Raw genomic sequence first — 121,896 nt, 5'->3', positions numbered from 1 at the left:
GGTCAGGTCCCCGGGATGAGCTGGGGACTGCGGCCAGGGCGAGGCCGCACCCTGCACACGTTAGGCCTGGCCCCCACCCCAGGAAGACGGGCCCAGGACTCGCTCGCTGGCTCTGCGTAGTGGATGTACGACGGGACAGGGGCCCAAACAGGCTGTTTCCAAACCCTCCTGACCGACGCCTACACCTCCACCGTCACGGCTCCCAGAGGCGTGGTTTTGTGCAATGACGGTCGATACCCAATACAAATCTGAGGGCAGAGAGGCTTTTTTAATTGAACTTGGCTTTGATGAGAACTGACACAAACTGGTCAGTAACAAATTCCTTGCCAGCAGTCAGGTAAATTCAGAGAAAACACGAAAATCAAAAGACGGACTCAATCTCATATTCTTTCTGGCAATAACAACTGTTTTATACTCTCCTTTGTGCTTTCAGTTCAGTAAAAGTTAGAAAGGGCAATACATTGTAAAGTGGGCATCAAGTTGTACAGACGACGCCTTACAAAACCCTCTAAGATCACCAGCACAGATTATTTTCTTGTTTGGACTGCCAAGTGCCCTTGGCAGTTGTACTTAGGAAAATAACAGGCATCAAATAGAAAACTGGTATTCTAAATACATTTTCCTTATGTGACACACCTTGTTGTGTGTATAATCAGAATTTTAAAAAATTGTTTTCTTTCTTTGTAGCCAAAATTTAGGCATTAAAAACAAGCCACAGCAAACCTACTGAATTCACCCACAAAGTGGAGTCAGTGAGGAGTGAGGACAGAGTCAGAGAAGGACAGAGGGGGCCCAAGTCACACTGTCACTTCAGGGCCCGAGTGCAAGGAAGGCGTCAGCCGGAGGTGCACGTACAGGATATTCTGCGGGGCCTCAGGAGACAGGGGACAGTGATACAATGGGGAAAGGTCTCGGCACTCATCAGGAGGACACCTGGGCCACTTTCGCCCTAGAATGTCCTGCTAAGACAATATTGTTGGCTTATGGGGCCCATTTGGCATAAAGACCCATCATCTTTTAAGCTGAAATTAAAGTTGTTAGAAAAATAATTTGACCAAGGATAATGAAACTCTTTTTTAAATGAAAAGTTAAACATATTTCACTACTTAACTCTTTTCACAGTCAGGTCTGGTTTCGGACATGGTTTAAGCACGTACCGATCACAGGAGACTAAAGACATGCACACAATGCACTGTCTCCTTACGAGGCTGACAGCACAAGACGTGTTTTCATGGCCTATCCTGACAAATCAGTTACGGGGTATACGAAGAGCACGGCTCCCCGTCCTTGACCCCAGGACCCAACGGGCCCAGACTGCTCAGTGAGGTTCGCAGAAGCCACCCTGGTTATGTGATTAAGGACACCAGAGTCAGCTCCCTGACGCCCACAAACCCCAGGGGACCTCCTTCACCCCCCAAGCCGCGCCCGGACCACAGAGGCAATGCCAGGGCCCTCAGCTGGGAGCAGCAAAAGGGACTGGCCCGGGTTTTGGTGAGAAACTGGGGCTCCTGTGTGTGTGTGGGCTTTCACTCCCAGGAGGCCCGAGATCCCTGAGTGGAGAAGGGTCTGGGGGAGCACGGGCCACCTAGGAGGTGACTACAGGCCCCCAAGTCACAACTCCTCCTTCAGGTCTGCACTGTTATTGCAAGAAAGAGCCGAGCTCCACTGGCTTTCCTGCCTTGAGCCTGTGGCTTGTCCCTCACTAAGGTTCAGGGCAGATGTGGTCCCCCAAACAAGGTGGGTGCACAGACAGCACTATGTTCCCCCAACTGAAGTCTGTGTGCCTTCCACCCCCTTCTCTTGTAATTAACTAAAATTAGAACTTTATAAACATCTGTGAGTGCAAGCTTCAGTATTTCAGACATAAGGTAGCTATGAACAAATAAATATGCACAAACAATTCTTAAAGGTTGCTTATTTCTGCCTCCGAGTGGCAGCTCAGGTCTGTAGACACTGCCGCCATGCCTCTGGAGATCTAAGGTGGGAGACCTGCTTCTGTGGACGCCAGTCATTTACTTCGGTCGCTGGCTCAAAGATTTATGGGTAAAGGGCAACCAGAACACAAGGACGTGGGAAGATGAGTGGGCCGCCAGGCTGGAGTTCAGTGACAACCAGGGGACGCTTGCTGCTCTCCCCGTGAAGATACCTGGGGCTGGCTGAGAGGTAGAATGCAGGACAGGCCCTAGATCCGGGCTCTGCTCTCCCGCCCACCCGCACGTCCAGCCCAGCCGAGCGCATAGACACAGGCCGCACTGCTGATTCGCAGACCAGAGCCCCATGTCACACACTGCCAGGTACCCGCACAGCACGGGAACACTGCCCTCCACGCTTTCAGAACAAAGACCGTTAGACAGCAGACAACCAGCAAGCCAGCCCAGCAGACAGACACACTATCGAGCAGCAGGTGCGCACGCGGGCAGCTGACAAGGCTAACGCCAGGCGCGCGCCCTGCCACACTTGGGGTGTCCTGAGGTTCCCCAGAATGTGGACCCCTGAAGGGATCCAGCACACTTGATGTTCGTAGCAAAGGCTTCAACCAAGATGCCCACAGCCCCCGCCGGAAGGGACAGCCAAGCAGCAGCGTTGCAGCTCACACCGACCCTCGAACATACAATCCACGGGAATTTACAAAACAATAAAAAAGGCCCCACCTTTGCCAAGTTATAATTTAGAGAGTATCCTGTACAAAAGCAGATTAAAAAGGGACCTGCGACTGCCCTAGAAGAAGTCCATAGCCGTTGGCCTTCTCTTTGGCGTGGCGCTCAGTGGCTTCCTGAGCCCCAGGACGGTGCTGGTGGGGGGGCAGGGAGGCGTCTTCAGCACTCCATGCAGCGGCCTCTGCTCGGGGTTGAAGGCCACGCGGGAGGGGCCCGTGGGACTGACCAGGATGCTCTTGTCCGTCTTCCTGAATTCTGCCCAGTGGAAGCAAGTGAGGCCACACGTTAACGGGGCCTCGTCCATGCTGTCAGCCTGCCCACCTGGGGTCCTGCCTCGGTGCCGTCCCCAGCTCAGCTCCCGACACAGGCCCTGCAGACACAGGCCCTGAGGGCTGAGGACATGGAGGTCACTAACCAGGCCACCTCCCATGGAGGGAGTTACTCTTCCAAGGAAAATGCCCAGGGGGCCACATGGACAGAGAGAAGCACCAGGTGGGTTGGAGGGGTTTATGGGACATGGACAGTCAGTGACGCCAAGGTTTAGAGGGCTGCAGGAGCCCTTCCTTCTGGGGTCTGCTCCTCCTCCCGCCTCCAGCTCTAACGACGGCCTCAGGAGTCAGCCGGCTGTCCATCCTGATGGCCACTCACCTGCGTACGAGCGCGCGTGCACATGCACACCCACGCACGCACACACACATGCACGCACACACTGACACACAGACTGACACATGCACACTCACACTGACACACGTATGCACACACACTCACACTGACTCACTCACGCACCCAGTTATTTGTCCCTGAAGAGAGTCAAGTCTTAAACTCATCATATACTTTTAAAACCATTGGTCTCCTTTGAAGAACAAGACTTGCATCGATGTTAAAAGCCACGAGACAAGATGTCCCTGTTTCCCTCCTCTGGGCAGGATAGTCCGGAGGTAGGTAAGGGCGGCCATAGCTGACAGGCCAAGGTGGCTACAGTACTCTAGGCAGGTGGGTGTGGGAAGACGGCCTCCAGAGGCCCCAGGAACCCTGCCCCTGGCCACCCCACTCCGCTCAGCCAGGGGCCACCTCTGCCCTGGGACAGCTGTGGCTACACGAAGCCTGGCACTCACCCGCAGTCATGTTTCTGTTCAACCCAAAGGTGACCTTCTTGGAGCTGGATGGTGTCTTGCTGAGCTGCAGAAGGAAGAAAACCATAACCGGAGGAGTAAGACAGTGGCCGAGATGCCTGAGCACTCAGCTGCCTGCCAGCCGTGGGGCCTCCATGTCCGCCCGTGGGCTCATCAGGACGGCGCTGCGCTGGAGCCGGCCCAGCATCTGAAGTGCGTCTGCAGGTGGACACGACAGTCCTGACGGCTCTGCAGTGCCGCCCTGTGGCTGGTTCGGGGAGGCAGGGAGAGTGAAATCGCCATGTTTGAAACCTCCCAAGTCACAGGACGAAGCTCACCAATGAAACATTATAAAGGAGTCCCCGTCATTTTGTCCCACAGTTCTGAAGTTTTAACTTGGAAATGACATCGATTAGACTACACCTATAATGGGATTGAACTTCCGTGGGCAGATTTGCATTTCCCAATCTTTTGTGCACCAGAACTCCAAACAGATTCAAATATTCTAACAATTCATCAAAATTAACGAAGCTGGTTTCTAGCTGAAAAACTTCTGGGAGCTGACCCATTTTGCATTCTGAAGCACTTTCTCAAATCCCTCCCCAGAACCCGACGTTTCTGTGTGAATCCCATACTTCTGCCTTATAGCATCTTTGCTTTAACATCAACATTCTATGAGAGGAACGTGGCTTCTGTAAGCCTGGAGTCCTTTAGCAAACGTCCCCAAAGTGTCGTGTGTGTAAGTGTGAACACAGACAATGCTCCCTGCTGGGTCAAGGCTGCGTAAACAGCACCTGCTTCCTTCTCAAAATGCCCACCCACCTGGGGGCCTCTCCAGCAGGGACAGCCCAGGCACTTGTCCCCACACCTCCACCGAGACCGGTATCTTGCACAGGCACACCCAGACCAGCCTCCCGCGTGCCTCCGTCTGCACCTGCCTCACCTTCTGGCGGCCCGTGGCGGGGCCAACCCTCTCCTTCACGACCCCCCACCCGGTCTCCCAGAACAGTGCCCACCCTCACCCACCGTGACGGGGACAGCACTGGCTCCTTCTACCACCCTGAGAACCCAGCAGTGTCCTTGGCAGGCCCTCCTCCCTCCCTGCCCGCCCCCACCACCTGTTTCTCCAGCTCTCTCCTATTCCCGTGAATTCTGAGACGGGGCTCTCCGATCTGCTGCTGCAGAACGCGTCATGAGCACACCTGAAGAACCCTCACCATCCCCTTGGGGTGGCCGCAGAGCAGCAGACCCGGCTCCTCGGTGCTCCCCGGGCCTGTCAGTCATGGCGAGCGTGCGTGTACCTGCACGGTGAGGCTTCCGGAGGCCGGGGCGGTGCTGCTCTTCACTTTTCTGCAGAACAGGGGCTTTGGTAAGAAAGGAGTTTGGTCAAACTTCACAAAATCATTCTCCGTCCTCGGCTTCTTCCTCTTCAAAGGGCTGAAGGGCCCACTGCTCCCCTGTGTGAGGAAGGGGCGAGAAGATGGGAGGTCACACACAGAGCCCCCCGTGTGGCACCCCCACAGGAAGCGAAAATAAAATGAGCATGCAGACACGACCGAGGTGAGGCCAAAGGTTGCAGAGCATCAGACGAGACGCTTCTATCAGCTCAGACAACGCCGAACACCTGCTTTCTGGAACCGGGTCTGCAAACACCTCTGGCAGCAGAGTGCAGACTTCACGCACAAACTACCACCTCTCCACCCGGCACTGTGCCAACAGGCCCAGTGCTCTCCTGTTTTCAGCCACACGAAGCCGTCTTTATTTGTCTTCCAACTCAGGTCCCATGTTCTGAAGACTTCCCTCTTCAAAGACCATCTACAGCCAGGCGCCACTTAATGACAGGGCCACGTTCTGAGAAATGCACTGTGAGGCAAGCTCGTCGTGTGCGAGCGCCGCAGGGACACTCACACAAGCCGAGACCACAGCCTGCCACACGCCCAGGCTACGGGGCAGCGCCATGCTCCTGGGTGACGAGCCGGTACAGCACGTTACCGTACTGGGCACTGTAGGCAGCTGTCACACAACGGCAAGTATGTGTAGATCTGAGCATAGGAAAGGCACAGTAAAAATATGGTCTGAAAGATGAAAAAATGGCATCTGTACAGGGCACCTACATGAATGGCGCCAGCAGGACCGGAAGCTGCTCTGGAGAGCGTGTGAGTGTGAGTGTGAGTGAGAGTGACGCTGCACATCACACCACCACAGACTTCGTATACACTGGACACTCAGGAGATGCTGCGTTCATAAATAATATTTTTCTTCTATAAATTTACCTCATCTTACTGTGACTTTTTTACTTCATAAACTTAAAAAATTTTAAACTTTTCAACTCTTGTGATAATACTTAGCTTAAAACATAAACAAGTATGGCTGTACAACGATTCTTTCCTTATATCCTGATTCTATAAGCTTTTTTCTATTAAAAGTTTTTTTTCTGTTTTGAGACCTTTTTGTTAAAAACTAAGACAAACACACACACGAGCCTTGGCCTCCACAGGGTCAGGGTCAGGGTCACTAATCCCACTGCCTTCCACCTCCACACCTTGTCCCCCAGGAAGGGCTTCAGGGGCATTGCCGTGTGCAGCTGTCATCTGTGACAATACCTTCTTCCAGAGAAAGCGCTAGGACGTTTGGATGGCGATGACGTCACTAGGCCACAGGAAGTGTTCGGCTCCATTTTAATCTCACGAGACTAAGGGTGTATACGTGGTCTGCTGTGGACTGAAACTCTGTCATGCACGCAACTTAACTCATTTTCTCATCTCTGGTCAACGACACCACTGTTCGTTGACAGTGTGGCATGAGACAGCACGAGTGACATCCTGGCTAGCTTCTGCAGGTCCATTGCCAGCAGATAAAGAACGTTCATCGGGTGTTTCATAAAAGCCCTGCTCTAGTTCTGGGACCCTGGGGTCTGGAGAACCTGGTGCTGCTACCTTGGAAACCTGCTGCCTTTCCTGAGCGGAACCCACCGGGCAGACGCAGGAGCCCGCCTCCCCACCCCCCAGCAGACACACAAAACACATCGCCCCTTTCGGGAGGAAAAACCTCTCCTGACTGTGACTTATGTAGCAACCGTTCCAATCCTCTGAGAGGCTGCAGGGGCCAGAGAAATGAGAAACAAAGAAGGAATTTTCTCTGATATTCTTAAAGAAGATCGTCAAACGAGAGCGCAGGGCAGAGGCTGCAGAGCCAAGGGAAGATGACAGCTCGTCAGGGAAAGGTCTAGGAGTAGAGTGAACTGCCTGAATTCCAGTGAGTGTGCTGCTTTCCCTAGCTAAGACTTGGTATGGCCAGAACCCGACTTGGCTAACCACGCAGGGATCCGTTAGAAAAGCGTGAAAGCAGCGTTTGGCCAAGGCCACCCAAGTTTCCCTCAGTGAAGAAAGGACTCACATCACAGCCACTGCAAAACAGCACGTGCAAATACAAGTGCTGGACGGGGGTGAGCAAGTCTGTGTGCAAAGGGTCGCTGAGGAGTGACAGCAGCCAAGGAGTGCACACGAACAGCGTGAGAACGTGCCAGTGAGCTATGCGCCCACCATGAGTGCAGACGCAGCGCTCAGAGTAGAAGGTGTGGCAAGCGAGCCGGAGCCTGGCTCTCGGGCACATCGGGCTCTGGGCAGCCACGTCCAAAAAAAGTCTTTTCACTACAGAGATGACAGAGAACTTGGGCCCAGCGTTGGCCCTGAGTTGAAGAAAAATAAGACCAGCGTTTGATGGAGACACTTGTCTGCCTGTCTATACCACAGGGCAGTGTGCCTGCCTCGGCCATGGGGACAATTGTCCCAGCTTGATGTGGCTTCTGAGTGAGTACCCTGGAGGAGTGAGGGGGAGGAGAAGGCCACTGAGATGGGTCACCTGCTGATTTACGTGTCGGTAAAAGCTGTGATGAGTCACGACCGCTCCTTAGTCCAGAGGTCTGACCTGTCCCCCCGCCCCAGCCCCTGAACCCGGCCGTCTTACCAGAGCCTGCACTAGCTTGACTTCGGATTCCAACACTTGGTTGTGTTCTAAGTTCAAGTTCAACATGTCTTTCATTCTCTTCCTCTTCTTGAAAATGGCAGTTTTCTGAGTGGACAGGTCGTGGAGGTCAAAATTGCTGGGCTCCCCCTTCCTTTTCTTCGGTCTCCTGCCCTGGGGAGGGGTGGCCGGGCAATCCCCTCTGTCCGCTGGGCTCACTGGAGGGCCCTCCTGCCCGGACGGGGGCCAAGCCAGTGTGGGTGGGCCGCTGCCATTGACCAGGGGAGCCCCGAGTTTCCGCTTCCGCTTCAGGGCTGGGGCTCCATCGGCTGGGGAAGCTTGGGGGGCAGGCACCCGAGCACGCTCACTACTGGGGCCACCCTGAGACAAGTCCTCCAGAGGTGACCCTGCTGACTCTGTGTTCTCTCCCTGGACCCTCGGGCTCCTCTTCCGGTGTCGTTTCCTCCTACTCTGCATGGGGGAGCTGGAAGGGGGGTGCTCCCAGCTGCTCAGCTCCCAAGAGGTGGGAGGGGCTGCCGCCCCCAGCACAACCACACCCAGCTCCTGGGCTCTTCCCGGAAATGCTTTTGGCTCACTGTCCCCATTCTGTTCTGGGGACGGGGCTTTGACCTCGGACCCTAAACGTCCAGGCTGGAGGTGGTTCTTCTTCTTTTTCCGTTTCCTCTTCTGAGTATCAACTTCACGCTCCGCTTCCTCGACAAGGAAGAACTTGTTTCCTAGAAAGACATACCCTGTAACCAGGTGCCCCAACGCCATGCAGATAGCGGGTCTGGCAGGGGATTTCGGGGCCATGTAAGTGGCCAACAGGAGTCCCCCGTTTTACCACCAGGAAGGGTCCAGCCCTTCTCAATGCACTTGAGCCCATTTCTCCCTTTTCTCAACTGTAATTAGAAACCTTCCTTATGCCTCTTTTAACATAAATGGGACTGGAATATATTCAGATTCCCACTAATTTGGAAGGCAAAATGCACAGACCTAGGGTGGTACTCGAATGAATGTCCCACAGGGTAGTTTATACCCAGCATCTCCACATTCTCACGGCCCCAGAGGTGCCTCTAGGAATAAACAAAGGCTTTCCGTTTAGGGGACGTGGGTGCCACAGAAAATCAGACCCTCGGAAACAACCTTTACTTTTCAGGAGTTAAAGGCGATAGCTTGTGTCTGTGATGCTTTACGAAGACATCTCTCTGGCTCCCCAGTGCTGCCTGCGTCTTCCACTTGTCTCGCCGCTTCCAAGCTTTGCGCTTACCTTTCTCTTTTTCTGCACTGGTTTTCTCTAGAAGTCTGTTTCCTTTTTTCTTCTGCCTTCCTTGACTGATAGTTTGGTCATCCTGATTGGCAGAAATGTCCTCAGCAAAATGGACCTGAGGTATAGTGCCTGCTGGACACCACAGCACATCGTCAGCTTCCTGAAATCCTCACCACTGTCCCCAGGGACCTAGGAGCCACACCTCTCCCGTATCAGGGAAGCAGTTTTCACATCAGCTTCTGCCCCCCCTCACAGTTCCTCACTCTCTGTCCAACCCAAACCTCAAAGCTCTGACTGAGGAATTTGACTTAAGACAACTCTGTGGCTTTCTTGCAAGGCAAGGGACAACCTCGGGCGACATCACCTCCAGCTCAATCCCAGGGGCTGGGCAATGCCACCCACATGCCAGCCAGGTCTGCACACCCCAGCTCTAAGCACCCCAGTGGCCCCACTGATTTGCTCAAATGTAACCAAATTTACAGACAGGAGCTTTCCCCAGGGGACAACTGAGATAAATCCCCTACCCCACCCCTGGGGTCTGGCCCGTGCCCTGGCACTGGCAGGGAGGGACAGCTTCGCGTCTGGCTCAGCTTGGGTCCCTGGGATGGGGCGGCGAAAGAAGGCCCAGCATTGTGCTTCTTCCAAGGGCTTCTGCTCAGCTGAGCAGCGAGTGGGTACTGATGAGCTCTCCAGGGGAAAGACGACTATTTCCTGTGTTTTCAACGTCTTTCAATCTGGCTTTTTAACATTTGACATAAATGTCTCAGTGGGGTCCATATCTGGTGAGAACCTCATCAGTTCTAATCCTCAAATTTCCTCACCTTCAGAGATATGTTGGAATCTGAAAAAGAAAACAAAAGTTCATATAGAAATCCCTTCTTTCCGTCTCCTATAAACATGTGCGCGGAACTCTGAAAACACGCGGTACAGGTTAATTCACATTCTTTTTTTTCTAGAAGGGGAAGCTAAGGAGGTGGTGGGATGCGAAGGCCAAAGTCGCCCTCTGTATCGTCCGTCTCCCCAGGACTCGCTGCTGCTCTGAAGAGTCTGTCCAATAAAGCTGAAGAAATCACACGTTCTTCTTGTTTCTTAGCTTCTTAGGGCCCAAACGGCTTAGATCTCTGCCTCTGCTCAGCTCTCCTCTCCGTTTACCAAGTGGAGAGATGCCAAGTGCTGGTTTGGTCCCTGCGATTCTGTGCGTCAGGACATAAAGGAAGTGTGGGGAGGCATGGGGACTTGGGGGCAGGGCCTGGGGGAGCAGACACGAAAGAGTCTGAGCCCAGAGCTGCACTTGGTGGGTGTGACCTTGTGCAAGCTGGTGACCTTCCCTCCCTATGCCCAAGTGGGGAAATCACAGAAGCTGCCTTATGGGGGAGCTTGTGCGACGTGCTCAGAGCAGTGCCTGCTCACACGGAGGGTGACCCAGGCAGCTGCTGTACGTCAGCAATCCCAGCACCACAGGGCTCTGTGCTGAGCTACGGTGTGGCCACGATGACACTGAGAACACAGCAGCAGCACACTGGGAGGAGGGAGTGGGGCAAGGCAAACGGCTGCAACAGGTAACTCCTGAGCAGGACAGTCACCGTGCAATTCCTCGGCCTATTCACTTCCGACATTAGCACCAGACTGCTTGTACATCATCAGGAAACAGCTGAGTGTGAAGAAGGCTGCACTGGAAGAATGGAACTTGAGGGACATTTCAGTTTACATGTGTATACTGCGTTGCTATGAATAAAAACAGGTGTTAAACATAGTGACAGCTGTCCTACACCATGAGATAAATGAAAGCGCTGGACCTGACCGTGAATGAGAAGCAAGCAGCACCCTTTCACCCTCTCACTTACTTTTTGATTAGTTTGGAGAGACGTTTCCTGTTGAAGGGTGGGATGTTTCTCCGGTTGGTTATTTCCAGGAGTCGGTTAGCAACGGCCTGATAGTCAAACTACGTGAGAAGAAAAAAGAACGTAAGCCCTCAGCAAAGCCTCCGCTGACCTGGGAGAACCCAGCGGAGTGGATTCTGGAAGCTCTCAGCAGAGGGCCGTCTGGACAGCGTGTTCTACGGTCCAGCAACAAAGGCTCAGGTTAGACCTCTGAAAAATCCGCCTGCTTCTTCTTGGAAGAAGCCAGCTCTAATTCTCCATCCTCAAAAAAAAAAAACTGTGGTAAAATATACCACATGAAACTTATTTGGGTGTGCACCTTTGTAAATTTAATCTAGATGTCCAGTTTGCATTTGGTAACATGGTAAACTTGCTTTATTTGAAAAGTTTTGAAAAGTACCACTGAGCTGGCTTTGCTATATGGAATAGAACAGATCTTACCAATTCGAGCCAGAATGAAGACGGACATCTTTTAAAATTCCATCATTAAATTTCTGTCTCCAACAAGCTCATTCAGTGACGTCAGTCACTGAAGCGATGAAAAGGGTTTTACACATTAGGCCTGGGAGTTTAATTAGCTCTGAGTCTAATTCCCAGTTAGCCAGGCCAGTCCACAGCAAATCTATATTCTATAAAAAGCAACAACTGCCACCAACCTGGAGAAGCGGCCCAGCGTCCTCCAAGTTCCCACCGTCACATCTCTCACCTCCATCACGGATTCCGTCTTTTCCGGAGTGGTATTTGCCCAGTGCTATGAGAACATATCCAAAGACAAAATTCTTCAATTACACAGTGATGACATGACTAGTTCCAAAGGAGCCACCGTCTACTTAGGTGTCCCTTAGTGAAAAAAAAATTCTGTAAAGAGAAAAACGCTGCAAATATAATTTCCCAAAGATGTTTTGGTGTTTCAGTCCCTGGATGTGAAAGGAATCTGAGCCTTAGTAACCACACAGCACGCCCTTCACTCCATCGTGAAGCCTCCACTGCCTTCAATGCTGCCTGGCCAACCCGTCCTCCCGTCAGACGCAGACGGTGGCCTGGGCGGCAGGCTCCTGGGGCAGGCGCCGCCTCGGCAGCCGGTGGCTAGTTCCAGACAGCTTAGGGCTGTGGCAAGTCTCTGGAGCGGTACACTAACTTCACGGGGCAGCCTCAGGAGGCACAAGCTAATATCAACACAACTTTTAACATTTAAAAAATAATTTATAGAGCACTAAAGCCCATGAAAAAGCAGCTAGAAATCACTAATGACAACACGCCAATTTTCAGACTTGCGCTGTTTCTGGACTCCTGTGAGCGTGTGAGCGGAATGAGCCTGTTAGCGGTGTGAGCTCGTTAGTGGTGTGGCCTCAGGGCACAACCAGAGGGACAGCAGGGCCCAGGCTGACCAGGTGATCCTGAAACATCCCGAGCGGAACTGGGACAACTGTGGAGGCGCTCGCAGAACAGCGAGACAAACGTGGTGATGGGGAGGGATCCACAGACAGCCGCCACCGCCACACAACATTTGCCTAGGGGTTTTATTTTAGTCAATCCATCACTTATACGGAACTTAAAATTAAAATGTTTCTTCCTTTCTTTTTAAAGACTTTTTTCTTTTACTGATTAAAGTCTTTTACTGATAAAAAATATATGCTCAATGTAGAAAATTTAGAAAAACAGACAAAAATATAGAGAAAATCACCCCAAATTCTGCTACCTAGGGTTAACTATTAACATTTTGATATATATCCTTCCGGATTTTTTAAGGCATGCATACATGTTAAAACAAACCAGGCTCCTTCTACATCGAGTTCTATGTCCTGCTTTCAAAACCATTACCAAGCTTCCTCTGGTCATTATTTTTGAGAACTCTGCCTGTCGATGGCTACGTCACAGGGTCAGCATGTACCCTGACCATTCACCCCAAGCCGGGCACCAAGACACTGTAAACCACTCCCACAGCTTTATGGGCCTGCACTTTAAACGCACGCTCTCTGCACAACTGCACGGGAATAAAACAGCACCGAGAACGATGTCAGGCCACAGTGGGCATTTAAACACCCAAAGAAAAAGAAAAAGAATGCTGAAGAAATGCAGAGGTCAGAGGGCCAGCTGGAGAAACAAGTGTGCATTCACACCAAGTGCATCCGATGTCCCACCGAGAACTTTCTGCCGTCCGTGTCCGCATCAGGATGTTGACAGACATGAAGCAGCAAAAACGACAAAAACAAAATCCAAAGCAGCAGCAACAAGGAGACTGTCCTGCCTCCTGGGAGATCCAGAACTCTGTGCAAGACGCAGCCCACTGAGACCTGGGGTGCTCCCCAGTGAACCCCCAGGCAGGCACAGGGTGTCCAAGGCACAGCCATCTTTGATGAATTGCAGGTTACAGGCAGTGAGCCCAGCAAGTGTATTCAAGTGTTTGTTTGATGAGGACTTTACCTACAGAGAAAGGCGACTCAGGGAAGTTTTCTTACCCGTCTTCTTTTTACTGAATGTTTTCGTCCATGTCTCCTTGTTTTCAGATGTCTCTTCTTCAAAGAGGTTGCTGTCACCCACTTTAGCCTTCTGTCCCTCCACTGTCTCTTCGGGTCCAAGTGGAGACTGATCTACAATGACTTCAAAAACAGCCCTAGCTATAGTCTGCACCGCTGCATGGCTGGGGGGAAGCAGAGCAAAGAGGATGCGATTAAAACCCACGTGTGGACCTGGTTAGCTAAGGCAGGTAGAGGGAGGGCTAAGGAGCGCGGAAGGGCCAGTCCACGTCCACGTGGGCCTTCTGGGACACGGTGAGGGCCAGCGGGTGCGCCGGAACCTGCACGCCCGACGACGCTCCCGCACTGCCCCGCAGCTGCAAGGAGCCGGCCCAGTGCTCTGTGACGGAAGCTGGGGGACCATGGGGGATGAACTCCGTGTGGGGAGGGTGTTAAACGGCAAAGCAAGAAGAGCCGAATCACGGCGCAAAGCTCCCAATGTCCTGCCAACGGGACTTAAGAGATTGGCTGTCCTCAGCTGGACAACCATCCCAGGCATGTCACGCTTCCCAACACGGAACCACCCTCCGCCCCACGTATGTACCAACTAAAGCAATAAAAACAAACACGGGAATCACTTACTCCTTAGTCTTGGCAACAATTTTGCAGAATGGATCAATAAACTTGAGATTCTGATCTGCCAAAAGCTGTAATTTAGAAATAAAATAGGAAAAAAAAGTAAGGGAAAAAAGAGCCTTTTCTCCTTCGTGACGTGTCCTTGAAAAAGGAAACAGTCGCTCTTTTCACATAGCTTGAGTCAGTCTGAGTGACACTTATCTCACAATGCCCAAAAACACTGCACGATTACCCAGGCGCCCAGAGCCAGGCCAAAGGTCGCGGCAGCCCTCCAGCCGCGAGGGCACCTTGAGGCGGTGAGCAGAGAACGGCGCCCCCTCCAACTGCCCGCTCCAGGCTCCCTCCTCCATGGAGCAGGTCGGTATGGACACCACCAGAGGCTGAGATGAAGTGATTATGTTTTTATACAACACTTAGACTTTCTTTTACTTAAAAAAAGCACTTGTTCACTGCAGAACACTTGTGAAAGAAAGAAGTAAAAGCTGCTCACAATCCCAAATCAGATAATAACTTGCACGCTAAGGCATGTGGATAAATAAAGAGCTATAATAATAATAATAATAATAATAATAAATAATGTTCCCTTTGCAGCCCTTGTATATTTGTATGTGAATATATACTTAAAAAAGTCAGACCTTCTGCGCGGCTGCCTGCTCCCTTTCTTTCCTACTGCTTTTACAAACTCAGTATCCTGCGCATTTCCTCATGTTGTTGGATTCTTTACTGGACTAGGTAGGTGGCTTTCAATAGTTTCCTAAGCAAGACTCCATGCACTTCCTTAGGGCACGAACCCGTGTCCCTGTGTCCATTAGCTGCGGAGGACATTCTTGGCCGGGCAAGGATGGTATCAAAGACAGGGCGACCCAATGCATGCTCACCTACTACCAGCAACAGACCACCTTCCATGGCCAGCTCACAGGGCACCTGAAGAAGGGCCGACGCCTGTGCACACCAGCTGTGGCCCCACCAATGCTGGTCCCCTCCCCCCGCCCCACTGCTGGTGGCCCCACCCCACCACTGGTGGCTCAGCAGCCTGCTGCTTACCTCTTTCCCTCCCACTTTGGACAGTTCATCCAGGTAAACGTCAATGAGGTGGAATTTCACTCCGTTAGGAGACTGACTCTCAGGATGCAGGACTTCCTTCATTAAGACACTAAGAAGGAGCTGGACTCGGCTAAAGAAAACAACACACATGGCTGTTAACGGCAGCGCGCCAACACTTCTTGCCCCTATGGAGATGTGACATTCAGCCTCGTGCTACGCTGCACAGCAAGCTGGGGAGGCCAAGAAAGTTTTACAAGGCAAGAAGTGCCACTGAAATCGGCACGTGTGGTCAGCTCTTCCATTCCTCCACTGGATTTGAAGTTCCTTATGGAGAAGGACGTTTTGCTTCTCACAGAGCTCAACAGAGACCAGGAAAGTCATACCTGACTAACTGAGAGTCTTGAAAAACACAGTTTCATTAGGAGTTTTAAGGCCACCAAGTGCTAAGCCCGATAGTTTACCTACCTTTCTTCCCAGCCATCCTGCTTCAGGGCCTCAAAGGACTGCCTCAGGACCAGGCGGATCAGCTAGAGACAAATACTCGTGTATTACAAAGGGAGAGTAAGAAAGGCTAGTCAGCTCAGCAGAACAAGGGGACCAAGGACACTGGTGTAGCCTGGATCCCACAAGTGATAAAATATCCGCAATAACCGTATTTAACTTCTAGATCATAAATGTTAACCAAAGCCCCCCAAACTCATCCCCGACAGCGGGAGAGACGACACACGTCCAAGGCCATCCAACGCTCACTGGCTTTCCTCACGCCGAGACTGGGACCCACAGTGCTTCACAAACAACTGTCCCAGCGTGTGGAGCTGCTAACATGCTCCTGCACACGCGCGTCTGCAGTGACTGGGGTAGGGAGGGGGGCACGCTGACCTTACCATCTGGTATCTGTCCAGGCGCGGCGTGTCCATCTCTGTCCACTCTCGATTCATCGTTTGCCAAAAGGTCTGAAGGAACAGGTGCTCTGCAGAAAAAACGCTTTGTTTTGAATGGTTGGTTTCAGGTGAACATATGACCAGATAGCAAGAAGGTATTGGCGAGAAACAAACTAGGACGATTTGTCATTTACTTTTCTCAAGAATTCTTGGGTAGCGAGACAGTTTGGTCAATCATTAAATGTGCTCAATAATTGCTTTTACATGTAAGTAAAAGCATATTCTAGCGACAGGAAGGCTGGTCATATCGTAATGCTCAACCAGTATGCTCTCTGAGCTCTTTATTTATCCACTGCAAAGCCATGTTCTAGTAAAATCAAAAGATTTCCTAGGCCACGTCCACGGGCCCTTTCTACCCACCTGTACCTAACAACCCAGAGTTAGTGATTCTGATGGACACCTGGGTGGTCCATGGAGAAACTCTGCTTTTTGTTTCATGTGCAGTGTCACTGGGTGAGCTATAAAAAACATTCTACATTTTTCTCCTGAGCCACAAAACTACCACCTTTTTGCCCCAAAGTAATTTTTGACTTTTTTTTTTTGCTTCACTTCTTTGCACAAATTGTTCTTGATATATGAAAGCCGATACTACATTTCATGTGTTAGAATTCTGTTTGTTATGTGTCGGCTGGAACCCTGCTCAAGTCCAGACAACCATGGGGAACAATTAAGGCCATTAGGACAGTTTCCTTCTCGGGAGCGGTAAGCAAAACAAACTACTTCTGCTGTCTCTTCCTTTGTAAGTAACCAAAGCCTGAATGTCCCAGAAATAATTTCTCCTTTTGTTTGTTCCTTCTGGTAGAGGGATTACTTTATAGTTTATATATTAGCAGTGATGACTTTGTATGGCTCTAGTCTCGACGAGGATAAACCCGGCCCCCAGAGGTTGCTGCAAACACTGGCATGTGCATATACAGCTTCTAAGAGTGTTAAATAATTCAGATTTTGGAGATTCTGGAAGGTTATTATTTCTTAAAACACTTTTCGGAAATCTCTGAGATGCCAAATATGACACTCCACAAGATACCTCCTTCCCATCTAACAGAGTCAGGATGTCAGTTTAGCATAGCTTTCCCCCCAGGACCGGTTTGTCGCCTGATATCTACGCACTGGTAGCCAGCGCCAGGTTCATGTGAAACTAGCCCACTGGAAAACGGAAGCGTGGAAGCAAGGAGAAGAAACAACATGGACCACATATCCTAGGCAAGTTACCAAATCAGACGAACGAGGAAGTTTTGAGAGTCATGAAAAGATCAGGACTTACGGGCCTCTGAGTTGTTAACAACATGGATGAGTTGGGAAATAGTGTTCGCTAGTTCCTCCTGCAAAGGTGGGGTTGGGGAGAAACATCGGGGTTATTTTGTGGCAGCACTGAGATGACAGCATCACGGCCTGCACCTCCTCCCGTATCTGTCGGGGGTACGAATCTGTACTTCTGTTTGCAGTGTCACTTCCACTAAGAAGTGTGTATCTGAATATCTGAATTTTATCAAATGTGAAACCCCCACTTTCAATGGACTACTGTCCCAGCTTCATATGCCTCTGAGGTTTAAGATGCATGTTGAAAAAAGTATGTCTAGTTATCTGTTCAAACGACCTACAGACAAAATGAATTAGCTGTCAACTCCTGGCTTTAAAAAATATACCAAAACTTAAATTGAGACTTTCTCCTAATCCCCCCCAATAACGGAAACACAGGTGCCCCAGTAGGGGGTGGTCGGCGGCAGTGAGCTGCTGGGACTCTGACCATGGGGCTCAGTGTGTGGAACCAGAAAGCCGCCCCTGGGAGTGCTCAGAGGGTGCTGGGCAGCACTGGTCAATGGCGCCCTCCCAGTCTCTGTCCGGGCAAAGTGCCACCAAAACAGTGTGTCCATCTCAGCGGCAGCAAGCTCATCTGTGCTGAGAACTCAGACACCCGCCTTGGGGAGTGTCAACCAAAGAACTGTATGAGTAACAAAAGAAAGGACCATCACTGTGGGTGTTATCTGCAGTTCACGGGGCTGCAAGTCTCCCTCACCCAGTTTAAATCAACTCCTGGACTTGAGAGCGATGTTCCTGTGTATGTTTTCCCTCCACTAAAGCTGTTGGCTGTTACTTTTGAATGTGATTTAAAAATATTTTTGCCCTGTTATCCTACTCAAAATATGTTCCGCAGAGTAAAAGCAATACATCAGAGCGAGTTATCATACGGCTTGGGGGAAGTGGCCAAGTCACGCATTAAAACCCAGACAAGTCAAATCTGCCTGCGACATTTTACACATCGGTGGGATTCAAATGGTGTTTCAAGGCTTACCCCTCTGTTCTGCTTTTGCACATCAGAACAAAGCTCTTAAACAGTGAAAACCATTTTCTTACTAGTTGTGCTGGGGCCCAGGTGCCCATGCACACCTGTGCTGACCTTAGGGCGGGAGCAGTGAGCCCCTAGCCCTGCCTGGCCTGGCAGCTGCCAAGGCACAGGCACTCACGTAACCGGCAGAGAGGGCCCAGGGCGCTCCCAGGACCTTAAGACTAGTGCCATGGCATTTCTGACCACAAAGAAAAGGAAACAGAAACTTCAAAATAAGCAACGTAAAATCTATCATGGAACTAGGAATCCGTGACGGAGAAATAATGAATCTTTAATTTACGTGTATTCTTCATTATTTGAAAAAAGAATTAACTTCAATGCTTGGACACTGCACCCCATTCCATATGACAGAGGTGATGCAGGGCACATTAGGGGACAGACACAGCGAGAACCGAGCAAGCCTCCTATCCATCTCTGCCCAAATCCAGCCACATGACAAAGGGAACTCTGTTACCTGCAGCGGGGGGTCATCCTGCACCCACATGCAGTAGAAGAGCCCTTTCCATATTTTCAGAAGTTCTTCTTGACTGAAACCGCCTAGAGGGCAAAACAAAACAGCACAAAAATCTTATTTTAGAGTCCTTACAGTTTCTTTCCTCAAGTTTTGAAATGTCACATAAGCAGTGAAAATACTACATACAAGGTCTGGCAACTAAGTTCGCGAACCCATCTTAGAAAAAGCACTACATACCTCACTGCTGAATATCACTATGGTCACCTTCAAAGTCCTCCCCTTGGGAAGCTATGCCCTGATGCCAGCACCTAGTCCACCCTTCAAAGCAGTTTTGGAACTGTTTTTGGAATGGCCATCAGAGCTGTCACCATATTATACTTGATGCCCTGAATTTCATCAAAATGTCTTCCTTTCAATATTTCCTTTATCTTCGGGTAAAGAAAGAAGTCATTGGGGGCCAGGTCAGGTAAGTAGGGAGGGTGTCCCTATACAGTTATTTGTTTCCTGGCTAAAAACTCCCTCACAGACAGTGCCGTGTGAGCTGGTGCATTGTCGTGATGCAAGAGCCATGAATTGTTGGCGAAAAGTTCAGGTCGTCTAACTTTTTCACGCAGCCTTTTCAGCACTTCCAAATAGTAAACTTGGTTAACTGTTTGTCCAGTTGGTACAAATTGATAATGAATGATCCCTCTGATATCAGAAAAGGTTCGCAACAGCACTGCAACAAGTCTGCGAACTTAATTATCAGACCTCGTACATTTTCATTGTTTCACCTGCAAATGTGTTTTTTCTTTATTGAAGCATGACTACAGAAGCAACCACATGAATTATGCAGTTGTACGAGCTACGGGGCAGGGCGAGTGGTAGCCTTTTCTCCTCATCCAAGTCATGTGAGGAAGCAAATGTCATCACAATGGAAAACGAACGGAACAGTCATGAGCAAAATGAGTTTCCCCCAAGTGTCTCCCTCTGCTTAAGCTAGCCCCCACTCCTTCTGCACATCATTTTCATTGCTCTTGCAAAGTAAAATCACAAATCTGAGAAAAGACGCAGGATTTGCTCAAGTAGCCCCCGGGAAACTGGCAAAGCTTGGGGACATTTCTGCTAAGGTGATTCTTTTAAGGATCCTGCAATGAGGTCACACCTGGCTGTACCCGCATCTCCCTCCCTCCCAGTTATGCTTTTCACTTCATTTCAATTTTAGTCTTGCGTTAAGTGGCACCACCCTGGTTAGTCTCGTTCTGACTCATTAGAAGCTCTCTCCCTCGGCCTGTACCACCCACGACCAAGGCACAAGTCACGCATAGTCTTCCATTCTCCTGGGTCGACTCCACGTGTTGTGGAATCATTAATTGCTGAGTGACATAAAGAATTATAAAATGAGGTAAGTGTACACTGTTGGAGTCTCCAAGCCCGTGGAGAACACAGAACCCGCAAGTCTCAATGCATCTTACCACCAATGGTCTTGATCTCAGCAGGAGATAGGAGGAAAAACCCTTTGGAGCAGCAAAACAGGATCAACTAGGAGAACGTAAACGAGTGTATGTCTAGGATCAATGTGATCTCGGTACTCTGAAAGATCATTGAAAGGTGACAGACGGATCCTTTTGATGGACTTTAGTTTATTTAGGGTTCAGAGCAAGCTGTATGCCTATCTACGTACTGATTTCCAAGTTACCAAAGACCTTTCTTACAGCACTAATTTTATTATGATGCATTTTGATTCTTTGTGGGATGTTCTCACTTAAAAGCAATACACTAGAAACTATAGTAAAATTAGTTTATTTAAGTGCATTTCCTTTAGAGGTCGGGCAAATGGCTCACCGATTGGTTTTCTCCCCTCCTGTTGCATGTGGGGAGCTTCCTACTGAGAACGCACACAACTAGAGTGAGCCATAAACCCAAGTGCAGGCACTGAGCTAACTGCGGCCATGGCCACAGTAACTGTCACTGGACCTGCGCAGATGTTCACTCACCTTAAGGCTAATGAACTAGTGGATCTGGCTACTTACTAGCTGTGCACTATTAGGAAACTGTCACTAACCTCTGGGCCTGTTTCCTCACACATATGTGAGGTTTATGGTTAGGGCCAAAATAAGAGCACGTATGAGAAGCGCTTTATAAGAGCAAAGCACTATTCGATTTGTGGGTATGATGATTATCTTGTGTTCTCTACCCACAGGCTCTTGAGGCTCTTTTCCCTTTTAAAACATCTATTTTCAACATATTTACAGAAATCACTTGCTTTCACCCAGTAATTTAGCTGGTAAAAACAAGGCACCAATTTTTGAAACTTTTAAAGCAAAACAAATTCCACTTATTCAATGTCTTTGAAAACTTTGAAGGTGAAGTACACGTCTCTAGTTTTGTTCCAGTTGCTTCTTGATCTGTCTTTTCTTCTGGGGGTTGAATTTCTTAAATTTAATCAAGTTTCTGACAATATAGGCTTAGTTCAAAACGACCGAGGTGAAAGGAAAGTGAGATGTGGATACAGGGAATACCAACAAGCTTTGAAGTGAGAAAATTCACCTGTTCTCACCCCGAAGGAGCCCAGGAACTGTTTGAGGAGAGGATGCAGTGTATATTCAAACCCATAGCTGTGTCACAACAACTGCAGCTCCTGGTTATTGTAACTGGGTCGAGAGGACCCCTAGCTATCACATGAAAAAACACTAATCTCCCCCATTACTACCATTGAATCTGAGCCCCACCAACTGTAAGATGTAGTTATTTTATGTGCCACCAAACGAAAGCAAGAACGCAAATGAAACTGTCACAAAGTTAATGAAGATCAATGCTAATTTGAGCAGGTGATAAAGTTGCAGAATCGATCAAACGGGCAGGGAGTGTTATCTTAGTTCACTGATCACGGTGCCACGAACAGTGTGCGCAGTGAGAAGAGCACACAGCACGCACTCCGTGTCCGACCCGAGGAAAACCATGGACAGTGACAGCGACCATTCCACGACCGCACACTCAGCACCAACAGTGAACGCACACTGAGATGCTCAGGTGCTGTGAGCAGCAGAAGGGTGTCTCATTCCTCCCCCCTTCTTCCGCCCTCCCCCCACTCCGGTTCACGCTGTTGTTTCTCAGTCTAGTTGTGTAGGACACAGCTCCCTGGTCCACGCTGGTGTTACGAGAGTGGTCGCTGGTTGGCCGCTCACAGCAGCTCCTGGCAGCTCTCGTCTGCCGCTCACACTGGCCACTAGCCGCTCCTGGCAGCACATGGCAGCCCAGAGCAGCTTACGCGAGCCCAGCTCCAGGGAGAACTGTTGTTCACAACCTTAGCTGCAGAGGGCGCGGCTCACTGGCCCAGGTGGGAACTGAACTGGCGATCTTGGTGCTAGGAGCCTGGAGCTCCAAACACCTGAGCCTCCAGGCGGGCCCTCTCATTTGTTTCTAATATCACAAAGCTGTCTGTGCTGCTGGAGGACGGCTATATGTATCTGTTAGAGTAAAACTTTAGATTTCCTAAGACAACATGCAAAAAAAAATTGAGCTTGTCAATGAGATTAAAATGTCAGGCCAAGTACTTCCAAACTTGTGTTTCTATTTTGATGGAGTACAGTTGTGGCAGAGATCATGTTAATTTTGTCCCCTCATCACTGTGTATGACGTTTACTTTGCAGTCGCTTTTCTGAAGACCCACTATACTCTGCAATGAACAAGAGATACCAGGTGAGTAACTGTGGGTGTGTGGGGCGCTAAGCAGACAGGGCCCCTGGACATGACAGAAACGCAACGGCTGCAAGTGTTTGCATGAGCATTTCAGACCCTGGACCTGCTCAGCAAAGGGGTTTGAGCAACAGGCTGTCTGGCTGTCTCGGCTCCATATGTAATGCACTGGCCTTCTGTTCTTGTAAATAGCCGGGCCCCCATTTGCCTGGATGTGCTTCCACTTCCAGCTAAGAAAACAGACGGAAGCTTACAGTGTTTTGGGGGAAAAGCAACACATTAACAGATAATTAACAGGCAATGCAGCTAAATGCTACAATAGACACAAACTGGATATTCCAGAATCCTAGAGGAGTGGGGGTGAGATAACAGGGAAAGTGATGCTGAATATTGGGAGTGGGTCAGGGGTGGAAATCTTTTCAGCATGAACAGAAGCAAGGCAGACACGTGATACACGGGGTATTGCACACTAGGACCCAGCAATGCTCTGCTGTCGACGGAACATGAAGCTGGCATGTAGGGCATGAGCTGGGAAGAGGCTAGGGGAACAGACGACCTGAAGACCAGGAATTCCAGGAAGGTGGAGACGGCTGGGCTACAAGTAGCTAAGGTCGGGCTAGAAATTGAGGTTTAAGGACCTTCAGTGTGCCTGCGGTACCTGAACCCACGAGAGTAAACGAAGTCTGTCAGGGAGACCCCTAACACAACTGAAGTCAGGAAACTTTGGCCTTCATTCCTCTTACTAGCAGGATTCCCATAAAACTGTACTGTCTTTTCCGAGGGGTCTTTTGTGATTTCTCTTCAAAATAAACTACCAATGTCAGTCCTGGGGGGAGACGGCAGCCATTCTTTCCGGTAGGCTGTGGATGCGTTAGGAATTAAACCAAACGTTGTCTCGGTGCAACAGAAAGCACCGTAGCGCGCGTTAGGATGTCCAGGACACTCTGCACCAGGCGGACGCAGCCCCTCAGCGGCACCCCCCGCCACGCCCGGGGCCCGGCGAAGGACCACGTCTTCAGCCTGGCGTCCCACCACCCGCCCCGCTCCGACTTGCTGCTCGCCCGGCCACTGCTGCCGCCTGCGTTCGAGCCCGTCGGCCTCCCCGGAGCGGCCTCCCCGGAGCGGCCGCGCCGAGCAGCGCCCTCTGCCCCGAGCCGCACGCCCCTCACTACGCCCCGCAATCTCCGCCCGAGTTCTGTCGCCGCGCGCTGCGCCCCGCCGTCACCAGCACGAACTAATTCTGCCTCCTCCCCTGGCACTGCAGCCCCGAAAGGCGTTGCTCCAGGCCGGCGGGGACCGCCGAGGGGCACAGCGCCCGCCAGGCTGAGCCCGGTCTGCAAAGCGCGGGCCCGGGCGGGACAGCGGGTCTGTTCTCGGCTTCCCCGCCCGCCGTGACCTTCCCGTGGGCCTCAGTCCCCCACCGCAAAGCCAGGCCGGGCCCGGCAGGGGCGCGCGGCAGTGCCCGACGTGCTCCTCGCTCTCCCGGCGGCGCGGCCCCGGCCCGGCCTTCAGCCCCGACCCGGCCGCCATGTGGCGCGGCTGTTACCCGCCGGGCGCCCACCTGTCTCCCTCTGCGTCTTCACGCTGATGTACTGGCGCAGCTTCTTCACGGCCCGGTCCCGGATGCCCTTCTCGTGCGATGCCAGCCGCTGAGCGAACTGGAGCTCGGCGGGCTGCATGGCGGGGGCCGTGGCGCCCACTGGAGCATCCCCGGCCGCAGCCCACGGCTCCTCTGCCTCGCGCCGCGGGGCTGCCCGGGCCACGGCTGCGCAGAAGGCGGCGGGGGCGGGGCGGCGCGCGGGTGATGACGTCACAGAGGCGCCGCCGCCGCGGCTCGCCGCGCGTTCCGCCGCTCAGTGCCCCGCGGCGTCACGCCACCGCCCCTCCGCTGGCGCCGGTCACCGGAAGTCAGTGCGGTTGACAGCGAGGTCAGCGAGGACCGGGGCTCGGCCAGGAATAGTCGCGTGGCCGACTGTACATGGTCTAGAACCTTTAGGCACATTCACAGGGCCCCCATTCGACCCGGCAGCCATCCCACGGGACACGCGGCCCCGAGTTCTTCACTGCACCGCTCAGAGCGCCTCGGCGGGTGGACACCGGGAAGGGGGACAGCACCGCGGGGTCCCCCAGGGTCGGGGTCCCGGTCGGGGCGGGTCCCGCGGGGGCAGGCGGGGCCGGGTGCGGAGCGTGTCGCCCGCCAGCAGGCGGGCTTCCCGCGGGTCGCAGACACGGACGAAGGCTTCGTCGTGCGGCCGTCGGTACGTTTCACCCTGCAGGCCGCACGTGCTGCGCGCAGTGCACCCAGTGGGCGAGCGCACGCCCTGGGTGGGGCAGCCGCGTGGTGCGCCGATCCCCACGGGGGCAGGGCAGACTTCCCGAGGGCCCCGCGGGCGGGGTGCGGGCACCCTGCTGCAACCGGCGGGGCCGCGGGGCCGCGGGCTGAGCGGCTGCTGCTCCCTCGCGGGCGTCGCCCTCGTGTCAGCTCTGCCAAGCGGGAGAGCGCGCTCCTCCGTCCTCCCCTTGGCGGTCACACCGGGCTCCTACTGTGTCTCCTTTCCGCGCACACGTCGGAAGCCCCGGCTAAGCCGGGGAGCTGACGCGCGTCCCGCGGAGCCCACGCCTGGTCCGTGGGGGACGGCGCTGCGCGCGCTGCGCGGTTTGAGCCTCGAGGCTCGCCGTACCCGACCGGCCCGGCGTCGTCTCGCGCTCCTTCCCGCGCTTTCTGGTGGGCGGGGCCGGGGCGCGCGTGCTGCGCAGGCGCGGGGAGCGGAGGCCAGCGGGCGGCCATGGGCGACGCCGGAGGCGCGGAGCAGGCCTGCCGGGTGCGTGAGGCGGCCCCCACGTGCTTTCCCGCGCCGTCCCGGCCCGGTGGGCCTCGCCGAGTGCGCGCAGGACCGGCCCTGGGGCGCTTCGGACCGCGTGGCCGGGGCCGGGCCGGGAGGTGGCGGCGGTCCGCCCGCCCCGGGGCCGTGAGGCTCGCGTCAGGCTCGCTGTGCGCGGGGAGTCGGGTCCCGCGTGACGCCGCGGCCCGTGACGTGGGAGCAGGAGCCGGCCCGAGTCCGCGCGTCCCGTGCCCGCCACGGCGGGGGGAAGCCGGCAGGACCCGCCTGCGGAGCGTGGGCCGCGGACGGCGCGACGGGGACGCGCGTGCTCCGCGGGGGGCCGCAGGCGGGAGGCCGCGCGCGACGGGCGGCGGGCGGCGGGCGGCGCGTGACCCAGGCCTGTCGTGCCCGCAGCGCGCGGGGGCCGCGGAGCCGTGCGTCCGGGTCGGAAGGAAGGAGCTGGAGCGGCTGACGACCGAGGTGATGCAGCTGCGGGACCTGCTGCCCCGCGTCCTGCTGGCCGACCTGCCGCGGAGCCTGCGGAGCCTGCGCGCTGCGGGCGACGGTGAGTGTCCCGCGGCCCGTGGCCCGACGGCGGGAGCGCCCGCGCCGCGCGTGTCTTACGGGGGGAACGAGCCGCCGTGGGGGCGGCGGGGGGCGGGGAGGAGCCGGCCGTCCCGGGGCCTGAGCAGGGCCTCGCCGCGGCCGCGCGCTCCGCTCCCCGTGTCCGCCCTCTTTGCGCCCACGTCCCCTCCGCACGGCTGCCTCTGACGGCTCAGGGTTCTCGGACCGCCTGTGCACCCCCTGCAGGACTTGCACGTGTCCGCGCACGTGTCTGCTCGTGTCTGTGCACGTGTCTGTGCTCGTGTCTGCGCTCGTCTGCGCTCGTGTCTGTGCTCGTGTCTGTGCACGTGTCTGCGCTCGTGTCTGCGCACGTGTCTGCTCGTGTCTGTGCTCGTGTCTGTGCACGTGTCTGCGCTCGTGTCTGCGCACGTGTCTGCTCGTGTCTGTGCTCGTGTCTGCGCACGTGTCTGCTCGTGTCTGCGCTCGTGTCTGTACACGTGTCTGCGCTCGTGTCCGTGCACGTGTCTGCTCGTGTCTGTGCTCGTGTCTGTGCACGTGTCTGCGCTCGTGTCTGCGCACGTGTCTGCTCGTGTCTGTACACGTGTCTGTGCACGTGTCTGCTCGTGTCTGCTCATGTCTGTGCACGTGTCTGTGCACGTGTCCGCGCTCGTGTCCGTGCACGTGCCTGCGCTCGTGTCTGTACACGTGTCTGCGCTCGTGTCCGTGCACGTGGCCGGCCCTTGTCTCTCGGTGGCCGCACGGCCCAGCTCCCAGCCCTGGTTTGAGTTCCCCGGGACGTGCCCGGTGCCGCGCACCCTGCGGATCGGAGCCCTCACGTCACACGTCAGTCCGGGGCCGGCCGTTCTCGGCGGCGTTCCAGGACTGAGTCGGCCGTTGCCTAACTGAGGCTGAATCACAGCTACACCGACTTCAGCGTTCCGGGCCGACCCACCGCAGTGAGCCGGGCTGTTGGCCGGGGCCTGGGTCGTGTGTCGACAGAAGGCGTCTTCCCAGCGCAAGTTCCTGGTTTGTGCCAACGCGTCTGCCCGGGGGCAGCCGTGTCCGGCGAGCAGGGCGGGTGCCCGTGGCCAGCACAGCGCGCTGCCCTGCTGACCGCCCTCGGACCTGCCGTCCTCGGCTCCGGAGCCCCCGCCGCCTGCCCGCCCCCCTGCTGATGCCGAGGGCTCGGGGCGGCGGCAGTGGGTGGACGGGGCTGCGTGTTTCCTCTGCGCCCCCCGCAGCGGCGATCCCCACGGGGCCTGCGCGCAGCCTCAGCTCGCACTGGGAGCCAGTGACGCTGTTTTCTCCCCTCCCCTCCCGCTGGCGGGCTGCCGCTTGTCCCTGCGCTGGCTGGTCGCGCCCCGCCGCACAGTGATGCACCGCGGTCTGCACCACACATCAGGGTCTCGGGTGGTCAGCGTGAGTCAGTCCGTGGAGGCCAGTCCTCTACCCAGGTCAGATTCTGCTGTAAGAGCGAGGGCCACAAACGGATCTGGGGCCTTGGTCAGGGTTAGACTTCAGGAGATCTCGTCCCGCACGCCCTGGCCTGCCTTCCCCACGGATGTCGTGGGCCACTTCTCAGTCCCCTTTGCTGATCGCCCTTTTCTGCAGCAGCCTGGCAGCCGCGGAGACTCAGCCCTGGGCCCCCTTGTCCCCTCCTCTGGGCACACACAGCGTCAGTTACCGTCTGGGTGCCAGTGGCTCCTGGATGTGGCTGTAGCTCAGACCTCTCCTCCGGGCTCAGAACCCTGACTAAGTCCTACCAGGCATTTCTTCTCATGTGTTTCATACTCACGTCAAATTCTAATTGTCTCGCCTTAGCCTAATCAGTCTATGACTATTAGGAGGGACCTAGAGTCTCACAAGGTCAGGTTTGTGGCTCATGGCAGGGAGGGAGACCACCCACCAGAGGCACTGGGCATCTTGCCAACAGAGCAAAGCTGGAGCTGCTGTAGGATTTGGGGCAGGGTGGAGTTCAGCTGAAGTGCAGGGGAAGCTGTGTTTCTGTGGCTCCAGGCAAAGGAGGGCTGCCTCGGGTCAGCATCAGGTCTCCCTGCAGTGGGCGCAGGTCCCGTTTCCTGGAAAACTGCAGAATTGAGGTAGATGTGGAATTTAGTGCCTGCAAATCCTTCTTTGAGGTTCTGTGGCTCCTGGAAGCCACACTGCTGCCCTGTGTCACAGTGTCTTTGGTCCTACAGGAGGGAGTAGGACGTGTCCTTCCTGGTGTAAGCAAAATTTCTGATAGTGGGGATTTTACAGACTAAGCTTTCTCTGAATAAGAAACCACTCATGAAAGCAGGGGTCACGATGACACTTACAGTGCAGTGTGTCCTTGGGAGAAATATTGTTTCCTGTTAACTTGGCAGCTGGCGTCATGTGTGTCTGTTATCCCAGCCCGACAAACTGCAGGGCAGTTTCACTTTCTCAGAGCAAGCAGGTTTTTACTTTCTCGTGGCTGACTCATGACATCCGTCCCCCCACCCCACCGAAAACTGGCTTCCTGAGCCTCCCCAGGGCACCGACGTTCAGATGAGGGGCCCAGCATCCTCCTTGCTCCCCACCTCCTGCTCACCATTCAGCCTCACCTGTCCATCAGAACGTCCTAGATGTTTCCTCTCATGGGCGCGTCCTGAGTCCGTCAGCCTGCTGCCGTTCTCACTGCCACCACCCAAGTCCAGGCCCCTCTCATTTCGCCGGAATCTCTGCCCCTGGTACTGTCTACTCGTTGCCACTCTCCAGTCTGTTCTATACACTGTAGCCAAGTAATCTTTAACAGTTCAGTCTGATTATTCATTGCCCGGCTTACATCTTCAATGGCTTCTCCTTGCTCTTAGGGTAAAGACCTAAAACCAAAGAGAAAACCCACCAAAACACACAAGCACTCAAGAACCTAAACAGGACTGTGCTGTGGCCTGAAAGGCTGTGTCATTGGGCTCAGCCTCAGGCCCAGTCTCACTTCCTTATTGGACAGCCTGGACACGTGTGTCCCTTTTGGGTGTTGTCAGAGCACCCTGCACGGTTACCTCAGACAAAATGGTTTATTCCCATCTTATGGTACAGGTATGTTCTCTGTGCCGGGCTGAATACTTGGTCCCGGGGGACCCCCACCCTCCTAAAGCGGTATCCCCTGAAGCTGGATGTGCTACAGGAAACCGAGTGCTAAAGGAAGGATCCAAGTGAATTGCGGTGGTGGCGGGAGGTTTTACCGGGAACTGGGAACTTCAGCTGGCCCTTGGAGACGTCTGCTCTGGCCTGAGGCCTGACTAAGGCCTCTTCCCCGACCCACCTTCTGTTTTTAGTTTGGGTTGTTAAGTAACAAAAAAAAGATAGAAGTCGCAGAGATAAGGAGTTGCAAAAGTAAAGATTTCTTAAACAGCTCACCTTGCAACCTCAGGATGCTTTTCATTTAAGCTGATGTTGAAGCTGAAATCAGAGGGGTGAGATATTTTTGTTTCACAATTAAATCACAAGGTCTAATCCTTGCCTTAATGGACAAGTGTTCATTTTGGAGAGAGATGATGAAAAAGCCATTGGCTGTTTAAATCTCCATCGTCTTATAGAAAATACCTTTCAAATGCATTATGTTGCATTTGAGATGTTAAGTGGTGTAATTTAAAAGCAACGTGAGGGCCTGCCCGGTGGCTCAGGTGGTTGGAGCACTGCCCCTAAGAGCAAGGTCGCTGGTTCCATTCCCATGTGGTCGACGTGTGCTGCCGGTGGCCAACGTGCGTGGCTGGCAGCCAGCGTGAGTGGCCATAAGCATGCAGTCTCATTTCTGACATTTAAAAAGCTGCAACATGGATTTTAATGTGTTAAAATTTATTTGTTTATTTAGATGTATTTTAATGGTAATACTGTGAAGCACCCTTGTTTGTTTCCTGAGCATCAGCAGTGACTACAAACCAGCACAGGCATGATACCCTGGAGAGAGATTTGACTAACACCCTTTCTTTAACAGTGAAAACAAAGTTGCTTTGTGTAATTTCAAATCGACCCCCGTCCCTGACCTCTGTCGCATGGTCCAGTACAGCTTTCTGTGATGGTGAAGGTGGATAATCCATGCTGTCTACCTCTGGTGTGAAGTAGCCACTACTGTATGTGGCCAACTGACCCCCTTATGTACATTAATTAGTTTTGTAATGATTTTCCACTTGGTTGTTTTTTATTTTAGTTCTCTGATGAAATCCTCTTGTTGCCTATTTTCTGGAGCATATTATTTAGTTATTTTAGACTCTGAGTCTGTAAATCCCATACCTGGATCACCCCGTGGCCTGCTTTTCTCATCCAATTCTCCTCTGGGTCGTCCAGGTAATTTTTTGTTGGTTAATGGACTTTCAGAATGAAAACTTACAGAGGCTCTGGATAAATATTTTTCTTCGGCCAGGATTTCTTTCCTCTGGCTTCTGCCTGTCCGTCAGGGTCGAGTCCGAGTAGATCACCTTAGTCCGTCAGGGCTTGAGCTCATTCACAATGGTTTCAGCCATACTTCCAGCTGGCCTATTTCTAGTTCATTCTCCCTCCAAGGGTTTTAGTCCTACAGCAGGGTCCAGCTGAGAGCCCTTCCATCTTGGCAGGCTCCGACCTTCAGCCGTGATCTCTGCAGCACCACGAGACTGATTTGAGCTCTGCTGGTGCCTTGGCCTGTCCTCTTCAGTCTGCTGGCGTTGGCGCCTCCCTACGCTGCTCCCACACAGGGCTGGTGCTGGCGGAGAGCAATGGCTCTGGGGGCGTCCATTCTCCTCTGCTCTCTCCTTCTCCAGGGGCATGACCCGCCCCAAGCTGGCTGTCCTGTAGCTCCCCAGCCGAGGGAGGAGACTGGGGGCTGCTCTGCTTAGCTTTGCTGCTTCTTACCCCGAGCTACTTTGGAAGGGTGGGGTACAGAGCTGGGCCCTCTTCTCCAGGTCCTGGTCCTCAAGGCCTGTGTGACTTGGTAGCTTTCAGATCTCTTCGAATGATTTTTGTTTATTTAAAGTCTGTTTTTCTAGTTATTCTTGGTGGGAAAATTGATCTACGTCACCATCATAGCTGGAAATGGAAGTCCTCCTATGTGTGTTGTGATCTTTAAACTGTAAAAGTATACTGTAACGTCGTACAGAAAGGATAGGCAATGGAGAGGTTCCAAATTAAAGGGGGCTAAAGATACATGACATTTCAATGCAATACCTGAGCCTCGAAGGAAGATGGTGTTATAGAGGGCAACTTGGGTCATTTGACAACATTAGAATGTCAGTGGTGGGTTAGATAAAGGTATTAATACTAGTTTTTCTGAAGTTGACAACTGTGTGTAGTGGGTGTCTAAGATGTTATCCCTATTCTTAGGAAGTATTTGCTGAAATATTTAGGAATAAAGGGTCTTGATATATGTAACTTACCCTCAACTGGTTCAAAAAAATATATTGTGTGTTTGTGCTCCAGACGTGAGCAAATGTGACATGTCGGTGAGTCTGGGTAAAGGGCACGTGGGTAGTCTTCGCATTGGTTTTATTCATACAACGTTTTGTAAGTTTGAAATGATTTCCGGATAAAAAAATAAATGGAAATACTAATTAAATGTTTATAGAACTTTAAGTGTTCCTGATGTACTCTTGAACAGGTCTTAGCAGTGGGGTTGAAAACCACTGTGATAATACGTGATTTCTAAAGGGTTTGTGGGATGTTTTGAGATTAAGTTCTCAAGAGTTTGGCATTAGTGAGAAGGGGGCGGGCCCATTTCAGCTGGGAAGAATTATTATTTCCGGTCTGTAGAAATACGAACTAAACAGATAGTCATGCAGAGTGGGACAAACGAGTGCCAGGAAGAAATGATTTCATTTGACCAAAAGTTATTGTGGCTCAAATGAGATAAGATCAGAATGTATCACATCCATGTCTTGGCAGGAAACTAAAGGGAGAAATGAAGAATGTAATGAAGAGATGACGGACAGAGGTGTGCGCAGGGTTCTGGGAACCAGCAGGAGGCTAGCAAAGCCCCAGGCAGTAGAAGAGTGGGGTGCCATGGTTCCACACCCCCACACCCCCTCGCCCCCCGGCCTAAAGCAGTGGCAGGAGAACTTCCAGCCTCGCAGGAGGGGAGGTGCTGGCAGGGCCACAGCCTCCATCGGAAGGTGGAGCTACTGCTGCCTTGATGCAGTGGGGAAGCCAGGGACCCGGCTTCAGTCTCCTCCTCGTTTCCTGCAGGGCCCGCCACTCCCCAAATCCAGCAGGAAGCTGTAAGCAAGGGAGGCTGCTGCTGTACGTGTTGGCTTCAACCTCGTGGGGACACATCAGGGTGGAGTGTGGAGACATGGAGACGGTCCAGAAAGAATACAGGGGACTGGGAAAGAAGAACACAGATTTACAGGCCCTTATGGACAGAGGAGGGGAAAGGTAGCCAGAGAGGCTAGAGACAGACAGTATTTGAGTAAATCACTCCTGACTCCCCATCATAAACATATTTTTATTTATATGCCAATAAATGAAAAGCAAAATTCCCTGACTCTGGTTTGGGAAATACTTTAACAGAATTCATGTGCATTCAACAAAACCGAGCTTAGATTATTGTGATGATGTCTATTTTCAAGTCTTTCAGTGAAGTTAGTTGATAAATCGATCCAGTAGTTATATGCTTGGTATCTGTCAGGCACAGCTAGGTCATGTGGGGATATTAAAAGGGTAAGAGCTGAACCTTTTCCTTGATAATTTAAGGTAGACTGAGGCACTCTACCATGCAGGTGTGAAAAGCTAGTGAGACGAGGTAATGCCAGGTACATTGGCAGCACAAATTCCTGTTAGTCACATGTTTTCTTCATCGTGTGAAAGATTACTCCAGTGGCCTTTACATTAGGAAAAGAAGTGTGGCTGTGGAAGATTTTTGGCAGTGTAGGAAAAAAAAATGCCATTTCCGTGTTCTGGTTTCAAACCTCCATCCTGCCCTCTTTGGTTTGTTTTAGAAATTTGACAGCTAATTAAACTGTTGCTGTGCTGGCTTAGAACGGGCCTTGGGATTTTAAATGCATTTAAGCTCCTTAACTGAGGTGGGGTTTTTTTCCTTCCCATGAAACTTGGAATATTCTCATTTTCTCACTATTTTCCCCCTTCTACCTCCCCCCCCACTCCAGTTCAAGCCGTTGTCTCTCGGTCTAGTTGTGTAGGACACAGCTCCCTGGCCCGTGCTGGTATTAGGAGCCTTGGCTACCCTGGCTGAGGCGGTCGGTCGGCTGCTCACAGCAGCTCACGGCAGTTGTCGCCGGCTGCTGGCCACTCGGCAGCCCACGGTAGCCCACGGTAGCCCATGGCAGCTCACGCTGACCTCCGGCTGCTCACCGTCAGCCCAGCTCCAGGGAGAGCTGTTGTTCACAATCTTAGCTGCAGAGGGCGCAGCTCACTGGCCCACGTGGGAATCGAACTGGCGACCTCAGTGTTAGGAGCACAGCGCTCCCACCACCTGAGCCATGGGGCCGGCCCTTGTTTTCTTTTTCAACTTATATTTTCGATAGGCTGCCTCTGGCCCCTATTTATTTCAACATGCCCGGTGCTAAAGAGAGGAGAAATTGATCCCTTTTATATAGTTTACATTTCTTTGATTCGTGTTTTCATTGATAACTCTCTGTGTCCGGCCTGTCTATAGTTCTCTGCACCCTTCCTGTGAATAAGCTGCCATACATTCTCGTGTCAGTCAAACTACCAAAGGGCTGTGCATCTCAGAAGGCACATGGGTGTGGAAGCGGCCTGTGATTCAGCTGGTTCTGTCTGTCGGTTGTCTAGGCCACCCTTCATTCAGTTAACCGTTAAATGGAGATTTCTCCTTCATTTTAAATGCTAAAGATTAGCAATTGAAACTGAAGATGGGTAAGATAATGTCCTGACTGTGTAATGTATCATTTACTGTTCAGATTTCTGTCTCTGAAAAAATTACAAGAGTAATATTCTCATTAAAGAAGAATGAGACATGTAATCAAAGCAGCCATGTTTTTATTCAAAGATTAGCAGAAGGGATGTATAAAGAAGTGAATTTCGTTTATGTGACAAATATTTCTAAAGTGCCTACTGTGTACCAGGTACTGTTCTAGGCATTTGGGATGTGTTAGAAAACGAAACATGAAAACCCGTGCCCTCGAGGTGTTTTCGGTGGCAGGCTCGCTGTGGGCCAAGTTGGAAATGCAAGGTGGGAGTTTTGTCAGGAGGTGGCGGAGGCGGAGCCTGCGCCGTGCTCCCGTCTGGCCACCAGGCGGTGGCGTCGCACTGCGGAAAGTGCACCCGCGTCCCGGCCGGAGAGCCCCGGTGGGTGGGGTGGCTTCTGGCTTCTGTGGGGCAGCCCTGGCAGTGGACGTTTTGACCCTGTCCTTTTGTTACGTTGACTCACAGTGAGGTCCTGTACGGCTGTACAGAGGGAGAGATTACAGAATTCCCTGAACGAAACAGTCTTTGGGATGGGCAGAATGAATTCCTATAGATTTTTACACGGAATAAGGCTTGTAGAGTTTTCATTTCCTATCTTCTTGACTGTATTTGAGTAATACGGAGTTCAATGATAGAAAAAAATATAAAAGTTAATTGCAAAACATTTACACCTTCATAATTTTGTCTTTTTTCATTTTGTTTCCTTTTGTCTGTGGCCATATGCAGTTCATAGTTCGTATATAATTATAAGTAATGTGAATAATACGTATGTTTCCATTTAATATTGTTACAAAAGGCAACTAGTAGTTTTCCAGGCTTCACACTTGATTGATAGTTGATTTCTTCTGTGGCCAGGATTTGTGGGACACCGTAAAGAATTCCAGTGCAAGTCATGCTGTGGTATTATATATCAAAAAAAGGCAGAAAAGAAACTGAAGGGAGAAGAAATAGTCCCATGTTACTTCACCCTTTTTTCTCAGAAACACCTTTGAAGAGAAGCTGCCAGCCAGTTTCATAATCTCTAGCTGTCTGAATATTTAGCTGTAGCTTCTAATCTTCCTTCCAGGGCCAAGGGTCTCTGGGAAACGTGGAGACTTCCTTTATTCTCAGAGCCTTGGGGATGCCTGCGTTGTTCTTGGCAGTGCCCCTGAACTTCACGTGTGGGCTTCCTCTTGTCCTCTCGGAGACCCCTCGGTTACAAAGCCGCAGCCTTTCTCCTGTCTGCCCTGCATTGTAGGAAGTGTGTGCGGGCCCCATTCCCTAGGGCGGGGTCAGGTTCCATTCCCAGGGGTCTGCTCTCTGAACTCTCGCCGCCCTCCTGCTTCCGCCCTTGAGCATTCCCTAGGCCGGCGGCTGGCTTCCCTCGGGCGCTGTGCACATGTACGTAGTGAGTGATGAGACCAGGCCGTTGTCCTGAAGCTGCATCGTCCTCACGGTCTGTTCCCAGACGGCAGCATCAGCCTCGCCTGGGACTTGTGAGCGTGGAGTGTGTCAGGCCCCCTCAGTCCTGCTGAGCAGAAACAGGACGGCCCCCAGGGGCGTCTGCTGCACACTGAGGTCTGAGCACCGCTGTCCTTACTGCAGTCAGAGAAGTTACGCTGTTAGGTCTGAGCACAGCTGCCGCTCACGTCTCCCTACTGTTAGCATAAAGGTGATGATTTCTCAGTCCTTCAATCAAGGCACTGAACGGTTTAGTCACGTGTTTCTTTGCTTTTTGAATGTCAGTATTTCTGCAGCGTAATACTTTAAAATGGTCATCTTTTGATTTCACATTTATTCACGTGGATGTCTTTGGGATTTTTTTGGCCATTTGCATCATCATGTAAAGGAATGTGGTGGAGAGGAAGGACTCCACAGGCCCCGCGTCCCCTGTGGCCTTTTCTTGTCTCTGTCACCGTTGTTCTCACTCTTGCACTGACTCTGCAGCTGTCCCCATTGAGTCAGTCTGCCAGTTGGTGAGACGAGCTCTGTGAGTCAGCCCGGCTGGCACTGTCTCCTCACTGAGCTGCTTTCTGCTTTTTATGGAACAGATACAGTCTGTGCCATGAGACAGTTGGGCTTCACAGCCCGGCCTCCAGTCCTTTAAATATACACTTCCTTAAAGCCTCGAGTACGAGTCTGGCAGTAGAGTGAGGTCTTAAACACACAAAGCAGCAAACCACGAAAAAAGTACTTTTTACTATGGGCTAAAAACTGATCAAAACTTACAAAGCAGGACTTTTAGAATATTGGTTACTCAAGGGCTGGTTATGCATATACCACTACTTCAGAAATCAGTACAGGTTTTCCAAGAGTAGATGGGGCAAAATGGGTGCTTCCAAGATTAGTGATTTGAAATACTGAGATTTATGTCTCTGTCTTCTAGACTTGGAAAGGAAGGAGCAAGAGCTGGAACAACTGAGAATGGACTGTGAGCACTTGCGAGCCCGCCTGGAGACGGTGCAGGCTGACAGCATGAGAGAGAAGAAGGTACAGTCCGGCGCTCACAGACTGCTGCCTGGAACGCCTGCGTCCTGGCCGTGGCCACTGAGGGCCAGCGATAGCCATCTTAGCGTTTAGGTCTCCAGATGGTGTTTTTAACTATGTATTCTGATAGGTTTGGAAAGGTGTTGAACACTTGCATTTTATAACTATTTAATGTGGAGATTATTTACTGGGTGCCTTTTAATAGTCACTTACTCTTAATTTTTAGGTTTAAAAGACCCTTCTGAAACATAAACATTCATAATATACGAATCTTGAAATAAATATCGTGCACATAATTTATAATCAGATATATTAAATCAGAAACATTTGTAATTAATTTAGGAGATCATTTACTGATATTTTAGAAATAACCAATTTCATTTTAATATTAGGACAAACTAATAATATTTCTTAAAAATTACACATCATTTTCACTTTTTGTATGGAAAAATTATTTCTTGTAAAACTAGAACTATTCTTCCACGTCTGGTAAAATTTGGATCTTGAATATATTTTTATTTTTGACTACTAGAACAAGAATTGTACTAGTAATGGTAGCTAAAAAGTATCGTTTCCCCTGTGCTGGCAGGTGGTCAGCAGCTGGCCATGCATCGTGCTTCTCCCGGCACAGCTGGGTCTGCAGGTGCTGCTGATTTACGGGAATGTCAGGGAGCTGGTCCAGATCCCACCGCCTGTGTGCTGAGCTTTGTTTCGTGCTGTCTTCTCATGTGACGGAATTCTGAATGTTTGTGGCTACAAAGAGGTTTTCCAAAACTGATGGAAACTTCTAGGCTTTAATACTGAGCAAGTGGCAAAGGTTAAGGAAAGAGTTTCAGTCTGAAAATTCAGTTAGGTGGAGCAGCACATATTGAAAGGTGAAATTTCAGCTTTGTCATTCTATTTAGATCGTGATAAACTAAAATGGAATCCTTTGGTTCATTTATTAGATTGCTGAGACATCTTGTTAAGGTTGAGGCTTAAATTGGGCAGAATTTTAGATTTCTGTTTTTATAATTGATAAGCATAAGAGAAATGCCTGTTTTGCTGGCATGTTAGATGTACTGTTTAAAAATAAGCCATTGTGGTGAAGTGCCAGCATAGGAGGATGAAATGGCCATGGCAAAGCAACGTCCCGTCACCTCACACCTGACCTTACAGTGGGACTGTTTTAAGTCCAGCTGTTCCCAGTGATGTTTCCTGTGAAGTTGTCCCGCCCATGGACCATTGACGCGAGCCCTGCACGTTTGTGTGACACAGCAGTGTCTCTTGCTACTGGCAGCTGCCTTTTCTGCGTTCTCTGTTCAGGGCTGCACGGATCACGAACCAGACTCCGGAAGCTTATGTAAGAGCGAGGAACCAGGAAAGACTCCAGGGACTGAATCCTGGAGGAAGGCTGAATCCTTAGGGAAAGGCGGAAGTTACTGAATCCAGTGTGTAAGAAAAGACAGATAATAAAGCATGGACTCAAAATCAGGAAGAAGTGTGTTGGATGAGCAGTAGCACCCAACCCCCTGGAGAATGGCGACTGGAAGCAGGAAAGCTTGGTTTGTGATCTTAGTCGAGATGTGTCCTTAGCGATGATTGAGTCAGATCTGTGGAGGAGGCCGCTGGAGGTGATGACAGCCTTGGTCTGACCAAGGGGACTGGCCCCGAGAGGCCTGGCAAAGCAGCAAGAGCCCAGCTTTCGTGGAGGAGTGAAACTGCCGGAGGGGATGTGGGTTCCTTCTTGGAGGACTGTGCTGTCACGGGAAGGTTAGATGAGCCTTCGCACAAAGCCCGAGCCGGCGGAGCTGTCTCCGTGCCCGGCTTTGCCGTGCGTGAACGGTTCCAGGCGGCGGGCAGCGCCGTGTTCTCCTTTGGACCAGGCCTTTCTGCTGTGGACCTGCGGTTTCTCCTCGCTGTGTTGTCTCCTTAGTGTTGTCTCCTTACGGCGTGCACCTTTCACAGCCAGCAAACCAACTAAAACAGAGGCCGCCAGTTTTTGTTACATATATTTTTGTCAGCAAAGAGTTACTTTTTACGGTAATGAAAGGGAAGTTGTTGCAAACATTGTCCATACACCACTGCAATAAAGCAAATATTGCAGTAAAGCGAATCACGACTTATTTCATTTCCCAGTGCACATGAAAGTTGTGTTTCCAGTATACTGTAGGCTGGTAAGCCTGCAGTAGCATTATGTCCCAAACAAAAATCAATGTTAAGGTATATAACGTTCACTAAACGTACTTTATTGCTAAGAAACGCTCACCATCACCTGAGCCCTCGGCGAGTTGTAATCCTTTTGCTGGTGGAGGTCGACCTGGGTGTTGACGGCTGCTGACTGCCCGGGGTGGTGACTGACGGCTGCTCTACTTTACTTGCCCTGTCCTCACCTCTCTAAAAGAAGAATCTAGAACATCGGATATACTTTAACTCTGTGGGCTACTGAGCTACGTGTGCTTTGGAATAAATTAACTATGTTTTTATGTTTCTAAGTTTATCTCTGATTAAGTGAGGAAATACTGTCCCCTTCTAAGGGAATTTCAGGTAACAAGGAATGGTGATGCTGGTGGGGGTGGTTGGGAGGGCAGGAAGCCCCGCATCACCCAGGACCCGCCTGGAGCTGAACCGTCGGAGCGCTTGGTGGTCAGAGGGACATCAGGAGGACAGTTCATGGCCTCTCTCCTCGGGAAGGTTGTCACTTTGTTCAGGTGTCCCGTTGGTGCTGGTCCTGGGTGTAGCTGCTTGGGGCCTGAGATGCCTCATGTTTTCATTGACATAAGGAAGATGAAGTCAAGTCTTTGGCGGTATTTATAAACTAATGCAGTAGGATGTTCTTTGCTCAGGGTGTTAATTTTACCTCTGAAGTTAAGTTTTAAATATGATTGTGGCTCTCTAAGGCACGGTTTTCATTTGCCAACTGTTTTCTGTAATTCTGTGTGCATTTCTTTCCTTTAAAAATATCTAGAGAGAAAACGAGATATTTCGAAGTTGAATTCTGTCCATCTTTCTGACTTTGTTTTGACATCAGGAGAAGCTGGCTCTGCGACAGCAGCTGAATGAGGTGAAGCAGCAACTCCTACAGCAGGCCGAGTACTGCACTGAGATGGGCGCCGCAGCCTGCACGCTGCTCTGGGGCGTGTCCAGCAGTGAGGAGGCCGTCAGAGCCATTCTGGGAGGGGTAAGCGGGAGCTGCGGGTGTCTGCAGGGTGCTTACACCCCGCACCCATCTCTTCCCTCAGTCACCCAGCAGTTCTGGAATACCATGGGTGTGGGGGCACTGTAACCTGGTGTGCTGGGGGTATGAAAAACAAATGCCAGGAGATGCCTTCTCTCTCAGACGCTGGATGGTATTAGTGGCGCTAGTACCACCCCCGGATTGTGGCTTGGCATTGTGTGGGTGTAACTGAGTTTAAAGTGCTCTCACACATGTCACCCATTGGGTCGTGTAATAGTTAACTGATTGGAGGTTATATGTCAGTTGGCATACATGTTAGTGTGCGCGCACGGGCACGCACACACACTCATACCCATCCCCACCAAGGAGCTTCGCAGAGGAAGAGACAGGCCTTGATGAACTTGAATAGGCAGTACAACTGAGTACGGGGTGGCCAACTCACGAGGACAGAAATAGCATCATCAGAGGCACAGAGTGAGAGGTCTGACGTTTGTTTTAGGGACAGGTGACAGAGTGGAGGCTTGTCTGGTAAAGGTGTAGGGAGATGAGGCTGACCAGGACGGCTGGGATGCGATTTTGGAAGACTGTCGGCAGTCTGGTTTTACCCAGTAGGCGGGAGGCCTGGGTTCCTTAAGGGTTTCTGAGTACGAGGGAAAGGACGGGAGGAGAGCATGGGGAAGGTTACCCTGGCAGTGGGAGCGCGTGTTAGGAGCTGTGGGGCTGGGGCTGCAGGGTACACAGGAAACCTCATTCGGAGTGCAGGGGCTCGGGTGGAGGGAGCTGGCTCTGCAGGGGCTGGAAGGAGAGGAGAGCCTGGGGACGGGCGCCAGGATGCCGGCCATGCGGCGGGACTCCACAACCGGCAGAAGGAAGGACCGGGGAGACTGAGGTTTGCCCTGGGAGTGTGTGTCGGGGACGGGATGCCAGGAGAACGATGTTTGGCGGGAGGCTGGTAATAAATTCCTTGTCACCTGTAAACGTGAAGATTGTGTTTGGCTTTAGGCGGAGAGACGAAGTGTATTTTACAGAGTTTATTGACTTTAGTGAGCCATATTACAGACCATAAAATCCACCCATTCGTGCATGCATGGCTCAGGGGTAGTTAGCTAAGGTGCAGGGTTGTAGCTGTGACCACAGAGCAGTCCTAGCGTGTGTCTGGGCAGCTCCTTGTGCCCTGGGTCAGTGCCTCGGTTTGCCAACAGGGTCTCAGAGCCCCACGGAGGTACCACAAACCTGGAAATACTTTTTGCCAAGTGATGAAGTTTTAAAGTGCCACACAAGCCTGTCCACCATCTTTATCTCATTTACTTTGGAGATTTCAGTTCAGATTTTATTTGAAAAGCAGTTCTGCCAGAGGTTTGAAAATCTCTGGTTTCGTGCCTAGAACAAATAGAGAACACATTTTTTCTAGTATAATTTTGTGTGAATTCGTCCCAGTACTTCCAGCATTGTGTAAATTTTGAGCTGTTTCCCATACGTATATTTTTATTTTACTCTTGGCTTTAGGCTTCAGGGTAATTTTTCTACTAGTAGTCCTATTTACGTCTAGTAAAGTAAAAGCTTTTTTTCTGACCTTTTCAGTCGAAACTTTTAATGAAGGAATATATTTTCAAATCTGGCTTCTGTAATTAACACTAGAGTCTTCTGCACCTTGCACTTTTCAAATGTTTTCACACTGGCACCTGTGAAAGGGTGATACTTCCATTTCCAAACTTGCAGGATAAAGCTTTGAAGTTTTTCAGCATCACTGGTCAAACAATGGAGAGTTTCGTGAAGTCGCTGGATGGAGACGTCAAGGAGCTCAGTTCTGACGAGAATCAGTTTGTTTTTGCTTTGGCGGGAATCGTAACAAGTAAGTCATTCTTTCAAGACCAGTGAGTGTTTTCAGTGTGTTCTGGAGTGGTGATGACAGTCGGGTGTGGGCATAAACATCTCTCCGGTACTTTCTCGGACCCCTGTGGTTCTTACCCTGGGGAGTCGGGGGGAGGTCCCAGGTATGTGTTGTAACACATCCCGCCAGGTGATTCTGGTCCACACAGTGTTGGTGAGCGAGCACGACTGGGAGTAGGAAGCACGGGGTGAGGGGACATTGCCCTTTAGTCTGCATTGACGAAGTCAGAACCAAACTGTATGTTGACATACTTGTCACTTGGCATCCTCGTCACTTTATTAACATCTAGTCAAGGAAGAGTCTAAGCTGAGCTCAGCTAAGCTCTTGCTGCTGTTGTGAGGCAATAATGAAAGATTCCAGACCTAAACTGTCTCCTTAGGAAATGTCTCCCCAAAGTTATACGTGTAGTTGTGACAATTCTGCAGCCAAACCGCGGAAAAGGACAAAGCCAGCTAACTAGCTGCGCTCTCAGCACAGGAGGTGGCACATACCGGTGAGACCCAGGGCTCTTCATTCTGAAGGCAGCGGAAGAGTTAAGTGCATTGCTAGGGGTTGTTTTCTCACGTTCTTCGTGTCTGCTGTGTATCTTCGGATAATTCCCTGTTGTTAAAGAGAGAGGAAATTTTGTTGTTCCTGGGGGTGTCATCCTTCACCTCCTGACAGCCTGATGAGGGAGATCCTGTGTGACCGCAGTCCTTTCCTAATCCTTTAAGAATTGGTGACACTTCTTCTGGGCAGATGGGACACCACGGGGTCTCCAGGCCAGGCCTGGCTTAACTCAGCACTTAAATCTGATGCAGGACGGCGTCGTGTGCTTTCACCATAGCACCTTCAGTGGGACGCTTGCATTGCTCTCCCTTTTAAAATTGTTCTAAGGTCTTCTTTTTTCAAACGAAAGCATTTGCAAATTCGATGAGTAGGTTTTCTGCTATTTGCTGGTGACGCCAGAGGTCGATGACACATGCGATTTGTCATTCTGCTGAGCCATGAACTTGAGCTGCCTGACTTGCCGCTGGCGTGTGGCAGTGAGGCTTGGCCAGCAGGCAGAGCCAGCCGGTGCTCAGTATTCACGCTCACCTTGGCTTTGTTTCTCCTGCTGGGAGGGGCTCACACGGGAACTCTCAGAGTTGGGAAGTGGGCAGTTGGGTTTTCACGTCCATGTTGGGGAATTTACCAGGAAGATTACTGACTGGGGACGGGGGTTGGGGGGGCTATTGAAGTGCTCCTCTGCAGAGGCCTTGGGGGGCTCATGCCTCTCAGATACCAAGACCTTCTTCTGTGGGGAGTAGGCAGTGCCGCAGAGACCTGGGGTAGCTGTCCTCTAAAACAGGGTTCTTTTTAAAGTTTACATACAGTAAAGATCCTTTACAGGTCTTGCCTTCACTTTTTTGTACTTCTGCAGTTTTGACAAATGCGTCGTCACCAACCCCCACAGCTGGGATGTGGACCAGTTCCATCACCTCCCCCGACCTCCTCCATATCTCCCCACCCCTTCCTTTTCCCCACCAGCTGCGGCTACCGCGCTGATCTGGCACGTTGTTAAAACTTGTGGTTGAACTTTCCTTGCTGGCTCGTCTGGCTTCCGGCGTCTGCCCCGGGTAAGCAGGTGCCTTCAGGCCCCGCGAGTCCACTTCCCAGGGTGTAAGTTTTGTGCACCTTCTGTTACTCACCTGCCTGATGGCTCACGTTGTGAGTCTCCTGCTGAGCTTGTAAACCAATCCACGTAATCCACGGGGGGCGGGGGGCTCTGATTGTCCTCGGTAACCTGTATGAGGACACATGGGGCACATTGTTCAGCAGTCCTGTGAAGGTTAGCTTGCTTACCTTGCAAGTGGAACACTTATTTTTCTAACTGTTTTTCCTGCTTTTGATGATTTGAAAGTTGCAATTGCGCTCCTTTATTGTGGGTTTATTCTTTCAAACTATATTAGGTAATGATTACAGAATCAGCATGACTTTTTGATTGTTAATGATTTGCGGGCAGAACTGGATCCAGCTTCTCGCTCATGGACGCAGTCGTCTCACTAGGTCTGTCACAGCTCCCTCGCGTCAGCGACCACGCTTCCCCTGGCCCCATGCTTCCTGCTGCTCTGCACCCCCACATGCTCCCACTAACCCGGGGAAGCCTGCGGGCATGGGGACCGAGGCCCAGTGTCCAGCCTGGCTTCCGCCACTCACCAGCCCCGTGTTCTTGGGTCTGTGACTGTTAATCTTCTTGAGAGTCTTGGAGCCCAGATGATGACTGAGGTCTTCCCAGCCCTGGACTTGTGTGGTTCTGCACAGTTCCGGGCCTTGACTGGGGTCGTCTTGTGTCACCCAGTGCAAATCTGCAGTGGAGTCAGTGGGCAGGCCTCCGGTGGTTTTTACTTCTTAGTTATTACAGGTAATGCTGCTGTGAACATTCACGTACAAGTTTCTGTGGGAACATGTTGTCGGTACCCTTGGGCATATACCTAGGAGTGGAATTGTGGGGTCACATGGCAGTTCTTTGTTTAACTTTCTGAGAAACAGCCTGTTTTCCACAGTGGCTATATCCTTTTTCATCTGGTGGCTGCTTTTTCCCGTGTCTTCAGAATAGTCTACCTTCGTGTGTGTGTGTGTGTGTGTGTGTGTGTGTGTGTGTGGTGGCGGTGCTTGGTCCTTTGAGCTCTAGGAGCGGTCCTCGGGCTTTCTAGACCCTCAGCAGTGCTGTTACACCTCCTTGACGGTGAGCGTGGCTTGTAGAGAACTGGTTTTCAGTTTGTTCACTGATCACTGTGATTTCGTCCTATTTCTGTCTCTGGATCATTGGCTGAATCAGCTGTCAGGACAATGGCTGAACTGTAGCATGCAAGACTCAAGCAACAGACATGCAGAAGTGTAACTTGTGGCACCGTGAGAAGGAAGACACCTGGATCCAAGACCCGAGTGACTTCATGAGCAGCCCGACATTGCGCCTTTTTACTTTAGGGTAATGCCGCTCAACAAGAAGCAGCGCGGCAGGCTTTGGACCTGGAGCGTCTGCCATGGGGTCTCTTCTGGCACTGCACTTCTGGAACTATGGAGATACGGGAGGCATTACACTCTCTGTCACCAGACACGTAATGACTTGCCAGGCTGAGGGTGTTACCTGATGTACTGTTGTACGAGGAGGAGAAAGAGACGTTGTTTCATGAGCAGTTCATTGACTAGAAGGAACGTGCTGGGTGTTTTCAGTTAGCAGTTGGGATGGCATTGCTGGTGCTGCCATCAGGCTCAAAGGACAAGCCTGTGCACGGACCACGAAGGACAGTCCAAGAACGAGGCTTGAAGACCATCACATGTAGCTGAGCGACAATTGCCATGGCACAAGGAGGCAGTAAGCCTTATCTTCTGGACAAGGACAGGCCCTGAGGCCGTGGGTCTTTGATGCACACGTGTCTTTGCATTAACGTCCCCAGAGCAACATGTGTCAGCCTCAGCACTAGCGTCCTCTGGCGTGGGGGCCGCCTGTGCATTGCCCGAGGTTAACAGCAGCCCTGAGCTCTACCCGTTACAGCAGCAACCCCTAGTGTGACGACCAAAAGTCTCCAGACCTTGCAGGAAGTCTCCTCGGGACACAGCATCCTCTCCTGCCACTTTGAGAACCTCCGTCCTGGAGCACGGTCACCTTTCATGCACACGGGACCATCATGACAACCTGGGTATTAGAGGTCATTGTTGAGAGAGAGTTTGAGACCACGCAAGGCTTTTCGGTTCCTGTGTTCCATGGGCATGTTTCTCACATGTTGGATTTAGTCCAGTCATGTGGAGGGCTTGTTAGTTCAGAAAAACTTGGTATCTGTTACCTACACTGTCCGGTTAATCACAGAAGTTCTCTTCATTAGCTTTCAGTGATTGGTCGTGGACCATTTGTAGCCTCTCCTTAGACAATGGCCTTCCTTCAGCTGGCAGGCGGAGGGCGCAGATCATGAAGTGTTGCTTTGTGGGGCGGAGCGTCTCCTTAGCAGCTCATGTTCCTTTAGCTTAGTGAGGAACAGTCAGTCAGCCTTAGTTAGAGCTTTCCCGATTAGTGGGACCTGCTGGGTCAGAGGGGCCCCGCAGGCTCCGTGTGTCCTTAAATCTGGGAGTCGGACTTGAGAGGGCACGCTGGGACTTCAGTGACTCCCTAGGGACGTAGCTCTGTGTGAAGGTAACTGCGGAATAGGACACTCAGGAAACCTGAGCCCTGCTCTGTTCCTGTGAGGAATTCGGCTTTGGGTGGGATGGAGGGAGGATGGTGTTTGCGCTGCGCACCGCAATGGAATGGAGTATCGTTATCTGTGACTTGTTCACAGGCCTTGGACAAACGCTTACCGCCCACCTCTAGGCTTTTTGAAAACAGGTGACATCAGGCGATGGCAGGGCCTGGAATAAGGAATTACTGGTCCTTTTCCACTAGCTCTTCACGGTTGGCCTACAGCGCGTGTTTTAGCTCGAGCGAATTGAAGAAGTTGAGGTCAAGATGTAGGAGCATCATCTGGACTCGTGGCTTTTGCTCCAATTACTTGACTGTCCATAGAATTTTTCCCCGTGGGGATTCTGGGACCATGGTTAATTTTTGGTTTCTTCTTCACTCATACATGATGTGGGCAACTTAATATTCAGATTGGCTATCATTTGTACATAGGAGAATTTTCTGGGACTTACAAAAATCCTCCTCCTGTGGTTCCTTTTCTTTGTTGGCTCCATTTGCAAAATAAATCACTGTCCATTCAACTTGGCAGGTTGTGCTGCGGAGGAGGAGGGATTGTCTTTCTGATAATGGGCCCAGAGTACCTACCAGTTATGGTCACGGGTCTGGAGAAGGAAGAGATGCCGGAGTCTGCCTTTCCTGAGAGTGCAGTCGGGTGCTAGGAGCCAGCCCAGAGAACAGGAACTGGACTTTGGCTGAGCCGTAGGAAAGCTGGGGCCTTTCGCTTGGAGGTGTTTTCTTCATGGCGGGTCACCCGGTGACAGCATGTGGCTGGAAGAGACACCGTGTCACCGTATACCTGGCCATTGATGCCGCTGTGATTGGGCCTCCTGGCCGTGGGGTGTGCTCGTGGGGGTGTGACCGTGGGGTGTTCCACCATAGTGGATACTCATCTAACCTGGCAGAGGCAGGTTCTGCAGGTGAAGGCAGGAGCAGGTCGTAAGCAATCTGGGAACGTGTCCCAAGAGTCGCTGTACAGAGCGGGCCAGCAGCAGCAACAGGACAGTAGCCCGTCTGCCTCCCTGGCCCTCGGCACAGTGTGCGGCTCTCTGATCTGACTTGTCGCTGCATGAGCCCTGTCATCCACAGTAGGGGAGAAACTGAGTTCTGGGGGCCACTTCCCCTCCCACTCTGAGGGGTTTCACAAGTGCTGCACATTTGACAACTGAATAATGGAGTTGGTGAGCAACTACCACAACAAACGCAAAGAAACCAAAACCAATCAACAAAATGGTCACAATATTAACATCGAGGAAACCTGCTTGTGTTTCTTTCAAAAACGATGGTGCAGTGTTAGTGCTGCAGGTGAGCGGTTCAGAGAAGACAGGTCGGATGAGCAGTTGAGCCCGAGTCGCCCACCGGACATGGAAATTGTGTCCCTGTTGTTATTAGTGCTGTTACTGCTGTCACAGTTACTGAGGTCGGTAATACACCTGCAAGTCCCCAACTTACGGAGACAGTTATGTGTACTTGTGCATCTATCCCCGCTATCGAGTGAAACATGTTTTCACCAGCCCCCCAACACCCCTGCTAACCGTAGCCCTCGCTCCTAGTCCTGCCATTGCCCCAGCTCTAGAGCAACCCCTGAGCTACTTACTGTCTTTATAGATCGGCCTGGCCTGGACATTGCAGATAATGGAGTCGTGCACTGCGTGGTCCTTTGTGACTGGCTTCGGTCACTTACTACAGTGTTTTCAGGTATCAGTGCTTCATTTTCATGGCCAAATGATACTCCAGTGCATGGCGACAGCACATTTATCCAGCCAGCCAGCCAGCCAGCCATCCATCGTCCATCAGTGGATGTTTGGGTTGTTTCTACTTTTTGGCTATTGTGAGTAATGATACTATGAATATTTGTGTAAAAGTTTTTGTGTGGACACAGTCTTTGTTTCTCGTGGCTATAGAGCTGAGAGTGGAATTGCTGGGTCATATGGATGGCTTAACCCTTTGGGGAACTGTCAGGCCATTTTCCACAGTGGCGGCACCGTTTTCCATTCCCACCAGCAATGTATGCGGGCTTCCGTTTCTCCACACTGGCGCCAACACTTTTTTTAAAAATTACCTTTTGATTATAGCCATTGTAGTGGGTGTCTCATCGTGATTATGACGTGCACGTTCCTGATGGTTAATGCTATTGAGCCTTTTTCATGTACTTATTGGTCATTTGTGTGTCTTCTTTGGAGAAGTCTTTAAATAGACATTTAAAATGGAGTTATTTGTCTTATTATTATTGAGTTGTAATAGTTCTTTGTATATTCTAGATACCAGGCCCTTATCATATACGTGATAATGCAAAATTTTTCTCTCATTCTGTCATTTGTCCAAGGATACTTAATAAGTATCCTTCGAAACACAAAATTTTTAAATTTTGGTGATATCCAGTATATTTTTGGTGATATCCCATATATTTTTTCTTTAGTTGCCTGCATTTTTGGTGTTATATCTAAGGAGCCATAATCATCCTAGGTTATGAAGATTTGCTCTGCGTTTTTCTTCTAAGAGTTTTATAGTTTTAGCCCCTACATTTAGCTCTTGGATCCACTCTGAGTTAAGTTTTATATATGGTGTAAGGTGTAGAGGACCAACTATTTCTTTGCATAAACATCGAGTTGCCCCAGCATTGTTTGTTGCGAAGATTATTCTTTTCTCTGTTTACATTTTCCTGACACCCTTGTTGAAAATCAGTGGATCATAAATGTGAGGGTTTATTTCTGACTCTCAGTTCTACCATTGAGCTATATGTGTGTCATCATGCCAGTATCCCATTATTTCTATTGCTGAAAATAAGACAAAAGTATTATAACTTAAAGCAAAAGTATCATGCATAATACATTTCAACTCTTTACATCTTTAGCAGCACACGTAATTGACGCCAGAGTCATTGTTTAAATTATTACTATGGTAACTTATAGAAATAATTTTAATAAAAAGTGAATCTAAAAAAAAGTAAGTAAATTTTAACAGAAAATAAAACAGCCATCCTTTACAGTCCTAGAGTTGACACATAAGCACCCCAGACAGATTGACAAATACTGGAGCTGTCTGTTTAGGAAGTTACCCACATTTATTTTATTTCATAGGTTTTTCTTTATTATTGATATTCAGTGAAATGCAGGTTTGGCATTGTCCAGTTGCAATACTGGACACATGATATGGACTGCATTTACTAGTCAGTTTGTTGGGTGTTATTGCCTGGTCTGATGCACTAAATGTTTGCTCTGTAATTGTTTCTTCCGAGACGTAGTAGTGACATCCCTGTTATCTACTGCTGTGTAAATGGCCACCCTAAGACTTCAAGTCTTTAAACAACAGCTGTCATTTATTTCGATGACAAATCTGCAGTTTGCCCAGGGTTGGCAGGCAGATTTGCTGCCGCTCTGCAGTATCTGGGCCCCGGCTGGGGTGACTCATGTTGTGGAGGGACGACAGCTGGGGCCAGCGGGGCGTCTCGCTCTAGTCTCGTCGTCTCAGGGCTGCTCTTTCTGTGGTCTCTGTATCACTGCAGCCTCAGGGTTGTCACAGGGCTTTCCTGCCTCAGGGCTCCTGGATCGAGTGGTAAGGGACCACGGGGGGAGCCAGCAGGCTCTTTCCTGTTTTGCCTTGTCAGTCACGCAGCAGCGCTCTGCTGGGTCCACGTGAGTCACAGGGCAGGGGTGACCCTGCCTCCAGAGGGATGGGTCGTTGGAAAACCATCTCTGGAATCTAGCTACCAACGTTTGTAGCTAGAATGTATGTTTTCCTGTGGGGTTCCAGGATGTGGTCAACCGTGATTGCACAAAGAATGTCTCCCCTGAGAAACTACTTTCAAATGGCTTGTTAGGAGTTTATGATCCCAAATGCTTCAAACTTCGTTTCTCCTCCAAACTTGAAAATATAGTTACCGGGTTCAAATTCATTGGACAAGGAAGGTACGTTCGTGTCAGTGAAGAGTCTTGTGTTCAGGGAAGTTACAGCGATCATGAGTTATGTACCACATAACACAGCACCAACTTCTGAGGCAGAAAGTGCTGGAGAGACAAGCAGAAATGGAAAAACAGACCTGTTAGATTTTAACACACGTCTCTCGATCCTTCTCAGCTCAGGTCCACAAAACTAAACAGGGATGCCTGGGATCTGATTGCATTATGATCTGGGAGCATAATGGAATTTTCTGCCATCAGGTTATAGGTCATCAGAGAAGGACAAGTCAGCCATGAAATTCGTCTTCCAGCCTTGGTAACTCTTAGCAAAATAGAAACAGAAAAAGCATCTTTAACTGTGTAACAGCATCCCCCAGGATCACCCAGCCGACACCCACTTAGCTGTGGTTACTTGAACCATTTCCACTCGAGTCAGAGGACGGTGACACTTACTGCCGGCTCTGGTCCCCTGGGCCACCTTGAGTCATGCTGATCACTAGACCCAGCGGAGACAAATGTACCGACACGTACATGTAGTCCTGGGCTCAGCGGTGTGTCCTTGCAGGTGTCTGGGAATGTGGAGGAGCCAGGGTGAGCTGCAGGGGCCCCTGGGGAGCCGTGGGCTTACTTGGTCTGCTCTGCGGCCTCAGGCGTGAAGAGACCACAATACGATGTCCAGTTGTGGAGAAAAGTTTTCCTGAGTCGGGTTTCACGTTGTCTTTGACCTCAGGAGTTCCGCTTAGCCCTATGGTTCATAGTCATTAGGAGTTCTCTCCCAGGGCTGAGTGGGTTTAGCGTCTCTGGTTCCAAACAAAGAAGTCCACCCCCACCTTCTGTTTGGAGCCAGATATGCAGCCGTTAATCTGTGCCCCTGCCATCCTGGGGTGGGCTGAAGGCACTGTCCCTCACCAGGTGTTTGCTAACCACAGTGTTCCACTGCTGTGACATCAGGCCCTCTTTCCAGGGGGCTGTCGGCTCTCTGCTCAGCACCATTTGCTTATGCCCCCCCAGTTTTCCGTGTTTTCATTGGGTCTGCTAGGAGAAAAACAGCAACAAATACTCCATTGCGTGCAAACTTTCCTAGCTTCTGAAGTTATAGAGATTGTGACGCTTTGTGTCGTCCTTCTGTTGCAGATGTGGCCGCCGTGGCCTGTGGCCGCGAGTTCCTGGTCAGCTCCAGTCAGGTGCTACTGGACACGATGTTGCAGCTTCTGGGGGACCTGAAGCCGGGACAGTGCACCAAGCTCAAAGTGTACGGTGACAATGAGAACGCGGCCGTGCTCTGCACGTGCGTCCGAGGGCGCAGCCCGGGCCTCCTCCAAGGGACACAGTTAATCTGGCCATGGTTGTAACAAAACAGCAGGACCAAAATGCCTGGGGAGTTAAGGGACGCACTGTCTATCCAATACCATTTCGGAAAAGTGATACAAACAGAAGGGCCGTTCTCACCTTGGAGTAATCAGTGAACCCCAAATGCTATCCTGTGATACTTCGGGGTTATAATAATCACCTCTACATGACCTTACACAGGATTTCTCATGGCAGCACCCCACTTCCAGGCACCCAAATCAGTGTTCATTTACTGTTGCTGTGTAACAAACGACCACTAACTTTGTGGCTGAAAAAGCACTGACTTCACAGTTCTGTAGGTCAGACATCTGAGTGGCCTTCACTGGTTCTCCGGCGAGGGTCTCGGCAAAATCGAGGTGCCGTCCAGGGCTGGGCTCTTCTGGAGGCTCTGGGCAAGAATCTGCCTCTGGTACGTTCAGGGTGCTGGCAGAGTCCGATTCCCTGCTTCCTTGCCGGCTGTCAGCTGGGGACCACTTTCAATTTCCATGGCTGACTGATTTCTTTTTCACACGACCCCACCTCATCTTCAAGCCCCTGGAGCTCACTGAATCCTTCTTACACTTGGAACCTCTCTGAGTTCCTTTTCTGCTACCAGTCAGAGAAAACTCTGCTTTTGGTGGGCTCGTGGGGTTAGATTAGGCAGAAATGGATCGACGCCTTTGATTAATTCAGTCCACTGATGGATAACCTTGCTCATATCTGCAGTCTCTGTGCCGTGTCACGTACTGGGGTGTGATGTGGGTGCAGTCCAAGGGATCAGGGTGGGAAATCGTGGGACTGCGGGGACACCACTCACTTGTAGTGCTTGCTTTTCTCCTGGGGGCATTTTTATACTGGCCTCCTTGTAGTCTTTGTCGGGTACTGCCATCATCTGTCCTTCGGTGTCTCCTGGTGGTCTTCTCCCACGTGAGCTGGTATTTTTCCTGTTTCTTCGGATGCTGAGCAATTTTGGGCGGCTTCCGACATCTGAATACTATGTTTGCGACCCTGGCTCTTACTTAATCTCATGGAAAATGTTGATGTTTTGTTGTAGAGTCAACCTAGCTGAGTTCAGCTCGCTGGTTCTGACCCACCTTCTCTGTGTTCTGGTTTCAGGGTCATTCCACCTTCAGAAAGCCTTTGCAGTGCTACTGGGTCTGCCTCGTGTGCCCCCTGCGGCCAGTGTGTCACCCTGTGACAGTAGCCATTGTACTTCTCAGAGTTTGGATCTGCTTTTGGGATCAGATCCATGCATGCATAGCTTGGGGGGAGGCTAGGAGTTCCTAACAACCTCGTGTGTGTGGGGGTCACTGTCTTGAGCTTATAACTCTCTGCAGTGTCCTTGGTACTTGTTGGTTCCCCGGGGCTCCCCTTTCAGCCCTTCCCCTGGACTTCTGTGTCACGCTGCTGCAGCTGTGCCCACGTGCAGGGCCAAGCAGCAGAGCTTAGAGGTCACAGCTCTCCCAGTGGTGAGGAGGACAGTCCCCAGTGAGCCTGAGTGCTCTGGGGACCCCCCTTCTGCTCCTCAAGTCTTGTCCTGGTGCTCTTCTCTGGGGGGGCCGGTGCCACTCCTGTGTTGGGGGGCCGACTGGTTGTCTTCCCAATCTGCCTGTTGCTGTTTTCTTTTTGGGGTCTCCCATGGCTTTTCCGTGTATTCTGTTTGGTGTCTGTAGCTGCTGTGTTCAGAGGCGGGGTGTGTTTACTCCGTCTCACCGGCTCCAGCCTCTCCAGTCCATTTGGGAGCTTGATACTACAAAGTGTGTGTACGTGAGCGGTATGCGTAATACGGTGTAATGTAATCCAAGTTCCTAGTTTTGTATAGAGTTTTACAAGTTGTTTCTGGATGTAGTTAGCTCCTATTAAGTTTCTTCATCAAAGAAAATGAACCATTTGGGTTTTCTTTTCCCTACTGATGGACATGTAGGTTATTTTCGGGTTTTACTCCACAAGCAGTGCCGTGCACATCTTGGACGAATGCTCCTTGCGAGCCTGTGGGAGAGCCTCTGGACTTTCCCCAGCAGTGGAATCTGACAAGTAGGACTAGCCCATTTGTGCTAGCTGTGTACGCTACGCCAGGTTGGTCCCCACAGCACACGCTTCCACCAGCCGACACCGGTGTTGTGCTTTCCCACAGCCTCAGCAACACCTCACGCTGTGTTTCATTTATATAAAGAATTTCTGTACTGTCTGTTGATCTCTGTCTGCTTGTGTATCTGTACATTAGGTGACCAGTGAGGTCGAGACTTACTTTTCTCACGTTCACATTTGAGTTTTCCTGTGATTTACCTGTTCATGTCTATTGCCCATTTTCTATTGGGTTGTATTTTTCATAATGATTTGCTGCTGTTTCTAATGTGTTTTGGATACTAAGCCATTTAGTTTCTGAGGTCTGTATAAGGTCAGCGTTTATGGGCCAGCTAACCCGCTCCTCCAGCAGCTCCTGCACGGAGCTCTGCGTCTTTGTGCCCTGATGAGCTCCTGTCCTTTGCATTGGGAGATGGGGAAGATGGGTTTCAGAGAGATCCGCTTCCTTTCTTGGCAGTCTTGTGTCTGACCACTGAGCAGAGCCCACGTACAGACTGTTAGCCTCAGACCCACTCAGGACCTCTGCTCGCACCAGGCTGAAGCGGGTCTCTCACTCTGCCTGCCTTCTGCTCGGCATGCCGTTTGTTCATGTTCTTCTCACTGCTAACTCCCAACCGGCGTCCCCTGGAGCCAGGACCTGTCTTGTCCTATAAGTAAACTTTCTTTTCTTGTTGGCCTCTCCATGCCTCGACTGTAACTTGTGCCTTTTTTAATGCTCTTTTTTTTTTAAGATTTTTTTTTAAATTTATTTATTGGGGTGACAATTGTTAATGAAATTACATAATTTCAGGTGTACAATTCCGTATTACATCATCAATAAATCCCATTGTGTGTTCACCACCCAGAGTCAGTTCTCCTTCCATCACCATATATTTGATCCCCCTTACCCTCATCTCCCTCCCCCCACCCCCCTTACCCTCTGGTAACCACTAAACTATTGTCTGTGTCTATGAGTTTTTGTTTCTCATTTGTTTGTCTTGTTTTTGGTTTATATACCACATATCAGTGAAATCATAGGGTTCTCTGCTTTTTCTGTCTGACTTATTTCGCTTAGCATTATACTCTCAAGATCCATCCATGTTGTCACAAATGTTCCTATATCATCTTTCCTTAACGCTGAATAGTATTCCATTGTGTATATGTACCACAACTTCTTTATCCATTCATCTATTGAAGGACATTTTGGTTGTTTCCATGTCTTGGCCACCGTAAACAAAGCTGAACATTGGAGCACACGTGTCTTTATGTATAAATGATTTCAGATTCTTTGGGTAGATACCTAGGAGAGGGATTGCTGGGTCACATGGTAATTCTATTCGTAATTTTTTGAGGAACCGCCACACTGCCTTCCATAGCGGCTGCACCAGTCTGTTAATGCTCTTTTTTTCTTTAATAAATGAGTGCTCACTAATAGCTTTTGGTGAGAACCTACTGTGTGCCGTTAGTTTTAGGTGCCTTATATATCCTATAATACGATAACAGTACCTGTCGCACAGAGAAATGGTGATGTTCCAGTGAGGTACAGGCACATAAAGGGTTTGGGCTCAAAGTAATCAATAAATGATCATTGAGAATCCATTACACATAACACGTGGTGGGTTTCTGTGGGTTTTCCTTTCTTTGCCGCCTCCATGACCAGAGGCTACTCATTTCAACAGCTGGGTGCCTCAGACCTAAGTCTTTTAAAAGACTTAGTGTTTTTTAGAGCAGGGTAAGTTTCACAACAAAATTGAGAGGAAGAGAAAGATTTCCCACTTGCCCCTGGCCCTGCACATGCGCAGCCTTCCCTATTTCAGCATCCTCCAGCAGAATGGGACATGTAAAATCCATGAACCTACAGGACATGTCATTATCACCCAAATTCCAAAGTTTAGAGTTTACTCTTGGTGTTGTACATTCAGTGTGTTTGCACAAATGTATCATGACGTGTGTTTATCATTATTATACCATACAGAGTGTTTTCACTGCTGTAACAACCTTTGTGGTCACCTATTCCTCTTTCCTCACCCCTGGCGACCCCTGACCTCTCACTGTCTCCGCAGTTCTGCCTTTTCCAGAATGTCACAGAACTGGACGCCTTCTCAGATGGGCGTCTTTCACGCAGGCGTATGCACTTACGGTGCCCCGTGTCTGTCCAGGGCTTCGTGGCTCATTGCGCTTTCTCACTGAATAACAGCCCATCGCCTGGATGGACCACAGTTTGTCCATCACCCACGGACGGGCGTCTGGGCGGCTCCAGGTTTGGCCGTCATGAATAAAGCTGCGGTAAACGTCCGTGGGCAGGTTTTGTGTGGACATAAGTTTGCAGCTCCTCTGGGTCAATACCAAGTAGTGTGATCGCTGGGTCCTATGGAGAGAGGACGTCCACTGTGGGAAGAAACCAGCCACTGTCCTCCTGTGGCTGCACCCCCTGCCGTCCCACCGGCAGTGAGGGAGACTTCTGTGGGTCCTCGTCCTGCCGCGCCTGGTGCTGTCAGTGTCCCGGGTGGGGGCCGTTCTGGTGGGTGTGTGCTGCTGTCCTGTTGTTTGTACTTGCGTTTTCCTGGTGACATGTGACGGGGGCATCTTCATGTGCTTGTCTGCCATCTGCGTGCCTTCTTCGGTGAGGTGTCTGTGAAGGTCTCCGGCTCAGTTTTTAATCGGGTTGTCTGTTTTCTTAGGGTGTCGTGTTTTGTATATTTTGGTAACGGTCCTATTATCAGGTATTTCATTTGCAAGTATTTTTTCCGAGTCTGTGGCTTATCTTCTGCCTCTTGACATTGTCTTTTGCAGAGCGGAAGTTTTGAGTTTTAATGAAGACTAGCTTATCAATAATTTTTTTCACAGATTGTGTCTTTGGTGTTGTATCTAAAACGGCATCTCCATAGCCACCGTCATCTAGGTTTTCTCTGTGTTATTGTCTAGGAGTTTTATAGGTTGCATTTTACATTTAGATCTGTGATCCACTTTGAGTTAGTTTCTGTAAAGGGTTTAGGGTCTGTGTTTAGGTTCCGTTTTGTTGCATGTGGGTGTCAGTGGTTCCAGCACCCCTTGTTGAAGAGACCATCTGGGCTCCGCTGCGCCTTTGTCAGAGATCAGTTGACTGTGTTTATGTGCGTCCATTTTCAGGCTTTCTGTTCTGTTCCGTTGACCTATTTGTCTGTTCTTTGCCACTGTCTTGATTGCTGTAGCTTTAGAGTAAGTCTTGAAGTCGGGCAGTGGTAGTCCTCTCCAGTGTTGGGTTGGCTCTGCTGGGTCTTCTAGCTCTCCATGTAAATTATAGAATCATTTTGGTAATGTCCATAAACTAACTTACTGGAAGTCTGATTGGGAGTGCGATGAATCTAGAGATCAGATGGGGAAGAACTGACATCTTGACAGCATCGCGTCTTCCTCTCCTCCAACGTGGAATGTCTCCCTGTTGGTTTAGTTCTTTGATTTCGTTTATCAGCATTTTGCAGTTTTCCTCATATAGGTCTTACATATGTTTTGTTAGATTTGCACCTGAATATTTCATTTTTGGGTGGTAATGTAAATGGTATTGTGTTTTTAATTTCAAATTCCATTTGTACATTAGTGGCATGTAGGAAAATAATGACTTACATATTTACCTCGTATCCTGCAACTTTGCTATAATCTTACTGGTTCCAGGAGGGTTTTTTTTGTTGACCCTGGTGCTCAGCAAATGTTGCTCATTGAGCAAGTGAGATGTGAATATTCACTTTTTGGGTTATGTTTGTTGTTAAAGTCGTTTTAAATGCACAGAGTGTCATCGTGCATTTACGTGCCCTGACTCCTCCTTCACAGAAGGAGTGATTTAAATGTCCATTGAAAGAAACCCAACATGGTTGGGTTTCTAAATAGTTTCCAATCAAAACTTTAGTTTCACCTGGAATCACCAGGACTCTTGAGCACAAATGTAATAGCAGCCATATTGGTAATAGTACGTACTGGGCAATCACCTACACTCTGTCAGTTGGAGAATAGATTGTGATCAATTTATATGTTGGGACACATCAGTGAAAATCTGTTCGAGCAAAACAAGTCACCGTGGAACTGTCTCACCATGGTGTGGGTGGAAGACTGTTACATCCAGACTGCTGCTGGTACAAACATGGCAGGTTCTGGACACGCTTGTAAAAGTCATGGCAATGCTTGGCTGTGTCACGTACCGAGTGGCAGTAGTGGTCCCTGCTCCCTGAAGTCGGTGATCCAAGTTCACATGGCATTTGACCACGGGGATAAGGTGTCCTTTCTTCACTGGAGGCGGGTAGCCTTGTTCTTTGTACCTTGTGTGTCTTCACTGTGCATAGTCGATAAAAATCCATCTGCAGATACTTGATAAGAGTTCCATATGGCGTGGACCACAGATTGGGAGGCTCTGGCTATGGGGCTGGTCCAGCATCTGCACCGAGCGTGTGGAACAGTCACGCGCTGCTCTCGCAAGTCGCTGGGCCTCGAGCCGCGGCTTCCGCATGTCGTGGTTGGTCCGAGGCCTGCATCGCTCTGCAGTTGCTTCTCCTGTAACACGCAGCTTCTGTGCAATTTTACTGCTCGTTGGTCCTTAGAATTAATTAGCGATGGTGCTAATTTGGTACTTAGATTTGAGCTGGTTTTGGGTGACTGGCTTGTGGTTTTTTTGTTTCTGGTGCGTGGAGGGAACATCACAGTAGACCTTAATTTCTTTTTTGCTTTTTGCCTTTTTGTCTCTCTGGTTGGTTTTGAAGTACTAGGTATGTTTATTCTTTGTTAGTTGTCATTTCTTTTAAGACAAAGAATGAAGTAGTTTAGTTGTGTCACCTTTACTTTTAGTGCCTCAGCCTTGAGGGCAGACTGAGGAGGGCTTTCTGGCTTCTCACCTGGAGAACCTGTTCCGGCCCAGGCCTGGTACGTCCAGGTGAAGGGAGTGTCCTTCAGTGAAGGAGCGTGACTTGTGTTGCTTTCATAGCATTTCAAGTTCACCAGTACCTTTACTTAGCCTTGCCTTCAGTCCTTTTGTGGTCAGTGTCAGATGTCCCTAAAGTTCTCGACTGCAGAGCCTGGGAAGCTGCTCTTTTGAGCCCATTGGTCCATTTTTAAGGAATCTTCCGCTTGAGCTTGGGGTGGGCAGCACAGCTTGCCTGCTTCCTGTCACTGGAAGGAGAGTGACGCCCCCAGGACTCCAGTGCTTTGCAGGTGGCATTGCTTTTAGTGTCTCCGCACGAGAAGGGCAAATTGACTGGCGGTGGGAAACATGCTGTTATTATTTACCAAATACACTTTTGGTTGGAATAGCAGTGTCGGGACCGAAAGCATTGGCATAGGAAACTTGTTATGGTTTGTTGTTTGCAAAATCCTCGTGCGACCTCGGAGAAGCCTGCTCTTCTGTGAGATGTAGCCTGGCAATGACATGGGGTCTCACGTGGTACCATGGACATCACAATTATAATGATTCCATCTTAGCTGCTAAGGAGGGCTGATTTTGACCAAATATAAAATTTTAAAGATATTTGTCAATTTGTGAGTCATTTTTGACACCTTAAAATTAGATGTAGTCATTGGAGAATTTCAAATGGACACATTTTCTGGAACTTGCCCCATATTACAGTTCCCACCTAGATGTTAACTTTGCCTGTTAAGATCTAGAGAAAATTGGCTTCTCTTACTTTCATGCTCTAAAGCAGAGGTTAGCAGACTTTCTGGACCCATTCGAGAATCATTGTGGCTCTGTGGCCGTAGGCGCTTTGCAGTGGTCCGGCCCTGCTGGTGTAGTGTGAAAGCAGCATGGAATAGGCATTTACCGGGGAGGAGCACTGGCTGTCTGTGTTGGTGCTCTAAAGAAGGAACTTTTCTCATTTTGGGACACTGGCTTAGAGGCCTCAGAAAATTGTAGTTAAGATGCTGAATTTTTTTTGTGAATGCGACGTTTGAATAATCCTTAATAACTCATGAAACAGGTGGCCGGTGAATGGGTTCTGGACGTGTGTAAAAATTGTCAGGCAAACTTGAAATGATGTGCAGTTTGGGCTCATGTTGTGGCCTGTGGTTGGGGGGTGTGGCAAGCTTCACAACGTGAGCACAGGCCCGCCAGGGGCACTCAACCCCTGTGAGTCTACTCTCCATGTTTACACTGAGTACCCACTGTGTCCCCAGACGGGCCAGCCTGTGCTGCTCTAAAGACCAACGAGCCGTGGGGCTTGATTTGACAAATGACATTTAGTGGAGAAGCCAGCTATTTTCACAGAAAATACAGTAAACGTTTTCCATGGCGTGTGTGCGCGTGTGTGCGCGTGTGCCTGCATGCGCCATCACTTAGTCCCTTTTGAATGGACTGAATCCCAGTACTGATTTTCCTTTTGCCTCAGGCTTTATTATGTCTTGGCATGGCACTGTTCCTATCCGATCTTTACTTAAAATGTTGATACACTGGTTGTTACAGAATTTTTGCAGTAGTTTTGATTTTAAAAAATTTTGCATTGCAATATGTTTAAAAATCTCAGTGACTGAGCATTTGGCACCTCTTAAATTTGAACCCCAAGAAAGTGCCTTACTCTCCTCTGCCCAGTTAAATATTCGATCGTTTGCCGGCCATAACAGGAGAGATGCTGTGGGCTCTGGACTCTTGTCTGTTCCTGGAGAGAACTGATGTTTGTCTTCGCAGATACTCAGCTTCATCTGACTCCTCAACTCGGTCTCCCGTGAGAAGACTGACAGCCAGAACCTGTGCCTCATTCCTGGCTGTGCCAGCGCTCTGGCCACTGGGCTTCTAGTAGCAGGTCAGAGCCAGCCGCTGCCTGCTCTGTGGTTTCGCTCATTTTAGTGCTTCCTTTGTTCTGCTGTCAGCCTTGCCAGTGGCCTCTTTCCTCGCTTCGCTCTGTTGGATGCCGTTCCTTTAGCTTTGTTTCCTGTGCGGTGTTTCTCCTTTCCCATGTGTCAGTTGCCTTTGAGCTTCACAGTTTGATTATTACACTTTTCATTTTTGTAAGTTCTACCAGGTTCTTTTTTGAAGTGCCTGGTCATTTATAATACTCAGTAGATCCTTGATCATGTTTTTAATTTCTTTTTGAATTATTTATACCTGTTAAACATACCCAATTTTCATTCTGAAATTAATACTTGTATTTATTTAATTCTGGCTCTGGTTAGTCCTTTGTGCTGTTACTTATGTTGTTTTTCATGTGTTTTGTGATTTTTGTTATGAACTCACACTTTGTTGGTTCTGTATTTGGGGGAATTCTTTGAAGACCAAATTGAGGGGCCTTTTCTTTAAGAGAATGTTTGTTTGCTTTGGCCTGGCAGCTGGAGGAGCTCCTATTCCTGGTCTGCTTTGTGTTAAAATTACTGGCTTGTGGATCCTCAGACCATACAAAAGGTAGGGGCTTATGCCAAGCTTGAAAGTTCACTTTTTTCTTGGCTTTCTGTAGGAGTCAGTGATCTGAATCGGTCTTGTGTTGGTCCTAGCTTTTTCCTTCTGTCCGTCTGCATGGAGCCACTAATACTTAAGCTTGGTGCTTCTGGAAAATAATTATCTGTAGAGCTTACCTCCTTGAATTTGTGCTTTCACGTAGTTCCTGATCAGAGATGTTTTCTCTTCATTTCTTGAAAGCTCATCCGTTCTTTTAAGTGTTTCTGAACTATTTGTGTAACCTTTTTTATTGCTTTGCAGTGTGAAGTTTGGGGATCTTGGTATTCTATGGGATTGTCACAAACCAGTCCTACATCTTCCCATTTCCATCAGACTCTATGTTGCCAGTTTGGTCCGTTCCCAAGACTGCCTGTAAAATCCTGTTTAACAGCGCACTCTCTGTTGTTGGTTGTCAGGGATGGTTGGAGGTGTGGCGCTCTCCATCCCTCGTGCTGTGGATTGAACAGGCCTGACCGGCTGCCCACACGTCACTCAATGAAAACACAGGATGAAATGTTAAACAGATGACCTGCACTTTCAGAGTGCAGTGTACTTGTGAATTGAGGGTTTCCTGTATATCAGTGAGGGTTAGTCATAAGAGAATGACTCCATGAATAGGGTTGGGGTTTCCTGTCTGCGTTTATGACTTGATGATGGGAGCCTATACAGGTAGCGCAGTGGCCCCTGACATGAAGGACCCCTCTGTGTGTGTGTGCAGGTCCTGCTCGGGGTGGAACGTGGCGGCCACACACTGACACACTTTCTCTTGTGCCCAGGTTAATGCTGATGACACTGTACAACGTGAGCATCAACTTGAAGGGCTTGGAGTACATCAGCCAGAGCCCCAGCTTCCTCCCGTTGCTGTGGTGGCTTCTGAGTGGTAAGGAGGGGTCCCCCCCGCCACCCCTTTATCCAGCGCACATCCTGTTCCCGAGGCTGAGGAGGGGGTCCCGTATTAGGAATTAGGTTCCATTGTCCCAACCTGTTACCATTTCTTTAAAGAAACAGTTCAAATGCTAGAAAACGCAGGTGTGCTAAGTTATTTATAGTTCTGTTTCTTAGTATTGCCTTCAGTTTAGTTATGAATCTGCGACACAGAAAAGTGATGAGACACCTGGTAGATGTCGCTGAGCAGTCCTGTTCTCTGAGCACAGGACAGAATAAAGGTGTTGTTTGTGGCTCTGAGTATCAGGGAAGGAGAAGTCCCAGTGGAAAGGGACGTGGGGACAAGGAAGCTGGAGAGATCCTGTAACTAAGAGGGTTTTGTGTATATACACACACATACAGAGAATACATAGAGAGAATACTTAATTACATAATTATACACGACGTTTGTGTTTTATACATGTGAAGCATGTGTGTGTCCTTTTTGTTTCCTTTGAAATAAAAGCTGACCTTACTGTTTTACTTTCTCTTCTAAGTATTTTGCAGTTCCACATGAATTTGAGAATCAGCATGTCACTTTTTACCAAAAAAAAAAAAAAAAAGTCCTGTTGGGATTTTTATTTGGGATTGTGTTGAATCGACAGTTTGTTTTGGGGACAGTTGTCATTTTAGCAATGTTGTCTCTCCCAGTCCATGAACACAAAGTGTGTGCATATATATGGCTATTTTTTTGGATGCTTTGGGAGATGGGTCTCATGGATCTTTACAGCTTGAGAGCAGCCCACCTGACCTTTGCCTCTGGCTCTGCTTGTGTAGTGAACACCCTTAGAATACAGATAATGCAATAAGTATAATGCATCCCTCCAGGGCCAACGTCAGGCAGGCGTACCATCCGTTACAAAATATTTGGGCTGCCTGAGCTTGGGGCGCCTTTCCTGTAATGCAGAGCACGGCATGTACACAGCCCTGTCCGTGAGCACGGCGTTGGGTCTCGAAGCGATGCAGAGGCCCACAGCATGTGGCTGTTACTGTTGAGTAGTCAGGTTTTTGTCTCAGACTCAGAAGTCTCATGTCTTGTGCCAGCATCCACGAAACTGCAGCAGGCTGACATGTTAGCATGGCGAAAGCCCCGGACCTGCCATTGTTCAGGGCAGGCGGAGGGGGCTGTGTTTACATTGCATATCAGTCCTACACACCAGGGCTGAATACTTGAACAATTGGTTATTTCTCTTGAGAATGTGAACTAAGACCCACGTTCTCAGAAGTGGATCCTGGACTTGACCTATAAGGTAACTCTCCAGGCTGATTGTCATGGGCCACGTGTCATGGGCCACGTGCAAGTGGACAATGCCAACTGGAGGGTGTGGGGCTGCTCAGAGGGAGAGAATAATTCAATAAGAATGCCCACGACTTCTGTCTTCCTTTCTTGTTTAAAAAATTCATTTATTTTTCATTACAATTGACATACAGCATTAATTTCAGGTGTATGACGGTGATTAGAAATTTAAATACCTTGCAAACAGATCACACCAATAATTCTAGTGCCCATCTGTCACTGTACGTATCATGTTTCCCCCAAAATAAGACCTAACCGGAAAATAGGCCCGAGCATGATTTTTCAGGACGACTTCCCCCTGAACATAAGCCCTCATGCGTCTTTTGGAGCAAAAATTAGTATAAAACCCAGCCTTATTTTCGGGAAACACGGTAGTTAATATGATGTAACTTATCCTTGGGCTGTACCTTGTACCCTCATGACTTATTCTGTAACTGGAAGGTTCTACTTCTTAATCGCCTTCCCCTTTTTCCCCTTGCCCCACCCCACTGAATACTCTTTTTGAGTGTCAGTCAATTTTAAGTGCTTTACATATACTCTCAGATTTATTTCTCTAAATACTGTTATAAAGTAAGTGTTATGATTTCTGTTTTATAGATGAAGAAACTGAGGCACAGAGAGGTGGAGTCACTTGCTTAAGGTTAGACACGTGGGTTCCAGGGCCCATCTGGCCACTCGCTGGGCTGCTCCTGGAAGCACTGCAGGGATGGTAGCCTTGTCCTGGGTAGAGGCCGCTTGGCCGGGCCTCTGAGAAGAGGTCCTGAAAGCCTGAGCCCGCCTGTTCCTGCTAGCTCGCCTTCTGTCAGGTGTTTGCTTTCTCTTAGGAAGAGGGCCTTGGACTAAGTATTCTCTGGCCTGTCCAGCTCTCTCGCGCTAGGAGTTTTCCTGGGCTGAGTGGAAGTTGTTCCGAGTTTCAGTGTAACTCAGGCAGCTCCCTAGGCAGGTATGGGCTCCCCATCAGAAGAGTGCCCGTTCTGACACCAACTGGACAGGCCGCTCTTTGGCCACACAGCTGTTCCGCTCAGACCGGGGTCTTGGACAGTTGGGTGGGGGTGAAGTGGATTCAGTGCACCTGTTGTCAGTGGGGCACCTGGCTGTCTTGTCTGTGAGGACAGTTACGGCTCTTTGGACACAGTGAACACAGCTCAAAACAGCTTTGGAAGGTCATGTGACAGGGTATCTTTAGAGTTACTTGTTACCACAGTCAGCCAAAAACAAAGTCTGTCCAGTGCAGGATGTTTGACCCCTGGATTATGTGGAGAATTATTTTAAAAATTGAAATCTGGTACAGAATTTGGTGTATATTTTAGGAAGGTGTATGTATTTCACTATTGAGTAGGAAAATAGGAACAAAACCAGTTCCCTGAAAAATAACTTGTGCTTCATGTTGTTTGGTGCTGGTGGTGAGATTGTTTTCAGAATTCTAGGTTACAACAACTACCTAGGGCTATGAGAGAACGTCAAAACTTTGGATTTGTGAGATCCAGACTGAAATCGCAGCTCTCCTGCTTGGGAATCTAGCTAACATCGCTCTTCTCTGACCTGCATGTAAATGGACATTTGTACCCCAAGGATTTTAATGTTTATTGAAAGACAGTAGTGCCTGGGCCAACACCTAGTATAGTGGGTGTTAAGTAGGTATTAGTTTCCCCTTTTGTTTCTAAACTAAGTCTTCCATGCCAGAATGATAGCTCATTTCCTTTTATTTCATTTGACCTAAAGGTGGCAAATTCCTTTCAAATATCCGGACTTTTCTGATCCAGAGTCATAGGACCAGTTGCTATTAATCATCCCTGACTAAATAATCTCATTTCCTTTAACCTTTGCTGGATATCATTTTCCTTTCCTTTATGCAGCTATGTGGCTGGCTTTTCCCCAGGCATTCCCCACATTCTTCACGTTCCTCTTAAACCGCAGAACTGGCAAAGAACTCAAGCAAATAGCCGATGAGGACAGAGGGTGTTGGTATGATGACCACATGTGGTGTGAGCATGAGTGCAAACTAGTGTTACGATGGCACTTTGACAGTAGTGCTGCCGTTCCTCCCGTGTTTCCAGGGTTGAATAGGCACGTCAGCATTTGCATACCATCTCACGCTTCCTTGCTTTGGCTAATACGAAACATTCATCATTTCTACCAACTTTGTATCTGCAGCCTAGACCTTTCCTCTGAACTCCAGACTTATATATCCAGCCATCTACTTGACATCTCCACGTGGACGTCTAGTAGACGCTCAGACTGTGTGTTCAGATGACTTTCCTAATCTTCCTGCACACTCACGTCGTCCTGCGGCCTTCCCAACCTCAGTTGATTGCAACTCTATTTTTCCTATTTCTGAGGACTTTAAAAGCTGCAGAATGGTTCTTGTTGCCTTTTCTTCTAATACCCACATCTAATCTGTTGGGAAATCTTGAAGGCTCGGTTTTAAGATACGTCCAGAATCTGACCACCATCGACCACTGCCACCTGGTTTTGACCCTCCGTCATCTTCTTCGTGGAGAACTTCATAGCCTCCTGCAGATCTCCGCACAGTCCACCCTGCCAGTCATAAATTGGGAGCCAGGGGTATGATGGGAGAGATTCCAGACCAACTCTGCTACTGAAAACAGTCAAAATGTTCCTCTGAGCTAGAAAAAAATTGTACCCAGAGCACAAAAGCGAAGTGAAAGTGGGATGCCAGATTGGTTAACAGAACTGAGCTTAATCCATGCTCTGAGGGCATTTGTCAGATTTGACCTTCAGTTTCCATGGCCTCACAGGGTGGGATGGGAAACAAAGCCCAGGTTCCACACAACCCAGTAGCCTATAGGGGACTCCCAAAGGAATTCACGAACAGTGTAAAGGTAAGCTGACAGTTCTCCACCAACCCTTGGTGACTACAGGAAAATTGCTGGTTTTGACTTTTGGCTCTGAGCAAAGTGGAGGGAAAAATCTCTTGAGAATGCATAACCGCAAACTGATTCTCATGCAGCTTGGAAGCCTGCATTCAAACCACCTGGGATGTCCCCATTTAGAGAACAGTGTAGATTCTTTCTGGAGGATTCGTTGACTTTAACCAGGTTCTTTAAAAAAATTCTTGCAGATAAGGTTCCAAGAGCTAGAGCTCACAAATTAAAAATCACGAAAAGCATGGGAAACATTATTAATGAAATCATAGGTTAGTACCGTCAGACCATTCATCATCAGAAGAATTATCAGACTGACATAAAATAAGGACATTTAATGTGTTTAAAGAAATAAAAGGGGTTAACATGTGAGTAAAGAGTAAGAGATTATAGAAATGACCAGGGAGGTCTAAAAAGGTATGAAATATTATTTCTGGAAATGAACAATATAATGATTGCAATTGCAAATTTATTATACAGCTTTAACAACAGATTATACATAGTTAAAGAGATGATTAAATTGATACAGACAGATATGAAGAAATGGTCCAGGATGAGGCACAGACACACAGAGATGGAAAATAAGAGCAGCTGAAGGACATAGAAGAGAGACTGAGAACTTAACATACAACTAATCAGAGTCCTGGAAAGAGAAAAGAGAGATTGGGACAGAAGTAACATTCAACAAGATAATGGCTGAGAAGTTTCCCAAACTCATTTACTTGATTTGAGAAGTCCACCTAATGTAAACAGGATAAATGAAATCTACACTTAGACACACAGTAATGAAAACTACAGAATATTAAAGATAGAGAAGATCTTGAAGCAGGCAAACAGAAAATATGTATACTTTCGAAGGAATGACATTTAGACCGACAGTTGATGCCTTAATAACAACAATGCAATATGTTAAAGCTGAGAGAAAATAACTGTCAGTCTGAGTTTATATGCCTCCTACCCACCAACAAATATCTCTCAAGAACAAGGATGAAATAAAGACATTTCAGACAAAAACTGACTCACCAATAGACCTTCCCAACAGTGGATTCTAAAGGTATCTTCAGGAGTGTGAGCTCAGATGGAGAGTATGAGATGCACGTCAGAACCATCAGAGAGAGTATCAAATGTAGATGAGTCTAAATAAACATCAGCTTTATGAAACAAAACACACAGAAAACTGCGGTGATAGCATTAGACACCAAGAGAAGATTAGCATATGCTCTGGGAGGGGGATGGGCATAATTATGGTCTTGTGAGGCCCAGATTTCAGGAGGAGAGCAAAACTAAGGGTTAATTTCAGACTCTTATGGTTAGTATGCAAGTTAAAATTCCTAGGGTAACAGAGATAATAGAAACAGAACATCCACCTATAACATGAATACAGGATAAAATGGAATGTGAAAATAATTCAAAAGATGGCAAGAAGGAGAAAATGAAACAAAAGATAAAATGGATGCAATAAATCCAATAATATGTACAGTTACAATAACTATAAACAGACTAAATGACCCAGTTAAAAGACAAATGTCAAATTGGATTAAAACAATCATCCAGTTATATGTTGTTTATAAGAGAGCCATCTAAAACATAAAAATGCAAAGAGTAAAAGGAAAAGCGTACCAGGATATAACATTTCTAAACTTGTGTCTTCGCTTCCTAATATAGTATCAAAATAGACAAAACAAAAAATGAAAACAGTATAAGAAGAAATTCACAAATTCCCCATGATCAGGGAGATTTTAGCACTTAGTACTTGATAAAAAAGACCAAAGTCTCAATAAGGCTATGAAGGGTGTGTAAAACACAGCTGATTTGCACTACTGGGTGCATAGAACACTCCCAACTATATTTGTTTCAAGCACACGTGGAATATTTACAAAAGTGACAATTTTCTGGGCTATAAAGATAGTCTCAACAAATTTCAGATGATCAGAATCGTGTGGAATATCTTTGACCACAATAACAGTGAAGATGGAAATCAGTAATAAAAAGAGAATTGGTAAAATCCCACATGTAGAAATAAACCCATGAGTAAACAAAATCATAGTAGAAATCAGATATTTGGAATTGAATAATAAAAACATAACATATAAAATGGTGAAATATATCTACATCAGTATTTAATAGAAAGTTTATTGGTTTGAACATGTATATTAAAAAGGAGAAAGCAGAAAATTAATGAGAGAAACATCTACCATAAGAACTTGAAAAAAAAAAAAGGAAACAACCCAAATAAAGTATAAGGAAGCAAATAATGAAGAAAAAAGTATAAATGGATTTTAGTGGGCAGGTTTAACAACAGATTTGAGCTGGCAGTAGGAAGAATCTGCAAGCTTAAAGCTAGGTGGGTTATCTGGTCTCAAGAACAGAAGCAAAAAGAATGAAGAAAAATGGTCAAAGTTCAGAGATCTGTGGGACATGATCGAGCATAATACCAATGTAGGCATAATAAGAGTGTAAAGGAAATATGAGAGAGAAAAGAACGGAAAAAATATTTGAAGAAATAACATCTGAAAACTTACTTTGATGGAAAACAGTCAGTATTGTGTACTCCTAGTAGGATAAATACAAAGACATCTACATCTAGACTCATAGTTAAACTTAAAACTTACGGCAAACAGAACGTCTTGAAATCAGCAAGAGAAAGACATGTACAAGGGAACCACACCAAGACTAACAGCTCACTGTTCATCAGAAACAATGGTCATAAAGCAGAAGGATGATGTTTTCAAAGTTCTGAAAGAAGAGGCCGTCTGCCAAGAATCCTATGTCCAGCTAAACTATTCTTCAAAATATATTCCTGGATCAACAAAGACTAAGAGATTTCTTTGTTAGTAAACCTTCTTTACAAGACAGGAAGTTCTTAAAGCTGGAAGAAAATGACACCAGAGGATAAGTCTAATCCAGAGATACTGGGAGAGGCCACCTTGCCAAGTGCCGAGAGTGACACTCGGAGAGGGCTGGTGCTTCAGAGGTACTTTCTGTTTAAACTGTTGTTTGAAAGACTTCTTGTAAGAATGAAAGATCGTCTCTCGTTCCTGGGTATTGATCCAAAAGAACTGACAACAGGATCTTGAGTATTTGCACCCCCATGTCCATTGTAGTGTTATCCACAACGGCCAAGACAAGGAAGCAACCCAAGTGTCCATCCGTGGGTGCCCGGACGAAGGACACGTGCTCTCCACGTACAATGAAACGCTACTCAGCTGTAGAAAGGAAGGACATTCTGACACAGGCTACAACGTGAATGAACCTGGAAAAGGACATGATGCTCCGTGAAACTAGCCAGTCACTGAAAGACCCATACTATAGGATTCAACTTACATGTGGTATCTAAAGTAATGGAAAGCAGGCTGATGGTTGGGGGAGGGAGAAACGAGCATTGGGCACGGCGTCCCGGTCGCGCAACGTGAGCAAGGTGTGGAGGCACAGCCGTGCGTGTGCGTCGTCCTCCTGCATTGCTCGTAAGCAGTGTTTCACCCAGAAACAGAATGAAAGGTGTTGTGTCGCTCCACCCTCCCTTGTCACCTTGTACCTCGCTGGCTGAATGGACTTCTCAGCTGACTGCTGTCCCCTGTCATCTGCTCGTGTGCTGCGTGTCCCTCCGCTCAGAAACATGGCACTCTTCTTAGAAGTCCGACTCCTGCACCCACCCCCAAGCTTCCCTCCCCCGCCTCACTGCGTCCTCTACTCACTCCTGGCCCAGTCCAGAGTGAGTTTGGGGGTGAGCGCTGACAGCCCGTGCTCAGGGCTGAATCCTGCTCTCTGGTGGCTGTAGGACTGGCAGGACGCTGTCCCACCTGTGGAGGGGCTTGTGGAGCTCGTTGTGTCGGGTGCCCTGCACAGGCCTGCTGGACACAGAGAAGCCCCTGGAAGGACGGCCGTTCCCAGTCCTGGTCTCCCGCTCAGGGACTCTGCACAGCGTCCCATATGCCTGCCCCTGCCCCCACCTCCACAACCGTGACACCCCCTCCTGCTGTCCGCCTTTCCGATGCCAGCCTGTCTCAAAGGCTCAGTTCAGGCTGTGCTTCCCAGGAGCTTTCTTCTGCTGCTTTGGGCTCCCATTTTACTTAGAGACAGTTGAATGCAACATTTTCTTGTTTCACAGATGCCAGTTACCTCCAGCGAGATTGTGCATTTCTTTTTGATGGGAACAACATCCTAGGTTTCTCTGAAATTCCTGTTATCAGAGCCCTGTCTCCCCCAGCGCCCCTGGTTGCAGCCTTAGTTCTGCCCACTGTACCAGAGGTCCTGTGCAGCGTGGTACCTGCTCGGAGATCGTGTCTGGGGTGTTGCAGCCGAGCTACCCTGACGGTGACGTCCCCCCCACTTTCCGCCTGGTTTCTGCCTCAGTCCTTCACCGGGCTGAGCCCTCACTGGTTCTGGGAGGATCTTCTGAATCCATGCCACAGCCTGCAGGCAGTTAGGGCTCCGCAGTTCTGGCTAACATGGCCTGAAGGCTCCCCAGCTTGACCCTCGGGTCAGTTATCCAGCTTAGACTAAGACCCGAGTCCCGACTTAATCGGTGGTGGCCTGATGGGACTGTGGGCTGGGAAGGTTAGCCCTGACCTGCTTTCTGGGGGGTGTTGCCCTGGTGTGCTCTGTGTGCTCCTGCCTTGGCACTGCCGCACGATGGGCTCAGTGCTGGGCGTGCAAGCTGAGCGGCACCGAGTCTTCCTCTGGGAGCCTTCTGGCTGGAGCTGGTGAAAAAGCATATTTCTGCCCTCTCTGGGCCATGGGACTGCCCGGTGTGACCACCTGGACACACCAGGAGCTACCTGGACAAAGGCTGCCGGGGCCATCAGTCTCTGAGGCCATCACAAGTGCTGACACGAAACGCCAGGGGGAATCCTCGCCTGCAGCCGGCTTCACCCCGTCCTTTCCAAGGCTTGGTTGCTCAGCTTTCCTCAGATTTGGAGTTACTCTAGCGTCTTCCACGAATAACTCCTCTGGTTTTTCTTAAGGTAGTGTAAGCATCATTTTCCTTTCAGGGCCATGTGCCTCCCTCTCCCACCCACACTGACCCCGTGTCATCTTCCGTCACCTTCTGACATGCTGCATAATTTCCCTACTGTGCTGTTTGTTGTTCGTCATGTCTTCTACACTGGAAAGGAAGCTCCAAGAGGCAGGGGCCTTGGTTTGGTTCACAGATGCGCCCCAAGCACCTATGACTAACACAGGAGGTGCTCAGAGTGCATTTCAGGTGAATGAATGAAAGATTTCTGTTGTCTGAGTTGTGCATCATCTCAGAGATGAAGAGCATTCCTTGGAATTTGGTTATACCACAGAGCACATTTGGTTTTGGTTATGTGTATTTGGGTTACACGCACAGAAAGGCTGAGAGCTTTGGATGCTAGTGAAGGTTTCGTTACGTATCTTCATGTTCCCGTCAGGTATGTGGTATTACAGGAGCGCTATATAGATTACGATTCTAAAAAGCTGTGTCTTAACGACAGGGACAGTGGTGATACCCACTCCATCAAAAACAGAATATTTCACATAAGGTCTTTATTTACAAAGGTTTTCAATGTTTTATTAGTTAATGTTTTATTATGTTGGTCAGGTATTTCTCCTGATACTTCAGCATTAGCACAGTGTTCAGGCTGTTGGTACAACAGTGTTGTCTTTGACTTTTAAAAAAACAAAACTCTCAAACATTATTGACTTGAAGCTTGTCCTTTAGAAAGTTGCAAAGGACAGAGAAGTCAGCCTGTCCTCAGGAGATGATGGGGCCGTTCTCTTTGATCAACCAAAGCTTACATAACAGTTTTATCAAGAAACAATCTAAATGTTTGATTTTCAGCTGTTGATAGAATTGATGGTCAAATGACACTTCATATCTTGAGGATGTCAAAAAGCCTCTGGTTTACACATATCAAGTCCAGCAGTCTAGAATTTACTGTGGTCTGATCCAGGTTTAGGGAACTCATAGGCACAATTTAGAAAGGGGAGTTAGTTTATTTGGGAAATGGGTTTGATGTGGGACATGTTAAGTTTGTGGTAATATTTAAAAAACCTAAATACACACACACACACACACACACACACACAGAGGGTGCCAAAAAAATACATACACATTTTAAGAAAGGAAAAAACTGCGTTAAAATTACACTGATGGTAACCATTTTGAGCACCTCTTGTAATTGCAGAAGTCAAATATGACTTGTCTTCATCTTTTGTGATCAGTATATTGTTACAATTTGAAAGCAGTTTTGTATACATTACATGTATTTTTAATCATACAGTTTTAATACTACACATACACACACACACATATATATAAAATGTCATTTTTTTAATGGAACTATCCAAAGTCAGTGGAGATGAGAAACTTGGAGTTCATGACAGGCCAGAGGCATGGGTCTCATTATTAAAGAAATGCAAAGCAGAGTGACAGGAAACATCGAGAATGTCAGGCAGCTGAGGCTGACTTGCATGGGGCTTAGAGGCAGAGGCCTGAGCCGAGGAGGAGGGTTCCCCAGGCGCCCCGAGTTCAAGTTCGATTTTGAGAGGCAGGCCTAGTGGCAGAGTATAGATCTTGCCCCTTTTCTGCAGTTTCCTAGTTTGTGGCTCTGGTGAGTTCCTTAAATTCTATGACACTTGGGCTTGTCATCTACAGAATAGAAATACAAATATTGTTTTAGTCTCCCACAAAGGGAGGCCATGAGAATTGAGTGGAACAGTAAATGGAAATGCTTTGTAAATGGAAAAGAAGGAGAAAATAGTTCTTTGAGAGGAAGAGAGTCCAGGAGTGTCAGGTATAGCTTGGAGATCAAGAAAATAGAAATTGACTTAAAAAGGAGAAAAGACTGTGACCGTAGACTCATCGGGGATCTTTGAAGAGGTCTTGTGTAGACAATTGAGTAGAGAATTAAGACCCAGGGAGACTTCAGGAAGGAGTGGGAGAGGAGTAGTGAGGTAGTGTTGGGTGGGTGTGGGGTTTGCTAGTGGAGGAGTTTTGTGTCTATCTAAGGCTAATCAGGTTCTAATTTTCAAGTTTTCAATTTCAAATAGAAAAATAATTAAAAATAAGAATTAATATGTCTTACTTCAAAACAACTGTGACCTTAACATTTTCTTGGACTAGGAGTTATTTTCTGTTACAGCTCATCTTTAAATGTGACTGCTTTTCTTCCCTAAAAGTAGGTTACTACAAGGTGATTTTCTGCTTAATTTTTGGTGGTTTGTTTTAATGTAGGCCACTAATAGAATAATTTTTATAATAATTCTTTCTCTATGAATTCTTCATTATTCTTTAAGAAAAGATAATATTCTTCATTAACTCCCTGACGAAAGATCCAGTGCTAGGGGTATTGTGCTTTATGAGATTGTTAAACCTCAGCTAATGAAATTTCCCCATGACTTGTAAGCCTTCCAGCTTTGAACACATTCTACTGATGACCTTCAGTTATGTGACATCTGAGAAGCCATTTTTATTCGGAAGTCAAAAGAAACCCTGCAGAAGATGAAAATCGGGGAGTTTAAATGTTTGTCACACATCTGTTGAGTTACGTTTTTTGGACAACAGTGTCACAGTGTAAGCGCCTAAGTGGTAGAGACACCTTGGATGCCCCGAGGTGACATGGTTTCAGAAGAGGTGTTCGCTGGGCCTGGGGGTACACAGAGGGGCACCCTCAAATCTTGTCTGCTCACCCTCCAGCAAAATCCCGCCAGGCCCAGATGCTTATGCAGACACGTTGCCACAGCACCGGGAGGCCACTGTGACTTTCACCCGGGAGCAGCACAGAAGGCAGGGACCCCTTTCCCCCGACACACACACCCATTTAATCTGGGAAGCTGCCCCTTAGGGTCCTGCTTGCTTTACGTGCAGCTTACAGGATTCTTCAAAGTCATCAGCGACAGCGGGGACAGATAGCACTCTGAGATTATGATCCCCATGTTGCGTGACGTGAAATTGTCACTCGACGATGCTGAGAGCAACCCAGTGCCTAAGCCCCTGGCAGCTTGGCTGCGGAACTGCACTGCTATTCGTCCATGACTGGTTGGTGTCTGTGTGTACAGCACCCCGGACGGTTATCCAGCTCCCTGTCTCCTCCTCGTATCTAACTCCACGGGGCCTCACTCTCCCTTTCAGGGCCCGTGTGACTGCAGGAAGGAGACCCTAGATTCCAGTAGGGGCTCTTGTGAAAAAAGAAAACAAAAACATACATGCGCACACTCACGCATGACCGATACGTTAGCGTGGCTCCCCAGCGCTGAAGACGGTAACGTGACTGATTTGGAGTGGGGCTGGCATCAGGGTTGTCACCTTTCTCCAGGTCACACTGATGTGGCAGGCAGGGTTAGGCAGTCATGGCCATCCTGTCACTGTGCCAGTCTGGCCGTGGCATCTGGCCCACAGTCACTGGGCCGGAGGGGGCCACGCGAGCTAAGTGGGGCCACCCAGACCCCAGGGTGGTGGAGAGCTTCCCCCTCACTGGATATGAATGAGGAAGTGTGTAGCCCTGCGGGCCCGTTGCCTCTCACCATGAGAGAGGGGACCAGCCCCCCAGGTGACGCTGTGGAGGGCAGAGCGGAGAGAAAGGGCCCCGGGCTTTGATGATGTCATTGGGCCATTGAATGCAGCCCTGTTTCTGGACCTGGTAGGAGTAATAAATGCTACTTCTGCGTAAGCCACTTTGACCTGCAGCCTTGTACTGGTCGAGGGGTAGGCTGAACCATGTGAAATTGTCAGTAGTGGTCTATTTGAGACCTAGAAAAATGACCATTTCACATGGTTTGGCTGAACAGTTCCTTTAATAACGGGAGGTGTTAATAACTGAAAATTGGGAACTGGGGACATCATCAGGATAATGAAAAGCATTATTTTGGCTTCAGATAATGTTCAGCTAAAGTTTCTTTTAAACAGCCATGTTTCACTTCCCTTTGTGTGATTGAAAACCTCAGCCAAAGGAGTAATGTATACATTTAATTTTCAAGACTGTGCACAAAGTGCTTAATTCTTAGGAAAACAGATCACAGTGATGGCATTCTCCTAAAGGTTTCGCCTCCCTGAGGCGGGGTTTTTGTCGGGGAGACGAGCAGCGCTGCCTCCTCGATGACTTTGCAGGGGAGTGTGATGGGCTGATTTTTGAATCACTGATGAGCACGATATGTTTCTTACCGAACAGCAGTAGAAGCAAATGTCCAGCACTCGGATGCCCTTCTGCTGGCAGTGCTGGGCTGAAGCCTTGCCCCGCACCTGGTTTAGTCTTACGGCAGGTGTGTTCACGCGTGAACCTCCTGAGGGCGTGCAGGGCTCTCCAGGGCCACTCGACCAGGAAGTGTGGCACGTAGTGGCACTAATTTAAAGGCAAGGTTTTTTAAAATAATTTTTTATTTTTCAATTATGATTGACATACAGTATTATGTTAGTTTTAGGAGTACAACATAGTGATTAGACATTTATGTAACTTACGAAGTGATCACCCCATAAGTGCAGTCCCCACCTGGCACCATACGTACTGTATTTTGCCGTGTATAATGTGTACCCATGTTTTTGGCCCAAACTTTCAAGGAAAAAAAAAAATCTTTTAATTTTTTAATTCAAATTTTTATCTGTTTACATTTAGGTACTTGATTCTGTATTCTAAAGGATTTTTAACATTTATTTTTTAACATATTATGGTATAAGAAATTTTATATAACAGATAATTACAAAACACAAGAACAGATACAACGTATGAGAAATTTTGTGTGCTGGTAACAAATTTACAATATTTATGCATCATAGAAGGCCAAGAACTCTTCATCATTGCAAGTTCATCATAAGTTCAAAACCGATTATCATATTTCAGGGCATTATTTTGCATATGGATATCATTATTGATTTCTAGAGTTACGCTTTTAACTCATAAGCATAAAGAAAAGAATTTAAAACATTTATATAGATACGGAATTAGTATGACCCATGTATAATGTGTACCCTTATTTTTCTCTCACAAATTTGGGGAAAAAGTACACTTTTTTTTTTTAAAGTACACTTTATACATAGCAAAATACGGTAATTATTACAGTGTAATTGACTATATTCCCTGTGCTGTGATTTGTATCCCTGTAACTGTTTTTATAACTGGCAACTTGCACATTTCAACTCCTTCCCCCTTTTCAGCTGGTCCCCTAGACCCCCTCCTATTTGGCAAGCATCAGAATATTCTCTGTATCTGTGAGCTTGTTTCTGTTTCGTTTGTTCATTTATTTTGTTTTTTAGATTCCACATATAAGTGAGATCATATGGTACTGAATACTGTGAAAAGCCATGAGTTGGTAGAACAAGTGGCCAGTCCTCAACTTCTTTTCCATCTAGAAATTTAAGCCACTCAGCTCCAGGCCCAGGAGGATGGTCTTGCATCGGAGGTTGATACCATTACACACGATCGGACTTGGGAATTTGGAGATGACTTTTGAGTTATGATTTAAATGGCCTTAGGACCTACCAGTGTCTCAGTTTGCCCTGATCTTGGCTACGCTTTTCACTATGGACAGGAGGTGAGCTGCCGTTAGGAATTTTCGGATTCTGTGGCAGGATCCTATCAGCCCGCTCCTTCATCCTCCTGAGTCAGTGAGGATGAACTTCTTATTTATTCGGCAGGGCGATGTGACAGCAGACTTTCATTTTCTTTTGGCCTGAGAGATTTTTTCCCCAACGTAAAAATGCAGTGATGTGTGTGAAAGCACTTTGTAAGCGGTAAATTGCTAGTCAAATTAAGTTATTTTTATCATCATCTCCTTCTGGAAAGAATCAGGCTGTCAGAGGGTGGCCAGTATTACAGTTTCTCCTGCAGTAGTTGGACGTAAATCCCCATCTTGCAGTTGGAGAGATACCTTTTCTCGAGGGCCAGGTGGATGGGAGCCTGAGGCCAGGCGGAGGGGAGCCTGAGGCCCAGGTGGGGGCCCTCACGGGTGCAGTGCTCATGGCAGGTTCCTGACTTTTGTCCAGAAATGGGCGGTCTATGGAATAAGTTGCTCCCATTTTCAGTGTGAAGGGACTGTATTCAGCACCTGGAAAGATGAGGTGTCACGTGTCTGAATGAGGCACTGTGTCTTCATATACTGTGACCTTTTGGCTGAGCACCGATTACCAGGATTGTGATAAAAACACATTGTAACCTTTGAAAAATACCAAACCCTGTAGATCCAAACATTTTGAGTTCTGATTCTTAAATCAGAAAGAAAATAGGAACAGGCTGTTTTCAAAGCACAGTGGGAACTCCGTTAGCAGTGAGGAGGGAAGGCAGCCCCGCCGCTCTGGCACAGCCGTCCATTGCCCTTCTCGCAGCAGCGGCTCCGCAGTCTGAGCAGCGTCTGCTGCCTGGTGTCGCTGGCCCTCCATTGTCACCCCTGAGCAGGGGAGAAGGGGAAGCAGCTCCCAGATTTCCATGTTTCAGCAGCCCAAGGGGCTGAGGAGGGGCAAGGTGGGTGTCTCCCAGCAGGGGGACCCAGGTCCGTCCCAGATTGCTGTCTGCCTTCCTGAGTCAGGTGACCCGAGGAACTCGGGAGTCTTTGAGGGGGGTGGGATGGGTGTATATGTTGGGGTGGGGGAGGATTGGCGCACAGCTTTTGAGTTTCCAGGCCTTTTACACTCACGGAGACATGTGTTACAGCCCAGATGGGCCATGTTGCATGTGTCCCTGAGCGCTTGAAAAGAATGTGTATTCCGCTGTTGTTGGGTGGTGTGTTCTGGAAACGGCCGACTTTCATGGTTGGCAACATTGTTTAGGTCTGTCTATCATTATGGTTTTCTGTCTACTCGTCCTATCTGTTATCCAGAGAGGGATGTCCAAATTCTTGATCATCATTTTTTTCCTTTTAGTTCTGTCAGTTTTCATTTCGTGTGTTTTGAAGCTCTGTTACGAAGTGCGCACTCATTAGGGTACGTGCTCCCTTAATGAATTGACTCCCTTGTCATTGCAGAATGTCATTCCGTAGCTCTGTAATAGGGCTTCCTCTGAATTCCCTGTCTCCTGATGCCTCGGCAGCCACTGCAGCTTTCTTCTGATTAGTGTTAGTGTGTGTGTATATAGTGTGTGTGTGTGTATATATATATATATATATATATATATATGTGTGTGTGTGTGTGTGTGTGTGTATATATTCTATATACACAAGTATATAAAATATTAAAAATATATTCCCATCCTTTTACACTATTGTCTTTATATGCAAATGTGGCTTTTGTGTAAACAATATGTAGCTGTTGGGCCTTATGTTTTTAAAATGAATCTGACAATCTCTACATTTTAACTGTAGTATTTAGATCATTTATGTTTAACATGATTGTTAACATTGTGGGTTTAGATGTCCTCTTACTAGTTCTTTTCTACTTGGCCTATCTGTTCTTTATTCTTTTTTCTCTTCATTGTGTGCTACTTTTCCAATTAATTGAGCATCAGTTTGTGATTCTGCTTGATCTCTGTTATTGGCTTATTAACTATTTCTTTTGTTTTTAAACAGTGTTCTTTTCCTGGTTCCTCTGGACTGAGCACAGGCATCTTTAGAATATCCCACACCACTCGGGCCATGTGAGCGACTTCCTCTTCCCTCCCGCATCCTTTGGTCATTGTTAGTCACACATGTATCAAAAAACCCTCAAAATACGTTTTATTTATTTGTGCTTTAAGCAGCTACCGTTTAAAGAGATTGAAAAGATATAAAGCGAAACACCCAGGTGTTCACCATTTCTAATGCTCAGCGTCCATTGTGCAGACTGAGCCCGTCTCCACCGGTGCCTTTTCCTTCTGCTGCAGAGCCTTCCACATCCCTCAGGGGCGAGGCGGTGGGTGCAGCATTCTCTCGGTTGGTGTGCCCCACAAAGTGTTCACTCCCCATTCTTTTTGGCAGACAACTTGCTGGGTGCCGAATGGCAGGTTTTCTCTCCCATAACTTGAACGGCGTTGCTCACCTCTGTGGCCCACACGCGTGGTTTCTTACCTTGGTTGCTCTCTGTGCAACGTGATTTTCCTCGTTGCTTTTGAGAGCTACTCTACCACTGGTATTCAGTGATGTTCCCTGGAGTAGTTTATCTTCTTGGATCTGTAGGTTTATAGTTTACCTCAAACTTGGACGTTTTTGGCTATTACTTCTTCACAATTTGTTTATGTCTCCCCCTCCTCCTAGGGCTTCAGTGACATGCTTGGTCTTGTCCCATGGGCCACTGGCGCTTTTGTGTGTGGTTTTGCTTTCAATCTTTTTGCTCTTAATGTGAGGGCAAAAGTCTAGTGAAGAAAATTAGAGTATGAGGGAATTTGGAAGCTTCATGTGTTCCTTGGGGTTCCGGCCCTCATTCTCCTCAGAGAGCAATTAGCAGCAGGCTGTGCATGCGCCGACTCTTTCCCCACGTTGTGTCATCCCAGTAAGAAAACCAACGCATGAGCATTTGCTGGCACAAACTCCCATATTTAAACTTTACTCCCCATAGACTAAACTCCATGGGAAACCAAACCCCACGGTAATTCTTGGAAAGATCTTTCAGCTAAGATGCCTACATTCTGTCAGGCTGTGGGTACGTGGCAGTTCTTATGGCTGAAGGGGGCACAGTAGCCAAACAGAGTTCTAGTAGCCACACTTAGGGAGTACCTGCTGTGCCTGGCACACGCTTACATGTGCCACCTCGTGTGCTCTGTAAGACTCCCACAACGGGTGTACTTCCAGCTTATTGATGAGAAAGCCGAGCGTGGGAGGATGTGAATACCTGACTTGTCAAGGCCAGTTAGCGAGGACCGAGTTTGGTGGCCTCATCCTGACTCTCTGGCTACAGACCCTCTGCCTGAGCTCACATGTCTTCTCCTGGGCCCTGTTGAATTTGTAAATTACACCCACAGTTAATTTGAAGTGTAAAAGTTGCATGTTGCCTCCATTTAATAGGTGATACACCATCCTGAGGAGTCAGTTTGCCAGCGGTCTCTCTGTTGCTGTTACTGACATCTGCTTATTTTAATGCATTTTGATACGCGTTGAAGTGGAGCTAGTTTGGTTGTGATGCAGGCTCTGCATATGTATTGGGCTGGCTCATCTGCCACACGAGTGATTCTAGAAAAGGAGCACATTCTCGTTGGGCCAAGTCACACCTTTCCAATTCCCTCTGCATGTGATCTGTTGTCTAGAGTATCGTGTTGAAAAGTGGAAAGAGATTTTGGAAGGCGGGGAAGAGAGGAATCTGTTGCCAGAGTGTAATTCAGAAACAGATGCGCTCACGCAAGAAGCCAAGGCAAGGGGTTTTCGTTTGTGAAAGTGGAAGTGATGGCATCTCTTTGGGTTTTGGAAAGAAAAAATTAGACACATAAAGTAGCCTGCCTCATCCTCCAAGTCCCGAGCACCTCGCAGTGCGCTAGTGGTTAATGCATTCTGTTCCCAGACCTTCCCAGTCCAACAGGAAGCCAGTCGGGGGCCTTTCCAGACATCCTGTCCCCTGGTCTGATCTTTCCTCCCCAGTGTCCCATGGTGGCAGTTCCTCTTGTTTGCACTTTCTGCTCTGTTGCTTGTTAATGGCTCGGAACTCTTATTGAAAGTCCCTAACTAGGTAAGAGACTAGATGTATTTCTTTCGTCTCCCAAAAAGTACACTGCTGGTGCTTGGCATCCCCCTCCCGACCCTGCTGCTGAGCTGTGAACCCTCCCTGTCCCCGTGGCGGCGGGTGCCTTGGGTGGGCTGGACCGCAGCCTGAATGGCACCCGGACAGCCTGTCTGTTACAAGTGTCCATCAAGCTCTGAGCCCTCCTGGGGCCTGGAGGTTCAGCAGTGAACAGACCGAGTTCTTCCCTCGTGGGACTTCCCTTCAGGTGGAGAGACTGGGAGCGCTCAGGCAGATGGCGGAGCTCATAGGATACAAATGAGGACGGCATGGCACAAGGGGCTAGAGAGGGACGCCAAAGGGCCGCTATCCAGGTATTGGAGTGGAGCCCTGCGTGAAGCAAAGGACAGCTGTGAGATGTGTGAGCAAAGCATCACGGGCCGAGGACGGGCTATGGGAAGGCCTTGTGGCAGCCATGGACAATGAGAATGACAGTGGGAAAGGCCGGTGCGGCTGGAGGTGCTGCGGGCCGTCGGGGCCACCGCCTGGGGGCCTGTAGACGGCCGAGAGGACGACGTTTGGCAGTACTCTGAGCGGGCAGGCCCTGGGCTGGTGGGCAGTCAGCTTCCCAAGCTCACTCCGGCTGCTCTGGGGGGGCTGCGAGGAGGCCAGGCGATTGCAGGGGTTCAGGTGGGAGGTTGTGGTAGCCCGACCAGGCGGCAACGGCGACAGTGCATGACGTGACCAGGTTGGAGGGGCGTGTGAGGGAAGGAGGCCCAGGGCGCTGCCAGGGTCTGGGCGGAGTAGCTGGGTCAGTGTGTGGGGGCTGTTGGGAGGACGGGAGGAGCACAGGGAGGGGAGTTTAGTTTGGTGCATGTTAGGTTTGAGGCCCCTGTTCCGCCTTCAGAAGGAGGTGTAGAGAACCCTGGATTCGTGAGCTGGCGTTCGAGGAGCAGATGGCGTGGGCCACAGCTCTCAACGCTGCTGTGTGGACAGCATTTCTGCGCCTGGCCGTGGATTACGTCACTTAAGAGTGAGAGAGGGCTAAAGACTGAGCCTTGGGACACCGCGACATTTTCCGTGTGGGAAGGAGAGGAGGAGGAAGCACAGGAGACGCACAGAGAAGCAAGAGGAGGTGGGAGGACAGCCTGGAGGAGGCGGCATCCTCAAGGGCCTGGGGAAAACAGTTTCCTGAGCCGAGTGGGTGAACCCATGGGCTGGGGGTGAGCGGGGCAAGCTGTGTGCATGCCGGGAGGGGAGGCCAAATGTGGGGCTGCTCGGTCCCCTCCCCTTGTCGTCCTGTCCATGTGGGGTGACGAATGTGCGTGCAGTTCAGGGTCAGGGTCCTGATGCGGGCACGGGCTCTGAATGTCAGCATGGCACTGATGTTTGTGTGTGGCCCACAGACGGGCTCTGAAGGCGCTTCCAGAAACAGGCCCATACAGCTGAGTCCATGGTGCTGGTGGGTGTGTTTGCAGCATGGGAAGGGGCGCGAGGGAGGGGGCACAGGGCGGCCTTGGACCTGCCTTCCTGTCAGAGGGCGAGGGTTGCGCATGTCAGGGCAGCACACAGCAGCTTTAGGGAGGATCGTTGCAGTTCTGCTTGTTCCAAGAACTACAATTTAAAAATTCCTAATCATTTTATTGAAATATGGTCGTATCCTAACCTTCCAGTGTGGATTGTCCCCCAATCTCCGCAGAGTGATGGTAACGAGTGTTGCCTCCCACGCATGGTGGGGCGCCTGGGGCCAGCCGGAAGCCCCCCACCTGGGGCTGCGCCTGCAGTGGGCAGGCGTGAAGTCGGCTGGCTCACGCTGCCGAGCGTGCGGCCCTCAGCTGCCCAGCATGGCGGCGACCCAGCTCTAGGCACAGTTTCTTCCTGCTGCTGCTGCTGGTGACACATGTGACAGCTGCGTGCTCTTCAGGGCCTTTGTCTGTGACGGACGCCAGTGACAGAGCCCAGAGCTGTGGAGGGCGTCACCTGGGAGGCTCTCTGGTCACCTCGTCCACTTGCATTCCTGGTTTACAGCTGTTGGTGCCCTGTTGGGTCGCGTCCCTTCCCCACTCCCAGGTGACTTACGCACCAAGCACCTGCTATGGGGGGGACTCGCACGATGCTCTGATTCCATGTCCGTCCAAGGGCTTTGTGAGAGGGGCCCCACGTGTCAGGACGGGACAACATGCATTGAGAAGTAGGAGAAATCCGGCCGAAGATTATCTTGAGTTCGAATAGTGAAATTGTGCTGGTGTGACTTTCAAGGACAGGTGAACAATCTGTGGTGATGAAATCAGGACATCAGTTGTTCGTGGGTAGGGACTGCCTCGGGGGGAGGGCCGGAGGGGACTTTTCGCTGCGGAAATGTTCTCTGACTTGTCAGCACTGGGTTTTGTACGAGTGTGGCTATGCATTTGTCAGTTTTATCGTCATTTTGACAAGACCATCCAAGAAAAATGTTGCTTTTCATGTAATTTTACATGATGTATAATAAATAATCCCTATCTCCTGGGTCAGCCTTTTCCAGTTGGAGTGATGTGTAGAAGCTTTTCCCCCTTTATTTTCCTATTTGTTCTACAGTTGCCTGAAACATTCCCCCATATGCACTGAGAACCACATCAGACACTGGAATTATGTCTGCTGCAGCCAACAAGCGTAATTTAGAGAACTTACGAGGAGAAGCAGGCTGTTGTGTGTACCTTATTTTTATTCTTTCCATTGTTTTTTGATGTTCAGAGATTTTTTTTTTAAGTAAATTTTATTGGGGAATATTGGGGAACAGTGTGTTTCTCCAGGGCCCATCAGCTCCAAGTCGTTGTCCTTCAATCTGGTTGTGGAGGGTGCAGCTCAGCTCCAAGTCCAGTCGCCGTTTTCAGTCATTAGTTGCAGGGGCGCTAAATCAGTCATCCCAGGTGGGAATCGAACCGGCAGCCTTGTTGTTGAGAGCCCGTGCTGTAACCAACGGAGCCATCCGGCCACCCCCAGAGATTTATTCTTTTATCATGTCCTTTCTGTTTCAAGAACTTTCTTTAGCTCTTCTCACTTCTGTTTCTTCTTTTAGATTTATGGAAAAGTTGCACAAATTGTAGCTAGAGGCCCCCTCACCTAGCTTCCCCTAGTGTTAACGTCTCACATAACCAGAGTAGGTACTGAAACAGGTAAGTAACATTGGCATGCTGTTCGCTAAATCTTCAGCCCTAATCTGAGTTTTGTCAGTTTTCCCACTGATCTTTTTTTCTAACAACAACTTTGTTGAGGTATAACTCACATACCGTGAAATTCAGCCACTTAGGGTGTATAACTCAGTAGCTCTTAGTCTATTCACAGAGTTGTACAACCATCACACCACCTACTTTTAGAATATTCTCATCACTACCATAGAAACCCCCACACCCATCAGCACTCCCCATTCTATTCACGCAGCACCTCGCAGCCATCAATCTGCTTTCCGTCTCTGGATTTAGCCATTCTGCACAATTCATAAAATTGGGATTTTATAATCTGTGTCCTGTTGTGGCTGGCTTCTTTAGCATGTTCTCAAGGATCCTCCATGTTGTAGCGTGTGTCAGTAGTTCATTCCTTCTCATTGCTAAATGTTCCTTTGTGTAGATGACCACATTTTGTTCACCCATTCCTCACTGACGTGCATTTGGGTTTTTCCACTTTTGAGCTGTGTTATGAATTATCAAATTAACACTAATCGGAGCCCCGGTTGCCAGATGGTGAGCTGCGGTTCAACAAGAGACCACAAGGGGGTTGAAATGGACAGGTGTAGTACTCAGGTCCTGGAGGAGGTACCGGGCAGGCCTGGAGGGGCCACAGTCCGGTGGAGTGCCGACAGTGGGGGAATGGGGGCTCACGCCTTTATTAGCGTCTGTGGGTGGAGTGCCTCGAGGTCCCCCTAAGGCTGGATTGGTCCCTTCCAACCTAAGGAGTGGGTGTTGGGTACGCCCGGCGGGGGTCTTATCTGAGGGTTACGTAGGGAAGGCTCTGGGAGATGGGGAGACTGTAGGGCACAGGGTGTTGGAGAAATGGTATCGGGGGCTCCCAGTGCTTGTGACTCTGCAGGCTGTGGGAGAAATGGTATCGGGGCCTCCCAGTGCTTGTGACTCTGCAGGCTGTGGCCGAGGGCACGCCCTGGCCTGAGGGGCCGGTGTCAGGTTAGCGGCCCTGCTGGCTGCTGAGCCAAACAAAATGGAAGCCCAGGCAGCAGTACCAGGCGTAATGCAGCTGTGAACACCTGTACAAGTTTTTGTGTGGTCCAGCCATTCTTTTAGAGCAGGTCTGCTCACGGCAGCAGCTCTTAATTTTCTTTCATGTGAGAATGCCTAAATTTCCTTTCATTTCTGAAGGACATTTTCTCTGCGTACAGGATTCTGAGTTGACAGTTCTTACTCTTTTAACATGTGGAAAATATTGTGTCACTTCCTTCTGGCCTCCGTGGTTTCTGATGAGAAATCCAGTATCATTTAATTGTTTTTTTCATGTAGGTAAGGTGTCGTTTCTCTCTTGCTGCTTTCAAGATTTTCTTTGTCTTTAGTTTTTAGAAGTTTGGCTTTGATGTGTCTTGGCACAGATTTCTTGAGGTCTGTCCCACTTGGCATTTGCCCAGCTTCTGGGATCTGTAGGTTTGTGTCTGTTGCCAAGTCAGGTAAAATCTCAGCCATTATTTCTTAGGGTATTTTCCAGCCCTGCTGACTTTTCTCTCTCGCTCCAGAACTGCAGTGAAATGAATGTTAGATTTTGTGTTTATAGCCCCACTGGACGCAGAGGCTCTGTCCATTTTCTTTTTCCTCTGTTTTCTTTCTGTCATTCAGATCGGGTAGTTTCTCTTGTCCTGTCTTCTAGTTCACTGATTCTTTCCTCTGGCCCCTCTATTCTGTCTCTATCAAGTTTTTTAAAATTTCAGTTATTGTATTTTTTAGTTCTAATATTTCCATTCTGTTCTTGTTATCTTCTGTTTCTTTGATGAGACTTTGTATTTTTTCTTTTGTTTCTAGCATGTTATGCTGGCTGCTTAAAAACTTGTCGGATGATCCTAATATCTGTGTCATGTCTGTGTTGAGTTTCTCAATGCAGTTGCTTCACCTGTCTCTAAACCCATAATTGAGCCATCTGTTGGAATGTTCTGTCTCAAGTAATGAGGTCTTCCATGTTGTTTTCAAAGAAACTGTGCAGTTGTTACTCAGAGTTTGCTGAGCTGTGGCCCAAGAAGGCCTGAGGTTAGTGTTGGTCTCCCACCTGTACAGTGTGGGTGCACACGCCACTTGCCATTCCCTCATCTGTGTCCCTTCCGGTGCTGTCACCGAGCTGACTGTTTCCTTATAATGATGTCACCGTGAGCTGTTCCTGTTGGCTGCATGGGGCTCACTTGAGACCTCTAGCGGCTTGTCTGACTTTGCCCTTTTTGGAGGGCTGCACCACTGTCTCTGAAGCTTGTTTGCTCTGCAATTTCCTTATCGTTTGTATTCCATCAGCCTTAGCCACATAAAATACAATCTTGTCATCCATTCCACAAACATTTACTGCATTGGGGATACAGTGATGGGTGAGACAAACAGGACCTTGCTTTCCTGAAGCCTTCAGTCTAGTTGGGGTGCAGAGAGGATTATTTCAGAGAATAAATGGTATTCAGGGAATTAAAACGGGGATGGGTAACAGGGTGAGTGGGTAATGTCATTGGTGGTCAGCGAAGGGCTCTCTGAGGAGAGAATATTTAAGCTGAAATTTGATTTTTTGGAGTTTCTACCTCTGTTTACGTTAACCTTTTGTTCTTGTGTTAGAGCCTGTTACAGGCTGAACTGTTGAAAATTCACATGGTAAAGCCCTAACCTACCCAGTAGCTCAGGGACTGTATTTGGAAATAGGGCCTTTAAAGAAGTAATTAAGTTATACCGTGTGATCTCACTTATATGTGGACTCTAAAGAATGGAATAAATGAGCACACTAATCAGAAACAGTCTCAGAGACACAGAGGAAAATCTGAGGGTTGCTAGATGGGAAAAGGTGGAGAACGAGGGAGAAAGGGAAGGGATTAGAAAGCACAATCGGTAACCACAAGATTGCCATGGGATGTGAAAGACAGTTTGGGGAATATAATTAATAACAAACATTTTGTAGGGTATCTGATGGACACTTGTCTTATTTGGGAGACGACTTCATGGACAGGTAGGTACCTGACCACTGCATTGTACACCTGAAGCTGAATAATACTGAATGTCAACTATAATTTAATATATGTATGGTCACAGGATGTGGAGCACAGCATAGGGAATGGAGTCAGTGGGATTGTAACAGCTACGTATATACGATGTCAGAGGGGTAGTAGATTGGGGGAGGAGGGTTATCACTTGGGGGTGTGTAAATGTCTAACATTGTTTTGTATACCTGAAACTAAAAAAAAAAAAAAAAAAAAAGAACTAATTAAGTTAAAACGAGGCCATTGCAGTGGATCCTAACCCAATCTGACAGGTGTTCCCATGAGAAGAGATTAGGACACAGGAGAGATATTGGGCCGGTGGGTGAGCACAGAGAAAAGGCCATCTGTACCCTGCTGACACCTTGATCTTGAACGTTCAGCCTCCAGAACTGTGAGAAAGTAAATGTCTGTTGTGTAAGCCACCCCATCTGTGGTATTTTGTTTTGGCAGCCTAAGCTGACTAATACAGAGCCCTTAGCAAATGAATCATAGTTCTTTTAAATTCCCTGTCTGATAATTACAAAATATTTGTCATATCTGAGGGTGCTCTTTATTATTTTCCTTTTGCATGTTTTGGGTTTTTATTTGCTCCTATATATATATATTTTAAAAATACATGAAAGCTCTGGTAACTAATTTGGGACCTTTGTTCTTTTCTGCTGTGAGCATTTAATGCTGTTTTCCCCCCTTCTGAGTATTGTTTAACTGTACCCAGAGATTTTGATAATGTGTTTTCATTTCATTCACAATACTGCCCAGTTTCCCTTATGACTTTCTTTTTGATCCATGGATTACTTAAAAGTGTGTTGTTTTATTTCCAAATATTTGGGGATTTTTCGGATGTTTTTCTGTTATTTATTTTGTATATCTGTTATTTCTAATTTAATCCCTTCAGATCACAGAATGTACTTTGAATTCTTTTAAATGTCAGTTAGGTCCAGTTGGTTGATAGTATAGTTCAGAGATTCTGTATCCTTACTGATTTTCTTTCTTCCTTTCCTTAAATCAATAATGGAAATAAGAGTGTTAAACTTTCTAGCTCTAATTGTGAATTTGCTTATTTGCCCTTAGAGTTCTATCGTGTTGTGCTTTGTATCTATCGAAGCTATGTTGTTAGGCACATACGTAATTAATCCTGTTATGTGTTTTTAATTATACAAAGTCCCTCCTTATTCCTGGTAATATTTCTTTTTTTTGTTATTAAGATTAATTTTATTGATTTCTTTTTACCTTTTTAAAATGTGGCTACTTGAAATTTTTAAAAAAAATTTATTGGGGTGACAATTGTTAGTAAAATTACATAGATTTCAGGTGTACAATTCTGTATGTAATATTTCTTGTTCTGAAGTCTACTCTGTCATATATAATACAGACCCTGCAGCCCTTTTTTAGAGTTTGCATGGCATGTTTTTAAAATTATTTTTTAACCTGTGTCTTTATCTTGGGTGTCTTGTACACAATGTATGGTTGGGTCTTGCTGTTTTATGCGTTCTCTCTCTTTTAATTAGTGTATTTGTACTGTTTAATGTATATAGAAAGAAGTATGGAAATATTTCTAGTTGTTTCTTTGTCATCTTTTTTGTCTGCTGTTGGATTATTTTAATATTCTGTTTTATCTGCACTGTTGGCTTACCGTTTACATTTTAAGAACTCTTTTATAGTATTTGCCCTAGGGTTTACAATATAATCTTTAATTAATCATAGTTAATTAAAGATTTTTAATTACGAAATTAAAAATCTTTAAATAAAATTATAAAATTAAAAATCTTTAATTAATATGATACTATTTCAGGTGTACTATAAGAATCCGAAAACAGTGTTTTCCCATCTATTAATCATACTGAGTTCAACTTCCTTTTCTGATTGTTCGTCTCTGAGTCTGGCTCTATTGATTATCACTTCACTGTGGGCTTTTTGTTTCCCTGGCTTTGTCGTCATAATTTCTGATTGAATGTTGGACAGTGTGTGTAGAGCAGTACTGTGTATGTGGGCGGGGAGGGTCCAGCAAACTTTTCCTGTAATGGGCCGGGTAGTAAATATTTTGAGTTTAGAGAGCCACATATGGTTTCTGTTGCACATTATTCTTCTGTTTTTCTTTTTTAAATAACTCTTTATAATATTAAAGCCACTCTTAGCTCACAGACTGCACAGAAATAGGCCATGAGCTACCATTGGTCTCTGGGCCATAGTGTACCAACCTTTACAGGAGAGAATGAGGTAAATAGTGTTTACTCCTGAAAATGGCCATACCTCTTGTTTGTGTTGAGCTGGGATTGGTTTGGTTGTTCTTTGCAGTGGTTACCTTCTATGCACCTCTAGCTTCAAATTCCTCTAAACTTTTCTTGTGCTGAGGGTGCAGATCCATGCAAAAAAAAAAAATGAAATTGGACCACTTTCTTGCACCATCTTCAAAAATAAACTCAAAATGGATTAAAGACTTACATAGACCTGAAAGCATAAAACTTTTTGAAGAAAACATAGCCAGTAAACTCTCTGCCATTGCTCTTAGTAACATCATTTTGGATATAGCTCCTTGGACAAGGACGACAAAAGCAAAAATAAACAGTTGGACTATACCTAATTAAAAGTTTTTGCACAGCAAAAGAAACCAACAAAATGAGAAGACAGCCTGCTGAATGGAAGATATTCATCCTATAAGGAGTTAACATTCAAAATATATTAGGAACTCATTCAGCTTAACACCAAAAAAACCACACAACACACAGCCAATCCAATTAAAAAATGGGCAGAGGACCTGGATAGGCATTTCTCCAAAGAGAACACTGAGATGACCGACAGACACATGAAAAGATGGTCTGCATCACTAATCACCAGGGAAATGCAAGGCAGTACCACAATGAGCTATCACCTCACTCCTGTCAGAATGGCTTCAATAAATCAACAAATAAGTGTAGGCGAGGCTGTGGAGAAAAGGGACCGCTCGTGCACTGTTGGTGGGACTGCAAATTGGTGCAGCCACTATGGAAAACAGTATGGAGGGTCCTCAGAAAATTAAAACTTGAACCTTATGTGTGACCCAGCAATGCCTCTTCTGGGCATTTATCCAAAGAAATCCAAAACACTAATTTGAAAAGATACATGCAGCCCTGTGTTAACTGCAGATAGGAAGCAGCGTGAGTGTCCGTCACTAGACGATTGGCTAAAGAAGAGGCGGTGTATGTATATTATGGAATATGGCTCAGCAATAAAAAGGAAGGCAGTCCTGCTGTTGGTGACAACGTGCACGGACCTAGAGGGTGTTGTGCTGAGCGAGCAAAGTCAGACTGAGAGACAAATACCGCATCATTTCACTTATTTGTGGAATTTAAGGGAAAAAACCCCTAAAACAAATGAGTAAACAAAACTAAAACAGACCCATAGATGCAGAGAGCAAGCTGATGATTGACAAAGGGGAGGGGGTGGGGGAGTAAAAGCAGAAAAATACTGAGATCTGACTAAGCTGGGTGATGAGTACATAGAGGTTAATTATATTATTCTTTGTTTTTATGTAGGCTTTATTTTATACTTTTTAAAGGCTTCATTAAGAACATGTAAAATAAGGATTTTGGTATCAAAAAAAGTCTCACTGGAGGCTCCTAAAAAAGGAATTTTATGGCAGCATTGTTTATAACAGCATAAATCAAGAAACAACCCCAAAATGTTCATCAGTAGAAGAGTGAACAATAAATTGTAACCAATTCACGCAATGGAATGGATGGGAAATGGATGAACTAGTTTCCGTTACCAGTTCAGGTGAATCTCTAAAGCGTAGTGTTGAGTGAAACTGCTGGTTACAAGCAATATTACATACAGACCAAAAAAGAAAAAACAGTGAAGATACCAGTTCTCTCCCAGACTGGTATGCCTGTTTACTGCAAGTTCAATCCAAATCCCAGCAAAATTGTTAATAGTGGGAGACAAAGTTATTCTAGAATTTATATGAAAAACAAAGAACTGGATAGATAAAACCAGCTTGATAAAGAAAAATAAAATTAAAGGATTACTGTTAAAAAAACCCCAAACACAAAAATGCCCCAGTTCTTCCAGCTTTTCCTGTGCTGAGGGTGGGGAACGAATTGCCAGAGTGCCTTCCTTTGTGTCCTGCTCCACCCTTAGCTGTGGCCTTCCCTTGGGGTCTGTCCCTTCGTGTCCTTCCACCCTTTGCCCCTCCCCTCGCCGTAGGGTCTTCTGGCTGCTGTTTGCTGAATTCCTGGTGGAGGGCGGAGGGCAGAGGACCCAGCTCTGGTGTTTTGGTTCCGGCCTGTCCGCCTTCTCTGGCTGGTAGGGCTTTCCTAGCGATCCTTCCCTCCTCCCTGTGGCAGCCACAGCGCCCAGTGTCTCTGCAAGATCTTGGACATCAAGAAGTGACATTGTTTCTGGGTCAGCTCGTACTTTTTTAAACTGTCAGATCTGTCCTTCAGAAAGGCCAGGAACGCATGAGGGGCGATTCGGCCCCAGGATTTTCGTAGAAGTTTTATTCTAACCCAAGTGTTACCTCTTCCTCCTAGATCCTGACGCAGAGGTGTGTCTTCATGTGTTGCGACTTATCCAGTCGGTGGTTCTGGAACCGGAAGTCTTCTCCAAGTCGGCCTCCGAGTTCCGGAGCTCACTGCCCCTGCAGCGGATCCTGGCCATGGCGAAGAGCCGTAACCCCCGCCTGCAGGCTGTGGCCCAGGAGCTGCTGGAGGACCTGCGTGCCCTGGAGCAGCACCATGCGTAGGGGCGCTTGGCGTGTCCCTTCCCCTCCCAGGTCCCCACTGAGCAGCATCCTGAAACCATCCCCGGTGCCATGTGTTACAGATGGCCAGCTGTGCTTGGCTAGAGAGGAACGTGAATTGGTATGTGTCTCCATAACTTCCTTCGGGTTAGTTTTGCCAGGGGAGCCTGAGAAAGAATCCATGCGTCTGCAAGGCGCTCCAGCTGTGCCTGGAAGAGGCCTCAGCGGCCCCTGCTACTGGGGGGTCTTTCTGAGGCCTGTGGGCGCCCCCTTATCCCCCCAAGTGGGAGATTCAGTTCCCACCTCCTCCATTGGTCAGCACTTTTCTGAGATCCATTTCTCTGCGAAACAGTTCACTCTCTCTCTAGTAGTTCTAATTAGTCCCCCAAATGCATGTTTAGTTACATTTAAACCTTTGCTAAACCTGCTGTTTCAGATGACTTTGGACATTTTAGCTCTACATTTTTGTGCCTCTTTTATTTTTGAATAAAGAAAGAAGAGTCACTGATATGCTCCAACCGTTGTTTTCTGAAATAGTATAAGCGTGAGATTAGGAGGCTGTACGTGACCCTGCACAGACTCGGCTGGTGGAAAAGCCTCTCCTTCCCTTGTTCTGGGCCCTGTGACTGTAAACTCAGAACGAAGCGCAGTTTTTCGTGTAACAGGCACGTGCAGAGGGCCTCAGACATTAGGGCTCGTGCCGGTGTGTGTGCTGGGCTCCCCTCACCACGGCCATCTTGTCTGCAGCCAGGCCAGTGGCCGGCGACAGGAGGCCACACTTCAGGCCTCACGGCCCCTCCGTGTGTGCGAGCGGCGGCCCCATCGGCGTTGTCTTTCAGGCCACATCAGGGAACGTGCTGGCGCCTGTCTCGTGCTGCTTCCTTCCGTGCCGCCGCCCTTAGGCCCCTGGCCTCCTGTAAGAGCAAAGGCACGGTCCCCTCGCAGTGGCGGCCTCACATTCGTCTCAGCCGCTTCTGCTGTGTGCCCTTTTAGAATAAGTTCATTCTGTTTTAAGTAGACGTTTACAGGCAACGTGCAGTAGGGCTGAGGCTGAACGAGGAGCGTAGAGGAAGGCACAGCTGCTTGAATTTCGCGAGCCAACATATCGTGAAACACTAGCTCATCAGCCAAGGAAATGTTGTAAGAGGCGATTTAAAATTCATGGAGGCAGAATGGGGCCATCTGCTGTGCGACGCTGTAGGTCCTGCTCACGGGCGATAAAACGGGGGGTGTCGTCTGTCTGTACTTTTCCTCGCATGCTGTCATTTTCCTTTTGCTGGTTTGAAAAGGTAATGGGAGCTAGACTAGCGTCATTAGTCCGCTGCCTCTAGACACGCAGTGTCCTTTTCCTGCTGAAGTGGATCAGAGGCGGGGAGGGGGAAATGAAATTGGGCCAGGCCTGTGAAGGTCACGTAGTCTAGCTAATTCATAGACGGGTGTGATTAAGAAGGATGAGTTTTCCTACTAACTTTGAAGTGCTAAGGATAGCAAGGGTTCTTATGAAAACTCTTTTAGGAAGAAACACATGACAAATTCATGTTTGAAATGTGTGTCACAGGAAAAGTAGTGAAGGCCAATTTTAAGGAGTGACTAGCCTTTCAAATAATTCTGCTCTTCATGTGAAGGTCAAGGCGAAAACATAGGTTCTTGCTGTTTTGTGTGTCTTTTGGCATCTAGAGATCTAAAGGAAATACAGTTTAAAAAGGGTGCATAAAAGCATGTACTTGGCAGCGTTTGAAGTCTCTTACAAATTTTAAAATCAGGAGCAAAAGCAGTAAAATGGTACATGTATTTAAAATTAATTTTCAAAGAATTGTTCTTCTATTTATTAAGTTCAGGAAGTCTTTTTCTCCTGGTGCTGTCAGTTTTCGTGTAAAGGTGTGAAACCTGCCAGGCCCACAGTCAGACCTCACTCCCACGCCTCCCTCTCCCCTCTCCCTCCCCCCAGGTGATCCCAGCAGGCCTCTTGCCCCGTTTCCTGTGAAGCCTTCACAGATGGCTTTGGATGCTTGTCTGCTCATGGCATGAACTGGGAGCAGCCTAGTGTTACAAGGACTCTCCCCGTCACAGATATTTGCACAGCCCTGTGTCTTTCACTTGCTCCAGAGGATTTTAAAATTAGAACACCGAGCATAGCATTGCAAGTCTGCGACCTGGAGAAAGTCGGCCCAGGCCGGAAACCAGGCCATGGGCAAGGAGGGACTTCAGTAAAGGTTGTAAATGTGCCCAGTACACGGATTCCGCCACACCTGCCATTAGCTGTGACATTAATGTGAGTGGAAACGGTTGACAACTACTTTTGTTGACTTAACGCTGTCCCATAAGTTCTGAAGGTGAAGTTTGTCCTATTTTTTTAAATTGACTGATCGATGTGTTAGGATCTAGATGCTTGGAGTGCGGCAGAAAGACTTCTCCGACGAGCTTGGGGCCTCGGGCGTAGACCCGGGGACAGTGCAGGACGCAGTGTAGGTACAGCGTGCTTTCGGGGTACAAGGTCAGGGTGCTGTGAACAGACCCAGTCAGGAGCCCTTAGATACCTCCCAAGTCCAGGCTCAGGTGGGCAGGGAGGTGACAGCTCGCACACCTCCACCACCACGGGGCTCGCGTTGAAGACCCACGCTGTCAGCGCTCAGAGTGAGCCCGCTGCAGCGTGTCTGCAGGCGCAGGCCACGCTGTGGAATGAGGAGGCCTTTGATGTGCTAGTGCACGGCCCGCCTTGCAGACGGTTACTGCTTCTGGGTGGTTATTTGGAATTTTCCAAGTTTTCAGGTATTGTAGCAAAATTTGCCACATAAACGTAAATGGTAAACATAAAATGTATCACTTTAACCACTTTTAAGTGTGGAATTCAGTAGCATTCAGTAGATTCCCAGTGTCCTATGACCATCACCGCTGTCATTTTCCAGAACTTTGCCGTATCAAGCAGAAACGTTGTAGCCATGGCACGCTGACTTCCCATCCCTCCGCTGCCCTTCTCCCAGTCCGGTTGTGCTTGTCTCCGTGAGTTTGACTATGGACCTCATGCACGTGCAGTCACACGACGTTTGTCCTTCCGGGCCTGGCTCATTTCAGCACAATGGCTCAAAGGGTCGCTCATGTCGGAACGCGTCGCAGGACTCCAGTCCTTTCTGTGGCTGAGTGACATCCCTTGTATCTGTGCCACCTTTGCCCCTCCTTTACCAGTTGGTGGACACGTGGGTGGCTTCCCACCTGTTGGCTGTCGGGAGTGACGCTGCAGTGAACATGGTGTGCGCGTGTCTGTTCGAGTCCCTGCTGTTCAGTCTTCGGGTGTAAACCTAACTGGGACATGGCTGGTTCCCAGGGTAATGCTGTGTCTAGCTGTTAGAGAAACAGTTTTCCACAGTGGCTGCACCAGCGGCCGTGCTCCCGCCTTCCAATTTCTCTCCCTCCTCGCCAACACTTACTTTGTTGTTTCCTTGATTCTAGCTGTCCTAGTGGGTGTGAGGTGGAGTCTCACTGTGGTTTTGGTTTGCATTTCCCCGCTGACTAATGATGCGGAACATTTTCCATGTACTTATTGGTCCTTTGTGTGTCTCCTTTGAAGAAACATCCACTCCAGTCCTTTGCCCATTTTAAATTGGGTTGTTTGTCTTTTGCTGGTGAGTTACAAGAATTCTTCATATATTCTGGATATTAATTTCTTATCAGGTGGATGATTTACAGTTGTTTCTCCCATCCTGTGGGTTGTCTTTGCACTCTGTGGATAGTGTCCTTTGACGTACAAAAGTTTTAAATTTTCATCAAGTCCGACAGTCTCTTTTGTTGCTTGTGCGTTTGGTGTTATATCCAAGAAATGACTGTCACATTCAGAGTCATGATTATTTCCCCCAGGTTTTCTTCTAAGAGTTTTGTATTTTTCTCTCTTCGGTTTAGGTCTTTCATCCATTTTGAGTTAATTTTTGTATGTGGTCCAACTTCATTCTTTTGCCTGTGGGTGGCCAGTTTTCCCAGCACCATTTGTTGAATTTTGTAATTGTCATTTGGAAATACTATTACAGGCATGATTTTCAAAATGCAAAGATTCACGTACCTTACGCTCTTCATATTTTTAAAATATCTGGTCTGCTTCCTGAATGGCCTCTATCGTGAGGGTTTGAAGTTGTGCCCAGTGGAGCTCCCTGAGCTGCTGCCCACCCTGCTGGGTATTTAATGTCTGTAGAACGCACCTACTGCAAAGTGACTGCCCCAAAATGGCTCCTGCTCGTTGAGTTTATTACAGTTTTTAATCAGCGACGTATTTGCAGCTCAGCTTTTCAATATGAATGGTCTTACGCGAACTGTCACACTGAGCTATCTGGGACAAGAGTCCTGCATCATGTTTGGGGTACGTTTGAAGACAGCAGCTGGTGTGCAGGCGGGGCCACACAGAAAACTCCGGGGTTTGGTCTGTGTGATGACAGATGGTTGGAGAGCTGGGGCTGGAGCAACATCTGATTTACATTTTAAAATATAAAAAAAGCCACTGCAGTGTGAGGTAATTAGGTGGCCATGCCCTCTGACTTCATCTTGGGGGTCTTCTGCCAGCCCCAGCCCTGGAGCGGCAAGAGTCCGACACTCCAAGGCCAGTGGAACGAGTCTGGGCCCAGGCTGAGGCCCCCGTCTGCCTGGCTGACCTGGGCCAGCTCCTGTACTCTCAGCGGGCAGCCCGCCACTCGCCACATCCAGGTCCCAGGCGCACTGTGCGGGTTTTCGCTGATGGACCTCACACCTGCTTAGCTGCCATGCACGTGTCATCGTGCAGAGCATGGCAGTGCAGAGGTGACAGGGCCTGCCACAGTGGAGGGGAGAGAGTGCCTGCTTGGTGCCAGCCCCGGGCGGCCTGTGCCGCTCTCAGCAACGCACCCCTCTTTTGTTGTCCCCCATCTGCTCTGCTCGACTGCAGACCGAGGACAGTGGCTCTTAGCTATTGTATAGGCAGGGGATAGACTTCTCTACACAGAAGTGCACGTAAGCACACGTGTGCAGCTGCTGCACAGTTTCTGGGACTTTGTGGGGACTCCGTCAGCTGGTCAGGACCACTTGCCTTGCACGTGAGAATCACTCTGTTGAATTCCTGTGGCCTGGTGGGGTGCCCTGCACATAACGAGGCTCTTGGAGTGTCATAATTTCTGTGAAATCGAAGGGTCTCCCCAGTAATGTCAGCCTGTAGCTGGACGGGAGGCATTTGGTGTCCGCTGGGGATCTGGGCCTGTGCACTGGCACCGGCTTAGTCCGCACAGCCACTTTCCTCAGGCGAGGGGATGAGCCCCGAGACCGGAAGCTGCCTGCCCAAGTGCCAGAGCTGCGATTCAAATCTGCGTCCCTCTTCAGGAGCCCTCAGTCACAATGTGATGTTACCTCTGCCTCCTTGGGTGTGTCCACCCTCACCTGTAGTCACTTGTCCTCCTGACCAGGGCCTTCAGCTGTGGTGACTAGAGTTTAAATTCCTCTGGCCTCCTCTTTGGCCAGCAGGCCCTGGGTACCACCAGCAGGACTGTGGGATCATAGAGGCAGGAGAGGGAGGGGTGGGGGACAGCGGCCAGCTGTCCCCAGTTAGCTGTTCTGCCCAGCCCTGGGGGGTACTGCTCCATGACAGGCTCCCGTGGCTGCCTGATCACATGGTAACATTTTGGGAGCTGGGGGGAGACGTAGCTCAATCAGTCATACTCAGCAGTAGTAAAAACGTTGAGTTTTAAAAGGTTCTGCTAATATTTACTCCGTCTCAAGGAGCTGATTATTCAGTGTCACTCGCCTTTGCCTAGAATAACTGAGTGTTTCTCTCTTTTAGTCTTTCTCTGAGGTCCACTCCAGGCCAGGAAGCCAGCTCCAGATGGCCAGGCCTGGGAACAAACAACTGGCGTGGACCCTGTGCCCGGTTCAGGGCCATGGGGGCAGAGAAAGAGGGGACTGCTGCGGGAACGCTGCTGCTTTTTCTCTCTCTGCTCTTGAGCTAAGTGCTGACGGGAGACATGCAGGGCAGCTGAAGCTTGGGGGCTGTCACTTAGAGCCGAGTGAGCAGGTCCTCATGTCGGCATGTGTCACAGAAAGCACATTTCCCGGGACCTGGGCCTGGCCCCCAGCCCCCAGCTGCTCCCTGAGGGGAGCGTTTTCACGTCGCTGCACCCGTGCTGCCTCTGGACGATGCGCTTATACACTGACCACTTCTTGAGGAATCGCTGTCCTCTCCACCCGCCAGGGAAGGGAGTTTTCCAGAATCTTGGCACTACACTATTTGAACACACTTCCTCCAGTTGGGAGAGGGGGAGGCAGTTTCTGCGTGGGCATGAGTGGTTGTGGGGGCAGGGGCACGTGTTGGCTGGACGTGGTGCAGGTTTGCTTCTGACTGGGCAGCAGGGCTGGGAAGGCCATTCTGGCCCAGCTGAGCTGTGTCCTGTGTGACGAAGCCAGGGCTTGTGCTGTGTCTGTGCGGTATGGCCATGAGGGACTCTTGTCTCTTCAGGTCCTCCTGGTCTGCAGGAAGGTGCCCTTGAGGGTCCTGGGGGAGCCCTGCCCGGGGCCTGTTCTGGAAGGTTTACCCCTGGGTGGAAGAGGCACCAGCCTCCAGCTTCTGGGCCCGGCACCCCCTCACCTCTCTCCCATCTCGCTTCTCGCCCATCGCGACTCCACCAGGGCCCTGGCTCCCTGGGAGTGCAGGAGGGAGAGGCCTTCACTGGGCAGCGGCCCGTCCATGCGAGTCCTCCGCGGCAAGGCCCTGGGCTCCTCGGTGGGTGCTTCTCTGGGGTGCGCATATCCCTGGGCGGCCAGGGCACCCCGGCTGCAGCCACAGTGCGGCTTTCCTGTGGTGTCGCTCTTGCGGCCCGGCTGCCCCTCTCTTCCTCCTTCTCTCCCCACCCCCCATCCCAGAAACCTCTTCCTGAATCAGGTGTGGACATGGTGCAGGGCTTTGCACCGTCCCTGGCAGGTGAGTGCGTGGCTGCAGCCACAGGTCTGGCCTTTCTCTGTGTGTGTGTGTGTGTGTGTGTGTGTGTGCCTGTGTGCCCACGTGCATGTGTGTACCTGTGTGTACCTCTGTGGGTCTGTCAGACCTCCCTTCAGTGCTACACCTGCGTCTCGGCTCTGGTCCAGCCAGGTCACCCTGGTATATCTGGTCTCCAAGCCCACGAAATCTTGGTGGGAATTTGGCCACAAGTAAGAAAATCGAAAGCTCCGGGTACAGACTTTTTTCCGGGAGTGGAGGGAGGCACGTAAAAGAATAAACAGCAGAGACAGCAGCGTCCTGGCAGCCGGTCGAGCAGGGTATAGCCTCAGCCCCGTCCTCAGGCAGACGGCGCCGAGAGAGGGGCTGGGTCACTGCCCCTCATGCCTGTGTCCTGACTGAATGGACCGGTCTCAAAGGGGGTTATTTTCTAGCTGATGTTTGGGCAAACGTGTCCTGCACGCAGCTAAGGGAAGCCATAGTAAGGGTGTCCAGGGTGGACGGGCCCTCTGCCGAGGGGGCTGGACTAGGTTGCAGACTGGACATCTCTCCTGTGCCCTCCGTCTGTCCCCACGTTGGACGGGGCGGAGTTTTTGTGCCGCAGGACGCCCCATGGGCCCGGGCGGTGCGTTTTGCCCTGATGATACCCACGTTTTGGGGATGTGTATTGGTATTTAACTGTTTTTGGCTGCAGACCCAGTGTACTGTTCTCAGACGTTTGATCAGGCCTAAGGAGGCAGTGACGGGACAGGCCTTCTCTGAGCCCTGAAGGACAACCCAGAAACTCCCTGTCCTGTGACCTAAAGCCCCTGCCTTAATATTGTTTTCTCCTCTGTGCTGGAAAAACGCCCATTCCTGGAAGTTGCCGGGAGGAAGGCCTCTCCAAAGGTCAGCGGAGGTGGAGTCACAAGGGACATGAATGGACCAGGTCCCCTGCCAGAGGCAGCTTCGGGTTAAGGGGTCCCTGTCTGAGAGGCCCAGCCTCGTCCCTGCTCCCATCATGCCCCGTTGACGTCATCAGCACGAGAAACTCAAAGCAAGGAACAAAACTGCCTGTACTCTGGTCTCCCGATGCTATCGTGTCCGTAGGAAGCCCGGACCGAGCTCTGGGCAGGTGCACAGCCTTCCTGTTTGTCCTGCAATGAGTCACAGGTTCTGGGCCAAGAGCCCTCGTCTGCCCAACCTGCATCCCCGGCTGCTGCAGCCGTGGCACTGGCGAAGGGCACTTCAGGCCGCAAGTGGCTCTCCTTGCAAGCCCTGCCCTCGGTGGCACAGGCACCCGCTTTTCCCAGTCCTTCTGGAACACTGTGGTCTGGGCTACACTTTGCAGTGTAAAAGGAAGCCATGTGCTTGTGCCTGGAGGAGGGGCCTGGCCTGAGCCCCTTGCTGGGTGAAGGGGCCACATTCATGCTTCGGGGTTCCCGGGGACTGAAGAACGTGCACAGCAAGAAAAGCAACCAAAGCTCGACTTGTTTCTGTTCTTTGCGAGTCCGCATGTGCTGGTTCTGGGGCTGGGGCTCAATTGAGTTCTCACAACAGTCTCTGAGTAAGGCACTCCTCACGGCCCCACTGTGGCTGCTGGCCCGCCAGGTTCCCCACGAGGCCCAGCCCCTCGGCCTGAAGAAGGACGCTCTCGCCAGGCCACGTACTGTGTGTCCAGAGCCCCACCTGGAACGGGGGTCTGGGGTTCTGGGCTGGTCCCCCATCTCCGGTGAGGAGAGCATGTTCCCACTGTCACTGACTTCCATGGACCCGCCACCGTCCAGAACGTGACCGATTTTCATTCTTACAGCCACTCAGCTGTCGGGGCAGTGGCACAGAGGGGCAGGCCTCGGGGAAGAGCTGAGCTGGGAGTTCCCATCCGAATCAGCTTTCACTCCGACTTTGAGACATGTCTCCTGCTTCACTCCCCAGTTTTCATGTTTCCCCTGATTGCATTTAGTGTGGGCTCCTGTTAAAGTCTGTGTGCATTTCCTTAGTGCGCCCCAAGGACACGGGACGGAGGGGATGCCGAAGGCAGGTGACGCTGCCAGGGCGAGCCTGTCCTGGTGCACGGTCCCCGAGGAGGCTGGATGAGGCGGCCCGGCCACACTGCTGGCCTTGGGCCTGCGCCTGGCAGTGTGGGTGCGTCTGAGACCCACCTGGCTCCCTGTGGCTGCCCAGTGTCTCACACGTCCCTCCCTCTGAGGGGGCAGCTAGGTGAAAGGCTAGCAGGGCTTCGCAGAGACTCTGGCCCAGGGCCTTTCCCTGTGACCCCGAGCTGCTGTCTCTGGGGCGAGGGTCTGAGCTCTGGACCCGGCTCATCTTCACTCCAGCCTCTGCTCTCCACAGGTGTGGCCTGTCCTTCGCCCTCCTCTGCCCGGGCTCCTCGGACAGGGCCCTGGGGTGCGGGCCCACCTGATCAGCACCCTGGGCAGGGCTCATGCTCCCTACTTCCGGCCGGGGCAGATGGCGCTGGGCTGCATTCTCCCTGCTCCTCAGAGGGGAGGCCTGCATGTTTTGGTTCCTCCAGATTCAAATGAAGCACTAATCCCAGTGTGATGGTGTTAGGAGGTGAGAGGTCAGGAGGCAAGCCCTGGTGGTGGTAACAGTGCCCTTGTGGGACAAGACGAGGGATGATCTCTGCCTCCCACGTGAGGACACAGCAAGGAGGAAGTGCCGTCTGTGAACCAGGAAGTGGGCCCTCACCAGACGCTGCGTCTGCCTGCTTCCTGGCAGCAGAAGGTTCTGGCACCATGCGACCCTTGACCAGCCTCTCTCTGAGTTGTGCCCTTCCTGGAGACAAACGTCACCAGGGCCTGCTCTTCCTAGAAGGCTGTTGTTACTGGCATTTTCCTGCGGGCCACATCCCTTCTTGGGAATCCATCAGGAGACCTGAGTGTGTGTCTCCATAAACATTTGCTTGGTCCTGGCATCTGGTTTCACATCTGGGATTACAGACTCCTTCTGAGTTAGCAGTGGGGGCTGTTGCCACATGTTGGGGCCCATGTCCCGACACCCTGCTCCTCACATTCCATGGTCCTGGGCTGCCTGGCCCTGCAGAGTGTCTGACCTGAGGCGGAGGAGGCCACCTGGGGCTGAGTTGTGGTCCTGGCCCAGGATAGTCTTAGCGAGGGGTCTGGAGGGGAACGTGGGGGACAGCTGAGTCCTCGGCAGGGAGAGGGCACTGCTCCCAGGAGTCCCCGGTTCTGGAGGAGGTCTGGTGCCGGGCGGGCAGGGTGTGTGCATAGGAGTATGCGTGTGCGTGCACGTGTCCAAATGTACATGCCCATATGCATGTGTGTGCATGCACGTGTGTGGATGCATGTGCCTGTGTGCACACATGCTTGTGTGTGCATGTGAGTGTGCATGCCTGTGTGTGCATGTGAGTGTGCATACCTGTGTGTGCACATGCTTTCCACACCCAGGGCTTTCTCTACCCAGAAGCCAGCTGGATCTTTTAAACATAAATCCGACCACGTCATTCCTTTGCTTAGACTTCTTCAGTGACTCCTGTGGCACATGAGTGAGCGTGCAAGCCCACCTGTCCCGTCCTGGAGCCACCGCTCCTGGAACGGCTCCTTCTGCTTATTTGGATTTTGCCTCATCCCTGGTGAGAAGGGGCCTGTCTCCTGGCCTCTCTCCCAGCTCCTGGCGCAGGGCCTGACACACGGTGACACGCAGTGTCAGGGCCCCTGCAGTCCAGGACGCTGCCTGTCAGCCGCTCTAGTTGGACCTGTCCAGACCTGTCCATGCTTGTGCCACAGTGGGGACAGAGCCAGGAGCTGAGGGAGGAGGACCCGAGCCTCTGACGGGTCCAAGTTGCCCACACTGTGCCACACCTGCCCGGGCTCCCATCCCTACTGGGGACCCCACATTGGCTGCCCCTGTATTTTGCACCCACGTGTGAACCTTCTAGAAGGCAGAACGTGGATGGCAGAGCATCCCTGAAGGCTGGCTGGTCCCGGCCCCCTCCTCTCCCGTGCCCATTGTGGGAGGCTGATGAAAGGCTGGAGCGAGACTGAAGCTTTTCTTCTCCCGTGGCTCTCCCGCCTCCTTCCTGGGGCCCAGATTTGTTCTCCGGTCACCGGTAGGCACCTGAGGTCTCTGCGATGCCATGGGGGCTCAGCCGCAGCGGGTGCTGTTTGGTGTGTCCCACACCAGCCGCATCTCCTGAATGTGGCTGCGAACGTGTGTCGCCGGGTGTTGGCTGATGTGGAGACCGGCTGGCCGGGGCCCGGCGAGCCTGGAAGCACTGTCTCTCCGAGATTGCCTCCTCGCGCCAGCAAGGCTCTGCGAAACCCTCAGTGAGATGCCGGTTTCCCTCCACTTAACCTCACGTGTCCCCAGCCCGCCCTGTTCTGTGTGTGGTGACCTGGGAATTGCTGGCCAGCCCAGACCTTCAGTGTACAGGAAACCGGACCAGGTGGCACAGGGACTTGCAGAGGCTTGTACAAAAGTCATGACATGAGTGACGCAAGACAAACTCGGATCTAGTCGGCTTACGTGGGGCCAGGACTCTGTGCGAGGATGGTGAGAACACCTGTGCCGGCTGTGCAGGGCGCCTGTGACACGGGGACAGTGCTAGGCTGGAAGGGTTCAGTGTGACGGTGTCTCAGGCTCACCGGGAAGTGCTGTGCAGGCGGCTGGCTCCTGTCAGTGGAAGTCCTCCCGCCCAGAAGGCTGGGCACCGAGGGCCGTCACCGTCCTGCAGCTGCCGGTCTCCTGCAGCCACAGGGACCATTTCACCCCCTCCCACCCCTGCAGATCAGCCCATGTCTGAGGAGAGCTGTCGTCTCCCTGTCCTGCTCCCAGAGGGACGCTGCAACTTTCTTAGAAGACACAAAGGAAGAAGGCTCGAGAAGGACCTTTGGAAGCCAAGAATTGCTCTCAGGTGGATGGGCTGGGCTCACAGGAGACGCCTGCCGAGGGGGGACCAGTTCACAATCGCTGTGGGAGCCTGACCCCTCGGTGGCTCAGCCATAGTGTGTGTGTGCACCATCGACGGGGACGTCGCCTTGTCCCCTGCCTCCCCTTCCAGGACTGCTGTCCCCACAGCCTCCCTGCCTTCACAGGTTTTCTGTTTGAACCCAGCCGAACCTTCCTCCAGAGCACACTGTGGTTATCAGATGGGTGGTTGTCAGGGTGACAAGGGGGCTTTGCTAGGAAATGAGATGGGTGCTGCCCCGAGGCTGGTGTCAGCACAGCACGGCCAGCGCCCTGGGCCCCGCCTGGCGCTCGTGAAGCTACACTAGTGTGACTGCCCGAGGAAGGCCAGTGGGCAGGGCTGGCCCTTCCAGGAGGCACTGCTCACACCGGAGAGAGGGCTTGTGAATAGGCCTCGGGCCTCTTCGGCGGCCAGCTACCCACATGCCCACCAGAGCCACACGTGTCCTCAGCCTGGGAGACACGACAGGGCAGCCAGTCCAAACACCGGGTGCGCTCCAGCCCTGCATTGGGGGCGGGGGTGCTGAATCACTGAGTCCCCAAACTTTCTGAGAGGCGCTGGGAGAAAGGAAGTGAGTCAGGAAGAAGGGTTGCACAGTGGTAACTCAGTAGAGCCTGAAGGACGCTGCTCCCTCTGCCGCGTCTGTGTCTGTGGCTGCGGCTTCACCAGGCGCCATCGAGCGTGTCCACGGAGCACGGTGGCCCTGGAGACTGCTGCTCAGTGGCAGCTGGGAGGCAAACCCAGGGGAAATCACAGTTCCTGATGGCTGCTCGGGCTCTCAGGTGCACACCTGTGTCTACAAACTGGGACGAGTGCCAGGGAAGCCACGCGGGAGCAATGGGGGCTCAGAGCCCCAGGTTCTCAGCTCCAGCTGTCTGGGCTGGACCCCGGATCCAAGGCCTGGAACCATCCACCCTTCTGTCCTGGGCACTGACGTGAATTCACGTAACTCAGCAGTGACAGGATAATGTCTGGTCTTCATGGAAGGTGACACTGCACAGACCCCCAGCCTGAGGACAGGGGACGTGTGGTGAGCCTGGTAGTTGGGGACAACCCCACACAGACCGGGCCCTGCAGGCCCCAGTGTAAAGACACAGACCTGCTTGTCAGAGCAGTTAAAGCTTCAACAGCCCGTTAGCTCCCGGGGCGGGGGCCCCATGTGGAGACGGATTCCTGAGTCTCACTCTTAGGGTGACAGTTTTCTTCCCTTTACCAACTCCAGCACTTCGGTTTGGGGTCGGCTGTTGGCCGGGCAAGGCCCCTGAGCCCAGGTGAGGCCCAGCAGAGACCCTCCTGGTGCTCTGCTGGGCTGTGCCCGTCTCTGATGTCACAGCACCCTGAGTGATCGGCAGCCCTGAGTCACTGTCACGGGCTTGATACCATGTTTCGAAAGTGTCCGGTGAATCCTGTGTAGCTAAGTGTGAGTGTGTGTACGCTCGTGTGACTGGGTGCCTGTGAGCTTGTGTAGGAGTGTGTGTTGCTCTCACCTGTGGCTTCTGCACCACCTGACTCTGGGCGCCAGGTGGGCCTGGGCACGTTATGGGTGGGAAGCGTGGTGAGGCCGGGTCTCCAACACTCAAATTGGGGGGCACAGCAAAGCCCGTATGCCCGACGTCTGCTGAGCGCTCAGCGCCAGGCACTGCCTGACCTTCGCCCCATCCTTGTTTCTGCTCCCGTCTCACTCACGTTTCTTGGAGGTGTGGCTGTCAACACCCAGGTTCCCGGATGGGGAGATGGGGAGACTGAGGCTCAGAGACACGAAGAGCTGTGTCCTGAGACCATGACAGTCCAGAGGTGGAGACGGTGTGGACGCTGAGTGGCAGCCACACGACGGCACGTGCAGAGGGCAGTAGGGACGGGGGAGGGCGCGGTCTGCTGACACCCCGGGAGTGTGCTCTGTGAGGGCAGGGGCCCCGCTCATTTTGGGACCAGCAGCGGTCTGAGTGTCACGTGGTCACGGCCTCCTGACCACAGGGGACGCGGAGTGCGTGCCAGGCCTCAGCTTCTGGCGTTCTGTTCATGCTCCGGGTGTGTCCGAGGGGACCAGCCATGTCTGCTGGTAGCAGCTCTGGGGACACCCTCACCTGCCGTCACGTTTGTGCACTGGCCAAGCTGAGGTCACTCACCTTCTCTGTGACTGTGGCTGCGTCTCCACGAGCCAGGCTGAGGTTGCAGCACAGAACTACTCTGTTCAGCCGGCGGTGGGGTGCCCTGAGCCAGACGCCCTGCCTGTTGCCTCAGCTGCGTGTGTGCTGACTGGGGCCATGCCCGGGCTGGGCTCACGGGTCCCCCGAGGGTGGTCACTTCACTTGCTTTCCCGCTGGCACCTGCCTGTGAGGGGCTGTCCTACCTCCAGGCAGCTCCGACCTGTAAGGCAGGTCCAGGCTGAGGCACGACCGGGGTCCCCCTGGGCTGCCTGGTCCCCTCTGTCTGTCTCAGTGTGCCCTGTCCTGCACACTCTCAGGAATCGGTACACGCTGGCCCCTGACTCCTGGAACTCTTGTCCAGCTCAGGCCACTGAGGGAACCCTAGCCATTTGGGGCCCAGCTCACGTTTGTTTGTTTTGAGGGGTCCCTTGAGGCCTCTCACTTTTTGGGAGATGCCCCAAACAGGTGTCCTTTCCAGGGTGTAGCTGTCACCAGGCAGGAGGGCCTCTCGGAGCACCAGGTCTGTCCCGAAGGAAATACCACCAGGCGGGTGGGAGTAGGAGAGGGTGGGGCTGCCCTGAAGGCTCCTGGAGAAAATAGTGGATGAGTGAGTATCCACGCAGGATGAGAGCGGAATTCATAACAGGACAGAAAGCCGTCACCACAGAGGTCAGGACTGACGCACCCTGAGAGCTTCCCAACTGAGAACAGCCTTTATCAAAACCACCTGAAAGGAATGTAAAAGGCACACAGGACAGGAGTTCGCAGCCCTTACCACTGACAGGATCAGTACCTAAAAGTCAAGTCCCACAAACCAGCGAGGAGCAGATAGATGAATAGCCCATGGGAAAATGGGCTCCTGGCACGAGCAGTCGGTTGACCGATAAGCTGGGGAGAGATGGTCCATCTTACACCTGGGCAGGGAGCGCGTGTTAACCCACAGCGCGTGGGTGTCAGGGGGCCTGACCATTCTGATGTGAGGGGCCGTGGGGCCATGGTCCAGTGCTGGACGGAGAGAGCGGTTCCCACTGGCAGGATTGACCGGGCAGGGCATGCGTCAGGAACGTATGGTTCAGTGGAGAGGGCCCCAAGACCCTCCCCAGGCACTCGCGAAGGTTGTCAGGCACAAATGTGCATGTGGCAGAACTTCTAAGAGAGAGGGGCTGATGGGCACAGTTCTGGGCAGAGGTGCCTGGTGGGGCAGGGCAGGGGCAGAGGATGGTCACCGAGCTGTGGGTGTTCTGTCCCTGTGGAGTGGGGGGGTCCACAGTGCTCACCATCATTAAAACTTAATGAAGACAAAATATTAGTTATTGTCCTTGGAATGTCCTTACGGGGGCACATGGTAAATGTGCCTTGAAATGGGTCTGTTCTCCTGGTTTCCATGGCAAAGGGCCAAGGAGAGGGGGAGGGGAGGGCAGTGGACCCGCAGACCAGTCTTCATATGCTGCCCCTCTGTCCTCACTGCTCCCCAGCTGCCACTCCGGGCGCGAGGGCAGGCAGCCGTGCTTCCAGGTCTCAGGAAGCGGCGCTCAGGACACTGAAGTCCTGTGTCTGTCTTCTGCCCTCCACCCCCAGGGACTCCTGATGACAGTGTACACCAGTTCTGGCCTGAGCCTCTCCCTTGGGCCCGTGACCTTGGCATGGCGGCCATGCTGTGCGCCCTTGAGCATCTCCACAGAGCCGGGAGCGAGGGCAGGCCTTAGCTCGGTTACCCTGCATCCTCCTGACCACTGCGTGTGGATGCTGGCACCGGCCCACATTACAGGGGGGCTGGTGTGACCGCCAGCACGCACCCATCCCTGCACGAGGCTGCTCTCTCCTCTCCTCTCCCCCACCTTGTAGGTGTCTAGCCTGGCCCGGCCATGGCCTCTGTGACAGGCGCGTGCTCAGGTGCAGCCAGCGGCGAGTCACGGGGCCACAAAGTTCTGCAAACTCTTGGCGGTGCTGTCTGGAAAGTTCCAGAGAGCCCATTGGGGGGAGTTTGCTCTTGGCAGGGTCCGGGAGGGGAGGGGAGACTTGTCCCTGGTTGTGGTTGGGGGGCCTGAGGTGTGGCGGGTGCGGCCTGCCCGAGGGCAGCGGGTCCAGAGCTCTCCCTGCTAGGGAAGGCCCGTGACTCCACTGTGCTCCGTGCCAGTTCTGGGAACACAGGAAAGGGGGGAGCGTTCTGCTTCCTGAGGAAGTCTCTTCAGGAAACACGCTGAGCCCCGGGGAGCCCAGGTCCAGTGCTGGAAGCAAACCTGGAGGAGGTTGGCCTGCGGCCTAGCCGTGCAGAGGCGATGGGAGCAGGGACAGCCCTGGACGAGCCCTGCAGCCTCGCCGTCTGCTGGGAGCCACACTCCGGCCAGGACAAGCCTGAGCTGCCAGCAGCAGGCCTCCTAGAACTGGCCCAGGCCTGGGGCTGGTGCCCTGCTGAGCTTTCCAGAAAACACCAGCTCACGATGGTTTGCTGATCCCCTGGTTTCTAACGGAAAGATCAAATTCTGGCTCTGGCCCAGCCTGCGATAGATAGATCCATCCTCTCTCAGGGAGAGCCGGTGGGGTCAGAACCCTTCCCCCTGGCCAGGATCCTCAGGCAGGACCTGCAGCCCCAGCAGGCCTGTCACCTGCGAGATGAGGCTAAGCCACACCTGGTCTCTGGTCCTGGGGCCCCAGGGCAGCAAAGCTGTGGGTGGGAAGGGGCTGCACCCCAGGCTCCTGGGGAGGGGTGCCTGTGGTTACTGACGCCCCGAGCAGTGCACCCAGGGGGCCGGGTGGGGGGATGGAGCTGGCGTGGGGCTGTGCAGGGGTGGCTCTCAGAGATTTTCCCTGAGCGTGTCCTTGCTGTGGTACCTGTTGTCCCCAAGCAGTTGTCCTTTGGTCAATGGGGGACCCTGGGACAAGGCGAGGGGCCTCTGGCAGCTGTGGGCTCCCACCTGCTGGGGGCCGAGACAGGAGAGCCAGCTTGGATGAAAGTTGAGGGGAGCCTTAGGGCACCGCAGTTTGCACGAGAAGGGGGTGCTGGGTGGAGGAAGACGGGGCCCGGGAGCACAGGGCTTGCCACACCGCTGCTCCGCTGAGTGGGGGTGCCAGGACCTGGGGACTCGGCCTCTCTCGGGGTAGCCAGGAGTCTTCCTGCTGCCTCAGCCGTTCTTGCCACCGCTCCCCTTCCGTCCTTTGCCCGCCCAGGCCGTGGTGGCACTGGGGTGGAGCCGGACGTGGCAGAATCAGATGGGGATGGAGATGACAAGTGAACAAGTCACTGAGTAAGACGCTGCCACTGGTGACAGCTGCCAAGGGCAGGACAATGCGAGGGACTGGGCTGAAGACTGCCAGCCTGCGGGGACAAGGTCCCCAGGCAGGAGAGAGCCAGCTGCATGGGGGCAGACAGAGGCCTGCAGGGCTGAGGGGGCTCTGGATGGTACAGGGGTCCGAGCTCACTATAGCCCTCGCCTCTTAGCAGCTGCTCATTCACCGGGAAGGTTGTGACCTCCTGCAGGTGCGACTGGCACTGGTGACCTGGGAGTGTGACCAGTGGGAGGTGAAGGTGGCTGTCCTCCATGGGGAAACAGGTCCAGTGACACGCAGACCCACCTTCCCCTGTCGGGGGCTCCCAGGAATGGGTGGCCACTCGGCCTTCCAGGACCCAGAGCCCCTGGCGGGAGTTATAAATCAACGGGAGTGGCTGTGGCCACAGTGACCAGACTGATTGCCCCTGAGGCAGCGCTGGCCGGCGCCAAGAACCCCCCACGTCCCTTACCTCCCGTCTCGGGAACGAGGGGGCCTTTTAAGGGCATTTCTGGGCCAGCACCTCCATCACTGCCTGTCATACCAGCTGGTGTGCTGACCCTGAGCCACTGTGCAGACACAGGACGCTGTCCCTGGCAGACAGCATGCCCATCTCGTCCCCATGTGCCGCCTCCGTTGGGATGGGGAGGAGACATACAGGACGTGGCCTGGAGCTGCTGCCCCAGTGTCGGGGGGTGGCCACAGTAGTGGACATGTCCGGTGAAGCCTTGGCTTCTGGTGGCGAGTGGGGGCGTCTGTCTGGATCCCTGGAGAGGGGAGGGTCAGGGCCCTGTGACCCTCTGTGTAGTGTGCTGGCCTCTCATTAGATTCAGGAGGTCCCAGCTCCCCTTCCTTGCCTGGATTTGGGCTACTTTCAAAGCCTGCAGCTCTTGTCCCTTTAAAGGCCCTAAGGCAGGAGGGAGAGTTTGGGGAGACTCACGCTGGACCCACCCAGGGCCTCAGGTCAGGTTTGTGGGGTGGGGGGCTGGCTGGAGAGAGATGAGGTCTCAGGAAGCCTGGGAAAGCAGCCCTCCATGTTGCCAGGCTCCCCAACAGGCCACCGCTTAGCCAGGCCCCATGGGGTTGGGGAAGGGGGCCCCTAGCCACAGCAGGGGGTCCGTGCCTGGGCTCTGCATGCTGGGGTAGCAGGGGATACTCTCAAGACCAGCTGTTGAGCTACCTGGCAGGCAGTTGTGTCCTGGGAGAGGTTCGTCAGAACAGGTAATGCAGACTCAACGCCGGGACTGGCAGCTCGTTGCTCACCCAGGGGCTCCTGCACCATGGCCACCGTTTTCATCGTAGGTCTGCTCCCTGAGGGCAGGCCTGGGGGCCCAGCCTGCAGCAGGTCCGGAACACGTGCTTGCTTCTCGGGCCTGGAGGTGCGGGCAGCACCCTGCATCTGTCCTTGGCTCTGCCTGGGCCAGACACCAGGAAGGGAGGCTGCATTCCTGCCCCAACAAGCTCACAGAGGCCCGAGCTCGAGGGGGAGCAGGCTGGCACTGCAGCGTCCACACAGCCAGGCAGGGGGGTGAGCTGGGTCCTGGGGCTGAACGTGCCTAACGAGCCAGGGTGCCTGCCACAGACTGGCACCCGGCTTTTACTCTATCTGTAAGGACGAGGTTTCAGTCTGACAGCGGGCGTCTATGAGAAGCTCACAGCGCACATTGTGCTTCAGTATGAAAGCCTGGATGCCTCTCTCCCTGTACGTGGCTAGAGCCACTCTGACAAAGTCCCACAAACTGAGCGGCTTAAACGGCAGATTGGTTCCCTCACAGTCTCGAGGGCTGGTCCTTCTGAGGCTGACGGAGGATGTGCTCTCCCCCAGCTTCCGCTGGTTTGCTGGCGGTCTTGGGGTTCCTTGTCAAGCTTGTTTCCCAAGGCAGTGAAGATGGTTCTTCCCCCCATGCAGTTATGGCCCTGGGAGCGCGTCCTGCTGGGCTGGGAGACAAACCCGGAGGGCTGGGTGTGGGGCTTCAGAGGCCCCAGAGATCGTTGGGTACAAGGGAGGCTCCCCCCCTCCCCAGGTGTCCACAGAGAGCACAGAGCAGCACCCCACCTGGCCCACACTGCTGGCCCCCACTTTGTGCGCACAGCCTGGCTGAGGAAGGAAGGGCTGTGTGCACAGGCCCAGAAACCTGCCATTCACTTGAAAACGACTCCAGTGCAAACATAGCTACCGTTTCCCAAAGATGGAGCCAGCGTCCCCAAGGTCAGTGAGTCCCTACTCGGCAGGAGGCCGGCGCCCCATCGGGAGCTGCGGAGGTGGGCGCTGCTTCTCCCCTTACCTGCCTGGGCCCTGCGGGGCCGTGAGATTCTGTGGCTCTGGTTGTGTTGATGGGACCCTGTCCTTAGCATTACCCTCCCAAGGGCTGGCCAGACTGTCGCAAAATGGCCATTTAGGGGAGCGCCCGGCTGTGAAATGGGGTTGAGTCTGCACGCAGCAGACATGCTCGGGGGGTGGGGGGAGAATGCTGCTGGCACACGGAAAAGTCTGGAAGATTCAGCCAGTGAGGTATTTAAGCCAGACAATCTGCCGTCTGCTGAGGACCGGCAAGGGTCTGGACACCTGGCATAGTGGTCAAGGCCAGCTGGCAGATGGGCTGCAGGTGGGCAGGCCCTGGCAGGGGCCACCTAAGGGTCACTGCCCATCAGCAGAGTTGCTCTAACCCTGCAAATGTGTCCACAGGCTTTGGGGTCAGGAGTCACCGTCTGGCCGTGCTTGTCCTTGAGCAGAGATCTGATTTTCATGCCTCAGGCTGAGATGGAAAGGAGCCGTGCAGGCATGCTGGCCACTGGGGCAGCTCGGTCCCTTTGAAGCTTCAAACAAGGCCTGGCCATCGCCATCAGGCTTTGGAACCAGAAGGAAAGCCCCACCCTCGACCCAAGGTTTTCCTGCTCTTTGAAAGGATCTCGGTTCCAGCGTCCTGCCCTTGGAAGTTTTCGGAATCAGCCTGTCCCTTTCACCGTCTCCTGCCCCAGAAGTACCCAAGGGGGTGGTGGGAATTGAAGTGAGCAGGGTGGGTAGTTTGTGAGTCCTCAGAAAGCTCTGGTGATCTGGCACCAGAGACCGCGGCCGTGGCCATCTGCGTGTTCTAGAACAGCGAGCGGAGGCGCCCGGCCTCTGGGCAGCAGAGCACAGCCCCACTGAGCCCTCGTCTGAACTCCCAGCAGAACTGGGTTTGGGCCCCACAGATAAAACGGGCCAGACGTGCAGTGGGGCGGCATGGAGACTGGTGTCCTGCCCACTCGTGGGGGGCGCAGCCCTGGCAGTGGGGACACAGTGTCCTGCCGGGGCCACTCACATGGAGCTGTCTGTGTGTGCAGCACGTGAACAGACAGCTGTGGGGTCCCCACAGAGCCTGCAGGGGCTTCCTGCCTGCCCTGGCCGGGGCTGTGCGTGTTGCATTTCCCAGCTGCACGTAGATGTGGTGGGAGGCAAGCTGCTGTGAGCCCTGCGTGGGGGCCGCAGTGCAGTGCCGCCCGGCCCAGGGGCAGCCCCTTCCCTACGAGGCCCTGGTCTGCTGCCCATATGTCATTTCACAGGCATCTCGTGTGGAACCTTGGGACCAGAGTCCAGCAGCTTCCACACACGTTGGTACCATCTGAGCCCGGCGGCTCTCTGGCCAGCGAACTGCGTGTCTGTAGGTGATGCGCGGTGGGCTGGGGCTCCCAGGCCAGCTCTGGAATGCCTGTGTTCCTCTCGAGCCTACATCTGGAGTAGCTCAGCCCCTCCCAGCCTCTGGGGGCTTGTGACTCTCATCCGAGTACCCCCTCGGGGCTGCGTTAACCCATTTCTGAGGCCCCTTCTCATCAAAAGTAAAGGCACTCTCTCTCAATCTCCCAGCCCAGAGCCACGCCCAGTGCCACTGCTGGTTCCCCAGTTCTGAGCCTTCAGGGGACCCGGGCCTGGCTGGCGGGTACCCTAGGCTTGGACACATGTTGTCCAGGCATGTCTTTGGCCCTGCCGAGCGCCAAAAGCCATTTTAACAGAAGAGATGGAGGCACAGCGCCTGGCACTTCCCAAGGCCACAAGGCCATGGGGGGGCCTTCCCCTGCTGTTAGAGACGGGATCTGCCACTGGGAGGGCCCGTGGGGCGAGCGATGGAGCCCCCCGCAGCCACACCCCAAATCCCGCCAGCCCTTGTCACCCCAGCCCAGTGCTTGAATTCCGCCCATGCCGGTCCCGGTGCCGAGAACCAGCAGGCACCCCACATGCACTCTGTGCTCACATGTGCGTGCACACGTGTCATGCACACACTCAGGCTGTGTCCATATGTGCACCGTGTCCTCACCTGCGTAGACGTGTGTGTGCGCCCTGCGGCAGCGGGTTCTGGGACAGCAGTGGCACTGGGGCCTGAGGACCTGAGTCTCTGGTGACATGCCTGCCTTCTTCCAGGCTGTCACCAAGTCAGCCCTGCTGCCCCCGGGGCACCCAGAGTCGCGAGCCCTGCCGGCCACCCCCTCCCTGCGCACACAGCTCCTTCTCTGGTGGCTCGCTGCAGATCAGACTCTCGCGGCTCCCGCACCTGCTCTTCCCTCCTCCCCTACCTCTTATTTCCAGTGTGAGAAGTTAGAAAAGTACAGTGAAGATACCAGCCACTCCCCACATTTCTACCTCAGGAAGGAGCAGCCACCACGTGTTGTCACGTTGCCCCCAGGCTTGTCTGCTGTCCGCTAACAGCCGGTGCCATGGGAGGGCGGGGAGGTCCTCCCGTCCTGGGCCTCAGCCTCCCCTTTGTGCCTCACCGGCTGTGGGGCCGGAGGTCCCAGGTGGCAGGTGTGTCGTGAGCAGAACCCCTGCCGTGTTGGGCAGAGGCTGTGGGACCTTCCTGTGGCAGCAGGAGCCACTGCACTGGAAAGGCACCGCTCCTGCCCCCGCCCCCGACCGTCACCGGACACGAGGCTCAGGGGCCACACCGCTGAGGTGACAGTGCAGCACCGCCGGTAAGACCCCGGGTGGGGTCCTGGGCAGGGCCATGCAGTGGACTCGGGTGTGCCAGTGTGGTGTGTGCTGTGTGGTGTGTGTGGCCTGTGGCACATAGTATATGTGATATGTGGTATGTGTGTATGTGATTGTGTGTGTGTGCGTTTGGTATGTGGTGTGTGTGGTGTGGAGCGGGGCGCCTGGCGCCATGGACGGCTGGGGGGGCAGAGCAGTTGGGTGGTGTTACAAAGCTGATTCCTGCACAGCCTGACGCAGTTCAGACAACCCTCGGGACGTGCCGGCCGCTGGGCCCGGCCTGAGAGGACCCAGGGAGAGCCGGTTGGGGGAAAAGGAAAGAATCCGGGTGAAATCACACTACTCTTCATCGGTTCTGCATTCCCGAAAAAACTCAGCAAAGCCAGCAGGCAAGCTTGGGCGCTCCAGTGGGTCCCCTGGGGCCCCCAACAGGCCGTGACGGAGCCTCAGGATGTCCCAGCTGCTGGGTGGGAGGAGGCCCTGGGCTCCGGAAGGAAGGCCGCAGGCGGCTCACAAGCCCCAGCACATTCCTGAGGTCCAGTGGGTGACAGGGGAAGGTCACTGTCTGGTGAGCAGGCTGGGCTACTGTCCCAGCGGCCGCCCTGCGTCCGTCCTGGCTGGTGGCGTCTGTCCCACAATACCAGCCGCGCCCCCCTGAGCCTGGCCGTGTCCGGAGCTGCCCTTGGGGCTGCAGGGAACAGGACGTGCCCCTTCCTGGAGGCCACTCCACTCCCCCAGGACGGACAAGGCCGGGCGGTCTGGAGGCGCCTATGAAAGGCCCTCTGGCCTCCAGTTCTGCTGCCTGCCCTTGGGTGTCTCTGCCCGAAGCACACAGAGGCATTTCTGGTGGTTGGTCAGAGATGGTGAAGGGCAGAGCCCTCTCTGCGACGAGGTGGGCTCCAGGGCCCTGGGGCGTGGCTGTGGCTGTGCACCCACCACCAGGTGAGAGCCATGACGGGCCACTTCTGCGTCATGGGCTGTCGTGGGAAGGAGGGTTGATGGGATGCTGCGAGGCGGGCGCCCTCCACGGAGACAGCCAGCAGGGAGGAGTACGGCCTCTCAGTCTCTCTGTGCAAGAAAGCCCCAAGTGGGGACATGGCGAGGCCTCGAGAGTGTGGGGTGCAGAGTCCAAACGCACAGTAGGAGCAAGCACGCATCTGGTGGGACCACGCTCACAGGAGTATGTGCACAGCAGGAACAAGCATATACCCAGGAGGGGCAAATGCACAGTAGGAACATGTGCACAGTGGGAGCTGGCGTGCATAGTGGGAGCTGGCGCACAGTGGGAGCTGGCCCTAGGCCCAGCACTGGGCAGCAGCGCCTCCTGAGAGCAGGTGTAGCACCAAGATGACTGACCCCAGCACCGCGAGTTTCCAGTGGCAACTGTGGCAGGAAGTTTGGAGTTGCCTTGCCCTCGGCAGGAGCAGCACTAGTGGGAAGACCCCAGCCCGAGGAGGCCTCGGGGAAGTGTGGTCTGGGGCGGGGAGGTGGGAGGATTCAGGGCCTATCTGTGTAGGTTTTCAGAGCCGAGTCCTAGCAGACAAACGCTGCGAGGGCTCAGATGGGCTCTGGGAATGCGATAGGGGGACTGAAGGGTGGCACTGGGCAGTGCAGGATGGGTGGGGGTAGAAGTGAGAGAAAGAGTGGCTGTTCTAGAGAATCCGCTACTACAAAGAAAGAAAGAAGGGGACTGGGGGATGGGGCAGCCAGGGGGTGTGGCGGCCGGGGAGGGACAGACTGGCTGGCAGTCCTCTGTGTCTGCAGACAGCAGGGGAGAAGGCAGGAAGGGGAGGGCAGCTCCTTGGGACAGGCCCTCTCTGCTGGTCCCAGGGCTGGGCGGGAGCTTCTGCAGTGGACGCACGGCCAGGTGTGACCAGACAGGAGGTGGCCAAGTGCCTGATGGGGGAGGCCCAGAGGGAAGCTGGAGCATTACGACCTCCACAAACACTGGGCTATGTGACTGTTTAATCCACACAACCACTCTAAGAGGGGGAACTGAGGCACAGAGAGGGTGAGGGACTCACCTGAGGTCACAGAGCTAGCAGAAGTGGAACAACTGGGATCCCACCACACTCTTGGCTTCTGCTCTCTGCTGTGTTTTCAGAATTAGATCATTTCGCTAAAGCCATGTGCCCAGAAGGAGATGGGCCCATGTGGTCTATTAGGTGAATAACCAAGAGGGTCCCCAGAGGTTTCTCTTTCTGGCTGTTTTCTAGCAGATATGCATTGGTCCAGCCTGACAGTCTTCTGATGTGCCCTGGGCCCTGGCTAAGCTATTTGGCTGGAATGCTGAGCCCCTACTCCTGCCCCTGCTCCTGCTAGCAATGGCTATAGACACTGGCCAGGCCAGGTTTAAAATATTGGTCTCAAGGTTTGGGTACATGGATCATTTAGGGAATTGATTTTCAGCAAACTGGTCAGTCACGGTCGTTGTGTTAATTGGCTTTCAGAGGATTGATTTCCCATATCTTGATCCAGACTGTTTCCCAGGAAGCCCCAAAGTGCTTGCCTGGGTCTGCGAGGATGCCAGAGAGAAGCGAGGTCTTTGGAGGGTCCCAACAAACATCCACGGGGGCCCTGCAGGCTTCCTGAGCTGTTCCCTGAGCCAAGGGCAGAGGTCACAGGCCCGTGGCCACCTGGCATGGAAGAGCTGCCCAGAGGGTAGCAGACACCCAGCTGGCTCACCACCCCGCTCTGGGGCCCCCTGGGGCTGCAGAGGGGGCCGCCTCCCCTCTCAGCTTCTCCACCTGCAGCCTGGCCCACCCGCGCTCCCCTCCCCTCCCCTCCCTGGCACACCTGCTTTCAGCCAGTGAGTCCTTGCCCTGGTTGGACCTGAGTCTTTTCTCCGGAGATGTCTGTGCGTGTCCCGGTGTTCCACGTCTGTGAAGGGTCAGCGGTCAGCATGGAGCTCGCTCAGGCTGCACCATGCATCAGAGCCTCCGAAACAGACTCCATTGGCCCTTGCTCCACACCCTACACCCCCCCCCCCACCTGTGCAGTGCTCTTCCCGGGCCGTGAGCCCTGTAAGGGCGGCAGGGTGTCAGGGAAAGAGGACAGGCCTATAGCCGCAGCACCACTTTCCCCAGAAAGGTCTGTGGGATCATCCCTCAACGCTGTCCCCCTCCCCTCACAGCCTGTGGTCTGAGGACCGGCTACAGCGCCCGCATCGTGGGCGGAAACATGTCCTCACTCGCACAGTGGCCCTGGCAGGCCAGCCTTCAGTTCCAGGGCTACCACTTGTGCGGGGGCTCCATCATCACCCCCCTGTGGATTGTCACCGCTGCCCACTGTGTTTATGAGTGAGTACGGGAACTCACCTTCCACACAGCCTTCCGGTCCAGCCGCGTTGGGAGGCGAGGGATGTGGGTGGTCAGCAGCAGGTCCAGACCACATCGTCACAAGTAGTGTCCACGTGGAGGGACCCTCCCTCCTCACCGTGGATCCATCACCGTCGGCTGGTGTATCTTAGACCTGCAGCTCTTACAGAAAGGAGAGAAAGAGGAGGAAGGAAACTCTCACACAGGAGGAAACCCACGACAGAAAGGTCTGCGATCTCCCTAAGATCTCCCTGAGATCTCGCTAATCACAGTGGACCATGTTGTGGCTGAGAGGGCGAGAGACAGTGCAGGGCTGGGCTGGCTTCGGGCTCCAGCCTGCAGGACGTCATGGGGGTGGGGGTAGGGGGCGAGCAGAGACAAGGCCAGGCCGGAGAAACCAGAGACCTGCAGATGGCTGCAGGTTACATGGGGCTGATGGCCGACTGGCGGAGGCTACATAATTTCTAGACAAAAATGGAGAGTGAGACAAAAAGAAGCAAAAGCAGAAACCTAATAACAAAATAAGAAACTCCTCAAATTACTGCAAACCCAAATCTAAAAACACGGGGAGATTTTGTATGTTAAGAAACAGTCTTGGTCGCACAACTCTGAGAGTGTATTAAATGTCACTGAATTGTACATTTTAAAATGGTTACTGTTATGTTTTATAAATTTCACCTTAATTTAAAAAGAAAAAAAGAGCCAAGAAAACCCATACTCAGAGCATGAATTCATTCCAGATGGGGTCACATTTATGGACGTGCCTAATAAAAAAATCTTAATCTGTGATACTCAAAAGAAACGAATGAAAGGACTACATCCATTCAAAGAAAGTGAGGAATCAAATCGGCAGACACTGAGCAAAGTATGAAAATGGGAAATCTTAGAGATGAAAAACGTACTCACTGAGCCAAGCATCTCAGAGGACGGATGGGAGTGAGTCCATGTTGCAAAGAGGGTTAGTGATACAGGAGACAGAGCTCAGTGACCCGCCCAGAGTGCAAAACCGAAAAGAGATAAAGGCTTAAGTGTGTGCACATGTACAAACACACATACACCCACACACGCGAGAGGTGGCATGTGCAGGGGAGAAAATGTGCGGTACGCCTTAGAGGGACCCCAACAGAGGAGCAGGATGGGAAGGGACGGTAGTGAAGAAGCGTCCAGAATGCAGGCACACGACATGTGCATTGAAAGTGCACCCCCAGCAGAGAGCACGGGAGAGCACCCTAAATTTGTCCAGGTTCTTAGACGCAGCTAGAAGAATCCATTCTCGCTCTTTTGGCGTAGAGGGACTCGTTAAGGGGTGTAGACCACTCTCAGAAGCACCAGGAGGGCCCAAGAGACAGAAAGCGCGAGCCCCGGGCCCCCAGCCTGGACCCAGGGCCGCCGAGAGTAGGGTCAGTGTCCTAGACACACATCTAGAAGATATCAGGAACGAAGAGAGACTGCTGGAGGCCACCGGACAGAAGAGGAGAATCATTTGCTGAGGAAGGAGAGAGCGCGGACGCAGGAGCTGTGGCGGGGAGGCGGTGACCTTGACAGAGGTCTGTCAGTTGTGCAGGGGTCCTGCCAGGTGGGCGGCTGGCGCTGTCCCTGCTCAGAAGCTAAGTGGTGACACCGCAGAGTCCGTGACCGAGAACAGCAGGTGAAGCTGTTGGATAAAGGCACGCGGGTGTGGCAGCGGCTCAACTAATCATCGCCTATAGAAGGGCTGCGGGGTGGTTTAGAGAAGTAAAGCGAAATTTCTAGGCAACAACACGAAGACGTGGACGAGGCAGGAAAGAGGGGCCGCCCCACGGGCAGCAGGAGCAGTGCCCCCCGCGCCCCTCACGCCTTAATCCTTGGGTAGAGGCCCAGTCTCCCTTCCGTGCTGATGGGCCTGGAGGATGCAGACACCCCTTTGTCCGCCGTCCACACTCCGGGGACGTTGCCGTGGAGCCGAGGAGGTGCTCAGGAGGACTGAGCCCTTTGGCCTTTGGGGTCTCGGCCTGCTGAGAGGAATGACCCAGAGGCTAGAGCCCTGGGTGACGCTGGGGGCGGCATGACCTGGGCAGGGCCAGGAGGATGCTGGGAGCACTTGTCAGCCAGCCTTGGGCTGTGGCCTGCAGGTGGCGGTCCAGCCACCAGGCAGAGGACAGGGTTCCGTGCGTGATGCCTGCAGCGTGGGTGGCAGCCCTCCAGAGCACTCACCTCTGCTCCCTCAGTGGGGAGCTGGCAGTTCCACAGCCCCGGGCAGCTGCCCAGGCGGGCTTGTCCCAGGAAACTGGTGCAGAGACGGAGGGCAGAAGGACTCCCTCCCCGGGAATGCGGGCGCCTGCCCCTCTCCCTCCGTACCTTGGTCCTGGATGACGTGCGGCACTGAGCAGCCTGGGTGTGGGCGGGTCCAGCTCGGAGGCTGCGCTCTCTCCTTGGAAGGTGCGTCACCTCTAATCCAGGCTGGGACAACAGCAGGCCTGACCCTGAAGACGGGGGCCTACGAGGTCACATGACTGGCCCTACAGGTTCACACGAGGGCTGTCTGATGACCATCAATTGTTGTGTCTGGCCCTCCGCCCCCCGCGCGGCCCTGGGCCCTGCAGGTGACAGCCGGTCAGAGCTCACAAGATGGCCGGTGCAGACCTGGTCCTGGAGCCAGCCCCCCACCCACACCTGGGCCCAGGTGGGGAAGTGACCTTGGGACACGGAGCAGGTTCAGAGTGACACAAACGCAGGTGGGCCCACGGGCTCAGTGTGTGGCAAAGGTCACAGGTCCCTGGGGCTTGACCCTCGGCTTGGAGGAGAAGGCCCTGGTCACCAGACGCCAGGTCAGTGGGTCTCCTCAATTGGGGACTGGGCGTGACAGCAGAACCTGGCATGGGCCTTGGGGAAGTGCTCGCAGAGGCGTCACCAGCTGTGGGCCGTGGCCGTGCCAGCCTGAAGCAGCAGACGGGGACTCTCCCCATGTCGGGTCACTATCCTGCGCTGTCCAGCACAACCCCGACCCCCTCTGTCAGGTCCAGGGCTCCTCTGACCCCTCACAAGGTCACCATGGTCACCTCCTCGACCCTCAACCCCTCTGTCCTTTCTCCCGCCTGCTGGCCCCCTCGCTCCCCTAGGGAATGTCCACCCTGGATGGTGGCTTCTGGGAGCAAGCCAGGCCTGCATTCCCAGGGTGCTGGGGACTCTCCCGTGTCCTCAGCAGCTCAGTCCCTGCCCATTCCCAGGCACCCCGGTTTCAGGAGAGCAGGACAGGCTGTGGTCAAGCTCCCCTACGGACAGACTGGCCCCAGACAGACCATCCACTCCTTGAGCCAGGCTTCCCTGCTGCCTCCTTGGGGGGCATGGGCGGCCAGCGCAGGCAGAGACTGGTGGCTTTGAAGCCCTGCATAGGGAGGCCCTGGTTTTGTTCTTTCTATGGCAAGGTCTGGGCAAGCACCTCTACCTCCAACCGCCCCCCACCTGCCTCGTAGGGCTGTTGTGGGCGGCGGTGGGGCGTCTGGAGGCACTGCTTCTCGTCCTCCACGAAGTCCCCAGGAGCCGAGAGGTGAGGGCATGCAAGCCTGTCCTGTCGGTTGGTGCAAACACTGAGTTGTGTCCCAGCATGCCCATCTGCTGTCCCCTCTGCCATCTCTGGTTTAGGGTGGAAATGGACCCATCGCTGCCCTTCACCAGGGGCCCACTCCAGAAGGAAAGCTGCAGAGGAGTCTACAGCCGGCTGCCGGGCCTGACTTAAGGGGGTCACAGTCCAGATAGCCCTACCTTCCCTCTGCCTCTGCCCAGGGGACCTACACTCTCTGCCAGGCCCCAGGTGGCCCCATCCACACCGTGAGGCTTTCTCAGTGGGACTGGGGGCCTCATCTCCCTGTGGGGTCGCTGGCTGCCTGAGTGTCCCCACACGCTCAGCCTTGACACATCAGCAGAGCTGTGGCCTGTAGGACAAGGCCTCCCAAAACAGCACAGGTGAGTTCCCAGGCCAGCCTGGAGCTGCCAGTGGGCGGGGCTCTCGTCCGCTTGCCAGAGGTTTCCGGTGACACAGACTTCACTTCCATGAATCCTTCCAGAAATGAGGACGTTCCCTGCTCCTGGACACAGCATGTGGGCGTGGCCCATCGGCTACAGAACCAGTGTGTCTCGGCCGCCCCGCCGAGCCTGCGCACGTTTCCTGGGTGGCCACGTGAGCCCCGGCTGTGTCCACTGCTGCTGTCCTGAGGCCGGATGACGTCCTTAGGTGCCCAGAGGAGAGGGACTTGATATGGCTGAAGCCCTGGACCCGTTGGTCCCAGTTGACTGGCAAGCTCCACGTTAGAGAGCAGGACTGCAGGAGGGGGGGCTGAGGAGATTAATGACGATGACAATAATAAGAAGAATACAACCACAGTGGACGGTGTTTTCCATGTGGACAAAGCTGCCTGGGGCCAGGGACCCCTGCCCTGTCCCTGAGATCCTGCCAGACGTACTCAGGCCACATCTGCTTAGGGACCTGCTGGTTTAGAACGAAGGACAGCAGCGGTTTCCTTGGGGAGTCGGCAGGTTTTGTCCTCCGCTGTGGGCCTGCCCTGTTTGTCCCTCAAACTGCAGGGGTGACGTTAACGACCCCATAGACGGAACCGCACACAGCTCCCAGGACCACGTTCTCGGGCCAACAGTGGGTTCTGTGTTTTGACAAACAATTAAGATGAATGCTGAAACCTTTTCTTTCTAGAACAATTTTCCTATCACGGGAATATTAAGTTGAACCCTAATATTTTTAAGTAGGACTATTTGGGGGAGGGACCCCACGGAGGCCAGAGGGTCGAGGTGCAGGAGATGGAGAAGCTGCCCAGCAGCATGGGGGCCCCTGAGCTCTGCCATCCTCCCTGCTGGTTGCCACAATGCGCCTCCTGGCTCCTCTGGGGCAAGGCCTGAGGATGGCCTTCTCCTTGGGCTTCTTATTGGTTCATTGGTCCATTTAGATAATGACACTTCCTGCTGGTTAATCACAGCCAAAATGGAGTCAGCCCTCCACATACGTGGCCAGAGCGTTACAGAAGACTTCCTATTTGGGGAATAAAAACGAACGAGGCCTGGGATTGGTCAGGAAGTGGAAAGCCCTGGTTTCTGGTGTAGTTTGGGAGAGGATACACAGGGGACATGGCCCCTGAATGCAGCTGAGTGCACACGTAAGAGCATGGCCCCCCTGGGTGGAAGGGCCCGTCCCAGGCAGGCAGACTCCCGCCTTCTTCCCCAGCACTGACGTCCTTGCCTCGAAGACCATGCTGGACAATGGGAGGACCTGGGCCAATGCTTTCCTGGGAGGCTAGTTGGGAAGCCTGGCCCTGGCAAAAGGACGCCCACCACCACTGCCCACAGTATCCCGAGACCCCTGGTGCTATATTGGCTCCTGCCCAACCCACCCCTTCCTGGTGTGCCGGGGGTCACTGCCCACTTAACCTGTCCCGGAATCCTGTCTCAGCATCTGTTCTGGGAGACCGACCCACGCACTCCTGCTCTTGCCCCACCATCTCCTGCTTGGCCTCTCTGTGGGGTGAGGCCTCTCCCTTCACCCCAAAGCATTATGGTCCAGGGCAGAGGGTGGCCTGCCTTCGGCCAAGCCTCCAGTTGCTCTCTGATTGTGGGGTTGCAGGCAGGGGCAGGAAGGCAGAGACGGGAAAGGGGGGACATTAGGAGGCTAGAGCAGGCTGGGCCCTCAGAGCACTGACCGGTCCGACTGTTAGGGAGCGACTTTGGCCAGTGCCCTAGAGAGCCATACA

At 51.3% G+C, this 121,896-nt stretch overlaps 2 protein-coding genes across 5 annotated transcripts; one reads left to right on the top strand and one right to left on the bottom strand.

The window, feature by feature from the left end:
- Positions 1–248: 248 nt before the first annotated feature.
- On the bottom strand, positions 249–24,207 carry RRP1B (ribosomal RNA processing 1B). 4 transcript variants are annotated; one of them, XM_081070558.1, is made up of 16 exons: positions 24,000–24,199; positions 18,761–18,843; positions 17,224–17,281; positions 15,903–15,988; positions 15,484–15,545; positions 15,019–15,148; positions 13,981–14,045; positions 13,342–13,523; positions 11,539–11,633; positions 10,847–10,944; positions 9,824–9,843; positions 9,003–9,134; positions 7,736–8,469; positions 5,071–5,226; positions 3,773–3,836; positions 249–2,912 (listed from the first exon to the last, which is right to left on the bottom strand). In XM_081070558.1, exons 1-16 carry the CDS (start codon positions 24,115–24,117, stop codon positions 2,719–2,721), a joined length of 2,277 nt encoding a protein of 758 aa, XP_080926684.1. In that variant the 5' UTR covers positions 24,118–24,199; the 3' UTR covers positions 249–2,718. The 4 variants fall into 4 exon arrangements, with proteins under 4 accessions (XP_080926684.1, XP_080926685.1, XP_080926686.1 ...); XM_081070559.1 differs by having other exon boundaries at positions 9,003–9,131; XM_081070560.1 differs by lacking the exon at positions 17,224–17,281 and having other exon boundaries at positions 24,000–24,207.
- On the top strand, positions 24,116–91,116 carry HSF2BP (heat shock transcription factor 2 binding protein; the record flags this gene model as incomplete). The annotated part of the gene is made up of 9 exons (XM_081079617.1): positions 24,116–24,366; positions 24,468–24,696; positions 25,675–25,825; positions 36,068–36,171; positions 39,179–39,328; positions 41,045–41,177; positions 50,442–50,559; positions 60,861–60,964; positions 90,401–91,116. 9 exons carry the CDS (start codon positions 24,116–24,118, stop codon positions 90,610–90,612), a joined length of 1,452 nt encoding a protein of 483 aa, XP_080935743.1. The 3' UTR covers positions 90,613–91,116.
- Positions 91,117–121,896: the final 30,780 nt, after the last annotated feature.

The sequence above is a fragment of the Rhinolophus hipposideros genome (genome assembly GCF_964194185.1).
Source record: "Rhinolophus hipposideros genome assembly, chromosome: 2".
Taxonomy (NCBI): domain Eukaryota; kingdom Metazoa; phylum Chordata; class Mammalia; order Chiroptera; family Rhinolophidae; genus Rhinolophus; species Rhinolophus hipposideros.
Note: the sequence above shows the minus strand (reverse complement) of the source record. Positions and strands in the feature narration are given on the sequence as shown.

Bases quoted from the DNA above. Each gene is read 5' to 3' on its own strand.
- RRP1B (XM_081070558.1), bottom strand. From the start codon at position 24,117: ATGCAGCCCGCCGAGCTCCAGTTCGCTCAGCGGCTGGCATCGCACGAG. The intron at 15,149-15,483 runs GTAGGTAAACTA...TGTTTTCTTTAG, and splicing joins CAGGATGGCTGGGAAGAAAG to CCGAGTCCAGCTCCTTCTTA. The intron at 11,634-13,341 runs GTAAGAAAACTT...ATGTTCTCATAG, and splicing joins ATTCAGTAAAAAGAAGACGG to CACTGGGCAAATACCACTCC.